This window comes from Lacerta agilis, chromosome 5 (assembly GCF_009819535.1).
Source record: "Lacerta agilis isolate rLacAgi1 chromosome 5, rLacAgi1.pri, whole genome shotgun sequence".
NCBI lineage: Eukaryota > Metazoa > Chordata > Lepidosauria > Squamata > Lacertidae > Lacerta > Lacerta agilis.
The window spans coordinates 64,584,139-64,728,317 of NC_046316.1; the positions used below are offsets into that span (position 1 = coordinate 64,584,139).

Consider the following 144,179-nt stretch of genomic DNA (forward strand, 5'->3'; position numbering starts at 1 on the left):
TCTTCAGATGATCTTAATGAAACAATGATATCTGGCCTGGAGGGTTCAACACTGATCTTAAGCAGCACAGGATCATAGTTGAGGAGATGATCCTACAGGTATCCTAGTTAAAAACAAAATAGGGTTTCAAAGGTCAGGATCAGCATTTTGATCGGGGCCTGTAATCTGCCAGTAGTGCTGCAAGGTTTGGAGCATCTCAGGTCCAAACCTGAGACCTAGCGGTCTCAGCCTTTTTATTATAAAAATACATTGCCTTGTAAATTAATAAGGCAGGGTGGATCAGAAAGGACAAAAGTAAGTAAGGATGGATAAAAGTCCGCAGTGCATAGAAATATAATTCATTCATTTCCCTTCTCTTCAGAGGCGTACCTAGGGTCCTTTGCATCCTTGGCAAGTAGCTGTATCAACGCCCCTGTCCCCCCCAAAGATCCCGCATTTGATCTTGCCGCATGGTGCCACTCACATATACGTCTTACCAGTGCTATTTTTCTAGAACTCAAGCATGCTAACAAGATCAGAGAAGCTTTGGTAGCTTTTCGGCACAGGTTCCAAGGTAAGAACAGTCCCTCAAAAAACATCTCCTTAGAAATCGAAAAGTTCCCCAAAATTGCTTTGTTGGTCACTGGGTACAGATTGGCTTCTCTCTGGTCTTTGGACCAGGTTCCATCTGGGCCACCTCCTGCGGGTCATTTGTCACAGGCCAGTGCTGTTGTTTTGACAGTAACATGTTCCTGGTAATATGCTCAAGGCAACAATCCAGCCCTGCACTGACACATCAGTGATGGTTTCATTAGGAAAGTATAATAAAAATGGTGGTCTCATCGGAGTTCCTTCTCCAAATGCCACTACCAACTAACATGCAGCAGGAATCTTTTCCTCCACCACCCCATACCAAAGGCTTGCTTGTAACCTGCTTTTTATTCTTTAGGACTTAAATATATTATTATTATTATTATTATTATTATTATTATTCTCCCAAGTTCCTGAACAGTTCTTTAGGCAGTGGCTTTTTAAAAGTTTTTAAGGACTCTGTTTATATTTAATTTTACTGCTTCATTTCTGCTGTGCTGTGCTTTACATTGTAATTGCTTTTCGTTGCTTTTATCGCATTTCACACTGCAATTTTTTTATTGTTCTATTGTATTTTAACCATTTTTATTTACACTGCCCACAGAACTCTGCTTATGGGGTGGCATAAAAATATTGTAAGTAAATAAAAAAGAGAAAAGAAATGTGTAACAATAAGGCTTTTTAATGACACAATCTTTTGTACTTTTGGCTGGAAATGCCACCATCAGCACAATTACTATTTGTTTTTTTATGGCAGGTTTTTCCTGATATTTAAATCAAACTCCACCCCTGCCCCCGTCTTTGATTCAGTTCAGTTTTATAGTTTTAGTTATTAGCCGAAACAACATACAGCACAGTACAAAATGCAAGGTATATTAGAATCTAATGTGTCTGGCTGCTCTTCCCACAATTTATACACCTTCCAGTTTTGCAGAGTAAGGATTGTGCATAGAGTTCCTACATGCACTGAGTTTCTGTATGTATAAATGGGTACAGGAACTTGTGAAGGTCAGATAGCAGCTACAATCCTAATTCCCCTCTCCATTCATTTACACATTGGATTGCCATCCACAAAGAGTGGTAGAAAAACTTGCCTTCTCATTTAAAATAATGAGAATTTTCACTGAAGATTTGTAAGGGCACCTGAAATAGGGTGAATTTTTTGCAGTATTCCTTCTGTTGGTAAATTTGCAACATAGATACACACTACAATTTCTGAGTTATTTAACTAAAGGATGACAGACATCCCTATGATAAGGGAAGTGGCTTAGCGAACAATCAGCCAAGATGAGAAGCATAAGGATACAGCAGATCTTATGCTGGAGCTTTCCAGTGCTGTGCTATGTTCATTTACTCAGACTGAATGTTCTGGTTATAAAATTGGAGTTTGACTCCAGGAAACATAATAGAGAATCGGTGATAGATACAAAAGGGCAGTGTTCTGGTTGTAGCATGAACTTCCCAAATGCTAAAGCAGGAGACACAGTTTTGGTATTCTACTTCTGACAGCATTAAGTCTCAAGTTGGGTTCCTGGGCTGCAGCTTTAACAGGTGTGACTAGGCGCTGTCCTTTAGGGCCAATGAGGTAAGGAAGGTCAGATTTAACATTACGAAAATAAATGTGGGATATTCCTTACAGTGAGGGACACTTGGACAGCCTGCATTCTATCAATAACCAAACTGCCGCGGTAAATCAGTCCCTAGGCCGTATAACTGTCATTTTAATGGAAGGGAAATGCACAAACACAATATTGTTTCAGTTGATTCATTGAAAGTCGTCGAGCTGCAGCCTCTCCTTGAGAGAAATAGGACAAAAATGTTTAGTCCATTGAGGTGGTTCAGCCACCACAGTATACTAAACTCTCTAGTTCTTGCTCACATGAAAACTAGATTGTGAAGTGTGTGTGTGTTTGTGTGTGTGTGTTTTAAGCTGCCTCCTTGACAGAAATATTGTGACTTTTGGTCACTTGTGCAGCAACTTCTTGGGATGGAGGAATCCACAACTGAGGGGTGCCATTATTATTATTATTATTATTATTATTATTATTATTATTACCTGTGCTTTTTTCGGGGGGAAGCAGGGGGACGCACACCCGTAAACATTTTGTGAATCTAAGTTTGGCCTCATTGAGGGGCAGTATTTCAATATGAGTAGGGATATGAGAGTACTGTACCCCTAAACGTTGTTCTTTTGGAGTTTGTTTTTTAGAAAAAAGCACTGATTACTATTTTAGAAAATATTTTAGAAAAAAGCACTCTTACTATTATTATTATTATTATTATCCACTCATGGCACCTACCTTGGGTTTCTTGGCATGTCCCAAAATGACATAATATATGGATTATTTGGGGGGGGGGGGCACAAAATGGTATTGCAGTGGCTGCTGCCACCACCCAAAAAAAAGAAAAAAAGATAAGCCCCCACCCAAAATAAAATGAATGGGCACAAACAGGTTCCAAATGGGACTTCCGTTTGTACCCATGCATTCCTTTTCCTCGTTCATTTCTGGTATAACCCTTATGTTTTAGAAAACTGCCTTCAGACCTTTGGTCTATCTAGCTCAGGGGTAGCGAAAATGGTCGCTTCCAGATGCCATTGGACTACAATTGCCCTAAGCATACCCTGCATTGAGTGGAGTGCATTGAACATGTTTACAATCATCCCCACAATCAAGAGCCCTGTGAGTTCCCAATCACCAGGGACTCAGCAACATTCGTCACAATATGTTTTGAATGGGTTATAAACATCCAACACAAGATGGTGCCAGAGAGCAAAAAAATGTGTTTATATGGACTTTTACATAGGCTTCCCCCCCCCCCTTTCACTGTAACGATTTAATTTCTGACTTATTTATAGAGTTTTTAACCTGCGTCTAGATCCAGCCCTGGGTGAATGAGGGATTTCATATTATTAGCTCTATGTCTATCACCACCATGGGCAAATTTGATTTGTCCTATTTGTTCTTATTCAGAAGTTTCCATGCTTAGCAGTTAGGTCCAGCCTCAGAATCTTTCCTACATGCTAGAATGGTCATAAATTGAATAAAAAAAACCAAACATAAAGTTTACGCTGAGGGTTTTCAGGAAATGCTTGCTTTATCTCCAGAGATTAAAAAAAACCAAACAGTTAGTCTTCTAGAGTCTTGAAATATCCTTTCCTACTTCTATTGTAGATCTCAGCTGGTGACAGAGACCCACACATCGTCACTTAGAAGTCACAGCGCTTGGTCAGAGGTCACTGCTGTTTTCTCACTAACTAGAAAACTAGCCTCAGGCTGCAATGATTTTAATAAGCCTATCAACAATTTGATATGTACCATTAATAGTAAGTCTACTAATTATCACAACCTGTTCCACATGTAAAAAAAAATGATTAAACTTCTCCAAAAGGGTAAAAAAAAAACTTGTGGGTATGAGGAACAGAACAGAGTAAATAAATAGCCTTTGAAATTTAATCAGTCTCCCAGATTGCAGTAGAAATAACTTTTGGAAGCATCGTCCAGAAATAGTCTGTGGTAATCGCCACATTTTGCTTTCTTTTGAGGCCATCTGATAAGATGCGGGAGGTCTGGTATAAAGGGAGGACAAGTCTTCTGCTAGAATCTAATTTTGCTGTTGCTGTATCCTGTGAACTTGTTTCCTCTCTATACAGTATATGGAGAAACAGGGGTATGGAACTACAGCATATGTTCAAACGTCCACTGAAACATCTGTAACAGATCCATATCAGGCTATCACACCCTGCACTGGCTCCCAGTACATTACCAAGCCAAGCTATTAGCATACAAAGTCATAAAGAGTCTAGAACCAGGTGACCTGAAATATCATCTTGACTTTTATCCACCGCCAGATCATGTGATCATGTGGAAGAGCCCTCCTGACTGCCCCACAGATAATCTCATATTCATTTAGTATCCACGCAGACCAGGGCTTTTAAGATAGTGGCACAAGGAATTTGAAAGTCTGTCCCTATGGAAATCAGACAGGTGCCTACAACCCTGCTATTTTGTCACCTGCTCAAAATGAATTTGTTTTGCCAAGCTTTTGTAGAGAATTAATCCGGCTGGTCATTTGTTCTGCATTTCATGGTTTTTATGGTTTTATGTTGTTATTATACACACCGCTTTGATAGTGTTTTTTTTTTTTAAATGAGTTGGCAGTTTATAAATAGTCTCATTAAATAAGCAAGTAAATATTGAAAATGAGACTCACCTAACCCCATTCCTCTACACACATATATGGAGCTGTGTACATTTTCAGCTGTTTATCAAATGCTGATCAGTAGAAACATGTTAGAAACGTAACATTTGCAACAGCTTGAAGTTGCTACCAAGCTCTATGAAGTGCACATCATTTTTTAAGACCAATTTTTTCCTGTGAACGCAATTTAACAATTTTTACCCCTGAGCTTATAACACAGTTTGCCATTTAAGGCAAAAACCTACTAATGAAAACGCAGGTGCTTGAATGCCTTTATTTGCATGTGACTGTTTCACTTCATTGTATTGTGTTTTTAATTCCCAGTGAGACCCTGTAATTCCTTGATTAGTGTGCATTTCCTTTACATATAAATAAACCTGTACAATCCTTTTGATTATAGGTCCGTGAGGACATGTTGCCACCACATTCTCCCTGCTGCAGTTTGCCACATTTTATTTTGGATTGTCCCTAATGGGCCTTGAGAGGGTTTCTCTTTAGTACATTGTGTGTTGCCTGTTCATACATCAGTTTAATTTCTTTCTTTCTTTCTTTCTTTCTTTCTTTCTTTCTTTCTTTCTTTCTTTCTTTCTTTTTCTGTTGTGCTAATGTGATTTGGGATGGGATCCATCTGTTGAGTTTGTCCCTGGCTCAGTGAAATGCTTATTGGGCTTGTCCAGAGAGAGAACGCGCAATTTTTATGTCATTCAAACAAGAGATTTCGATGTGATGAAATAGTTTTGGAAATGCACGCGTATTTCTTGCAAACCTGACTCTGTGCATCTCAACAAAGCCTGATTTTATATAACCATGATGGAATCTCCAAGCCCAGTAAAATCCAAAGTCCACTCCTCCCATGAGAATTGTTTATTTACTACAACTAAACTAGATTACAACTGCTAGACTAAATGTGGTAGCTCTTCCCACATTCATCCTCACAATATGATATAAATAATTATTTCAATCCTATTTCTAAACCTCCCAGGTTGGGATTGCTTGTGGGCTGGTGTTAACACATGTGGTATAGGATTTAAATGAAGCTCTCAGCCAATGGCGGAGGAAGCCTCTCTGGCACCCAGGGTGGGGCGCCAAGGGGCGTGGCGGACTGCCCAGCGACGAATGCGTGACACCCATACGGACTGCACGACACGTGGCAGCCCATATGAATGCCGCGTGAGTGGCACCCATTCTGACGGCACGCGCACCCTCAGCCACTCTACAGCTGGGGGGAAGGCAGCGGGCCATCTTGTCACACACACACCATGTGGCACCCAGGGAGGGCCGCCCCCCCCCGCCCGCTCCTTCGTACACCCCTGCTCTCAGGATAGTCAGCATAACAAAGTTCAGCCCCATTTTGAAAGTGGGCTAGTATCGACTGTTGTAAACACAAGTTCTCTTTCCTACTGGCACATGGTTTAAAAAGGTGTCTGGGTCATATGGTGGAGCCCAGTGGTGTTTGGTTGATTTGGCAGTAGAGCCACCTATTTATCTAAGATGTATAACTAAAGCAAGATAGGGAGGCCTTTCTCTGCCTTACTGACCCAAAACAAAGACAAACAATATTTTTAGATGGCAGACTTGTTGTGCAAGCCGCCCCCCCCACAGTCAGCTATAATTGTGCAACCTGAATTGGCAATCTGAAAGCTCCCCTGGATGGTTATATCTCTTGGTGGAAGCCCATTTAGATGTAGACTGCATTTAGTATCTCACTGAGAGAAGCAGAGGATTTAGTGAAACCAAAAACAATTTGTTTTGATTAAATTTCCTAAAGTATATGCCTCACAAACTAAATATATTATGTGCCTTACTGCCACCCACGTTCTCTACTTGGTGTCCAGGCCTGTTTTATTAAAAATGCAATTTAATACGATGAATTGGTCATTGACCTATTCAAATGATGAAAGAGGGACAACTTGTCCCTGAGCTTTTAATTATGCTTGGAGTAATACATCAAGTATCATCTTAGGTAATACCGCCATCTGTTGTTCATGAAAGGAAAATGTTAGCATTTGTGAGGCCCTTAAACAGATATTAAGGAGCACATGAAACATTAATTCGTAGAACCAATGTAACTTCAAATAGAATTGCTTGCCTCCTCTCCATGCATCCTTAATAATTAATAATAATAGTAATAGTAATAGCTCCACAATCTTTTAAAAAAGCAAAACTGGAGAAACTCGAGTGCCAGGCTACAACCAACCAATGAAAATAAAATCCAGCTAAAATTAAGATCCCATCACCTCCTGGCAAATAGAAGGGGAAGAAATGGAGGCAGTGAGAGATTTCACTTTCTTGGGTTCCATGATCACTGCAGATGGTGACAGCAGTCACGAAATTAGAAGACGCCTGCTTCTTGGGAGGAAAGCAATGACAAACCTAGACAGCATCTTAAAAAACAGAGACATCACCTTGCCGACAAAGGTCCGTATAGTTAAAGCTATGGTTTTCCCAGTAGTAATGTACGAGCAAGACTTGTGGCAAGGCGAGGCTTGGGCGACGCAGGGCGGGGTGGGGGTGCGTGCTGAGTGTCATCCCCTCCACGGTGGAAACTGGGACGCCCCGCCCCCATCACCCCCACCTTGCTACGCCACTGAGTAAACGGCATTTCCGTGCGCTGCTCTGGTTCACCAGAAGCGGCTTAGTCATGCTGGCCATATGACCCGAAAGCTGTACGCTGGCTCCCTTGTCCAATAAAGTGAGATGACCGCCGCAACCCCAGAGTTGTCCACGACTGGACCTAATGGTCAGGGGTCCATTTACCTTTTTTAACAACTCTCAGCACTCTTATTTGTGTGAAGCTATGACTATTAAAATTTATATTGCAGATGGGGCCTTTGATTAAATGAATATGAAGCTGAATAAGATGTCTGTTTTGTCTCCTCCCTGACCACAACCAGGCAATATTCTGTTGGACTCATGGCCTTCTTTCATGCCACTACTACAGAGAAAACAGTCATTTATATGTTGTACTACTCTTGCCTTCTGAAAGTGACATATGTTTGGTTTGCAAATCTTAATTTTGTTGTTGTTTAGTCATTTAGTCATGTCCAACTCTTCATGATCCCATGGACCAGAGCATGCCAGGCACTCTTGTCTTCCACTGCCTCCCGCAGTTTGGTCAGACTCATGTTGGTAGCCTCGAGAACACTGTCCAACCATCTCGTCCTCTGTAGTCCTCTTCTCCTTGTGCCCTCCATCTTTCCCAACATCAGGGTCTTTTCCAGGGAGTCTTCTCTTCTCATGAGGTAGCCAAAGTATTGGAGCCTCAGCTTCAGGATCTGTCCTTCCAGTGAGCACTCAGGGCTGATTTCCTTCAGAATGGATAGGTTTGATCTTCTTGCAGTCCATGGGACTTTCAAGAGTCTCCTCCAGCACCATAATTCAAAAGCATCAGTTCTTCAGCGATCAGCCTTCTTTATGGTTCAGCTCTCACTTCCATACATCACTACTGGGGAAACCATAGCTTTAACTATACAGACCTTTGTCGGCAATGTGATGTCTCTGCTTCTTCCCCTTCTATTTGCCAGGAGGTGATGGGACCAGTGGCCATGATCTTATTTTTTTTTTATGTTGAGCTTCAGACAATATTTTGCACTCTCCTCTTTCACCCTCATTAAAAGGTTCTTTAATTCCGCCTCACTTTCTGCCATCAAGGTAGTGTCATCAGCATATCTGAGGTTGTTGATATTTTTTCCGGCAATCTTAATTCCGTTTTGGGATTCATCCAGTCCAGCCTTTCGCATGATGAATTCTGCATATAAGTTAAATAAGCAGGGAGACAATATACAGCCTTGTCATACTCCTTTCCCAATTTTGAACCAATCAGTTGTTCCATATCCAGTTCTAACTGTAGCTTCTTGTCCCACATAGAGATTTCTCAGGAGACAAATGAGGTGATCCGGCACTCCCATTTCTTTAAGAACTTGCCATAGTTTGCTGTGGTCAACACAGTCAAATGCTTTTGTGTAGTCAATGAAACAGAAGTAAATATTTTTCTGGAACTCTCTAGCTTTCTCCATAATCCAGCGCATGTTCGCAATTTGGTCTCTGGTTCCTCTGCCCCTTCAAAATCCAGCTTGCACTTCTGGGAGTTCTCGGTCCACATACTGCTTAAGCCTGCCTTGTAGAATTTTAAGCATAACCTTGCTAGCGTGTGAAATGAGCGCAATTGTGCGGTAGTTGGAGCATTCTTTGGCACTGCCCTTCTTTGGGATTGGTATGTAGACTGATCTTCTCCACTCCTCTGGCCGCTGCTGCGTTTTCCAAACTTGCTGGCATATTGAGTGTAGCACCTTAACAGCATCATCCTTTAAAATTTTAAATAATTCAGCTGGAATATCATCACTTCCACTGGCCTTGTTATTAGCAATGCTTTCTAAGGCCCATTTGACTTCACTCTCCAGGATGTCTGGCTCAAGGTCAGCAACCACACTACTTAGGGTGTAGGAGAATAAGAAGATTTAAATGGAATTAATGGAGTTTATTGGGGAAATAGTGAAGGAAATTATAAAAATGGATTAAGGTGGAGGACTAAAAGCGAGTACTACTTGGTAGGTGGAAGTTTTTATTTCTTTTCTTTTGTCTTGATACATGATTTACAGACAGCAAAAAAGCAAGAAGCAAGAAAACAATGTAAGCAATAATGTAAAGAAATATAGCAATATTGAGTAACGTGGATAATGTATTTATATAATTAATTCTTAGATCCTTGCACTGTAAGATAATTTATATATTTACTTTCTTTCTTTTTTATTTGTTCGTTTTTCTTGTTTGGAATATGAAATGCTGGAATTTTTTCTCTTTTTTCTCTTTTTTGTATTTGTTGTATTTTTGTATAACTGTGCAATTTTTAAGATGAATAAAGTCTTTAAAAAAAAATTAAAAGATGCGAGACCCCAGTTGAAATTGCCTCAGCTCTCACCTCAAGAGTGGAGGCGGTTTCACTCAGGCTCACAGGCTGGGACAATGAAGCTTGTTTGCGCCACTCAGCTGGGGGGGGGGGGAGGGAAGGTTCCCCTCCCCCAGCTGAGATAGGCCTGGTGCACAGATCCTACAAGAAACCCCCGTCTGGAAACCCCCTGAGGAAAAATATGCACAAGACCTATTATCCTGGCTCATCATCATACCTTTTGAATTTCCCTTGCATGTCATAGTTTCTCTTTAAGATGGAGGATAGTTTAATAGGCTGGCAGCTAAATATTAAAAAGTTGGTGACCTTAAACACCATTAGGATAAGGGTAGATAGGCAGCGCTCGCCTCTTATTGAAAAGCTCCGCTTTTCTTTAAAAAAAACACACACATACACATACACACTTTGGAATGCTGTTAGAAATAGAAGAATCCTGCATCAATCCTCTAGAGGGGTCGTCCACAGGGAGCTATTCTGCCATGGATGCTTCTTGCGTCCTGCCCTTGATGCAACATTAATGCTAAAAGATGAGTTACATGCCCACATAAAATGCACAGCTTATGGTTTTACTGTCTGAAAGGTAAGTTGATTTTGTTCAGTTGACGATACATCCAGAAAACAAGTTCACCAGCTACAATCCATAAATCATTAAAGATTTTCTGTGCTTCGAGACCCCCCAGAAAAGTAGGTCACCTCTGGTTCCCTACCATATTGTAAAATAACATAGAATGTCTGCATGTGTTTGTGTCCACTTAGTTTCTCTCCTCTTACCATTTGCGACTTTCTTCAACACATAATCAGCTTAGTACAAAATAAGAAGGTTCCCGGCAATTTTTGCCCCTCAAAAATTGCCTTCCCAGGGAGAAAGCTAATAATTGGCACGTTAAATACATGTATAGCACAAAAAAGTTCATAAACTTTATTTTACACCTCAACAATACTGTTATTATAAATGCAAACCCATACAACATTGCAATTATATCCATCAAATTACATTATTATATCTACTTGATTGGTGGTCTACGGTCATGCAGCTTTTGAGGGATGCTTCTGTTTACTTCTTCCATCAACCTTTCATTTCATTTCACTTATTGTTTATATTCAGCTTTTTCCTCCCTGGAGAAGCCCAGAGGAACTCAATCATTCTCTCCTCCCCATGTTAACTAGCCTGCGGAGTGGACTTTTTATGTTGTTGTTGTTTTAGTTAACTAAAAGGCAAATGAAATTTCAATCAAAATTTCATACACACATACAAACACACCTGAAGGCTACTGCCTATTAGCATTTTGAGAAATCTAGGTTGTGTAGTCGTGTTACTGAAATGTTCCTAACTTTCCCTGTAAGACCCATTCAGCATGCCAATTTGATGCTTGTGGTCTAAATCTTGTGCCTTCAGTAGGCATATGTGAGCAGAAATGTTTTGAAGATGTCTTCCACATTGATTTGAACAAGAAAACCATTAAAGCAATTACTGCTTGCTGAATCTTCAACAACCTCCATATTAAACAATAAGTATTTCCCTCTTTGTCCACAGAAGGGTCTCTCCACTGCAATCATATACTGAGATAATATTCCATAGTTCTTTTCTTGTTATGCATTCATTAATTTGCATCCGGTTCTGTGTCTTCCATTCCCATTTCCAGATGTATTTGCCATGGTTTTCCATCTTGATTTTGGGGCGAAACCCACCCCTTCCCTTTACGTATCTTCCATTCTTTTTCCAAGAAAAGTACCAGAGATTTGATAGCTTTTCCTCTGAGATGAACAACAATTTAAAATTTAAAGAAGCTAAAATCACTGCTTAAGGAGCTGCTTTGCATGCAGAAGTTCCCAGTAGGGCTGGGAGAAAACTCTGGACAGTTTCTACTAGTAGCAGGAGCCTTGAAGCTGCCCATGTAGCAGCAAATGGTCATCACACCAAGTAGACAAGTCATCTGGTTAGTTGTCCCCACTGTGGTGAGATGCATATTTCTACTTAAATTATAATCCTTATTTATAAATGTGCATCTATACATGCACATCACAATATGCAAATTTAATGCAACATTGTGTTCTCTTTTGTACTTTTTTCTGGTAATGAGAATCCTCTTTTTTTGTCACCCTAGTGGGCACCAACTTCTGGAAGGAAAGCAGGGACTCCAGGCTGGGTAAAAAATATAGTTACATCTGGAATTTATTCATACTGACCCACACTGACGTTTGTTTAAACACTTCCAGGAGCCAGACAAGTCTGGAATACGCTTGAGGAGAGCTGCATCAACTCAAAATAGAAAGCATTTTCATCTCATTGGCTGGTTTGTGTGGAGAGAAATCGGTTATTTTCCATGACCTAAATGATGTGTTTTTAAATAGTTTTCATTCCTCACTCTAGGGTTCTTTTTGACACTTTAACACCTTTAGAATGTGCCATTTTAGTTCTAGTGGGAGGAGGCAAGCAGTTACTGGGATTAGGGTTTATGGTGAATGCAGACACAGCTAAGGCTTTAGAGTAATGAAATGTTTTACAATCTAAAAGTAATACAAAAAAGTTGGGAGTCAAGTTAAGTGTCACTTTCTTTTGATTAAACCTCTCAAAGCTAAATCTATTCAGCTTCTCAAAAGTATGGAAAATTAAGATACCCATGGAGAAATGCAAGCTTTCAAACTGGAAACAGGATAGAAACATCAGTGCAGTCTTATTTCTATTATAAATGTGTGTGAGTCTGTCTTGCAGTGTATATCTTTTTCTTATATTTTTATTTTCAATGCGAAAAGGTTGCTCACCATAAACTTGCTGTAAGCAAAGAAGCACATTTCATTATCTAAGTACAGCCAATATTATTTCAGATTACATCAGTTCACAAAAACCTTTGCAAATATATATGAAGTAATGATTTATTGCTTCAGAAACAAACTGTGAAAAACATAATAAATCCTGGTCTATGGATTAATGAGCATCAGGGTCTAATACTGAAAAATATTCCTCACCTACCCACCTCAATTGCTTTTAACCCTTCTGGTGGTGATCAGGTGAGGAGGGAGAGAAGGAATGAGACCACCCTCAAGATTGTTGATGACATGCCTGGCTGTGTAGACTCCCTACATAATTTAGAACCCAAATTATGCAGGACTGACCCTGTTCATACACAATCCAGTGCATAGGGGTAAGCTCTAGGTTGCGCCCATCAAATAGGATGGTGTGGCGGGGTTGGGCCCTTTTGGCTCCTCCTCTTTTCTCCCAGTACTGGATTGGATGGGTAGAATTCAGCATCATGTTTTCTGGAAAGCAGTACATGGTGTTGCATCCAATGATGCCTTTGCCACAGCATAAAGCACTTCTGCTGCTTGCTCAAGTCAAGCCACCATGTGTGCATGCACATTCAGGCTGTGGGGAGGGGCTTTAGTCCCATCCAGGCCCTGCCCCCACCAACCATCAAGGTCTGGGTTGATATCTTGGTGGGGCTGCTCAGATGTGCATCCATGACCTTTGATGGCTCCCAACCCAGAGCCTCACAACTGCATCCAACCAGACAGGCAATGGCAAGCCTCTGTGGACACACTCTATACAGGTAGTAATTTGTGCAGCATAAAGCACAAAACTGACTCCTTTTGGAACAAAACATTGTCCAGATTCAAACTTTACTTGCAGAACTTTATTCAAAACAGAACAAAAAGCAGTAAACGATATATCCTAACAGTTCCATAAGATCATGTGCATGTCCAGCACAGGCTTATATTCTTGGATATAAAATAACTTTTAATCAGAGCTGACAGACATCTCTCTCACACATAGGCTCCATTAGCCTGCATTCCAGCACCAAGGATGCTCCTGGAGAGCATCCTATCACATCTTTCTCCCATGGAACAAAAGATCAAACACCAACTCCGCAAGATGGCGATTTGCAATTCAATAGCCTCCCATGTGATCTAAGGTTAAACACTTCATGATAGTGTAGCAGATACAGCAACAGTTAATTATCAACCCATCTGGGAGCTCAGAGAGTTTCATATAACCCCGTGGAAAACTTGAAAGCATTCAGTAATACACATTCAAGCATACTCCAGTGTGAATTAAACAATGATACAATGATACTCTCTGTATGTCCCATGCTCACATCTGCGGCTGGACATGACTCCTACCTAAAGATGTCAGTTATTGAATCTAGGACCTTCTGCATATATATAAAGCAGAGCTTTTCTACTGAACTACAGCAGACTAATCTCAATGGGGCTACAGCTGGGGTTTTCTTTGGGCCTCTGGTGTTAATGGGTTTTGCTGTAAAGCTTAAAAGTTTTGTTATATAGCTCACTGAAAGGTTGCTGTGAGATCACAGATTATTATTTTCTCTCTTTTTTTAAAAAAAAAGTGGAGAAAATTAATTCCCATTTCAGTGGTCATTGCTCTCATCTTGGTAGCATTTGTTAAGAAAGGATGTTTCACTTTTAATTTGACTCAAGCTATATCTCTATTGTTTTATAATTACATTTCTAGCTGAGGTTTCATCCTGCTATTTGGATGGCCTAAATTACCCACATTTCATTTTTTATGGTACCCAAGTTACAAAATTGGAATGTTCCTTCACATGTGATTAGTTTGAGTAATTGTCAAGAGTTTGCCAAACAGCCTTGTCCACTGAGACATGGGTTGTTAAAACGAGCCAGACTGTGAATCTTAAAGGAGAGCTTGTGTAAGAGATAAAGACCTGGAATTAACTGGTAGTGTTTTCATGTGTAATTAGAAAATGCATTGCTCTCCAATTAAGAAAATTAATTAAAACCAACCAGATGGTAATCAAGGCATATTGTATTATAATTGTATCTGGCACCTGTATTGCTTTTATGTCCTATACTTGTATTGATGCACTGTTGTGTTTGACTCAGAAAATATAGCTGCAGGAGAATTTATCCACAATGTACTCAGCCCAATATATTCACAGCACAATCCACTCACAGTCAAGAGCCCACTTCAGAATGTGCTTGTGTAGGTAGAAACAGCTTCAAATCGCTCAGAGCACTCTCGACAAGCATCACATGGCATTGGGAGGGCCAGTGTTATGGAAACAGTACACAAAAGTGCCCCCAACATTGCACTGAAGGTAGGTGATGCAGCAAACTGATGTGTGTCATGTGCGTATCAGAGTTCCCACAATGCAGCGACCAGATTACTAGCCGGGGTTCCATCTAGAACTCATAATTCCTGTTTTTAAACAGCTACATAAATTGCCAGTTTGTTTCCAGGCTCAATTCAAGATGCTCATGTTAGTTTTTAAACAACGTAGGCCCCAAATATCTGAAACACTGCCTCATTCCCTTCAAACCCTCTCAAGTTCTGTAGATGGAGCCAGGGCCGGATTTAATGAGGCCCTAAGCTACTGAAGGTAATGGGGCCCGTTATATGTCCAGCTGTCCTCTGTCAACAACAATTTGACACTGTTTTTTGTGTTGAATATATGCTATATGGTAATTTATGGACCTAATAGGTATCCAAAGCCATTTGCACATAACAAAATAAGTATTTTATCAAAGTAATTGTTGAACTGAAATATAATTACAAAAAAGTATATTAATAGAGAAATACAATTAAGAAGAAGTATATTAAAAGTGAAATAATTATTAACCTCTAACTGTATGTAGGTTTTATTTTGTTTTTTATCTTATATTTTGGGAATGTACATCCAGTTTTTTTCCCTTTATTTTTTTTGGGGAACCCCAAGAGAGTGGGGCCCTAAACTATAGCTTGTTTAGCTTATACGTAAATCCGGCACTGAATGGAGCCCTCTATCACCCTCAAAAGTTTGGCTGCAGCCTGGAAGAGGGAATTATCTGTGACAGCCCCTAAGTCGTTGAACTCCCCAAAGAGATACACCTGGCAATTTCTTTATGTACATAGCTTTTTTATGAATGATAAAGATGAACTCGAGGGAAATTTAGGACCCAGCCTGTTTTTATAATTACAGGTTGTTTAAAATTATTTGTAATGTTGCACTTTAAATTGTTGCAGCCTGTCCTGGGACATCAGAGTGAAAGGTTCTTGTTCCTGTTGTGTAAAGAGCCAGGAATGCAAGGTACCTTTTACTGAGAATTAAGGACGGGGAAGAAATTCAGTTAATTCTGGATTAAATGTGAACCTTTCTAATCCACACTCCCTGAAAAGAATGTATGAACTGAAAACACTTCTCCAAATGTTACAATGCAGCTGTCCAACGGAATAATGTGTAACATCTCTAAATTATGCAATCTAGGTGTCCAGCTAAGACATGTGTACAAAGATATGTGCACGGTGGGAAAGTTTTGCATAAACATGCTTATATTATCGAAAGTAACACACAAAAATTGAGTATATTAAGAAAACTGCATGCAAAAATGTGTGTATTATGCAAAATTGCATACAAATTGTGTGCATCAGGAGAAATACTATAATGCTGGTGAAAATTCACAAGTTTATATATATACTGTGTGTGTGTATATATCTATATATACGTGTGTGTGTGTGTGTGTGTGTGTGTGTGTGTGTGTGTGTCTGATTATGAAATATGGAGAACCAAATAGAAAAGTGGGAGAATGGGAAACTCAGAAAAACAAAACTGACACATCTCTCCACCCCTACAGACAATCAAAACGTTACTCAAAATGTTACTTATTTCCTAGAACATAAAACAAATTTGATGGCCAAACACATGAGATTAATTTATTGTCTAGAATATTACAGAAACTGTTTTCCTGGGAAATGTGTGAATTGACCCCAGGTTGTCCAAATGGGCCCAGATAAAACGTTATGATCTTCACTGCAGCCATTCTTTGGACATAGCAGATGTCTGCTGCCTGCAAAAGAACAGTGCTCTGTATGAACTCAATTATTATTTAATACATTGACAGTGGCATAATGAAGACACAAACTGGTTTTAAAAGACTGGTGCCCATATGTCAGATACAACACTCCCACATACTGCTATAGTCTTCATCAGCCAAGTGTCAGTACAGTTCAAGGACATGTTCCGGCCATGTGACCACCTGGCGAGAGTGGTGAGTCCTAGGCAAGAGTTCTGAAGGATGAATGAGGTTCCCCACCCCAGATCCAGAGGGAAAGGCAAAGGTAAATGAAAATTCATTTCCTTGCTCTTGTCACTGCTTGCTCACTCAGAGATGGCAGGTGGACATATCATGGTGGCAAGGTAGAGGAGCCACATCCTACAGGACCACCTCTCCTGGTATGGCCCACGGAGAACCTTACAGTCTGCTAACAACAACACCTTGAAGATCCTGGGCCCCAGGGAAATTAGACTGGCCTCGACTAGAGCCAGGGCCTTTTCGGCCATGGCCCCAGCCTGGTGGAACGCTCTCCCACAAGAGACCAGGGCCTTGTGGGATTTGACTTCTTTCCGCAGGGCCTGCAAGATGGAGCTGTTCCACCAGGCCTTTGGGCAGAATGCGGTTTGACTTACTTTCCTTTGTATAAAACAAGCCTGAAGGAGGCCCCCAACCCGCTCAAAGGTCCTTGTATGATCAGTGGAAACAGTTGATGCTGGCAAGTATTAACCACTCTCAATTCCACCCTGATGATTGCCACCTGCCAGGATTTTAACTTGTCTGAATTAATTTTAAGATGTATTTTAATTAATTGATGTCTGTTTTTATGCTTGTTGTGTTGTTTTTATGATGTTAGCCACGCTTAGCCCAGCCTTGGCCGGGGAGGGCGGGATACAAATAAATTTTTATTATCATTATTATTTATTATCCCAGGGCCTCCAGGGCTGACAATGGGACCCTCACTGGGTGGGTGGGCCTCAGCAATTGTGTAACAATGTGCCCGTTGAGATGCTGGCCCTGAACATAGGAACAATTGGTTGTATCCAAAGCAATGCCAAGTTAAAGTGGTATATTTGAGCTGGTGGGATGTTGTTGCTTGAGGGAAAACACATGTACATCGTTACACAAGATTTCTCAAGAAGACTCGGCTGTTTTGCAAGGGGAAATGCAAGCACATTACCAAAGATTGCAACAGATTGCACAACAAGAACCCAATATTCCACTGGAGAATTGGAAGTGTAACCTTTAAACTCCCATCTGCTAGTGTAAGGGCTAGCACCGGATGCTGGATTTGGCCACTTGGATTGGATCCAGACTAACACAGTCCCACTGAAATCAGTGGGATTTTAGTTACACGTGAGCAACTTGGCCATTTGGTCTAAAGCAGGGTGGCCCAACTTTTCATACCTAGTAGGCCGCAAGAGTACTTCCCATCCTGCCTTGTTACATGGGGCTGGAGGAACAAAGCCAAAATTTGATGCCCCCCCTCCCAGCCCTCATGCTGCCTTCCCAAAACCAGCCTAGCGAGGCTCTGGCAGGGTCTTAGAGCCATCCCACTTCCTTCCCAAAGCTGGAAAAGTCTAACTGGGCTTTTGGAAAGAGGTGGGAGGACTCTAGAATCCTGTCAGAGCCCTCATGCCTCCTTCCCAAAGCCCAACACCCCACTGGAAAGGCAGCCCAAGGGCTGAGGGGCAGCTTCAAATGTTGCTGAAAGCCGCCAGAAATGGCCCTGAAGGCCACATGCATGTTAGACCACCCTGGTCTAAAGTATGACTAACTTAGTCTGGATCTAGCCCAATGTTTCTACTACAAATTATGGAGCAGGATAGGACAGGGAATTGTGGAAGGCCTTTTATGGTTTTTTTTTTTTTTTAAGAATCATTTAAAGGTTAAGTCAAAGTTCCTGAACATCAGCACAACTTTGGAAACGTTGAAGGATTGAAGTCGGCCCTGGAATGATTTTATAATAATAGGATGCCCATCTTTTCTTTAAATGGCTAGCAGTTTATCACATTTAGTAAAGATTACAAACAATTTTATAACACATATTTTGCAGGATGCCACAGGGATAATGGATGCTTTCAATATGAAGCGGGGTCAGAAAATAATAAGCCTTTTGACAATAATAAATCTATAGTCCCAGCATTGCCATCTTCGATACTAACAAATAAAATGAACAGGGCTTTTAAATAAAAATGGAAATGGCAAATAGACTACAAGGTTTGCACCAGCCTGCTCCTTCAATCTCACCACCTCAGCTAACCCCCAGCCCCCAGTAGAATCTTTACTGTCTGGCAAAACAGTTTCCTTGTTCGGATTTTAAATGGCCTGTATTTTAAAGTTTCCTCCATTCTGCTCAGCAACATCCCCGTTTCTCACTAACTATATAGTTCGGAAACCTTCGATAGAAAATAAATTATTCTGCACAATAACCCCATTATAAGGGCATTGCAAGTCGATAGATGCATACACATTTTAGCACAGGGCTATACTGGTTTGTGATTATTTGCAAAGATAGTGAGATACTGCAAATCTTTGATGGGGCTTTTCATTATTAGGACATCTGCAGTTTCCATGGTCATTTTTATTATTATTTGCCTTCCTTTCTTTTTTTCCCCTGCATTGGTTATTTTCTATCAAAGGCTGAAAAAATTAACCACATACCACAAGCTGTGGTATTCAACTAACCTTTACTCAGAGTAGACCCAATATAATCAAGGGGCCTAAGAACCTAGCTATCTCCCTCCCTGCTTTTATTGTTGCTGAAGAAGAAGAAGAAGAAGAAGAAGAGTTTGGATTTGATATCCCGCTTTTCACTACCCGAAGGAGTCTCAAAGCGGCTAACATTCTCCTTTCCCTTCCTCCCCCACAACAAACACTCTGTGAGGTGAGTGGGGCTGAGAGACTTCAGAGAAGTGTGACTAGCCCAAGGTCACCCAGCAGCTGCATGTGGAGGAGTGTAGACACGAACCCGGTTCCCCAGATTACGAGTCTACCGCTCTTAACCACTACACCACACTGGCTCTCCTATGCTGAGGCATAGAGTTAAGATTACAGAGATATAGATCATTTATATGAGGGATAGTGTAGAACAGGTTCATAATTGTTGCTTGATTGTACTGCAAATTTTAAAGTGAATAACATTTTTTTTTAAAAAAAATACAAACTCGTCGTTTGTTTTATTATTATTATTGTACCAAACTTGGTTTGAGGTTATTTTCTCATCTCTGCACTTGGAATATTACACACATAAATCCAAGTGTGTGACAGTGATAAGGATATATTCCAGTGTTTATAACCCTTATTTTGGTTTTCCGATCTCAGTTCTTCGCATCCTTAGTGGAATGTTATTGCTCTTTTTGGCAGTGTGATATACTAGAATGGGTTAATCTTTCCCCCTTTCCTATGATTTAAGCTTTTATGACCAATATACTGTACCTTGATATACAGCAAACTCCCAAACTTCTTCAATTTCACTGTGCTATCTCTGTGACAAAAAAGCCAGTGCAGAGATAAATTAAATGAGGCTGTCAGCACTTTGGAGTTTCTTTAAATAAAATCCTAAAGGAAGCATCTCTTGAAGGGTGTGGGGAAAAGTGAGGGGGGGGGAACTAGCCCTGAATGAGAAACTAATTTTCAGATGCATGGTTAAAATCATTTACAGGCAAACTGATGATCCAAATGTTCCTGTGGTACAATCCTTGCTGAACAGGAAAAAAAGCCTGAAACGCCAATGAATCGCTTCTCTGAGGACTGCAGCCAAGTGCTATTACACATTTCTTTGCCCCCCACTTTCCTCACAGTATGAAAACAGTCTGCTGACTGAAGAGAATTCTCCTAATTGCTTTAGGAAGCTGATGAAAGATACAAGCCTGCTCTGTTAAAAATGCAAAACAGTAACTTAACCATGTCAAGCAGAAGTGAGAGTCGGTTCACAAAGTTGAAGCTGCTACTTTATCTGTCACCCCAGTGGACGCCTCACAGAAATATAAAATTGAGTGGACGGGGTAATAGCCAGTGAAGACATGCATGATGGAAATTAGCACTATGCTGAACTCTGTGCTCCAGTATCACAAAATATTTCTTTCCCTGTGAAAGAGGCTTCTGTTTTTCCACCTCTATTACTTTATAACTTCAGTGGCTGCAGGATTGAGCCCCTTCCTTCCTTCCTTCCTTCCTTCCTTCCTTCCTTCCTTCCTTTCATTTTTTCCAGCATTTTGCAGCCTCCCCAGCTTCCTGGGCTTCCTGATCACAAACATCCCTATGGGGACAATTGCCTTGGTTTAAACTGAAGTGTGGAAACGAGTGTTTCCACTAGTTTTTAACTGATTCGTTTAAAAGTAAAAATATTTCACTTAAAAATAAAACTGTAAGCTTCTCAGGTCTTGCTCATGAGTAACCAGCCAAAGTCCGTGGCTCTTTGCTATAAAGCATTTATTGTGCAGATATATACAGTGCTGAGCATCAAAGATCACGTCTGACTCATCCTAGTTCAGAGTCCGGGAATGAGTCCTTCCGGTTTTGGACCAACATAAAAGCCGCGGGAAACGGAATCCCCTCCTATCTCCCCTCCTATCTCCCCTGCGCTGAACCCCTCTGCGACTTGGGCCGCCGGAAGAGGTGCGCCTTCCCTTGATCCTGCTTGGCATGAGGGCTCTGCTACCCTGCTAAAGCCCTGACACTCCCTGCCTCCCCGCAGTCCCTCTTCCCCACTAGAGGGATCGCTGCTGCTCCCACTGGACGACGAGGAATTGCTCAGGATGACCGGACGGGGTTCCCTATACTCAGAGCATACTGACTCCACGCTGCTCTGTGATGAGGGCGGTTCCCTGACAAAAACCAACAATGAACAGCAGTTAGGCACACCTTTGTGCTGACCACAGTGGAGGGGTAACTGAGGCCTGGGCAGCCAACACACCCTTCCAGGCCTTACTATCTGGCCACTGGGATATCCGGGGCCACACCTACTTCCCAGGCCACTCCTTTTGCCACTCCTGCTTCACATCCTTGCCTGGCTGGTATGCATTCAGAGTAGTTTTGTTTTCAGAGAGTGAACCCAGATTGAAACCATTGAAGATTTAAGGAGCCAAGTTACGAATTGGTTACAGTATCACCAATTACATGATATGTTCCAGTTACAGGTGGGTAGCCGTGTTGGTCTGCCATAGTCAAAACAAAATCGAAAATTCTTTCTAGTAGCACCTTAGAGACCAACTGAGTTTGTTCCTGGTATGAGCTTTCGTGTGCATGCACACTTTTAACATGATATGTTAAAACTAGACAAGAAAAATGGGTTTTCAGACAATTTGAAAGAGATTTATTACAGAACAAAGATAATTTTTTGTCTAAAATGTATAAATTATTATTGAAATGGGAAACAAAGGATGAGCTAGTTAAAGCTTCAATGACATACTGGGCAATGGACATGAGGCATAATATAGATTTAAACCTCCGGGAGAAACTTTGGAAGAATGATTTAAAATTTCCTGCATGCTGCACACTGAAAGAGAATTGCATGAACGTTATTCATAGATGGTATCTAACCCCGAGTAGACTGGTTAAGATGTAAAAAGTAGAATCAGATTTATGTTGGAAATGTAAAGAAATGGAGGGAACTTTTGTCTTATGTGGTGGGCATGTAGAAAGGTTAAATGATACTGGGAAATGATTTATAATGAGATAAAAAAAATGTTTAAAACAACCTTCCAAAAAAGACTGGAGACATTTTTGTTAGGAGAGGTTCCTAGGTGCCAGAAAAACTTATTTATGTATCCAACAATGACAGCCCAAGTTTTCTTAGCCCCCAAATGGAAAGTGAGGGAGGTCCCAACTAAGGAAGATTGGCAACTTAAGATGATAGAATATGTGGAACTAGCTGGTCTAACATATAGAAAAAGAGAGCAAGAGGAACATTTATTTAAAGAGGAGTGGAAAATCTTTGCTGAATATATGGAAAATATTTGTGCACAGTTGAAAACCCTGGCAGCATTAAGGTAAATTCAACAGTATAATAAACACTTGAGTGGTGTAAGATAGGAGAACTGAATAAAATGGGTAAAGTATAGGCCATAGTTTCTGCTGTCAGTACATTCCTTCTTCTCCTAATTATTCTGACATAAAGGCATAGATCAAACTGCGGGAGGCAGTGGAAGACAGGAGTGCCTGGCGTGCTCTGGTCCATGGGGTCACAAAGAGTTGGACATGACTAAATGACTAAACAACAACAACAAAGGCATAGATACCTATGTGGAGCATTGGGCTGGCCCCACTCCAGTTGTGTTACCACCATGGTCATTCATTCATTCATTCATTCATTCATTCATTCTATTAACATTTCCTGCTCCATCATTCAACATCAAGGCTACCAATTTTCAAAACACAACAGGAATGGGTTATCTGCTGAATCTCAATCTCATATTTTAATCAGTGGCCGGGAGCTCCGAAATCTGTGGCTGAGTGGTGTTTTTTATTAGTACCAATCACAAGGTCACAAAATTGTGGCAAGCTTTCAAGTTCTCTGGAACTCTCTGTCAGACGGGCTATTACACAAGATATGCAACATCTTGCCTGACAAAGAATTCTAGAGAATTCAAAAGTGTGGCACTTTTTTTGACATTTTGGTTGCTCCGAATGAAGTTATGGCCCATAAAGTCTTATGGACCAACATGGTTACTTTGCTTTAGTTCTCTACCCTGCACACCATCTTCTACATGCAACACCATTCCTTCACTCATTTCTGAGTACCGGTATATTGTTCCCAATCCAAGGGTCTTCTCTGCATTGCAGTGTCTGTGCTTCTGGCACAAAACAGAAAGAAAGATGCTTCAAGGAACACAGCATTCCAGTTCTGAAACATCTTGGCCGGCTGCCAATCTGTTTCCAAGTACTCTGCTGTCATCTTTTTTTAAAAAAAACTGATAATATATAAAAATAATAAATACAGGCATAATGTTGTAGCACCTTTTGCAAATAAAAAAATCGGCAATGATGCTAACAATAATGCTGGAAAGCAGCATATAGAATGCTTTCTGTGAACCCATTTTCATCTATCACTGAAATTCCTTGGGAACAAATTTATTCTTCTTTCTTTTTTACATGTTGCACTTTTAATAGTTCGGCATTTTACAAATTATAATAATGCACATGTGCATATGCATTTGCCAATGTGAGCTCAGTGCTCGAACACAGAAAGGTACACTCAAGTAAAATCACCGTTGGTATCTGCTTTTAATGCTAAGTTAGGACAAATGTATAATATGGAAGCATCATAAGTAACAATTCAGTCAATCAAAGCACAATTCTGTGTTGGTGATTTCTGAAGTTGAGGCTCCAGTACTTTGGCCACCTCATGAGAAGAGAAGACTCCCTAGAAAAGACCCTGATGTTGGGAAAGATGGAGGGCACAAGGAGAAGGGGATGACAGAGGATGAGATGGTTGGACAGTGTTCTCGAAGCGACTAGCATGCATTTGGCCAAACTGCGGGAGGCAGTGAAAGATAGGCGTGCCTGGTGTGCTCTGGTCCATGGGGTCATGAAGAGTCGGACACGACTGAATGACTGAACAACAACAACTTTAAGGGCTAGATTCCCCCACTGTTAATACAGTGCAATTCTATGCATGTCTGCTCAATATTAAGTCCTATTGAGTTCCATAGAGCTCACTCCTAGATATATATGAATAGGGTTGCAGCTGAAAGTAAGTCACTTGGAACTCAAGGGGATGTACTTGTTATTGCAGAAATTAATATTGTGCAGCATGAAGCAACTGGATGCACAAAAACTTGCTACTTTTGGAATAAAACATTGTCCAGACCCGTAGGTATTGTTTCAAACTTTACAAACCAGAACTTCTTCCAAAAAAAAGGTGCAAAACATTCATCCAAATAATTCCATAAGACATATGTCTGTCCAAGCATCTTCTTAGAAATAAGTTAACTTACAATCAGAGCTGACAAACATAGCTCTCTCACACACAGGCTCCATTAACCTGCATTCCAGCCCAAGGCAGTTGAGCTCCTGGAGTGGGAGTGATTTGCACATCCTTCTCCCACAGAGCCTAGGAAACAAAGAAAACAGCCACCATTCTTCCAAGGTGGAGAATTTGCAATTGGATATCCTCACCACGTGATCTAAGGTTAAACATTCATGTGTGGGACTACAAGAGAACAACAACAGTTAATTATCAACTGAGCTAGAGCTGTTTCTGGCTTAGTATACTCCAATGGAATTTTCCAATGTTAAACCTTTAGCAGCATACATGCATTCTCCATTTCAGTGTGAATTAAACAATTATACTTAACACTTGTGATTTCAGGATTGCTTTTTAAGACTGATGTTGGAAGACCTTCTCCAGAAGAGTTCACCATCAAAAGTTAGATAGGAGACAATTGGGGAGAGGCCCATTCTGACTACGGTGCTCCTTAGCAGATATGCTGGAGTTGCTTGTTAAACAAGGCAATAGGGAAAGGCCTCTCTGAAGATTTCAAAAATCGCTGCTCTAGGGCCATAATGCCTGCTAAATTGCTGAGCTGATATTATCTAATTGTTTGAATTAATTCAATACAAAAGCTGCAGAGGCATTCACAGTGACTTAGCACACTAGAGTCTATTCCGCTGTCTGATTCCATCAGTGATACAAATATAGATAGCAATGGTTAGATACAGCTGTCATTTCAACTTGCCTTGCCTGCAGATTATAGCAGATATGAGTGAGCAAGATTCTGATTCAGTCCCTAACTATTCTTGCCTCCCTGCTGTAAATGAAGCAGTGGGTCCCCATCAGCACTGCTGCATGCTTCATTTGGCACACAAAAATCTATTCCTCCTTGGCAATATGTTGAAATGGCAAGGAAAGGTCAAGCTTCCCTTATGCTTCATTATATTTGTTTGTGTAACAAGCAGCTAGGAACAGCATCTGTCGTTCTTACATTGCCATCTGGTGAGCAAATCTTGCAAAGCAGGCAGGTGCAATCGCAGGCTGAAGTTTAAATGCAATGGGAAAACAGAAAGGAATCTCCATTGGAGCAGAAGGAAAAGTCACGGGTTCTTCAGAATATCACGAGAAGTGTGAAACAGCTGCAAAGGCCTAGCCAAGGAGCTACTACAATGGGGCTAACAAAGTTTGTGGTGTACTGCAGCCACAAGATTTGTCCTGCATTAGTAGCTGTGGTGTTTGGAAGCAGCCCAACAAATCTCTTGTCCCATTGTGGCTCCTCCAAAGAGCCAAGATGAAATCTGTTCCTTTGAGGACAAGCTCACTCTTTCATTCCTCACGGAGTGTTCTTCAGCTTCCAGAACTTGGCCTGAGCACCCCTTAACCAGAGGCTCATCTTGGCACAATCCAAACTCACTACATCTGGGACATTATAGCTAAGGGGTCCCTTTTGTCTTCAAACCCAAACGGCACACTTTCCCACAATATATAAAGGCGCAGTACAGTGGTGCCCCACTAGACGAATGCCTCGCTAGAGGAAAAACTCGCTAGACGAACGGCATTCGCTAGCGGAAAGCTGCCCCGCAAGACGAAAAAGTCAATGGGGCTGCCTCGCAAGACGGAAAAAAAAAATTCCGGCGCGAAAACCTCCGTGCTGCATTGCCGCTTCGCTAGACGAAAAATTCGCTCTACGAAGACACTCATAGAACGAATTATTTTCGTCTAGCGGGGCACCACTGTATATCAATTTAATAAACAATAATAATAATTTTGGATCCACTCTGTGTCATTCCAATTCAATTTGTCATCCATGTCTGAATCAGAACAGTTAAATCAGAAGCTGGTTTGCCCCCAGTGACTATGTAGAATCTAAAACCTTTGCGTGTATACACACACACACACACACACACACACTTTTTTCAGAGAAAACTCAGTGGAACTCAGTTCCAGCACTTCTCAGATGTGTGCCACTGCCATTATGAGAGAACAAGGGAGGCTTTCATGGTGAGTTCCAGCACCAATTTTTCTAGAAAAGCAAACTCTGTGTGACACACACACACACACACACACACACACATTCCTTTTCACACAAGTGGATGAAATTTAGAAATAAAGTTGCTCCTCAATGGTTGATGAAGCCTGTCAAATTTCAGGCAGATCCAGCAGGCGGCATGGGAGTAGGAGTTTTTCAGAGAACATTTAAACTTTTTTTCTGCCAGAATTGGACTCAAACTGCAGGAATAATTTCCCCTTCTGAGACAATGAAACTGGTCACATTTCAGAAAGATAGGTGCAGCTGTTCTCTTCTGCAAGGGGCAGACTTTAATGTTTTGAGGTGGGAAAACAGAAATAACGTGACCTTCTCTAGTTTTTTGTGTGGGCAATTCATTCGAAAACTGGGCTCCCCAACGTGCATGAGCATGTAGCATTTTCTGCTAAGACAAAGACTACCGCTGAACGCCCTCTAGCTGTGACTGGATGAGTTACTGCAATGTCATGGAATGCCTAGTTGACAAAGGCACCAGCTTGTGAAGGAGATTGGGGTGGCCGATATTGTGTGTGTTACGTCACAGGAGCCAATTTCCTTTTAAAGCTGCATCAGAAGCAGAAACAATGGAAAGGTTCACTGCCTTAACTAGGGTTGCCATATTTCAAAAAAGTTGTTGAGCCTACATCCCAAGAGGACATTGTTTTTCCCCACAGCCACAGCAGCCGTGCATTCAAAAAGTAAATCAAACTTTGCATACCCTCCATCATTTTCATCTCCAGAATTGGGACATCAGGAAGGGCACAGCTTCTGTTTTGGTGCTCTGGCACTTGTCAGCTGGGTTCCACCTGAGCACCAAATCAATAACAGTATTATTTTTTTAAGTGCTTAGTTTCGCTGTGTACATTATACCTGTTGTTTCTTTACTGAATATGCAACCCTAGTTATCAATTTCCTGATATAACTGTGTTTCTGAAATGAACACTAGATGGTGCTTCAAGCCATGCTTTCATTTTTTTAAAGAGACCGTTCAGTTTAGAAGGTCCTGCTGGCTTCAGCACTTCAGAGAGAAACTTGGGATATGTAAAGGAACTTGTTGACCACACACTGTACACTATACACTTCTGTACACTCTGCATGGACTCTTCCCATAGCTAGTGAGCAATTTTATCACTGTCCCATGTCAAGCAAAACAAAATAAAATAAAAAATTCCTTCCAGTAGGACCCTAGAGACCAACTAAGTTTGTTCTTGGTATGAGCTTTCGCGTGCATGCGCACTTCTTCAGATACACACGAAATGCACGCACACGATAGCTCATACCAAGAACAAACTTAGTTGGTCTCTAAGGTGCTACTGGAAGGAATTTTTTATTTTATTTTGTTTTGACTATGGCAGACCAACACGGCTACCTACCTGTAACTGGAACCATGTCAAACAAAGTCTTTCTGTGAACCATCACCCTCCTGCTTCTCTTACAAAGTCTGAATTACATCTATAGGATTTAGAATTCATTGCCTAGATGAAAAAGATACCTAGCTTCCAAAAATTGAAGGAGCACATATGCTTTATAGGAAGTGATCAAGGGTTCGTCCAAGAATATTGAGAAATGTACATTTTCCTTCTAAAATTACATATTTATGATTGCTGTGAAAACTGCAATTAAATGCCCTCATGCAAATTCATTGGCATTTTACTGTGAATTTCTCCTATTGCACACATTTTAGAACACATTTTGCTCAATATACACATTTTTGCAAGCAATTTCCTCTAACATTTATTTATTTATTATTTTATTTTATTTAACAAATATTTTGTAGGGTATTTTCACTAATATAAGCATGCCTGTGCACACCTTAGTATTCACATATGTGCACACAATTCTTGGCTAGAGATATGCATGAAAAATTTGGAGAAGTGCAAATCTTGAAGGATTGCCAATGCGAATTGAACCAAAATTCTCCCCCTTCCCAAGGCCACCTGTTTATCTGACCTTACTCTGCCCTGTGTAGCAGCCATCAATCAGCACAACCCAGGAGCAGCACCATGTAACAAACAGGTATGGTGAAAAGTCTACTACAGGGGTCAGCAAACTTTTTCAGCAGGGGGCCAGTCCACTGTCCCTCAGACCTTGTGGGGGGCCAGACTATATTTTGGGGGGAAAAATATGAAAAAAATCCTATGCCCCACAAATAACCCAGAGGTGCATTTTAAATAAAAGCACATATTCTACTCATGTAAAAACACCAGGCAGGCCCCACAAAAAACCCAGAGATGCATTTTAAATAAAAGGACACATTCTACTTATATAAAAACACACTGATTCCTGGACAATCCAGGGGCCGGATTTAGAAGGTGATTGGTCCGCATCCAGCCCCCGGGGCTTAGTTTGGGGACCCCTGGTCTACTAGTTCCACCAGCACACCACTAATGTTGAAGTAACACTTGACTCCTTACCAGAGCCGTCTCATCCATTGGGGCTGGTGGCGCGGCGCACCAGGGCGCAATGGCCTGGAGGGCGCCTTCGCCCTCCAGCCCCGCTGGCAGCGCCTGCCGGCAGCGCCCTCCAACTGCCCAGTGGAGCAAGGGAGCTGGCCGGCCACGCCACGCCCTCCAGCTGCCCGGCGCAGCGCGAGCTGCCTGGCTGCGCTGCGCCATCTGGCTGCCCCGCAGAGCGCGGAAGCGCGAGCCGGCCACCCTTGCCTCCCTTCCCGGAAGCGCTGGAAGGGCGCGCAGAGCCCCGCGCCGCTCCAGCGCTACGCCCCTCATCCCCCGCTCGTCCACCCCCCTCCCAAGGGGCGGCAAGCGCGGGAGGGAGGCGGCGGAGAGGTGGCATGGTGGGGGCGCCGGAGGGATAGCTGCGCCAGGGCGGCCGATATTCTTAAGACGGCCCTGCTCCTTACTACTTTATCCATTCCACAAAACAAAATTAGAAAGTTCAGCCACTGTAGTGTCTAGCAATGAGGCCTCCTATGGGTTGGTAAGACCCACCAGGAGTGTAGAACAAGCTCATGCTAGGTCATTGCTAACCAAACTGGGCAGGGCCTCGTAGCAACTGATGAACTTTTTGTGGCAAGACCCTGACTAAAACAAGCAATACAGGTACAGCCAGGTTACATTCCTCTGAAACATTTTTGTGTCGTACGAATGCCTAGAAGAATCAGCTAATCTGAATCACACTTTAGGCTTAGCTTTATTGGTTCCATTTTTATTTTTTGCATTGCTCCGAATCTATGCACCTGCTATACTCTGAATCTTAATCATCATTTCCCAAAATTTTATCAGGCTGAAACCAAAATTGTCTTAGTAGCCTGTTAAAATAACCACACTAAGATTTTTTTTTTTTTTTAAGGTCATAGTTACACCTTTCATAGCTCTTCAGGAATCATACCTACTGGATTCTCTGCCACCTTTGACTCCCCCACTCGGTGATCTCTTGGTCACCCAACAGGTAACTGTTATGTATTCAGTGGTCTGTGTTTGCCTGAGCTTGAGTGGACCAAGGATTCTGAGACCCTGTGTTCTGATTGGATACATGATATTCAATCACAGAACATTTCAAGATTTGGGCCCCTGCTATTGGCCCTTAAACTCTGAGTTATGATTCACAGCTTGGGAGTTTAGACAGCTAATCATGTTGAGAGTGGGAGTGGCTCAGAAATGTATATAAGCAGTTGCTATGCCCCTGTTGTCCAGTTCTGTTAGTTCAATAACGGTTCTTGCTGTTATCACTGTGTCTTGCTTTGTGGGAACCTACCAACACTCCAGTAACACTTCATGGCACCATGCATCACACTATCCAAATATGTAACACACCCCTCATACTGAGGAAGCCAATGACTTATAGGACTATGCCTCCCTATGAAGCTGCTTACTATTACATTGATTATGTTTTTCCTGACAAGGTGTAAACATCTCTATATATCCAAGCTAATGCTTTGATTTTTAAGCATGATGGGGCAGATTAATGACTTTGAAGAAAGAAAAAAATTGGCATGAGGAATAAAGTAGCTTTTATGCATCAATATATTATGAGTGCAAAGGAGCCAGAAACCTGCTTTCACCGGGGGATATATAGGGACATAAGAATTACTGTTGCGTCAGATCATATCAGCATCTACCTAATCTTAGCCATTGATTTGTACTAGGCACTTCAAAAGAAGAAGCAATTATGGATCAGACCTCCCATTTGGCAAGGCCTCCTAAGCCCAGCAGCTAGTGAGTGGGCTATAACTTGATTTGAGTAGGTAGGGTTTCTCTTTGTACTTCCTTTATTCTTTCAGATATCTTTGTGAATAGCTGTGATTTCAAAGCTTCCATGCATATTGTGGCTTTCTGTTTCTCTTAATGCCAAAGAACTCTCTCTCTCTCCATGTTGGGAAATCACCATGTATCAACAGAACATAAAGCCTCTGTTCCAGCCTAAGTTTTGGTGCCAGAATATATGAGTTCGCAACTATTCAAGTGACTGCTTAACCAAAAAACATGTTCTTTGTAATTTTACATTAACTGCATGGGTTTAATAGAGCTAAATATGCATGCATTAATTTTTTACATTTCTTTCTTTTTCACAGTTCTTGGGGGGGATTCCTTTATATTTTATAAGAGCCTAGCCTGATTTTATTACCTCTTGTAGCATGGAGTTAAGGCTGCATGCTGCCTAATTGTAGACAAGAGAATTGCTCGAATTTACATTTCTTTTCTTTTGGCTTTTAAATTATCCTCACCTTACACTTTAGCTATGTGTCGTTAGACAAACCCAAGTTAAAGTTAGACTTGTCCTTCAATAATTTTAGGAATAAAGAACTATGACCTCTTATTTTTTTCCCCTTTAGCAGATTTATTTTTTCTCCCTATATAGCAGATAAAGCAAGTTTTTTTTTTCCTATCTTTTAAACTTACACAAACATTGCAAAGTAAACATTGTATTCCTCGGGGTAAGGAAGTCTCCAACTTGTCCCTCTGTAGTCCATTGTTACTGTACCTATGTACACTATAAAGAACTCTGAAGAGCTCTTGGCTGTTTGCACTTAGCATGATTTGAAACATTTCTTGACACAAGGGGGAAGCCTCCCTGCAGGCATTAGAGGGGCCATCGTGTTAAATTCATTCAGAGTTTACGAAAGAAAACATTTCAAAAATAGGTCTGTCACCTCTCATTCAGTTACACAAAACCTTTCCTGTGCTTGACAGCTTAGGTAAGCCATATACCCCTTTTCCCTCAAAAGTACATCTCACAGTGAACAGCCAGGACATGAGCACAACAGAACTCTCCTCACTTTTGATCCCCAGCAGTTGATATACAGAGGCAAGCTGACTTCAACCATGGGGGTAGAGCATGGCCATCATAGCTCATAGCCATTTATGCATTTGCTTTATTGGGCTTTGCTTCATCCATTGACAGGTAGGCAATATTGCTAATGGAAAACACAGATTTTGGACATGTAGAAATGGTTGGTGTTAAAGGGTTGTGTACATCCTTAAGGTTGCATAAGGTTTACAGGGCAACGCTATACATTTCTGCCCAAAAGTAAGTTCAGCTACTTTCAGTGGGGCTTACAGGTTTGCCTCCTTATTTTACTACTTGTCTATAATCTTATTTTCAGCTGGATATGTCCATATTTATTCAATTACACATTACCAGAAGTTGCTCCAGAATCTGACAGAGCCGCTAACAGGAAGATCTCCCACCTTCCCTGATGGAATCCTGGCAACGCAGTACGTTTCTATTCCATTCTTGACACACACAAAATCCCTTTTTGATGCAGAACTGAGTGCTTCCACTTATCCCTAGTCATTATTAATTCGCTTTGTCTTTTCATTCTTTTATCCAGGAAGCTGCCAGCTCTTGTTGCTTTGAACATCTTGATCTCTCTAAGCCCCCTTCTTTCCATCCATCTCCTGCTATGAAAATTCCTACAATGACTACTGTAACAACCCTCTTTCTGCTCTTGCAAGTTTTCATTTCATCTCCTCCCTCTGCTGTCTGCCTCACTCTACTGCTCAGTGTGTTCATTCTGCTACTTGTGTGATTATATCGCTCTTCCTTTCTTATTTCTTCCTCTCCACTCATCCGTTTTCTCAGTACAGTAAATGTTTGTGTTCTGTTGCTCCAGAGGATCTTTTCTCTTTCTTTTCTTTTTACAAAGCACATGCTTCCATTGTACTGAATCCCACCTCCAACTTCTCCAGCTTCTCTCATTTGGTCTGGTTCCTTTCTTTAGAATTGTCTTCCTTCAACATTTGGACCACTCCATATCTTTCTCTGTAACAAAGTTCTACAACTTTGTAGGACGTGTACCATCCTAGCTAGTTTCAGCTCCAGCCCCTTCCCCATTGTTATTTTCCTATCTTAAGTTAATTCTGAGCAAGGATTTGCCTTTAGGAAAATAATTTTAACTGTATAATTACTAATATTAAGAAGACAGCTCAAGAGTTTTGTTTTGCAAATCCTTATGATCTCTTCAAGCAGTATTGCAGCTGTAGCTACCGTGATGGCCTCCAGATTTGACTATAAGGCTTATTCTAGGGAAAGAGGATAACTAGAGAAATCAACAGACAGAAGAAATTGATATGATTTAAACACACAAACACATGAATACACCAGACAGGAGCCAACTCCTAGGGGCTGAGGGGCCTTTGCCCCCCCCCAATAAAATATTTGAAGGGGCCAGGCCCCCCAAAAGTTTATGAGCATTGCCATTCAAATGGTGTCCGTGCACCACGTCATGTGATCAATAATGTGGGGTGGGGCTTACCTGCCCCCAATATTTTATTCAAGTTGACACCCCTATCACCAGAAAATGATATGGTGGCTAACAGCATAAAGAAACATATTCATATATAAGAATGTATGGACACGGACTAGTGCAGTCTTGCCTGTTAGTTTGCCCTTCCACGTGTTCATCCACAGGTCTGAACAGAGTCTACTCATGAACAGAGCCTACTCATGAACAGAGCCTACTCATGAACAACTGCACATGTGATTGGGCTCCCTACCTTTTACTGGGTCGCTGCTCACACAGATACTTGCGTATAACTTTTAGTTATGTAGGCTGTTAGGTTCTTTGGCTGAATGTAGAGATGCTGGAGATGGGGGCCAGCAACCATGACCCACAGAAGTCTAGTGATAAATGAATTGATGGAGGCTAAAATATATAATGTTTCTGCAGCATGTATACTCAGGAGTGCCGAGTCCAATAAGATTTAATTACATAGACTTGTTAAATTAGTGTTCCAGACATGGCAAAGAGTTAAGATTTCTAGATAGCAAGGTGACTGTGCCCTAGAACAATTGGTTGTGAAACTGAATGCCAGTTGTCAAGGAGCCCAAGTGGGGAGAGTGTTGTTGTGCTCATGTCATACTTGTGGGCTTCTCATAGGGATCTGGTTAGCCACTGTGAGAACAGGATGCTGGACTAGATGGGCCATTGGCCTGACCCAGCAGGGCTCTTCTTATGTTCCAAAGTTCTCACTCTCTAATAGGGGGCGCAGGATTGCAAGCTTTGTCAGAATAGTGTGCTAACCCCCATGCCAAATTAACACATGAAGCTTTTTGCAGACACAGTGTGCTACAGGGCCCTACTGATCCCTAACAGTAAATTGTAAAAACATTTCTATCAGTAATGCAGTATCTCAGTGAACACAAGTCTTTGCTGATGAATAAAGGAGGCATTGTTCCACTAATTCATTTGTAAAAGTTAAGCATGTTAATATGCTAGTCTAAATCGTAGTACTGTACTATTTCTTTCCATGCACTGGTACGTTCTTATTTATTATACTGTATATCCAGTGCACGTACTATGGAAACTATAACTCACATATTATTAGCATTTAAATAGCTTAATATCTGGTTAAATGCTCGTATAAAAGTATGTTCTACCTGGCCTATATTTTGTTTTTGTTTGTTTTTCCAGTATGCAGCTGCCAATGAACAGTGCACTAAATTATTTAAAGGGGTATCGCAGAGAGTCTGTTAACTTATTAAAATGGTTCAGAAATATATATTAGCATATAAAAGATTAATTGGAAGCTTGCATTTCTACAGCCCAACTCTACTGATGTTTAAATAAATTTTGGCGTTTGTGATTCTGTGCCTGGTAGTTCCTTGGATAAAACTGACAGTAGTCATGAACTTGAAGATATTAGCTCTGGAAACACTCTTGCTGGGTTTGTTAACTGTATTTATTTAGCTTTAGTTTCTTTCATTCTGGCTGAATATAATCACAGATGCAGCCGCGTGCAGTTGTGTTTTGCTGCGTGTGACTGTATCAGACATAGCTACCAGTCTTACTATACAGTATAATAAAAAAGTAAGAGAGTCATCATTTGAAAATGCAAGCAGTGATGGGCGGGGAGAAAGAAACCTCTTTCTCTCCTTACCCATGTCTCCCTGCCACCATTGCTATTAGAGGCACAAGAAAGAAACTTACATTTTAAATTTCAGGCTTCTTTCTCAGGTTTCCCCAAGTGCAGTGGGCATTTGGGAACCCTGCAAGAGGGAAAATGTGGGGAGAAGGGTTGGTGAATGGAGCAAGGGTACAGCCCGAGTATAATAAAAACATAGGAGTATTGTCATGCTGCCACAGTTGGGTTCAGTGTAGTCAAGTTGCAGAGGGACAGCTAGAACAGTCTGCAAGAATTTGTGTGGCCAGTTCTCAAAGACAATCACTGAACTGGCCTGTGGCAGTGTGACAAACTATACTCTATTGAGTTTTGCTATGCAGTGGTACGTTGGTTCTCAAACGCCTTGGTACTCAAACAACTTGGAACCCAAACACTGCAAACCCGGAAGTAAGTGTTCTGGTTTGCAATCCTTTTTTGGACATGCTCTGTTTTGAGTGTTACACTTCCAATTTGAGTGCCACACTTCCATTTTGAGTGTTATGCTGAGGTCTGTCTGTTTCTGCTATTTATTTTGCGTTTTTTGTGGTTCTTTTTTGTTTTGTTTTTGTGACTGTGTGGAACCCAGTTCAGCTACTGATTGATTGATTGTGTGTGTGAATGTAGTACATTGTTTATTGCTTTCATTTTATGGATCAATGGTCTCGTTAGTAAAATTCATGTTAAATTGCTGTTTTAGGGGTTGTTTTTAAAAGTCTGGCATGGATTAATCCGTTTTGCATTACTTTCTATGGGAAAGCGCACCTTGGTTTTGGAACACTTTGGTTTTGGAATGGATTTCTGGAATGGATTAAGTTTGAGAACTAAGGTACCACTGTACTTCATGACTTGTGGTTTAATCCAACTTGTAACCTTGTGCCAGAAAAGGGCTTTTGATCCAGTGCACACCTCCATTAATGGAATAGGTGGAGACCATTTTTGCCAACTCAACCTTCCACCCTGCAGAGCCATCCCCCATCCATGCCACTTCTCATCCTGTTTTGGAGGGTCTTCCAACCTCTGAAGCCTATTCAGCTCTCCAACTCTCTGGATGTTGGAGACGGCAAAGCAGAGAGGAAATTGGCAGAAGTCACCTGCCCTCTTACATTTGTAGAGGCATCTGCAGGATCAGAAGTCCTTCAGCGAGCACAAGGGCACAACTGGATTCTGCCGAAGCCTATATATAGACAAGCCTTTGGGGATGCATGAATAATGGAATATTACTAAGCACACGTCTCAGAATTATTTCTTAACTTTCCTGGGTTACAGAGATGTGCCTGTATAGCTACTTCCTATTTCTCCTTTCATACACATATTTTTCAAAATATGAGCAAGGAAATGTGTCATTGCAAGGGATGATGTGCAGTGACCAGGAGCAGGACACGAGTCTTCCCTCAAGGCAAAATCAATTCTGGTACAAATTCTGCCCTCAGAACTTCTAAGGATCAAAGTACTGTCTGCACCCTTACAGCACAAAGGGATAATGAAGACAAATAAAAAGTGGAGAGTGTCTTCTTTTGAGGCATGTTGGACTTGGGTGCAAATTCTGGAGAACGAAGTGTGCACAACTTGCATTAGGTGTGAAAACCAAGCATGTGTGCCAATGAACATGTTCCCTTTGAAAACACATGTTAGCACAACATATTTTAAGGCAAAGAGCTTAACTGACTCAGTGCATTTGTATCTTGTGTGCATCTGGTTTAGGCAAAGTTTCTTTTCAATTGTCCTACTGCATCTGCCAAAGTCTCTGAAAGGAGAGAATTTAGCCCATCTGTACAGCAAGCTCATCTTTACATTCTCTTACTTCTCTGACAGCTGGAGAAACATTATTCAAGTACAGCGTCTGTATGGAGTGTGTTATGTTGTGGTTACAGCAGATAGGCTATAGTGTGGGAAATGTAATACTTCATATATTCTCACCCCATTGGGCTTGACAGTGTTTTGACTGATCTTGGAGTTCAGTCTGGAAAAGATTTCCATACTTGCAGCAAATATTTCAACACATGACTTTCTTACTAGAACACAGACTGTTCAACGTGTCTTCATTATGGCCTAGAAGGCAACATGATGTTGCTTTTAGTAACAAATGCTTCAAACCAAATATGCAATGGGAATTTTCACAACGGCACTCAAATATACTATTGTCCATTGGGCTATAAAGGCAAATGTGTAAATCTCAACATAGATCCTATGCCTTATCTGCAGAAAGGAAGAGGGATATCCCACAGTGTGAGGGGGGGGAGGAAAAGCATCTGGTGTACAAGAAGGATGTAATACCAACCTTGTGTTTTTTGAATATGAAATCATTATTGAAGCCTTGAGATAGCACCCTTTAACAATATTTTCATCTGAGAATAGTGTGATTTGACTATTAGGAAGCACACACATTCTACCTTTGAAGGATATTCCCACAAAGAATTCTAGGCACTGTAGTTTATTACAATCCCCAGCAACAAACCACAGTGCCCAGAATTATTTGAGGGAAAGAATGTGCTTTGAATGTCCTCCTAAGGCACAATATAGACAGAACCTCAGTTCTGCAGTCAAACTTCAGAAAACAACTTTTGAGTAAAAACAAAACTACATTGTAATCTACGCTCCTCAGGTATCAGCTTGGCATTGCATCATTTTTGCACCCAACAGTTCTAGCCTTTTGTATCTTTCCTGTCTAAGTATCTGACAAAGTGGAGACTATAGAAGAAGAGACAATTGTTTTAGTATAGGGTTTATGTAAGTTAAGGAGAACACTTCCCACAGTGAGAGCAATAAGCCATCTAAACTCAAGAGTGTGGGATGGGTGAATGTAGGCAGACTTCTCTACTTAGTGAAGCAGTCAGATGTCACCTTCACCATATGCCCATTTTTAATTAAGCCCACATTTACCGTATGGGGTTGACAACTTTGTGGTAGCTGACTTAAACATGAATTGAATTATGAGTTAGGAATTATATCCTGATCAGTCGGTGGGGCAGGATATTTGGGGAGTGGGGAGTGGGGAGGAAAAAGACAAGTGTGAATGTGGAGAGAGAGAAAGAGGCTTTACTATATAATCACTACAGAAAAGAAGCCTAACGGATCTGAGGCAAGGAAAATACATATCAGAAGTAACAGAACTGAGTTTACCGGCAAGAACTTTAGATATGGTAAGGTGGGAATCATAGAACTGTAGAATTGTAGAGTGGAAAGGGATGCCAAGGGTCATCTAGTTCAACTCCCTGCAATCCAGGAATCTCAACTAATGAATCCATGACAGATGGGCATCCCACCTCTGCTTTAAAACCTCCAAGGAAGGAGAGTCCACCACCTTCCAAGGGAGTCCCTTCCACTGTTGATTAGTTTAGTCAGAAACGTCTTTCTTGTAACTTGAATCCATTGCTTCAAGTCCTACCCTCCAGAGCAAAGAAAATAAGCTTGCTCTATCTTCCATATGACAGCCATTTAGATATCTGAAGATGGCTATCAAATCTTCTCTCAGTCTCCTCTTTACCAGGCCAAACATACCCAACTCCCTCAGCCATTCCTCATTAGGCTTGGTTTCCAGATCTTTGAACATATTGGGCCCTCTCCTCTGCACACATTTCAGCTTGTCAATATCCTTCTTAAATTGTGGTGCCCCAAACTGGACACAGTATTCCAGGTGTGTTCTGACCAAGACAGAACAGAGTGGTACTATTACTTCCCTTGATCTGAACACTGTACTTCTGTTTGGTGTATACTTCTTTATACTTCCCACTCCCTGCTTGAGCACCATTCCTGTTTTAAGAGTCCATCTTAAAATCTTTATAAGAAAATTTGTGTAACTAACTTCAGTGCTTGAAGGTTGTACTAATCAATACCATGCCATTTCAGTTAGCAGAAACAGCATACTGCAACTGTATATAGCCTTAATTTAGAAACCTTGACATATTTCCAAAGTGAGATGTTTCAATGAGATAAGTTTTAAATTTCTTCTAGCACACAAAGTTCATTCAGTGAATGCGATAAACCTTAGATGTGCAACTCACAGTCTCCTTCTTCAGTTGAATGAATCATGGACTTGCCAAGCCGGGGGCGGGGGAGAGAGAGACACCCATTATTTACTTAGTATTCACAGAAGTAGGATGTCCTGAGCATTTCAGTCCCTTCCAATCCTTCCAGAATTTGACATTGACAAAGAGAATGGCAGGAATTCTAAACAGTGTATATAGATCATTTCTTTAATGCTGTCTGGCATTATTCTAATATGTACTAAGAAGTAGCACCATTTTCCCAGTTCACCTTGTATCTTTGTTGCTGTTGCCATCCATCTGTCCCGAGAGGCAATGGAGTGCGCCTCCAGGGGGAAGTAAAACTGTCGCATTAGCAGCACTGAAGTGACCTCCCCGGGGCATTAGCCTAGGTAGGCAGTGTGTCTGAAGGTCTTCAGCTGCCCAGACAACCAGACCCTCCCCCCTTGGCCTTGCTGATGTGGCCCAAAGGAAAACAGAGCAATACAGTTGGCACCAACTTAGCTACAGGAGTTGATGGAAGGAGACATACAAGGCATCATCAAACTGTCTTAGGGACTCCACTCCAAATTTGTGTAGGGTTTATAGCCTTTTCTTCTTCCAAAGATGTCCCGCAAGATGAGAGTTTTTCTTTCCCAGATTGATGAGTCCCATCTAGCCCTCACTTCCTTCTACAGCATGAGCAGAAACAGCCTTCTTGACAGTTGATCCCACTATTGGTCTTGTCTGCTCTGCATGCAGGGGAAGTCCCTAACTCATTGAGGGTTTGAGACCATTGGCTACTCTCGGCTGGTTAGCTGGCCAGTTGAAGCTGTTCCCAGAGTGCGGCTGTCACATGCTGACAGCTTCTAGGAGCCACATGTGAGAACTGACTGCAGGGTGGGGACCAAAGGCGGACAAATGACTGCAGAAGGACCCCAATACACCCCAACCCTGCATCACTACAAAACTAAAACACAGCAGTTCTGGTATTCACAGTTGAAGCAGAAAGGGGAAAGTGCAAGAAACTGCTGTTGGTCACACTGTGGAACAGCTCTGATAAGGCAGTAAGATCGTTGGGGCCAAGATGTTCCCAGTATCATAGCCTACTGGGAAACATTGCTACATTTGTGGGAAGCACATTACAGCAACTTCTCAGAACTGTAGGAAGGCGCAGGAGACAAAAGTTTTGTGAGAAGGCCACACACCAGCATGAATCCAAATAAATACATATTTATGTTGTTGTTGTTCAATCGTTCAGTCATGTCCGACTCTTCGTGAGCCCATGGACCAGAGCACACCAGGCACTGCTATCCTCCACTGCCTCCCGCACATATTTATAAACCACCACAAATAATCAGTTCAAGCACAATCTGCCATTGGTGTGAAACAGAAAACCCCACACTCACTCTCTAATAATAGTGCCATTTGAGGAAACATGCAATCAACTGCAAATTCATTCTTACAAACGTCAAACAGCAACCCTTCCACTATAAATTCCAAGTGCAGAAAGTCCCTCACTGTCACTTTTCCTTCTCCCCCTTGTTTTGTAAATGCATCTTCATGGAACTTCTTTTTTTCTGGTCTGATGTTAACGCACTGAACCAAGAACAGGAAGAGTCCCTGCTGCAGACATACTGCTAGTGATTGAAAAGTACATGTGTTCCAATAATTGCATTGTTAAAATTTGATAAAACAGCTGTCTGCTTCTTTCACATTTTTTTAGTTCAATAGTTTATTGGAAATAAGGTCATAATTTGAAAGGTATGATGTATGTGAAGAGAGCTGGAAATCACAATTTCTGCCTTAAGACAGGCTAATCCTTTGCACCTGTTTTCCTGGATCATTTTCAAATTTGTTTCAGTTGTTCATTAAGCCTGGAAGATTTGTTAGAATGAGGACAGAGAGATGGTTTCCCTAACTGAGTTCCTGCTCCAGTACTATCAAAGGCTTAAATTCCACAAAGTTCTCTGAGTGATTGATGAAAAGCCAAAAACTAGGCTGGACATTTATTTCAGATCAGGTTTTCGTTTTACCCATATTTCTTAAGGCCATGACCAACACAACTCTTATTTGTTCTTTTCCATTAGTTATTCCTCTGTCAAAGGTATCTGTGCTTCAGACATAGCTTATATATTATCTCAATGATCTGTACGAATCCCATACAATATTTTTTTCTGAAAGTGGCTGTCATCTACCTTGTGAAAATAAAGAGGGCAATCTGTGATATTACAAGTTAAAAAGTTAATATGTATTATCACAAGTAAGAAGCTTCTTTTCTCTCTCAAGAGATGCCACATGTGATCATTCCATTACACCAGGTTTCAGCCTTTGGGAATGTTAGTAAAAAGCATTCTTAGTACCAAGAGAAACCAAGATGTGAAGAACACCATTTAATACACTGGATGATTGGAAAAATGATTCGGTCCAGATTGGAAGAATACATTTTAAAATTCGCATTGCGATATGTATCATAGAACGGGGTGGGCAAAACATAGTCTGGGGCCTACTGATCAATCTCTGGATAATGTGAAAGAAATCAACAAGGATTTCTGAAACCCACCCTCAGGGAGGGTGTCACTGCCAAGAAGGCCCTCTGCCTGGTTCCCTATAACTTTACTTCTAGCAGTCAGGGAACCACCAGAAGGTCCTCAGAGTTGGACCTCAGTGTCCGGGCTGAAAGATGGGGGTGTAGATGCTCCTGTAGGTATACTTTCGGGGGGGGGGGTGTTTATTACTTACCGGTATTTTATTATATTTTATTTATTTTGTTTTGTTTTGTTTTGTTTTGTTTTGTTTTTTATTGTTTTCACTAAATAAATACATATTTTAGCTACAAACATTTTCAGGTTGATGAAACATTAGCTCAAAGTCCACAATCTTAAAAGTCATCGGGGTCAGTGACCTTCATGTCTTTGGGGTCAGGGCATAATGTGGATGGAAGAGGACTGAGGTTTGATCCAGGCATGCGAAAGCTCTCAACATGCATCTATTTCATGCTGAGATGTTTGCAGGAAAGCAAAGCAAAAGAAGCATCTAATCTTGCAGGCTCTGACATTATAGCACAGAAGGGCCTCAGCAGCTTTCATCTGCTTCATTTCATGGTACCCCTTGGAATTCTCAAACTTTAAAATGGTAGCATAGCACAACCATGGAAAGCCATGGAAAAGAGTTCCAATTTTTAATGCCGTCTTTGTCCCCAATCCCATCAAAATCAAAATAGATTCTGCTTTCTGAAATTATTCAGATAAATGGGGTCATCCTAAAGTTGATCACTTGTTGGATCAATATACGATCAGTCCTTCTGTTTCTCTAAATGATCTTGAGCTTTCCCATTATTGCACATCACACTCAGCCACCATTAAATGCTGGAATGAGTAACCAGCATACAGCAAGGGAGCACTTCAAACACTGAAGTATTGTGCCTTTCATGTGGTACTCTTCTATTCTAGCTTATGGTGTCATTTTCTCCCAATACTGCCAGGTATAAGTCCTAATGGTTTCAATGATTTTTCTATAATAGCCTCCACCATATTTTTAGTGCATGTGGTGGCTGCTGCATTTAGCACATTTATCACCTTTATTATCCTGCCCTCGTAGTTATTGGCTGCAATCCTGCTGCATGCAGTTAGGGTGTTTAAATCCCAAGGAGATTTCAGCAGCCAAATCACAGGCAAAACTGTAGCCTTTGTCTCTTTCTTCAGTTTGCTTTACTGTGCTGTTGTCCAGCTAATGTCCAGCACGCAAGCTTCCCATAAGCATCTGGAAGGCCATTGTGAAAGCAGGATGCTAGACTAGAAGGGCCATTGGCCTGATCCAGCATGCTCATTTTATGTTCATATGTTTTATAGCAGGCATGACCAACAGGTAGATTGTGATCTACTGGTAGATCACAGTGTTTTCCTAGTAGATCCTGGTTGATCTCTGGCCCCTCAGCGATCTGCTTCCCCCCAACAATTTTGATCCATCCAACGACAATGGGTAGATTACTGCCAGTTTTTTTATACTGTTGCAAATTAAAGACTTTAGAAATTCCTTATCAGCCTATCTTGAAGTATAGAATGCAATGCCCTCTGTTCTTTGGTTTACCTTATCTCAGCTTTCACCAGTCAACCAGCACTACCCTACTGACTGGGACTGATGGGAATTGTAGTCCAAAACAGCCAGAGACCACTAGGTTGGGGGAGACTGTCTTAACTCTTCAGTAGCATACCATAAGAATTGCTGATATATACAGTACATAGATGAATATCTAAATACGTAATCACGACAGGAATGAATGGATATAATGAATGGAGAGCCAGTGTGGCATAGAGGTGAAGAGTGGTAGACTCATAATCTGGTGAACCGGGTTCGTGTCTCCGCTCCTCCACATGCAGCTGCTGGGTGACCTTGGGCTAGTCACACTTCTTTGAAGTCTCTCAGCCCCACTCACCTCACAGAGTGGTTGTTGTGGGGGAGGAAGGGAAAAGAGAATGTTAGCCCCTTTGAGACTCCTTAGGGTAGTGATAAAGTGGGACATCAAATCCAAACTCTCCTTCTCCTTCTCCTTCTCCTTCTCCTTCTTTCTTAATTAATTCAGTGTTATTAAACAAAAGGCCAAATGCATGATGTTGATAGCAGGGCCAAATAAAACAGTTCAAACTTACAACAAACCTTTATGGGGATGAGGTGGGCTATGTTACAAATGACAAAAGCAGGTGACGAGTCTTTCAGATTTCATCTATTCGTCTATGGAATGGAGTTGTTGCCAGAATTTCCCAGGCTGTAATTACAATAAGCTAAGTGGGATCAATTCAGATGCACCTCAAATTATTTAAGACTAACTCATCTTATGTACGAAGTGCAGCTGAGGAAGCCAACCATGCAATGCAGTCAGAATTGTGAAGGATTACTATATTATAAATTGAACAGAGGTAGTATCTCGGATAGGATGTCAAGGCTTTAGAACATCAATACTTTTACTTTAGAAAAGTCTGCACCATATGCATTTTTTATGCAGCTGCTTCTAACATATTACAGTTGACATTTATCATGGGGGGATTCAAGCATATTCTCTAAACTCAATATTACTTGCAAAGGTGTTAATTGATATCTGTCTAATTTGATTTTTTTTCTCAGTGCTCCCAATTTTTTCTTCTTTTTTTAAAGGGAACTGACTCAGTTCCATAGGTGCAGGGTCCTTATGTACAGGTTTTCACACAGATATCTCTACCAGAATAAAAGTCACAAACACAAATGGATGCAGAGTTTCTCATTTCTACCAGCCAGGCCTCATGATGGGACTGTCAACATTCCAGGGATAAGTTTATTGAAGAACTGTTCATACTGAATGTGTTCTGTATTTTTAATTGCTTTAAAAAAAATACTGTCCGTGCATGATGTACAACATTAAGCTGCAACTCATCTCAGTTTGGGTTTCTAATGTTTCATCAGAAGCTGCTGGTAATTGGGGTGCAAAAATATTTTTTGGGATTACATTCCATACATATTTCGTGATAGAGCAGGCTGCATTTTTGAAAGCTACAGACTTTCTCTGATTGCACATAAATGTTTTTTATATTCTCCAGACTGTATTCAGATAGTGGCAATACCATCCAGACAAAAGTATTTAATTACAATGGAGTTTCTTTTGGGATTCACATTTAGGGAGTCTGAATGTCTGTGGCATTTCTCTGTTTTGGCAGGCTATGGAGGTTTTTCATACCTACCATCACCTGATGCACCAGCAACCCAAAATAATACTCAGTGACCTCTTCAAATCAGCGGAACTGGCTGTCTGCCCTACTGTCTGCCCTACTCCTGTTGTTCTAATGGAAGCCGGGTAAGCACATTGGGTCAAGAGACACAAATCCACTCAGTCAAAACAAACATCTGGGCATTGCTCCAGGCTGGCTTTTGCCTATCTAGAAGCAACACTGTTCTGAAGGAGGTGTTGAAGGGACAAAAAAAATGGCGGTGTGGGATGCACTGTTGTCAGTTCTTCCTGCACACATACAAAAAGTCACACTGAAGAACATTCAGAACCTCAAAATAATGTTTTCAGCGAACCCAGGAGGAGTAGACCACAAAACCTCAGAAACTGCCCGACTAAAAAAGTGCTGGATGCAGTAGAAGAGTTTGGATTTGATATCCCGCTTTATCGCTACCTGAAGGAGTCTCAAAGCAGCTAACATTCTCCTTTCCCTTTCTCCCCCACAACAACCAATCTGTGAGGTGAGTGGGGCTGAGAGATTTCAGAGAAGTGTGACTAGCCCAAGGTCACCCAGCAGCTGCATGTGGAGGAGCGGAGACTCGAACCCGGTTCACCAGATTATGAGTCTACCACTCTTCACCACTACACCACACAGTATGCTCTGACATATTTATTTATTTTATTAAATTTATATACTGCCCTTCATGTGTAGATCTCAGGGCTCTTCACAACATACAGAATACACAAAATACATAATAAAAACAAGAACTCCCCCACAAACCAATAACCCCCTCCCAATAAATTGTGTTCGCCCCACAGTATACTCTTGAATAATACCAACTACTACTATTACATAAAATAAGTTGGATTCTGACAAAGTTCCTCAATCCAAATGAGGTTCCCTCATTAATTCGCCTCCCCTTCTGCAGCTGCTATGTCAACTTCATGCTCTCCTGAAGGGCTCCACAGCCCTCCAGAGCAGATTTTCAAGCTACATTGGTGTCTGCACACAAAGGTTAAAGGGGGGGGAATCCCACCCTCCTTCTGTTAGTGATCAAAGCAGAACTATGGATTATGGATCAAACATGACAGCAAGAGCAGCAGCAACATTGTCCTTTGATGCCCCCAAAGCTCAGCATACATTACAGAATAAATTGAGGATAAAAGTTAATGCTACAAAATTGAAAGGCTATGTAGCACATATCCAACTGAATAGAAAATTTAAACCCACAGGTGCCAACCTGTTCTGCACACATTTCCCTGCATTCTTATCTGATTCCCACATTGCCTCAGATATAATGAGCCATTAGCAGACTTCAGCTTACAGAACAGGATTTTCTTCTCTATGGTTCTCTGTGCACCTCGAAAACCCAGCCCTGAGTAGCGGAGAACCATTAGCAATAATGTTTGATACAGAAGGGATGGAGCATAGGAAGCTTCCTTATACAAAGTCAAGAACAATGGTCCATCTAGTGGAGTGCTGACCAAACTGCCTTACAGCAATTCTCCAGGGTTTCAGACATGGGATGTTCCCACTTTACTTGGAGATGTTGAGGACAGGGGTTGTGGGTGGGTAAAGGAGTCTATGGAAATCTAGGGCTTCCCTTTTCTCAATGGAAGTCCTTTTCTGCAGAATACAGTTGGGATCTAAGACATTGTATCACTCCCTACAGACTAAGACTAAAAGCTCCACTATCAATAGTCACAAATATCCCAAGCTAAACAATCAACACCTAACTTGGAATCTGCCCCAGAGAGATCCTACAAAGTATGTGAACTCTGCTGTAGCAGATTGATGGTAGAGTGGGGTTTTCTCTCCCCCCCCCGCCCCCGGTAATTTCTTTGTCTGGTAAATAATAGCTTGGGGTTATAATAGCTTACAGTTTCTACAAGGAAATTAAAGCTGCTAGGTCATTTGCTTCCAGTTTCCAAGGACTGTACAACACTGAGAAGTATCTTATTATGAAATCATCTGAATGCCAGTTGCTTTTGTAAACAAGACTTTTCTCAGACTTTAAAATGTATGTTGCAAATGTGGAAGGATGTGAGTCACAATCTATTATTTTCATGTCTGTGTGCAAACAACAGGACAACCTGTTCCTGTACCACACAGAGGGGGAAATCCTAATAGAAGAGAAAAGCTCATAGTTTTCCCAGAAACAGCTCCAGAACTTGGAAGTGCGTTTATTTGGTATATTAGGATGAACATTCTACTTCCAATAAATTTGTTCTATCTAGCTTCATCAGGCTCTAAAGCTTGATACATCCTGAGTCGTTCGGTCTGGTATTGCATTGACCAGAGGTCAATGTAGTTCTCCTGAGGAGGGGCAAATATTTACATCAAAGGGTAAGAATACAATAACACTCCTACTGGTTCAGGCCAAGGGACCATCTAGTCCAACACTTTGTTCTCACGGTGGCCAGCCAGAGGTCCACAAGCAGGGAAGCCCACATGCAGGCTTATGTTCAACAGCATTCACCTCACCTACTTGCAACAACTGGAAAAAAGAGCATACTACCTCTGACAGTAGCTGGTAGCCATAGATAGTCTCTGCCTTTGCCTAATCCTCATTTAAAGCCAAACATGTTGGTGGTCATTGTTATATTTTGTGGGAGCAAATTTCACACTACACCCAATACACTGCTTTGAATCTTTTGCTTCATTGGATCTCCCCAAGTTCTAGCATCATGAGGAACAAAAACTTCTGTATCCACAATCCCCACACCGTCCATAACCTTATACACCTCTAGCATGTCACTTCTCACAATCAGTAGTGCTAGTAAAGGGACGTGGGTGGCGCTGTGATCAGAAGGTCGGCGGTTCAAATCCACATGACGGGGTGAGCTCCCGTTGCTCTGTGCTAGCATCTGCCAACTGAGCAGTTCTAAAGCACACCTGTGCAAGTAGATCAGGCACCCCCAAACTTGGCCCTCCAGCTGTTTTGGGACTACAACTCCCAACATCCCTAGCTAACAGGACCAGTGGTCAGGGATGATGGGAATTGTAGTCCCAAAACAGCTGGAGGGCCGAGTTTGGGGATGCCTGAAGTAGATAAATGGGTACCACTGCGGCGGGAAGGTAAATGGTGTTTCCATGCGCTCTGGCACTCATCACGGTGGCCCGTTGCGCCAGAAGCAGTTTAGTCCTGCTGGCCACATGACCAGGAAAGCTGTCTGTGGACAAATGCCAGCAGCTCCCTTGGTCTGAAAGCGAGATGAGCGCCACATCCCATAGTCACCTTTGACTGAACTTAACTGTCCAGGGGTCCTTTCCTTTTTAGTGATAGTCATTGTAAGAAACCTTAACTTGAACTACCCTCAAAAACCAGCACTTCATGGTACTTCTGGTAAGTAAGTGGACTTGCCAAAGTGCTGTGATAAGTCTAGGAATAGAAGCCAAACCCCTCTTTCTGTCTCATCCTTAGGTTTAAATATCTCTGAGAGCTTCCTTTCTCCTACCTTTCAGCATAATGAGAAAGCCATTGCAACAACAGAAATATCAATAGCGGACAAAGAGCTAAGAAACCTACCATTCCCTTCCTATAGTTCTAATGTTAAGAATGAAGCAAATCTCTGTCACAGCTACTTGTTTTTTAAATGCTTGTTTTTTAAGTGGTTGCCGATATACCAAAGAAAAATTGCCCATAAAGTTCCCTCAGTGCAGCTGCATAAAGCAAGAGGTGGTTGAGGCTCTCTTAAGTTGCAAAAGAAAACACCCATGGCCAGAATGAATCAATACAAATAAACATTGTTAGCAAGGGCTGATCCAACAGCTAGTGAAAACAGAAAAATGTATAATGTTTTTTTTTTTTTGTGGAGTTCAAAGGTAAGTTTACAAAATCTCATTGAGGCGCGTGTAGCACAGCGCTTTGAGGCTGTTAAGTGCCAGAGAGGCTCCATTATTGAATATTTTGAGAGAGCCACTGTGGTTACACATTAATCATCTCATTGAGTCAATACATAATGCTGCATCTTCTTTTGCTGAGAGATAAAGTGGTTCCTATACCTCTTGCCTGCCTTTGTGGCTAGAAAGGGTAGCTTCTATTCCTGGCTGCTAATTTTGCTTTTTATGTATCTCTTCCCATTGCCTCTCCACCTATGAGGGGAATACTATTCATAATTGAATAGTGACTTATGCACGCACTCCAAAAGGATCCTGGGCTTGCATTTCTGAAAGAACCATTTCCAGGTAGGACTGGGAATATCCCCGGAAGAGCGGCTGCCAGTCAGTGTGGACAATATTGTTCTAGATGGACGGTTGATCTGATCTGGTATATGGCAGCTTCCTATGTGTTGTTCTAAAATTGATCTTCAAGACTTCCAATACATATACAGTGGTACCTCTGGTTAAGTACTTAATTCGTTCCGGAGGTCCGTTCTTAACCTGAAACTGTTCTTAACCTGAATCACCGCTTTAGCTAATGGGGCCTCCCACTGCTGCTGCACCGCCAGAGCACAATTTCTGTTCTTATCCTGAAGTAAAGTTCTTAACCTGAAGCGTTATTTCTGGGTTAGCAGAGTTTGTAACCTGAAGTGTATGTAACCTGAAGCATATGTAACCCGAGGTACCACTGTATTTGGAAAGATTCTTCTCTATGGTATCAATCAATAGCTAGCTGATAACAAAACAAAATGGGTTCCCTCAACTTGTGGGTGAAAACTGGGGAGTCTGAATTGCTTTCCCTAGGATATTTAGAGGCAAAGAGGTCATGCAAGCTCATATTTCAGGCAATGAGAAGCAAGCACAGTGAGATTTCTTTGCTTGTTTTGTCAGAATGAGAGCAAAGGGCTGGAATCAGTCAGCCGAGAGCATATTTAGTAGAAAGTGGCAAGATGACAAAAAGTGTTTTGACATCAGGGTTCAATTTGAAGCAGGGTTCATCAGAACTAAGCCCTCTACTCTGGTTTCAGTGCCATGCTAATTGTACAGAATGCTTTTCTGCGACCACTGAGGGACCACAACTGCTCCTTCACATCTGGAACTAGGAGAAAGGCTCTTCAGGGGGGGAAAGGCCCATCTTGCACACAGGCTTCAGCTCCAGCATCTGTTGTTTCACAAATTAAGTTTTATGTGGCACTTAAGACTCAGAGTTTGTCAGTTGCGATGCAGTGCCAAGCCACAGTTTGCCCAAACTGTGGTTTGTAAATTAGTTTCAATCCATGGTTTCTTATTCTAATCAGCAGCCAATCAGAAACCATGATTATAGACCCATATATTATTGTAGCAGAACAGAGGTCACCCACATGTTGGGGGCCTATGGGCACATTTGCACACTGGAGAAACTGTCATGGGCACCACACGTACTGTGACAAAGCACACACTACAACCTATTTTACCGGTTACAACAGGATGATACTTTAAACCTAATTTCAGCTGAGGTATGGGACCCTGTGGGTGCCATGGAAGACCTCTGGGTGTGCATGTACACCCGTGGATGCTGTGCTGGTGACCTTTGCAGTAGAACTCGCTGAAGCAAAAGCATGTCTTGGCGTGATGGCAAAGGAGCTGAAAAGTTCACAAGGGCAAGGAAGAGCAGGAAGACAGAGACACAATTCCTCTGGTTCAACAAGCACTTTTCATTACTGAACTTCCCTTGGGAATGACAGTTACATCATGTTAATGGTTGCATTTGAAAACCTAATGTTTTATTTGCATTTGAACTTAACATGAATCTGGAGCGTTGAGATATTACCTGGACCGCATTGTAAGGCACACAGTAGAAAATAAAATAAAAACTGACTGAACCCAGATGAAGGTTAACTGATGGTGAGATACAGGTGGGTAGCCGTGTTGCTCTGCCATAGTCGAAACAAAATAGGAAATTCTTTCCAGTAGCACCTTAGAGACCAACTGAGTTTGTTCTTGGTATGAGCTTTCGTGTGCATGCACACTTCTTCAGATACACTGTGTATCTGAAGAAGTGTGCATGCACACGAAAGCTCATACCAAGAACAAACTCTGTTGGTCTCGAAGGTGCTACTGGAAAGAATTTCCTATTTTGATGGTGAGATAATCCCCTTTCATTCCCTCTTCCTGGGTGGACAGGTGTGTGGAGAGGGGGAGGTTGTGTGCAGCTTTAGGAGGGAGACAGGGGCTGGGTGTGGCAACACTGGATTCCTTACTTCTGCTGCTGAGCCAATTGAATGTAAAATCGGAGTGTATTTAGGCAGTCACGTCCTTGCCCTCTTTTCAACAGAATGCACCAGTACCAATTCAAGGCTCATTGTAATGCAAGGTGCAGGCCAACAGGAAAGGATGATGGGAAATTAGCTGTGGGCCTTACCTCAGTGGTTCTGTGGCATCTGTTTTTCAAGTGTTTGCTATTTTGGTTACAGGCCTTGGTGTGAGACAAATGGACTCATTTATCACTAGGGCACTGTTCAGGGTGTCTACAATCCCCACTCAAAAAGGTCTGTATAGTTAAAGCTATGGTTTTCTCAGTAGTGGTGCATGGAAGTGAGAGCTGGACCATAAAGAAGGCTGATCGCCGAAGAATTGATGCTTTTGATTTATGGTGCTGGAGGTGACTCTTGAGAGTCCCATGGACTGCAAGAAGATCAAACCTATCCATTCTTAAGGAAATCAGCCCTGAGTGCTCACTGGAAGGACAGATCCTGAAGCTGAGGCTCCAATACTTTGGCCACCTCATGAGAAGAGAAGACTCTCTGGAAAAGACCCTGATGTTGGGAGAGATTGAGCACAAGGAGAAGGGGATGACAGAGGATGAGATGGTTGAACAGCGTTCTTGAAGCTACTAACATGAGTTTAACCAAACTGCGGGAGGCAGTGAAGGATAGGAATGCCTGGTGTGCTTTGGTCCATGGGGTCACGAAGAGTCGGACACTACTAAATGACTAAACAACAACAACAACACAATCCCCACTACACGCCCTACATTTAAAGTACCAATAATCTTTGGAACAGTAGTTTGTTAAGAGTGCTAGGAAGTTGTTTGTGAAGGGTAAACTACACTTCCCAAGGTTCAAGGGGCAGGTGAGTGGTTTAAATGTATTGTGTATATGCGGCCACAGAGAGAACTTGAGTGGTCTCTCCCTCTCCCTCAGATATAGTATAGATGGCAACTCTGAAGAAAAGGCCAATATGGAGGAAAGCTAAGATTCAGAATTCTTCACCTTATCCTACCTTTTACACTTGTGTGACACAATCATGAAATTCACTCAACAAGCGCCCCTTACACCCTGCCGCAACATCCTTGTGCCTTTTAGATCTCTCTGTGGGATTTATAATGAAACCCAGGCCATGCGCCTTTAAGCAATTCATAATTTATCTCAGTAGTGTTTTCACTTGCCAGCTGGATTTCCCGGGGAAGATTAAAGCCCTTTCCTATTAAAACACACATTCATTTCTGCCAGGTGTTTGAACGGCAATGCATGTGTTTTCCAAGTGTGTGTGTCATAGAGCAGATTTCATTTACTCTGGAAGAATGTGGATTTCAGATGAAACCTGACATGGGAGTAATATTTCTACCTTTATGTATTGCCATTTCATTCCCCTCAAGCCCCCATGCCACCCTTTTGATGAAGAAAGCATTTGATCCAGGCAGATCATGGAACAGATGTTAACCCCAGTGACGGCTTCTATGACAAAGGCTCACAACAGCTATTTGAAACAGACAGTAGAATTCATTGTACTTAATAAAAACATCAAACACATTAGATCACTCTTCCCTTTTCTTTTTAGCAGCGTACACATAGTAACACAATAGGCTTGTCAGTCTTTTTTGTCTAGAGAAAATTTTCCGCTTCGGGCAGATACTTCTTGTAAATGTGATACACTTTTAATGTCAGTAAAAAAGGAACAACCCAACAGCTACTGCTGATCAAATTGAGCTGTATATAGGAAAACCCTTAATCTCTAAATGGGTGGAGAGTAGGTATATAATGCCATGAAATTTACTTCAGCGTGTATCAGTCTCCACAGCTGAAACACAGCAATTAATACAGTTGCTTCACTGCCAATACCCAGATAAAGTAAAAAAAATTTTTTTGTCAGTTTCCTGTCATAAGTCCTCCTGGTCCTCCTTTAAAGGGGTCTTTATTATTCTTCGTACATGCTACTATTTGTTCCCCCTCTACATATGTACTGTTTATTACACCCAAACGACATGCGTTGGAATCTTTAACCCATGGCATAAAACGTTGTTTTTAATGGTTGATGTTTTTAATATTTTGTTGGGAATCACCCAGAGTGGCTGGGGCAACCCAGTCAGATGGATAGCATATAAAACAACAATTACTTCTGAGAAACCACTACAAATGTAGCACATTTCAAAGCTCTGTCATTCAGAGGCCTATCTTTTAATGTTCCAGATGCTGAGTTCTTAACTCTGACACAGGTGTAGGCATCAACAAACATGAATAATGTTGCCCCATATGTGTACATTTACGATAAAAATGTAGGCCTCGGAATGATGTGGCTTTGAAATGTATTCCTATTGGCAGGGGAAAGCAGACAGTCATATATGATTGGTTGTACTGGTAGGCAAAGAAGGCCCATCGTTGACATGTGATCAAAATGGTTCTCTCAGCACCATGATAGGGCCTGCCTCTATAGGGAGAGGACTGTGCACCATTCATGTCCCATATTCCTACTGGCTGGGGTAATGAGAGGGCCACTCCTAGGGTAGCTCAAAACACTGGGGAATTTTTAATGTGAGACTATAGTTTGCAGGGACTGCTCCCTAAGGACCATATGCATGACATGCACTCAAAAGCCCATTCCTTAGGATCAGTGATAAAAGGACAGAAATACAGAGGGTTTACAATCCAAAACAGTATTTTCAGTCATTGTGGCCCAACAACTCTTAGGGACATAGAAAGCCAAGAGCGTCTGAAACCTGTGCCTTCTGTTTGGGAACACTGTTGAGGTCACATAAAAAAAGCTGTACGGTGTCATGAACTAGGAGGACAACAGGAAGAAGGAAGAGGATCCAGGTTAGGGGTGTAGCCAGGACTGGGACACAAGCAGGGGATGGGGAATGAGAGGTCAATGAAGGAAGTACTCACAGGGTAAAGGAGGATAGCGATGCGATGGGGCCAGGGAACAGGAACCAGAGCAGCAGGACCCATAATCAGAGCCAGAGGAGCCCCTGTCTCCAAAAACACAGTGGGCTCTGAGATGTAGGATGGGGTGCTCCAGGAGGCTGAGGCAGGCAAGAGCCCATAGCCCAGCTCACTAGCTGGCCAAGTGAGGCTCGCTAGCTCTGGGAGCAGGGGTGTGATTCCTCAACTGGAGTAGGCTTGGGGCAGGTGAAGGTCACTTGCCTTGTCAAGCCCAGATGCTGCAATCAGCATGCAAAGTATAAAAGGGCAGCTGAGGTTCTGTGTCTGCTCAATTGCCCATGTTGATGGACCATCAGCTTGGATGCTCCAGGATCTCTATGGGGCTTTGCCTGGACTGGGGACTTGACATATTGATTTGCCACCAGGATACATAGTATCTCAAAACAATCTTTTGTCATTGGGGCCCCCAAGGTTCTGGGGCAACATGAAAGGTAATCAGGACTTGAAACTGCTTATATACAGCCAGGAGCAACAAGACAATCAGATAGGGGCTACAACATATCCTGAAAACAGTATTTAACTGCAGCACCCCAAAATAGTCTTTTTAGGGAGGGGGAGAATCCTAAAAGCAGGTAGTGAAAAGGGGAGTGGGGTTGGTAGTCCCTGACCCAGGCTGGATCAGCAATTATTTGGTTAAATCTGTAGAGAGCATAGGGCAATGGTGGAGAACTTGTAGTCCTCCGTATGTTGTTGGACTCCAACTCCCAATCAGCCTCAACCAGCATGGCCAATTGTCAGGATTGATGGGAGCTGTAGTCCATCAACATCTGGATAGCTACAGTTTTCCACCCTTGACATAGAAGATGAGATAACGGAGTAAGATGAAGCAGAGTGTGAGTAATACTGAGAAGCTTAGGAGGGGAAAACTAACACCAGACATGAGGGGAACCAAATCAGGTAAGAGGAGCCAAAATGTAAAAAAAATGTCAAGCTGGCATGGTTGGTATCTGTTTTGAGAGTGAGGAGCAAGAGAGGAGAGAGAGATCAAAATACATATATTTTATATGTTAAGGTGAAGGGAGTAGAAGTTTGATCTTCCTTAGGGGATTGCCGTGCCCTTGCATGAATAGGTACAAAAATAAAGTAAATGGTGTTGGGAGTGGGAAGCAAAGGACCACAAACAGAAGGCTGAACATCAGTTCTAGCTGCCAATTCCTTTTAAATGCTTAGTTTTTAAAGTGTTTTTTATTAATATTATACAATTTTGCAGTGCAGCCAATCTGGAGTCCCAAGTAAATTCATTAATCTGGCATTAAAATTTCCCTACAACTTGGTATGTCTGCACAGCCATTAATATTTTACTCAACTGCATTTATAGTACTGTATGCATAAGAGCTTATGACCATCTAATTCCATATCTAAAATTCACTGGAACTGTTCACATCACATTATAATTAGCAGCTTCTTACGACCGCTGTTGCTGGTTTTACATCAGCAATAGTTTTTGTGTGTTGAGAAATCCAGGCAAATGAGCTGAAAGGACATATCTGTGGTTTGCTTCTGCATCATAACCAGCAAAATGTCAATGCTAATGTTTACAAGAATGTACTATCTGGAAAAAAATGTGTCTAAACAATAGTGTCAGTGATAGAGTAGGTTAGGAAATTTAGGCTTAGTAAAAAGCAATTTCAAAATATAAAGGTCATCTGCACTCTTTTCTAAAAGTACCAATTAATATATTAACCTTATAGCTTTGGGGCTCCATTTTGAACCTGCATCCATCTATAGCATAGATGGCCAACGTGGTGCCCTCTGGATACTGTGGAACTACAAGAGCCATTGTTCCTGGCTGGGGCTGATGGGAATTACGTTTAGCCAAACAACCCCGACATCTGATGGGTTCCCTATTGGCTACCCATAATCGGCATATTACATTTAAACAGAAACAGTGTGCAGCTTATGTGAGGCACACTACTGCTGCAGTTTCTTCTCATGAACGACAACACATGGTATTGTCGTTTTATCTAAAATGTGCTGCTTGGATTATATGAATTAGGTGAACTAACTACACTGAGCAAACTCTCTTGGAAGTTGGGGGACCTTCCTTCCTTGGAGGTTTTTAGGCAGAGGTTGGGTGGCTATCTGTCATGGAAGCTTTAGTTGAGATTCCTGCATTGCAAGGACTGGACTAGATGACTCTCAAGGCCCTTTCCAACTCTACAATTCTAAGATAAGATCTTGCATGGACTTCTTCTCCCTTTCCATACTCAGAACAAACATGTAAAGCTGTTCTGGGCTTTGCCACAATTTCTTGTTTCTCCAGCTCTACCCTTAGCTATGTGGTGTCTTTGGAAACTGCCTTCCAGAATATGCACATGACACTACTTCTCTGTCATTAAATCCCTCTATCAAACATACCTTTTTTGTTGTAATGATGTAGCTTGACACAGAGATGGGGAATCTTGGGCCAAATGTGGTCCTCCAGGTCTCTCTATGCTCTTGGGGCTCCCCCAAGGCCACACATCCTTCTGAGCCACGCCCCTCACCAGCCCTGCTTTGCACCTTCCTCACCACTGGCATTTGGCCCCTGGAAGGTTGAGTGGCCCTCAGGTTCTTCACTTCTGACTTGACTTCTTCAACTTCATCTCAAACTGAAACAAATATTGGCTTCGTTTACTCATACTTCTTTACCTTGGCTCTGCCTTTCCTTGCAAACGGCAAGATGGCAGCCAAACCCCATGGAAATGTCAAATCTCAGCAGTGCACTTATTAAATTAATGGACAGTATTTAAGGAGAGCTTGATATTGATTTGGCTTGTTTCTGCCAATGATAATGTACATTAATTTATACCACAAAAATGCCATTAACTTGCCCATTAAGCATAAAGCAGTACATCTGTGGAGGAAAAAGTACAAAACAAAATACCTAAACAAAAATGGATAGCTAGGAAACAAAGTAAACGAAAGAAAATAACGACAAAGCATAAATCTTAAGTCCAAAAATAGTATTAGGTAGTTTCCCTTCAAAGCAGGAAATAACATTTTATTGCTGCTTGACCCACAAACTAACCACTTACCTTCTTTTTAAAAAGAAGTTGACTGGCGTCTTCATTTTTATGCTTTCCAAATCGTTCGCGTCATGTAAATACTAACACAAGTTAAAGCAATGACTATACAGTACCTTTGATACTCTAAGATGGCTAACATAAGTGTTTGATGATTCATTATATATTCAATTTGCTAACTGCCTTATGCAGGGCAGTGTCCAGGCGTCTTACAAAAGTTGGGGGGGGGGGAAACACCTAACAGCCACCCATAATTAAACATTGTAACTATATAAAAACAGGAGCATCCTTAAATAAAATTTAAAAAACCCACTCAGAAATGTTGTGAGATCTAATGACATACTCTCAGGAGGTAAATATTAATGCAATGCCTACTGGTGGAATTATGTGAGAAGTTCAGCAAGCAAATTGCCCAAAGAGCAATCTGAAAAGCAGATAACTTTTCTGAACTTATCAAGATTAGGTCTCCAAACTGGAACGGGAATCAAAGGAAGGCCTTCCTGTGGGAAAAGGCTGGCAGAAGGTCTCATTATAGGGAAAGTGATTAGCTTAATATAGTGTTCCGAGGAAATGCTACAGAAAAGCTGGTTCCTGTCTCAGTGACAAGACCAGTTTGGCATGATGAGGAGACTGATCCTGTCTCCTGGCTTGATGGTGGGGCGATATGAATTGGAAACAATGCTATCTGGACATCTGGGAGATAACCAGCATCCTTTGTTGAATGTCACCTGCCATCCCACCATATGGAGTAGGAGCTGCATTGTGAAGTGTGTCCTGGAAGTGAACGGCTGACATGGAGAAACAATCTAAAGGGTGAAATAAAATACTAAGGTATCAAACTGAGAAGGACATAAGTGATGAGAGGCATGACTGTCGGTATGGTAGAAAAAGTACAGCACCAGTATACTATGACAAATTTGATGTGGTTCAGTTTCTATAAAACAAGGTACTCCATAATACATACCATTCTGTTTCTGGCTTTTCCATTGGTTTGAAAAATATTGTTGCAGAAATAACAAACGGTAGGGAAGGTAAAGTACTAGCTTGGTGGTCTGTGAGTACAACTCCTTTGTATTGCTTCTACTCTGCACAAGCTACTTGAGAGTGGGGAAGGAAAAGACACACACACTAGCAGCAATTTGGACAGTAGACTTTATTAGAAACTTTTTCTTCATTCTTCGGTAAATTCACATTAAAATATGCTGAAGGCAGCTCAGTCTGAACATTCGCCAACCTGCCTTTACAACAACTTCCAGTTATAAACTAGATAACTGATCAGGCAGAGAACTTTGAACAAAGTAGGAAATGCAAAAAAGAAAGCAGTGTCTTTAAAAAAAATAAGTTGATCCCAACAAATGAATACATATTGCAAGCAGTGGGGGATGACAAAAAAGTCACCCCCTGGGGAGACAACTTAAAATTGGATACTCTGTACAGAGCTTTGAACAGATATGCAAAATACTGTGTCACATACATATTAAAAGAAAACCCAGCATTGGAATTCATGAAGTACAAATGATTTTTAAAAATCCAACGTAAAAAGTGACATATTTTGAAAGCGGGGGAGGGGGGGTTGCTGTTGAAAACACTGAATTGTCAGCCCAATTGGCAACCAAGTTAAGCTAGAAAACACTGATTTGAGGAAATTCCACCCTGCTGGAGCAACAGAACAAAAACCAGCTGAAATGTGCTAGCTTAACTGATTTTCAGGTTGAGCCGATTTTCTTCAGAAAGGATCAACTACCTTTAAAACCAAGACACAGCTCTTTCGTGGCATAATTTAAAATATGGTGGGTTGGGTACCAAGAGCATGTTCTTCTGAAAAGGCAGAGCACCTAAAAGTAAAGGCCACAATCTAGCAGTTCCAATGCAGCTCATATGCTCCGTGTGCACAAAGATTCCTAATTCCCTTCTACAGAGCTTGTGGGAATCTAGTGTGCAGTCCGGAGCACTTTCCTTCACAAATGAGAACAAGCAACCTCTATGTATAAGGAACTTACTTTGGATCAAAACAGATGTCTACAGAAAACGCGATTCCTTGGCATATCTTACTAGTTAAATCTCTGTGACGTTATTCTGGTTTTCAGAAACCTCCAAACAGGTTATTGGGTTGTTGTTGTTGTTGTTTTTTTGGTAGCATACAAAATTTGTACAAAGGGAGTTCCTAGCCCCCTTTGCTCTAGGGCTGCTTTTGGGGTTAGATCTTCACCTGGCTGCATATCCAGCACCAGACCTAAATCAACATACAGCTCATCTTTGGATGTGACCTGTGAAGACAAGCAAGCTTTGGATTCTGCATAACAAGGCTGCTAACAGTGTAGGCAACAATAATTTCACTGAAAGATCTAAACCAACTCAAAGAGTTTTCACATTCCTTAGTAGTCTCCAAAATGTTCTGCCACGGTTGATTTAAAAAAAAAAATGTTTAAAAATAATAATTAAATAACACTCAAAATATCCACCACGAAGATTTATATTCTGATGTAAACAATTTCTACCATTTAGAGGTCTAGAATTCGTATTACTGATATTGTAAATAATTTTTCAAAGACTGAGGCAAAGGTAGAGTTTCTATATCATGCAGGCGTTCTCTGCCCAGAGCAAAGCGGATTGATCTTCGGCACAGGTCCATGAGAGGCAGGGGTTCCGCTGAAAAATGAAACAGAAGATATAGTATCAGTGCATTTCCCCCTTCTCCTTTCTTCATTAATTGCACTCATGTATAATAGCTTTCCCCACTCAAAATGAAGAAGTTAATCAACTAACATTTCAGTGGAATATTCAGTGCAGACCTTCAAAACATGCATGGAACACTTGAATTTAATGCAAAGCTATACTTTAGGACAGCCTTCATGAACTTGGTGCCCTTCTGAACTTGAAAATGGAAAGCGTAATGCTGGTGGTCAACAAAAGAGGTTTAAAGACTTCTCAAGGCAAATCTAAAAAAAAAAAAAAGTAGTATAAACACTGATAACTGGGAAACACTGGCCTGTGAGCACTCCAGTTGGAGAACAGCATTTACCAAAGGTGTCATGGGCTTTGAAGATGCTCGAACTCAGGACACAAGGGAGAAACGTGCTAAGAGGAAGGCACACTTGTCAAATCCACACAATGATCAACTCCCGCCCGGAAACCAATGTCCCCACTGTGGAAGGATGTGTGGATCCAGAATTGGCCTCCACAGTCACTTATGGACTCATTGTTAAAACCGTGTTTATGGAAGACAATCTTACTCGGCTACGAGTGATCTCCGAAGAAGAAGAAGAATGCAAATACATACAATATAATATTCACACCTACCCGTGGTACTTTCATGGGCATGCAATGGGATATTAAAGGAAACAGATTCAACTACACTTAAAAGGGGAGGTAACATGTAGGAAAGCTTTAGAATAATTTCACTATCTTGGGTGACGGGGGGGGGGACTACGACCATAGCTCTGTCAGACACTGTACAAGTCCAAGCACACTGGGGCAACTATACACTTAAAATGTCCACACAAAGGTCTTTCCCTTTCACTGGAGCTACTAAATCAGAACTTACATCTGTAGCAACACTTTGCTGATTGCTGCCCCAGAAATCTTGGACTCAATGGCAACGCTGAAACCATGATTTAAGACGCAGAGTGGTCAAAATTCCTGGTGGTCTCAGAATGCTAGGAAATCACCATTTCTCAAAGACTATCAAATGCAAGTAAGTGAAAGCAATTTGATGTTCAACGAAGGCCTTCCAGAAACAAAAATATAAGCAAATGCTAAAAATGGGAGGGTGGGGGAATCAGTGAATTCTTGCAGCAGCTGCTAGCTTTCAACCTTCAAACATTGTTTTCTAAGCAGATATTTTTTAAAAGTTTTCTTCCTCACCCCACCCCCGCTTCATTCTTAAGAAACACACACACAAAAGTTACCATATTGGCAATAATTAGGTTCACAGTCTTAATGAGATGATTGATATTGTTGGCAATTAAACACATAGGGGGGCTGGGGGTATGGACAAGGTGAAAGCACTTCTATAGCCATGTAATGGCTGCGAGTTATTTAATTGTTTTGTGCAGATGTACACAGAATTGGACATTTCTCACAGATATACCTTCTTGCATGTTGATGTTTTTTTCCGGGGGGGGGGGGGCAGAATATAGTGGGAAGCTGCTTTTCGGCATGTTGTTTCATGAATGTTTTATTCTGTAATTTTGAATTTTACTTTTCTTGCAAATCGCTTTGGGTCTTCTTTCGGCTGTGAGAAGCAATAAATAAAGGCAAAAGACTAATAATAAAACAAAAGAAAACCAGCCTAAACTCCACTGAATACAACCTGTGCATCTGGGATGGGACAGCTCAGCTGGGGCACAGGATTTTCAAATATTTCACTAAAACCTGTGGCAGAGGTGTGTCTTTTAAGACCAGCTGTCAATACTAACCCCCTAAACAGGAAATAAAAACATTTTAAAAATTCTGAATTTTGTCTACTCAAGTACAGGTAAATCTACACTAGCTGTTTCTCCATCTAAAAAAGGGGGAAAGACCTTTCATTCATGCATTGCTATGTTTACTTTCCCTATCCACCCCCCTTCTGAATCAACCTGAAATGCTACTAACTCGCTAGCCACATTCCTTTGTAATCCCTCCATCAGCTTTCAGTTTTCAGCCATATCAAATTAATTCTGGTCATGACCCGAACTCATGAATGATCATCCTCCATCTAGATTGCTCTTAGTGACCCATGGTCCAGGGCACGCCAGGCACTCCTGTCTTCCACTGCCTCCTGCAGTTTGGTCAGACTCTTGTTGGTCAAACAGGAGTCTTCAGAAAATTCTTGCTGTACAATTGCATACCACTGTTATTTCAACAGCAGCCGGTGCCTTCCAGGTGTTTTAGACTACAACTCCCATCACACACACACACACACACACACACACACACACCGTTTTAGTTCAAAACATCTGGATGGTACCAAGTTGGTCAAGACTGTTATTACAACCCCAAAAACTAGAGGAGGAGAAGACTCATGACTTGATCCAAGTCTCTGGTGTACCAAAAAGTCTAACATAAATTCTGTACCAGTTGGTCTTTCGGAAATGATAAAAAGCATTGTCAGCATGTTTGCCATTTAATAAGGTAAGGATATTCCAAAGATACCCTCTGTTTACTGTTACGAAAACACAACCACATAAAACTCAGAATGATGGGGCAGATTTTGTGTGTGGTGAAAAATAAAGAATATACACAATATAAATGCAAACTCATGCCATTCTTGGTTTCAAAATATGTTTTTTTTTTAAAAAAAGACTGAAAACATAAATTGTGCAATTGTACTAATTACACACAATGCACAATTTAAAAAAGGAAAATGCATTATTGAAAATATTTTAAGTTTTTTTAAAAAAAGTTGAGTGTTTTCATACACAGTGATAACATCCATTGTAAAACAGAATGAGTCCTTGCATTGTTTTATGAATAACAAGAGCCTGTAGATGTAACCCATCAAAGAGTGAAATATGAGCTTGTGCTCTCTCTCTCTCTCTCTCTCTCTCTCACACACACACACCCCTCTTCACCAGGTAGATACTTTCCCCTCCAATTTATCCACATATGAGCAGCTGGAAGCCATTATGTCGTCTTCTTTTAAAAAAACAAACAAACAAAATCCCCAAACCTATGGGCAACAGATGGCAGAATTATCTGTTATCAGCTAAGAACGATAAAAAAAAAACATTTTAGTGACTTCAGAAGTTGTTGTTTTAGGAGATGAATTTTTACTTTTTCTCACCTTCCCTTATTCAATTTAATTAAAGTAAAGAAAAATGTTTGCATCTGAAGAAATAGGATTCTGCCTATGAAACTTCATGTTGCAAGAAAGCCAGAAAGTATAGGAAGGTACCATAGTATTCCTTCTACCAAATCTTGACATGCAGATTCACCCCTGATTCACACCCTGTGCACAAAAGAGAGTGTGTCCAACTGACATACTTTGACCAAGAAGCTGCCTCATGATTGCATTCATCAGAGAACTCCTGCACAAGCTAATAGGAGTCTGTCTTAGGTCAGGAGCACCATTTCATGCACAAATATCATCTGGATCAGCAGTATCATCCAGGGAACAAATTTATCCTACAGTAAAATAAGCCTTCAAGGGAAACCATTCAGTAGAGATTGCATGTTGCCATTTACTATTAGGACATCTCTGGATGTCTGGCAAATATATCTAAATAAACAGTTGTTCCTGACTCTCATTTCATGAAGGAGCTCATGGGTCAAGGAGGCAAGGCAGATTTGGGGGTCCCAAATCCATGATGATTTATTTCAGTTTAACATTTACTGCACATTTTGCGATAAATTGTCATGGAAATAAGTACAAGAACCATTTCATGGAGATCTTCCTTTAAGGTTTTTGCTTGACATGTTGCCCTTGGGACTTTTCCTGCAGTCAATATCCTGACCAAATCACACCCCTCATTGACTTCGCTTTGCACTCTCTAACTTGCTGGAATATACCCTAAACTCTGATAATAGTATAGTCAGTCAGAAATTTCTTGCCACCACAGGAAAGGGTTCATGCCCTTTCATGTACAATGCATATGAGTGGCCAGAAAAGAAAAGATGATATAGATTCTACAAGTCCAGTGCATTAGAATACCTCATTTATTTTAAAAGCAGAATTGGCCCATGGCCCATCTAATTAGTTTCATTAACGTTCCTGCCAAAAAATACCATCTTAATTCTGTATAATATGGTCTTTACCCAACTGTAAAGAAAGATGATAGAATGTGGGAATTAATTCAAGAGATCAGTCTAGGAGATTAATATTGGATGGAGTGAGACTGACATTGTACAGTATGGGCACGTGTCAACAGGAGATTTACAACAGGCATACAGTAAAGGATGGAACTCAAGAAGGGTTCAGGACCATCCAGTAACGTAATGGGAATCAGTGGCTGAACTGTTTTCAAGCTGGTTTCATGTTTCCCCCTCCCAGTTAAATTACAAGTTTCCCTTGTGGGGAGCTTCCAGACAACTTGCTTACTGAGCATTCATGTTGATTTGGGGGTGAGCAGGTAGCAGGGATAGATGAATTTGCACCAAAGCAAGTGTTATCTCACACTTCCCACTGCATTTTCCTGTAAATTTCCTTACCGCATGAAGTCCAGTCATTTGGTGAAGTGAGTTTGTGCGAGATCTCCAAATCAGCTTTAAGTATGCAGCTTGAATTTGCTAGTACAGTGGTAACTCAGTTTACAAACTTAATCCGTTCCTGAAGTCCGTTCTTAAACCGAATTCATTCTTAAACTGAGGTGTGCTTTCCCTAATGAGGCCTCCCACGCCGGTGCCCTCCCACTGTTCAGTTTCCATTTGTAGACCAAGGTAAAGTTTGCAAACCGGAACACTGCTTCCGGTTTTGCGGAGTTCGTAAACTGAATCATTCGTAAATAGGATTGTTCTTAAACCGAGGTACCACTGTATGTCACTGAATCCCACCTCCAAGATATGGGCACAGTCTAGAAGTGGCTTTTTTCTCTGCCATCTCCATCCATAGCTTTGGAAGTCTGTGTAAGTGTGACTTTGAATGCATGGACCAAAGAATGAATTATAGAACTTTATTGATTAGCCTTCCAGTCAAATCAAATTCTATGCACAGAACAGATGAATGTATTTCTGGAGATTTTCTTTCTTTTTTTCTTCTCCAGAAGTGCAATGATAAAAAGCAGCACTGGAATAACAATTATGCTAAGTGTGTTACAGAGCAGCACAAGTTCTTCCTGCAGTGTCAGATTGATTCTCCATTTCACAGAAGAGTGTTGCTCCTTTCTGGTATCTGAGCAGAGCAGAGTCCACTTGAAGGAGGCTTACAGATAACGAGTCCAGCCAGAGAAGCAAAATTAATTGTTCTATTTATTCTTCAGTGCAATGTTGAAAGTAGCCCGAAGTAGCACATTTGATTTCCAAACAGAGTTTCTAAAAAAGATGGATGGGAATAGTACCAAAAAACAAGTTTAAAGGGAAAGTCAGGAGAGGCAAATCTCTATGGAAAGACTGGGGGTTATTTAAAACCACTCTCTCTGTTCTCTCTCTCTCTCTCTCTCTCTCTCTCTCTCTCTCTCTCTCTCTCTCACACACACACACACACACACACACACACGGAGTAGAGTATGGGGATCATCATTAGAAAAAGACACAACAGTAATACAATTATAAACCAGAAGCAGAAAACCAGCTAGGGAGATGAACAGACCATTGGACAATAAAGGCTGAGCAATAAGGTGGTCAAGTCTGTGGGTGACACCCCAAACAAAATGGACTTTATGAAGTACTCCCAAAGAATCTCTCCAAACTGTGTTAAGAGACAATCAACTGTAGTGCCAGGCAGGTATTTTCAGTCTCACTGAATTATAGTATTTGTGAGCGGTGACAAAAAGACAGTATCTCCAAAGGGTTAGGAGGCATGCAAGAAACCCGAGAATTTTAGGATGGAGTTGGGTTTACAGATGAGAACACTCTCCCTCCCCACCCCCCTCTTAGAAGAAAGTCTTAATAGTTGTGATCAGTGGCTGGCAAGTCTCTCCATCACTGCAGCCCTCTGACTTTCTTCCAGTCGCACTGCCCTTCCTGTGCCAGATCAGCACTAGTGTAGTTTCCAGGGTGACCTGGCACAGAAAGAGGAATGAGTCCAGAAGGAGCCGAGTACAGAAAAGATGCGGAGAGGCTCACTGGCAACTCTGATTGTGGTTGCATTTTTTAAAAAAAACTGGGTAAAAGTCCTACCTTTGAACACCTGTAAAGAAAAACAAGCCAACTCCCTCCCACCCCAAAGATTTCTTCAAAATATGCACAGCCAAGCAGTAAATAACAAGAAATTTCCTCGCAATTTTATGCATGGGGGGGTGTTTATTGAAAATAAGCACACCCTTAATAAAATGGTGGTAGAGCATGGGACTATTAATCTCAGGGTTGAGAGTTCGAGCCCCACATTGGACAAAAGATTCCTGCAATGCAGGGGGTTGGACTAGATGACCCTTGTGGCCTCTTCCAGTTCTTATTCCATGAAATCTATAAATTCATCAAGTGTTGCACGCTGGGGTTAGAACAAATAAACAAAATCCTTGACTTTGGAGCAAAACGGATGTTTACAGAAAATGTGGTTCCTTGGCATATCTACTAGTTAAATCCCTGACTTCACTATACATTGCAGGGCCTGAGCTGGTGGGTGACAAACCAGGAACCATGCTATGGATCATTGGGAAGGGTTCAGAAATAAATTTGCCAATAACACGGTGCACCGTGTTGTATAATCTATGGTGCAACTACACTTGAAACAATATATAGTTCTGGAAATTGTCCACCTGGAAAAAGGATTGAGCAATCCTCCCATGGAGAAAAGGTCACATTTGGGACTTTTCCATGTTTAGCAACATGGCAAGGGCTAACACAATAGAGATTTATAAACTTATGCATAGTGCACTAGAACCAAGATCCACAAAGAGTCGTGCACATTCTTTTACATGACAATATCCTTCTTCTTCAAAATGGATGTTCACACTAACTTGTGTGTCGAAAATCCCATAAGCAGCATAGATAAGATGGACTTGAGAAAATAAATCATCTCTTGTCTGAAACATATCCTCTTAGACAGCCTTCACCAAGGCTTCATCTGGAACCTCCAGATGTTGTAGGACTACAGGAATAATGGAAGTGCCAGAATGGTGAAGGCTGCTCTTAAAAATAGCATCCTGGTAGCAATTCCAAACAAAAATCCAATGCAGACATGTCCCAAGTTCAGAATCTTAAAACTGCCTCTCATATCACTGAAGCAGAAACTCTCTTCAAAACCTTAAAGTTTTATTATTGTGACCAAATCATTCTTTGTCACAGCCATAAAATGTGCAAGGTTATAGCTGCTTTTGAAACTTCCCAGTTCTATGCTTGCTTACTGAAGAGTCAGTTCCTTGGTGTTCACGTATTTTGTTCCCAAGGATAGATATCCACAGGATTGCGGTTTAAGCATCCCATAAAACATTCCATTACTCTGTAGAAAAACTCCCCTACTGGTACGATAATAGAAAGATCTGCTTTGGATGCAACAAAGGTTTACATGTGATCCTGTACACCCACCAAAGCAAATCATCATGATGAATTGAACATCACATGTGACATTTGACTTAAGAGAATTCCTGCCTTCTGGTATGTGCACATATATCCATGTCATAACCATGGAGAATGGGCTTCATTAAATTCTCAGATAGGATTAACAAATTAAAGAAACGTGCTGCTGTTTTTAAAAGTATTTGATTGTTGAGCATTGCACTGCATAACCTTTCCTTAACCCTTTCAGTTAAATACGATCATTGCACACATGTACACATATGGGTGGCTGGAGTGATGAAACCAGCAATGACCCTTGTGTTCCAAAAACAATTTAAAAGCTTCACATATTGTTGAATGCTTACAAAGCAACACAAGGATTTTAAATAATCAAGTTAGTCGAGTTACAGTTGCAAAAAGTAACAATGAAGGCTGCTTAGGTGTTGCATTATTACTTTGTTTGTTTGTTTGTTTAAGGGTTTTATTGCTCCTTTGTGAAAGGGCTGTTTGACACAGCTGTCAGTCTGTCAGCCATTAATATCAATACATGGTCACAAACATGTTCAGGTTAAATGCTACAATCGCTTCATGTGGTGTTAACAACAGCCAGCATGAATGCATTCTGTGAACTTCCAAATAAATTTCTACTTTCACATAACCATAGAATTGTAGAAGGTCATCTATTGCAACCCCGTGCGGTGCACGAATCTCAACTACAGCATCCATGACAGATGTCCTCTCTACATTCACCAAACATTTTTCGAAACTTTCCTCCTCCATCTTTTCACATCCTGTCTCTTCAATTCTCTTCCTGACCTTACCAGATTAAGCATGCTTTTTCTTTCTTGATGAGACATTTTTTCTCTCTGTGGGAAGCAGGTCTGCAGACTGACTGGCTGGCTGGCTGGCTGGCTGGCTGAGTGCCTGCTCAGTGCAGCAGGGAAGACAGAAAGATTCTCTATTACAACCACTGATTTTTCAGGAGAGTCCTGCAACCTAAAAAAACCCTACCAAAATGGTGCCGACAGTGAAACAGCAGCCCAGTTGACACATAGCACTAAACCATGGCTTAGTGTTGTGTGCATGAACTGGGAAAAGCTACAGAAAAACTTGAATCTGTGCCCTCTTCCCTTTCCCTCCTAGCAGTTTTTTAGTGTTGCCTTCACCAAATCATGGCTTGTTTCGTACAAACCAGATTTTGTGGCTTATAACCAACTCTGGTTAATTTCAAATCTTCAAGACAAAAATGATAAAGATGGCTTGTGCTAAACCCTGATCTTTGGTTTGCATGGAACAACTCTGGATTATGTGCCTAAATCCTCCTCTCGTACTACTACAGGAGGAAAAGGGAGAAGGGTGTTTGCAAGCCCTTGTCTCAGGATATTCCAACTTATACAGGTAGCGCTAAACCAATTTACAGAATCTGGTGCCCTCTAGATGCTTTTGGCTACAACTCCCATCACCCCTGACTATTGGTAATGTTGGCTGGGGTTGACTGGAGTTATATTCTAAAACATTTGGAGGATGCCAGATTTTTGACCAGGGTCAGCTCCTACAAGATGTGCAAGAAAGTTAGAGGTGAAGTTCTGCCACTTGCCCTGTCGCCCTTTCCATTCAGCTTTGTGACTTACATAGTGACTTTCCCCCATTACATCTGCAGTATAGATTTTTTTTTTTACTAGCTATGCCAGTACAAAATGCACCGGACGCTTTTAATGTACACATTATCACCCCTAAATTATAAAAGGTAATGAGATTCCAGGATTAAAAATAATGACGGGCCAGTTGACTAAATACATTTATAAAAAGCCAATATAGTTTATTTTCAGACTTATTTAACGTCAACTTGATTTTCCATAAAGTTCCAATTATCTCTTGGTTTCGAGAACAGCCTGACAACAGCGGTTAAGTGCAAACTTATACAGCTAATTCACTACCGCATTATCAGAACTATCAGGTTTACACCTTCCAGGTTGAGATGCACTTTGAATTATTCATCGGGCTCTCCCCTTGATCCTGAAAAAGGTCACACTTTTTCATACAATTTACTTTATTGATGTACCTTCTACATACAAAAGCAGGACCATGCATTATTAATCACTGCCCTTCATATGCCTGATAACATCAATTAAATGCGGGTTTCCTAGTCCCTCCCTTTCATGAGGCTCTAAACAATAAAAGCTGATCCATGGCAATAAATTGACACAACCACTTAATGGGCAAGTTGTAGACATCTTTATCATCTAGACCAGCTTCTCCCAACCTTGGGTCTCCAGGTGTCATTGAGCTACAACTCCCAATGCTTTTAAAGGCATACTCACACAACCAATCCTGTTTTCATTCCTAACAGATTTATTTATTCATTTACAGATTTATAATCCGAACTTCCATAAAAAAAATACATCAAAGCAGTATACAACATACAAAAATAAGATCACTAAAAAGCACCCATAAAAGCATCATTAGAAACATCAATAAAGCATTGATGTATGCTGATGGTTTAAGAAGAGAAAATTCATATTGCAGAGGCTTGTCTAAACATTATAGTTTTCAAAAGACATCTGAAAGAAGGGAGGCATGGTTCCTACTCAACCACTATTTCGTAGGGAGTCCCTTAGGGCCTAGTGAAGGCCAACCCAACCTTAGGGCTTGGGGGGGGGGGAACCACCAAAATTGCCCCCTCAGAAGATCTCTGTGATCAATGTGCAGCATAAATAATCAGGTGGTCCTTCAACATGCAACAAAGTTGTTTTCAAAGCACACCATCAGATACACAAATGTTAAAATTTGCTACCTGATTCCATAGATGGGCAGAAATGTCTTGCGATCAATGCACACCAACAGATGGTTGCTTATAGCAGTGTTTTTCAACCTTTTTTGGGCAAAGGCACACTTGTTTCATGAAAAAAATCACGAGGCACACCACCATTAGAAAATGTTAAAAAATTTAACTCTGTGCCTATATTGACTATATATAAAGTAATTCTCTTGAATTTTTCAATTTTTCCCACGGCACACCAGGCAACATCTCGCGGCACACTAGTGTGCCGCGGAACAGTGGTTGAAAAACACTGGCTTATAGTACTGAACTAGTAAATCTACAAGCACTAACTGGTTTAGGATTGACTCTGGCCCCTAGTGTCAAGGAATGAAAACATGATAAAATCAATCACACATCAGTGCCAAAGATATGAAATAACCAGTGTATTACCCTTTCCCCCACTATTCTGTTTGCATGTACCTGCTATTAAAGTTTAGAGAAAAGTATGAGTGGTCCCTTGAAACTTTTCTGGAGTGTCTTCACACACACTTCACAGAATGTTAACTGCTTCACTTGTACCACGTCTCTTTATTCATAATGAAAGGGCACACAAGAGCATTAATCTGCAGATAACTTCCTTCTGCTTCCTTTATTAGAACTCAAGAGGAATCTTTCTTTTATTACCTAGGGTCCCCCCGCACTTCCCTGTAGCTTGTGTTCATTCTTCTTGATTTCTCAACACTATAGAACATATTTGGCCTGAACAGGAGATATACAGTTCCTTCTTCCAAGCAAGGAAGGCAGTCAGCTGGTGTTAATGCTTCATCACAGGTTGCTTAGCATCAGCACTCTGACACCTTAGCATGCCAATTAATAAGCCCTATGCTTATTAACCATTCCTTCAGCCAGCACAGACAAGATGCTTCATTGTATAACCTCGTATTTGGCACCTCCTCTCTCTTTCATGTCTATCAGTATTTTCTATTTTATTCTCGGTTTTCCCCCCTTGCCAGATATATTTAGAAATATCTTTTTGCCATTTGTTGAAGCAATCTGTCTTGCCGATCACCGGTATTGCTTGAACCAAAAATAACATTCTTGGTAATACATTCATCTTTGTAGTCGACACTCTGCCCAGCAACGAAAGTTTCATTCTATGCCGTATTTGCAAATTTCTTTTAATAATCCCAGGTTTTCAAATAATTATCTTTATATAAATTTATATTCTTTGTTATTAACCATACACCTAAATACTTAACCTTCTTTTTAGTCTTTAGACCTTTTGTAATTTATTTTTACTCTCATCATTCATGTTTTTTTTACCAGGAGCTTGGTTTTATCTTTATTAATTTTAAGATCTGCTATTTATCCAAACAAATTTTTATCTCATCTACTACTTTCAGAATTGACTTTATTGGTTCTTCTACAAAGATCACCAAGTCATCTTCAAATGCTTTTAATTTGTATTGTCTCTGTCCCAGCCTTATTCCTTTAATTTCTTGATCTTATTCTTTGTGCCAAAACTTCTAAAACTAATATAAACAATAAAGGTGACAAAGAGAGAGGAATGTTTGTTCTGCCATAAAAGAAGGCAGAGATTCAGAGTAAGCTTAAAAAGAAACAGCTAAAAGATTACAGAAGACACAAGGAAGAATACCACTCAAGGCAAAAAGGTGCAGTTTCTAAGCAAAATACAGTGCCACATTTGAAGCTCACAGTTTATGGCTGATTCTTTAACCTAGGAGGGACTATTTACAACATATTAACTAGAGCAGAGCCAAAATTGTTAAGTTTCAAGCCAATATCTTCATGTACAATGAAGAACCTACAGATTCTCTCCCTCCGAAAAAAGTGTTCTCTGCTGCACGTACAAGTTCTGAATCCTAATTACGGCATATATAAAAAGCCTCTGAAGGCTGATTTTTACAAGTGCACAAATCACAGTCCAGGGAAACAGCTGACTCTCAGGGGCACAAAAGCTATGCATTTCCCAAGCTCATCTAGGTTCATATCAGCAAATCCAACTGAGTGAAACTTTAGGCAGAAGTACATTCCCTTCCTTGTCCCTTGTAGCTGGTAGGACTTTCATTCCAGACTGCCCACCTAGCAGTTCGAAAGCACGTCAAAGTGCAAGTAGATAAATAGGTACCACTCTGGCGGGAAGGTAAACGGCGTTTCCGTGCGCTGCTCTGGTTCACCAGAAGCGGCTTAGTCATGCTGGCCACATGACCCAGAAGCTGTACGCCAACTCCCTCAGCCAGTAAAGTGAGATAAGCACCGCAACCCCAGAGTCGTCCACGACTGGAGCTAATGGTCAGGGGTCCCTTTACCTTTTTACATTCCCTTCCTTGTCCCTTGTAGCTGGTAGGACTTTCACTCCAGACCTACCTCAAACACCCTACTGAGATAAGGATGAGAATAATTGCAAGTCCATTCACACTGGCCTTCTCACAGTCTATGTATGATGGAGTGTGGAGCCAAAGGGAACTAGATTTCAGGTTCCTCAAGGAAGCTGTGTCTTCTAATAAAAGCTTTTCTATCACAAACTGTAGATTCTTTTGAGATTTCTGATGCTTCCATTTGAAGCAACTTTTGAAAACAAGTTGCTCCACATTTGAAAGGATTCTTTAAAAAATACCAAAATACTGCATACCTGAAGAGCTTAATACAATTACCAGTAATGATAGCTGGATCTTTACTGCACCCATAAATTGCTGAGATTCGCTTATCATTTGACTTCTAACGAAGGCTGTGGAAATACTGCATTGGAACCAAATTTAACCAAATTTTTAGACATGGAATGTTTTACACATTTTTGCTTTATGGCTACAACGGTTTTTATAGTTACGTTATTTCTGCAACGTGGTCTGTGATCTTATCTTCATCATTTTTGTTTCTTGGAGGGGACATAAGTCATCTGCTCCAAGCAATTTACCTGCTCCTTCTGCCTCTCAAGGCTGCAGTCTCCAATGTTTGTCTTTCTCTGCCCTTGATCAGCCGTATTACCATTAGAAATTATGAGTTGTTCCTTAATGAAGTAAAGTATCACAGAAAGTTGGATGAGTCTCGCTGACTCTTAGGGTTGGAGGGGGGGGCAGAGAAAACTTGTTTTGAAATATATTGAGAGCAAATTGTGTTGTTCTTTCTCTTGATAAATGTAAAGATAAATGCAAACTCAGTAAATAAAGAGAATGAATGAATGGTTTTATTAAGGATAGAAGGAAAGGAAGAAGGCAAATGGGGGGAAAAGAGGTTGAAAATAAATGGAGCTCTGTGGCTGAAACCTCTCTGAACCTTAACAGCAAGACATTCTGGTCTCCTCGAGAGTAAAGTTGCAAGGCTGGTGGTCAGTAAGGGAACTGATGAATCCCTGATGGGAAGAACAAAGGTTGTATATCACAGTCCATTTTTAAGGACTCTCACACGCATGTTGGGCTGAGTGACAGATGCCTTTATCTACAAACCCTTCCTGCTTCTTTATTTTAATTAACCCTCCCGAAGGCCTTGCCCAACCAACTCCTGTCACAATCCTGTCAAGACTCTCACTGCACTCCCCGAGTTCTCTGCTGTTTATGGACCAGGAAAGATAAGACTGAACATCACAGCAGGCTGTATAATTTTTGCGCTGTTGAATACCATCATTTCATCACACAGTTATACTGCAACAAACAAAAAACTTATCCATGATGACACACACGGCAATGCACTTACAGACCATCATCCCTGAGTGGCCAACAGGCAGTAATTTATGGCCACTGACTGCCTCACCCAGGGAAAAATATACATTTCCTTTCAAAAGCACATATGTTTAAAAATCCAATACCTGAAGACATTCAGCGTCTCATACTGCGCAATCTCTATCAATTGCCAAGGGTATGGAAGTAAAAAAGCAAGTCATTAAAAAGAAGGTGACCTTTATGCTAGAGTGGATTCCATTAAAGCTGTTTTCACAAGACGAGGGAAACCTTTATGTTGCTACCGGATGAACGTTCAGAGTTTTGATTGAAAGTAAATTTGTTCATTTAAAGCAATGTGTCAGTAGCAGAAATCCACAGGAAATCCAAGCACTTCATTTCGACAACACGCACAGAGCTAAGATCTGCACTATACAAATAAACAAGCCCCAGTCTCTTCACTTCACAACACAACTCTTCTCTTTCCACCCACACATGATTTTAGAACTGGAAATGAAAAAAGTGAAAGCAGATACCGTATTTTCCTGTGTATAAGATGGTGAATGCAGAGGGGAGACGTGCGATTAATGGCAGCAGCAAGCAGGAGATTGGCAACGGCGATTGGGCCGGTGATTGGAGGCTGCGGCAAGGCCTGTTGGTGACTGGCTGTGGCTGTGGTGATTGGCGGCTGCGGCAAGTGGGTGGGTGGGCTGTTGGTAGCGACGGGCAGGGGCAGACAATTGGCAGTGGCTGCGGTGAGGTTTGCAATTGGCAGTGGCTGTGGCAAGCGATCGGCAGTGGTGGGCAGGCAGTGAACGATTGGTGGAAGTGACCTCCCCAAAAGCTAAACAGCTTAATTTATTAATTTTGGGTTAAAAAAATTAGAGGTTGTCTTATACATGGAGGCATCTTATGCATGGGGAAATATGGCATATTTTGTCATGAAATAGGTTGAAGGCAGTTAAAAAGAATACTGCAGGGCTTCACGAAAGGCTATTAAGCAGAGTGCTTTACCATCTAAATCTTCATGTAGGTTTTCAAAAGGAGTTTCTAGCAGAGGAGTCGGCAACCAGTGGCCCACTGGGGTCGTTTAAACATCCCCCGAGCTGCCCCCGAACCAAGCTGCCCACTCGGTAAGTCTCCACGTGCTGTGCTAAACCGGCACAGCGGGAAGCAGGGACTCACTTCCACGGCCATGGAAATCATTCTGTGCAGACGCAGACACCGGGAATCGCGTTTGCAACTGGGAAGCCCCCTGAATCTGCAGAGATAAGGAGTAGGAGATGGTTGTTGCACTGATATTTCAGCAGATAGGATGTGCCTGTTCTTACACTCTCATTTATGAATGGGCCTTTAGGGCTTAAAGACAGGTTCTGGATAGTTCCCTTTGGTATTATGTACCAGGTTATAAATCTAAATAAATTTCAAAAAATGATGAACAGTCATGGTAGAACAAGTGAAGACAGAAAGGGAGGGAGGGAGGGAGGGAGGGGGAGGTCATAAACTTCCTATGAGGAACTTGTCAAGTCCATACTTTTCCATTATTAAATAATTCCATTTAGAAGGGTAGTAGAATAAGACAATCAATCATTTTTTCTTAGCCATCATTAAGCATTTGAACTGTTCTTTATCCTTCCAACATCCTTGAAGAAAGGCAGTGGGGCGGTGGTGGGGGCATGAGGGAAGACAGATCTGAGCGGAACTGATTGTCAACCACTGAGCCTAGGGCTTGCCGATCGGAAGGTAAGCGGTTCGATTCCCCGCGATGGGGTGAGCTTCCGTTGCTCGGTCCCAGTTCCTGCCAACCTAGCAGTTCAAAAGCATGTCAAAGTGCAAGTAGATAAATAGGTACCGCTCTGGCGGGAAGCTAAATGGCAATTCCATGCGCTGCTATGGTTTCGCCAGAAGCGGCTTAGTCATGCTGGCCACATGACCCGGAAGCTGTCTGCGGACAAACGTCGGCTCCCTCGGCCAGTACAGCGAGATGAGCACCGCAACCCCAGAGTCGTTCGTGACTGGACTTAACTGTCAGGGGTCCTTTTAACACCACCAATTCTAATGCACAGGGAGGAAGTGGACCACAAAAATTGGAGGCATATTTTGTCAATCAACAGCAATTAGAATGCAGCAAACTAGTTGGTCAGCCTACCATCTTAACTCACTCTGTGCACATGGGTATCTGAATACCTAAAATCCAAGACTAGAAAAGGCCTACGTCGAAGCTCTTCTTACATGTTAAACAACACATTGGGGGGTGGGGGAAGAACGGGGCTGTGCTGTGTAGCTCTTGCATTTGCATCTGTGCATACAGCAGAAATAGTTGCTGGCCTTTGGGAATAGCTGTACTTGTAAAGGCCCCCCTTCCAGCAGACATTTGTGCTGTGTGTACATGCCAGCGAAAAGCACTACTGAGCATGCACAGCATGGCTGGTGGTGGTGCTACTCAGCATGGGCCCCTGCCCCCCACATGCTCATTAAATAGAACACTTGTATAGGACTACTGTGTCAAATTAATCACGTTAGTTAAACAGGTTATTGTATTGTAGCATTAGCTTTCAGAACAGGACCATTAAGACAATGAGGTTTCAGTCCCTGAATCAAGCTACACAGAGTAAATGTGTCAGTCTTCTGCAGTAAAAACACAATTGTCCCCTGCAACTTCTATCAAGAAGTACAGCTGTGGTTCAATTAGCACTGATCTATTTTGCTATCTCCTAGGAGATGTAATGAGGTTAAGATAAAACCAAGTAGTTTCTCGGTTACCTAACGCTCTCTGACAGTTAGGTATACAACATTTCTAATGTTTTACAATCTCAAGTTTGCTCTGGATGTTGATGCTGGAAGATGTAACAGAGGCTAGCTAGGTCAATCTCTGGTTAGGATAGGATAGGATTTAAGCTGTCTATTATGCCACATCAACATTACTCACCAGAAATCCTGTTTTTAAAACTTAAGATGATTGCATTTTCACTTAACAGACCACATCTGCAGTGCTTTAATTTTCCCGGTGTCTTCTTGCAGGTGTCTTCTTTATTTGACTAAGATATAGTATTTTTTTCTAATTTTATTGATTTATGCCAATGGTGATTACTAATGACCAAGGAACAAAAATCACCCTATTTGGTATATTTTTCAGCCAATGTTCCATTTGCCAAGCACTACAATTCACCTTTGAATTTCCCACTCTATTTGCCTTTCACAGAGCTTGAACACTCTTCGCTGTTTCTCTTAATGCCTGTCATTAACACACTTGTTTGGGGCTATTTTCAAGATTCTCTTCAGAGGTCCTGCTCTAAGTATACTTGCTAAATGAAGTGAGGTAGGAAGGAAGAGGGCCTTTTCGTAATGGCACCCCAGTTATGGAACAGCCTTCTTAGAGTGGTTCACCTGGAGCCAATCCTTTGGGTCTTTATAGCACAAGTTGACTACCTTTTTGCCCACCCAGAACTTTTAAATAACTTATGGACTTACATTTAGTTTTAAATAGCTGTGTTTTAAATATCATTTTGTATTTTATTTCAATAACGTTTGTTTTGTGAGCCACCCAAAGAAATTATGTTATGGGGTGACCAGATAGTCATCAAATAATAAATCAAGGTTTTACACTTTCTATCCATGGTTTCTTTGGTAATTTTTCTAAATTAACATACAATTTTTCTAATGTTTTCTGGTAAGTGGATCCTTCCAGGCTTCTTAAACCATGTTTATTATTATTCTTCAGTCACCAGTATATTAGATAAATTTCAGTAACTTTCAAATACCCCTCTATTCCTAAATATTAAAAGTCCAAGATGACCATTAAATATATAAACACACATACAAGCCCCTTTTGACATCATATCAAAGCCAAAAATCTAGTGCTAGTGGTGAGATGAAATTTTACAAGTGTGTGTCCCTCCGCATACAGAACATAAACCTTTTTTGTGCTAGGCTATAAAAAAAAATGGGTGGACATTTCAAGGCACTCAACAAAATTGCAAATACTGATTATAAGTACACAGTTTCACATAGTAGTGGAAGGTTGTGCCTTTGGGGGTGAAGACAAACTGTTGGAAGGTTACAGTACCTGCTGTGGCTATAGAGACCACTACAGGAGAGACATGTTTTGTTGCATCTGTTACTTCCGTAGTAAAAACACAATTGTCCCCTGCATCTGTTCAAATAAATGCAATTGGATTTTGGGATCATTCGAATGGCTGTAATTAGTTTCCATTTTCAGAGATGGGAAAATATTCCTGAGATGAGTGTGAGCAGTATATGTACGTACGTACCTACGTATGTACACACACACACACACACACACACACACACACACACACCTGCTTTCCCAGATGGATCATCCAATACTGCAGTGTGCTGAAGGTGCCTAGTCTATTTGATGTTTCATCAAAGGGAGACTGAATGGTGCTGCAATAAATCTTGGGAAATGCTGAGCCGAAGAGGATTAAGCATATGACCGAAAAAGGCCAAAATTCCACAAGAGGAAGCTGCTTTATTCAAAGTCAGACGACTGATCCTTCTAGCTCAGCATTTCTACCCTGACTAGCAGTGGCTAGCCAGGTCTCCAAGCCTTATCTGGAGATGATGCCAAGGATTGAATCTGTAACTTTCTGCTTGCCAAGCATGGGCTTCACCACTGAGCCACACCACTTCCCCATAAGAGCCAAAGGGCTCTAAGCATACAAAAGACTCACAGGCACTGTTGGTGTCCTTTATATTTTTGTTTGCACAAATCCAGATTGCACCCGAAATGGGGGGCACACTGACTCCTTCCTACTGCAGCTCTCCACACTGCCCCCAAAAGACACTGCTGAAGAGTGTCAGCACTTTTTAGAGAGGTTTCTGTTACAGCTCAAAGGTATAGATAACTATTACTGTAAGTTATGAGTCTTTTTGGATCCAACCCCAAACCTTGGAGTCTTGTCTACTACTCATACTAGGAAAAAATGTATATAGTAACAATGCATCAGATAGAATATACATGTAATAAAATTAGCTATCTTTCCCCAAAGGAGCTCATGGATGGTGTACATGGTCCTCCTTCCACCCACCCCAGCTTTAAGCAGGTTAAGTTTAAATTGGGTGACTGGCCAAAGGTCATACCGTGCATTTCATGGCCAAGTGAGATTTGAACCCAGTCCTAGTCTGCCACTCTAAGCCAGGCTTCCTCAGCCTCGGCCTTCCAGATGTTTTGAGACTACAATTCCCATCATCCCTGACCACTGATCCTGCTAGCCAGGGATCATGGGAGTTGTAGACCAAAAACATCTGGAGGGCAGAGGTTGAGGAAGCCTGCTCTAAGCACTCCATCGCCTTTGCTCTCAGCATAAAAGTGCTACCTTCAGAAAAAAGCTTCCAAACACATTACTTTATATTAGGTCAGACCACTGGGCCATCTCACTTAGCAGGTGTAGCTGTTGTATTGTCAGGGGTTTGGACCACTAGTTTACAGACTGGCAGCCTAACGTAAGCAAAAAGAACAAGAAACGGGCCCCTGCCCCAGGAAGTTTGCATGGCCTGGCAATTTGCTTGCTTTAGCTTGAAAGGAAAAGGAAAGCTGCTGGAGTCTTGAGTGTCATTCATGCAGGAATATATAAGAAGGGTACCATCTCCATCAATATTCAGTATCTTTTCACCTGGACCATCCGTATTAAATTTTGCTCTCAGGCTGAGCTTAAGTAGCTAATTGGCACTGGATCTGTAACCAGAGTCTTGAGAGCATCAAGCAAAACAGGCAACTTCTGCAGAAAGCTGGATGTTTGCTTCTGACAAGACAGCACCCACTCATTGCTCCGACAGCTCAAGGACACTCCATTACAGGGACAGCACTTCAAACACAACAACCGTCAGTTCAATTGCATAACCACAAGTGATGCAGGTTTACAATCTACTTTTCCTGTCTGCTCGGGATTTTAATCATTCCACACATGTCAGTGTATTAGACACATTTCATGGCTGGTTCTTTCACAAAATTGGAAAGGAGGGCTTTATTACTTTTACTGCTTATCTGTAGTTAAAAGAAGGATTTATATATAAAAAAAGATTAGGCACCAGACACCTTGGCCTGAAGAGCTCAATGGATGAAGTCTGTGACAGCCGGCCGGGTCTGGGCTAAAAGACTATATTATCCCTGCCCAAGCAGCACATTAGAAGCAAAAGCACCACATAGAAAGAAATCGGCACCTTTTCTCGCCTCTGGCTAGCCTCCAGCTCTGACTTGAGAGAAGGGGAAGGGGGACAGGAATGTCACCAATCATAGGAACACATGACGCTGCCTTATGCAGAGTCCATCTAGCTCAATATTGTTTATGCTAACTGGAGAGGCAGCTGCCAGGGTTTCAGGCAGAGGACAATTCGCTTCCCTACCTGGAGATGCCAGGAATTGAACATGGTACCTTTTGCCTGCGGTGCCAATGATCTATCCGTGAGCTACAGTCCTTCCCCATGACAGAAGAAACACAAACTATATAACCAAAGGCCCAGTTCAAATGTGCACTCTGACATGGCACCCTCCGGATACACAACTGTCGCAACCTCACATGCTGCTGGTGCTTACTTCCTAGCATTCCATGGGAAAAACATGCCCCAAATTACAATTTCAAAGAGAAAGTGTATGTGAGCGCCTCTTGTATTGGAGGAATTTAATACAAGATATCAGGTCTTGGGGGTGAATGTAGCCTCCTGGCCTCTCTGTTCAACCCCTGGATTCTCTCCAGGCTGTGGTTCTTCTCTGGCCCTGCTCTGCATTCCTGTCAAACACCTTTACCTGGATGGATGTGTCCTTGAACCAGGATAGTGTCTACTGCCTCCTGTATGTAGAGATATATGCATAGAAACACCTGGATTTTGCATGGCGGGAATGCAGCCTGCTATAGGAACCATGTCTATTGCTCTGCCTGCTGTTTGCCTCTGGTCTGACCCACAACTGGCATGTTGGCCCCGAAAGATTGTTCCTGAAGGAAATGTTGCATTTGCATAGAGAAAACGGATCCCCACCACAGCTTTAAACAACACTTGGACATGATCAATGTCAGTTTTGAGAATGTTACAAGTAGGTAGCCATGTTGGTCTGCCATTGTCAAAACAAAATAAAATAAAAAATTCCTTCCAGTAGCACCTTAGAGACCAACTACCGGTAAGTTTGTTCTTGGTATGAGCTTTCGTGTGCATGCACACTTCTTCAGATACAGTGTATCCGTTTCAGTGTATCTGAAGAAGTGTGCATGTACACGAAAGCTCATACCAAGAACAAACTTAGTTGGTCTCTAAGGTGCTACTGGAAGGAATTTTTTATTTTATTTAGTTTTGAGAATAAGTTCCCAACATCTCCCCTTGCATCTTCTGTGAACTTTTAATCACTTGTAAACACCAAAAGTGGTGTCTGCGGTTTTCAACACTACCACGTGCATTTGATGTTGCACAGATAATTAAAAGTCATATCCGACTACATCTGATTAAAATACAAACTGGAGCAAATTCAATAAGCCAGATCTCAATATGCATGAGCACATGGACATCCAATGAAGTTAAGCGCAGAAAGATTCACACAGCGTATAGGTGGAACTTGCTCCCACAGAAAGCAACAACTAGGGAAGCTTTAAAAGAATTAATAGACAAATTAATGTAGGACAAAGCTATGCTTTACCTTCATTGTCACACCAGTTTCTGGGAGTAGCAGGTGGGCAGAATGCTACTACACCCAAGTCCAGCTCAGCCACTGTGAGAACAGGATTATTATTATTATATATTTATAACTCCGCCTTTCCCCTGACAGGAACTCAATGCAGCTTACGAATAAAATAAAAACATAGAAAAAATTGTTAAAAACAATTAAACATTAATAGAATTAAAACACACAAACACCACCCATGAAAAGCATACAGATAATTGCAACAAAAACAGCATGGCACCAGCCCTTTCATTAAAAGTAGTCGGTTCCCCAAAGCCTGTTGGAATAAGGAGGTCTTCACCTGCCAGCGAAAGGACAAGGGGAAAGCCAGTCAAACTTTTCTAGAGAGTGAGTTCCAAAGTCTGGGATGCTGGCAAGATGAGCCATTCGCCTGGTACAACAGGCTCATCTAATGTTCTGTCCTCACAAATATCAGTAAAAGTTTATTATCTTAACAGTCCACCTACTCATATCCTCTTAGGAAGCATTTTGTTATCTATTTACTACTGGTGTGTGTGTGAGTGAGATCTTTTCTATCCAGGAATTGCCCATTATTCAATTATCTCTACATCCAGCTGCTTCAACAACTGTGCATGTGTGTTTACTTCTCAGACAGAGAGGACACTTATTCAGACAATTAGGATATAGAACAAGGCTCCTGTCAGCACTTGGATTAGCCCTTTAATGGACTGGTAGGGAGTGACAGACAGTGCTGCTTTTCAGAGGGTACTGGAAACCAAAAGGTTACTTTTGTTAAAGCCTACTTTTGTTTATGCCAAGAACTGGAGACCAATAGGCCACGTCCACAGTGCATTCTTTGATAAATTATTGTACGGGGACACCTGGTAATCTTACTGTAGGTTGTACAAAATGAACAAGTATCCCCACAAAAAAACCTCACATATATCACAGAAACCAATTATACTGGGCAAAACTCAATGCAAAAAATAAAATATGTCTTTCTGATAAATTCAAGATTTAATATTGGTCTCAAAATAGCAGGCACTAGCAGACTATTTTCCTCCTTAACTTTCTGAGTTCTCTAACCCCTGACTTCATCAGAAAACACTTCGCTTAGGAGCAGTACTAAATCTCTAGAACACCTATGTGAGGAATGTGTGATGTAGGGAGCAGGAAAGAGAAGGAATGTAGGCAAAAAAAAAAAGAAACCCTAGAATTGTGCTCAGCTTTCTATTTACTGATAAAAATTTGCCAATAGTTTTACAGGAAGAGTTAAAGTCCAACAGTAGCCAGATATTCTCAAACAGTTTTGTTAGAGCCACAAGGACACAGAACATAATCAAAAGAACTGCGAGGCCAAAAAAGATTAAAAAGTATGAATTTGCTGCATGGAATTCCTGCACAAGGTTTTTTTTAAAAAAAACAACAACAACAAAAACCAAAAACACGAAAATCCCAAAACACAGACACACACACACAAAAAACCTTGAAAGTGAGGAAACAGTCATATTGCATTGGTTACTTGCTAAGCAAAGACATGTTCTACTAAAATGCCAAGAAAAAAATAAATGAAAAGAAGACAGTAAAGGGGGAAGGAGATTGAAGATAAAAGGTTTCATTATCTGACCTCAGGGAGTGTAAAAGCATTGCAATTCTACACTGTTATATAAATTGTTACTTGCTGAAGTAACATTATTTACGGCATTTAAAACCTGCCCTTTCCTGTATCTCAAACACAAAAACGGTTCCATTTTATTCTAGTAACTCAGTGAATTGAAAGACAAGAAAAAATAATGTAGTGCAGAAGCAGCACTATGTATGGCAAAGCCTAAACTGCAGCCCCCCCCCCCGAACATGGTTTGGCCCGATACAACCATAGAGCTCTGGGCACCTCTGCTTCAGAAAGCCCCTCACTTCATTCCTCTGCAGAAAAGGGGGCGGGGAACTAACAGTCAGTGGCAATGCACTTCCCATGGTGATTGTGAAGGCAAAAACATGGAAGCCAGAGCTTGGGTTAGTGACGTAATTTAAAATGAGGTGTTCACTGTTGAGTCCACCACACTCTTCTAGACTACAGCAACATGTTCACACTGGGCAGGATGATGACGTCCTGAACTAAAACTGGTATATAATGTGAATATCGGTGTGTGTGTGTGTGTGTGTGTGTGTGTGCCCATTTGATGGTCCTGCACCATCCTGAAATTAAACATGCTGTGGCACAGAAAAGGGCGAGATCTCCTCCTGGCTCTGGAATGCCCTCTCCTCCCAAATCAGGTTGGTGGCCAATTCTTTTCCATTTTCCTAGGTCCTGTATAACTGAAGGAGCGTCTCCACCCCCATCGTTCAGCCTGGACACTGAGATCCAGTGCCGAGGGCCTCCTGGCGGTTCCCTCACTGCGAGAAGCAAAGCTACAGGGAACCAGGCAGAGGGCCTTCTCGGTAGTGGCGCCCGCCCTGTGGAACGCCCTCCCATCAGAGGTCAAGGAGATAAACAACTACCTTACATTCAGAAGACATCTGAAGGCAGCCCTGTTCAGGGAAGTTTTTAATCTGTGACATTTTAATGTATCCTAATATCTGTTGGAAGCCGCCTAGAGTGGCTGGGGAAACCCACCCAGATGGGTGGGGTACAAATAATAAATTATTATTATCATTATCATTATTACCACCCATTAAAGACTTATTTATCCAAACCCTGGGGTGATTCATTTGCCTCTACTGTGTACTGCTCTTAAGTTTATTTTGGTGTTATTTTATATTTTTACAGGCTGCCGATGTCTTACTTGGTGCTTTATTGTTGGCAATGTATTTTAAAGCTGTTCCATTGCAACCTGCATTGTGTAATGAATAGAGGGATCAAAACAGTTTGAATAAATAAACATTCACAGGGGCAGGCCAGTCAAAGTCCATATCACCTTTGAGGCAACTTCACTAACTTCCAGCTTGTTCCCAGAAAAAGCAAACTGCTACTTTAGACCAGTGTTTCCCAACCTTTTTCTGACCGTGGTCCCCTTCCAACCTTGTATTCTTCCTGTGCCTCCCCATGTGTTAAGTTGTGGGGAAAGATGGACGAAGGACACAGCTCTTTTAGATCAGCAGCTCTTTATTACAGCAGTTAGAACTGCTCCTTGTCTCAGCCACAACAGCATAGCTGGCTGCTTTATACTAAGTAACTTGTATAATACTAAGTAACTTGTAACAGTAACAAATTCCAACTAACCAACCAATCAGTGAACGACAGCTCTCAATCAGTCATTTGCATACTGGTGGCCCTGAGTGAGAACTGCAGCCAATCTTAATACATAACACCATGGGTGTAGCCAATGGAGGGGGGCAGGAGGTAGCTGTCCCCCAATAAGTAAAAATCAGCAAAAATCAATACAAATGAGGTTCTGCCCCCCAAAAAGAATCCTGGCTACGCACATGCCCCGCCTTCCGTCCTATCAGCAGAAAGGTAGCTATTTGAATGTTTTGTTTGTAAATGGAACATGTTTTATCATTTTTTATATATAAATTATACAAAATACAATTTTTATGTAATGATACATTATGAAATATTATTGAAGCAGAAAAACATAGAAGTGTGGAGCTGGAAGGTACCCCAAGGGTCATAATTGTAATGCAACCCCCTGCAACATAGGAAACTCAGCTAAAGCATCCATGACTGATAGCCATCCAACCTCCTCTTTATGAGTTTGATGCAAAATCTTTGTACACCTTCACACAGCTGGAATACTCCCCACGTTTGTTGTTTTCTTTCAGGATAGTACTTCGAGTTATCATTTGTGATGTCAGCAGTTATTTCAGACCAATTACTGGAATTGGATCTTTCCAGACAGGATATATTTACAACAGCGTCTATAGTGCCTTACAATAAACTGAAGGATGATTCATTCATGCTATTTTTCTTAGTTGAAGTCATCAGAAGTAATCTGGAGCCACAGTGACAGCATAACTAGATGTAATTCTGTGTGATCTGACACTTTACATGGGACGAAGGATTCAAAATATAATTTGCTTTGATTTTTTTTTTAAAAAATGTTTTGCTGATGGTAAAAGATCAGAATACAAATGGCAAAGTATTTCATTGCAGCTTCTTTTGGTAGTTAAGTTTCTTAAGATTTCAAATGGCAATCCTGTAAGAAGAGCCAAATTCATGTGGAGAACAGACATGTGTCTTTCTTTAAATGAACAAATAAATATTTCTCCTACTGATTCGGGATACAATCAGAGACAGTACCATTTTATTGCCAGTAACAGCCTACAATTAATTAGATTCTGTATGACTATTTTAATGTGTTAAAAGCTTGCTGCGGAGTGGGGGGCAGTGCTAGATGTACTCCAAGTGTGAACACTAGCAACAATCCAGAGCATACATATTTAGCAGATAAAAACTGAACCATTATTTATATTCCAATTACTAGTCAGGAGGAATCTGCACAACACAGACCAAGGGAAGGTCTTGCATTGCCCCAGGTTCAGTCCCTGAAATTTGCAGGAAGGATTGAGAAATATCTGCAGGAAACCCACTTTCAGCCAGTACAGTGGTACCCCGGGTTACGTACTTAATTCGTTCCAGGTTACAGTACGTAACCCGAAAAGGACGTAACCCGGACAATTCGTTCTGTGCATGCGCAGACAGAAAAAACAGCAAAAAACCGCTCTGCGCATGCGCAAATCGCGTGCACGTTGGGTTGTGCTTCCGGGTTAGTGGAGTTCATAACCCGAAAAGTATGCAACCCGAAGCGTACGTAACCCGAGGTACCACTGTACTGAGCTAGAGGGTCTGACTCTATCCAAAGCATCTTCCAATGACCCCAAGGAAGAGCTTACCACCAGGAAAATCCTACTTGTGTGAACCTAGCCACATTTTGATGTTCAGCCTGAATGCTTAATATTATTATTATTATTATTATTTAATGTACTTATCAATTCCAAAAATATTTCCAAGGAACTAACTCCAAATGCTTATAAAACGGAGTTGTCATCAAAGGGCTTTAATTAGGACCGATGTTAAACCTGAATTATTGCAAATCTCTTGCGACCCAAGCCTTAAACTCTTGCTTTTTGCTGCCCTCCTTGAGCAGCAGAAATCAATTCTTCAAGAGCCTCACACTGCATTATTGATGTGGATATGGCAAACAATATCCATAATCCCATTAGCTGACCTCTAAAAGAAATGTTAGCAAGTATGTGATATTTAAAGGCGGGGGGAGAGACTGTGAAGCCCTTCCCTAAACTCATGCCTAGTTGGACAGCTCAAGGCTTATTCTGGCACATGGCCTATAAAAACAGCTGTCAGTCAGGTGCTCATGTATTATTCAGAAACTCCATGGGCTTTGTGGGCCCAAACCTCTCGTCTCTTGTTGTGAGCATTATCTAGTCAACCATGCAAGGCATTCAGGTTACTACGCAACATGAGTTACAAGAAATAAAAAGAATAAAAACGCCCTTCTTCCAGTTTAAGGATGCACGGTTGCTGTACAAGTTTAAATCATCTTAGCCCAGCTACCATTTGGGGGCACTTGTCTGTGAGAAGTGTCCCATTTGATACTCAGATATTCATTTTCAGCTGCCTCCTCATTCTGGGCAAGTGCCAATCTGTGCTTGCCCAGCTTCCACTAATCTGACACCTGTGACCCCCCCCCCCCGGCTTCAATATTCTATGCATGAATGTTGCTAATGAAGGAAAGGAGTCTCTACAGGCATACTAGCTGACCCGGGATTTTCATTCACATTTCAGAATATTTAGTGTCCTGTGCAAAATAAATCTCTCAACCACTTGTGCAATCTTAGGATTGCCATGCCTGCCCTTTAAGTTATTGTTAGCATGTTGCTAACAATGACTTCCAGAACTCTGGAGATGCCTGGATGATGCCCCAGTCACAACTGTTCATATGCCCCTGGGCAGCACAAAACTCCTACTTCCGCCAATAAAGTGCAGGTGTGTACAATATACCTGAAGGAGCATCTCCATCCCCATTGCTCAGCCCGGACGCTGAGGTCCTCCTCCGAAGGTCTTCTGGCGGTTCCCTCAACTGCAAGAAGTGAAGGTACAGGGAACCAGGCAGAGGGCCTTCTCGGCAGTGTCACCCTACCTATGGAATGCCCTCCCATCGGGTGTCAAGTAGATAAAGAACTACACAACTTAGACATTGGAAGGCAGCGAATCTTAGGTGAAATGCAAGTTATCAAAATGCCCCTTCCAACTCTACAATTTCTATGTTTCTATGATTCTATATAACAACCTTCTATATAGAGGTGGGTGCTAAAATGTTCACAACATGGATTTCATCTGAGAACTTTTAAAAAAAATATGAAAGAAATGGAAGGTATTTCATTTTTCAGCAACTGAAAACAGGAGGCATGCATGCTATAAAACCAAAGTCAATTTTGTTTAGCTTGGCAATGTCCCAACCTAAACTTTTGGGCTTTAAGCAAGGGGGGAGCTATACAATTTCCCTGCCCCTTCAACCCCCCACGGTTGTTTTTTTTTTTAAAGAATACTGGGCTACTTAATTTTATGAGCAGCTCTGCCAAACTAGAATAAACAAGTCTGAAAAACATTCCCACAAAAAGGTTTTTCACATAAACACGCACATAAGAAAAGGGTGGGGGAGAAATCAAACCAATGGGGATTGGAATATATACAATTGAGTAATCCAGAGAGCTAAAATCTCACATCCCAGCTGCTGAGCATGTACGACTTAGAATAAAATTTCCATTTCCACAAGCTCTTTGCTGCTAGGTGAGGTTTCAATGGACATGGATTCTTGTTTCCTAATGAGCAAATCCCCCACGAACAGACTCTGCACAACTTAGAAAAGAATAAACAATGAACTTTTTGCCAGTCTTTTGGATTCCCATCAGCAAAGATGAGCATTACCGATAGCAAAACTTCCTTTGGTTTTGCAGTATATGCGGTCAGTGCTAATGCACTATAATAATGGGTCGGTGGTCAAAGTCATTAGCTAGGAACTAAAAATGCAGGACAAAAAATAAATCAGGATCACAATTTTTTTCTTTTCTTCTGAAAGCATTTTTGGAATGCGTCGCACACAAACTCAAGGTAAACCCCAATATATAGCTACAGAAAACAGGTGTGTGTGTGTGTGTGTGTGTGTGTCCAGTAAGTAGGTTTGCATGCAAAGGAAGTCTAGCCTGTGTGTTCAGAGTTACACAAGCTCCAGGCACAAGTTACAGAATAAGATCTCACAAACTACACTAAGGGTGTGGAATCTAATTAAGCCCTGTAGGTTTCTGAAAATGTGGCTGGCAAGGCTGTTTGGGGCTAACTATGTCTAACTCATGTGAAATTTGGTGTAGAGATCAGTTATCTCAGAATTAAAAACTAGCATTGGGGATAAAGGATCTATTCTCTCTGATCTTAGCTCTATGCACCAGAATGCTAAAATGGGAGATAAGCTTCTACAGCAGTCTTTTACCAAAGAAGAGAATGTGCAAGCACATACATAGTACTAAACTGCTGTTTCAGCTCCACGTATTTTTAAAGCAGTAAGGTAGGTAACCACCCTTACCTCATAATGGAGGAAGTGGGTTGGGAGAGGGTTTCTCAGGCAAAAGGGTAAGTACTACTGCACCCATAAGGTGCGATGCTATTGACCCCAGAGTTGGATTAGTCCTCTTTTTAGTGCCTGTAGTAATTATTTTCATTTGTCGGTAATAACCCTGGGAAAGTAATTTGGACAAGAGACTTTGGAGATCCGCTGCCAGTCATTACAAAATGGACCAATGATCACATGTATTGAAAGGCAGAGTCAGACTATTCAGTCTCCACATCCAGTGTAGGTGTTGCCTGTAAAATGTTCATGCTGCAAGAAGCCAAGAACATTTGTTTTGTATACTGTACTTGATGCTGCAAACCAGGAAGGTTACCCTTCTATACTTTCTAGCGGAGGTTGCAAAGATACACCTTTTGTGAATCACGTGATTTGCTTATACTGGCTCCAATTTATTGCAAAATAAGCTCCTGTAAGAGTAAGTCAAAGCAGAGGCTCCGTTTTTCTTCCCCCAAAGGGATACTGTTTACACACTTTGAAAACAAAACACAAATAATAGAGATGTTTTATGGGCCCTTGAACAAGGACAACACAGCACTTCCCACCATCCCTCATGGTACACTCAGCCTTGCAAAACAACATCTAAGAGCAGATGCAAAGTGTGTACTCCATCCCATTCTTCTCCCCAGCTAGAACATTAGCCTGCCATTGCCCGAAAACATTATTCAATATTCTATACAGAACGTTCCTGTTTGCAATTACTTTTAATGACAAACTGCGACAGTCCAGAGAAGTACTTATGCTCTCCTACTTCCCCGAGAATCAAGATATTATGTTCAAGTTAGCATTTGTAAAGAAGATTTACCACCTGCCTTTCAGGCAGGAAAAAAATGGGACTAGTAAATGGGGGGGGGGGAATAGCCACCTTTATAAAAAATCTATTGTCCTACCGGTAGTAGCATCACCAACCTTGGGGGGGGGGCTGTGGGTACATTTGCAAAATCAGAGAAACTGTCAGGAGCAACACACATAACCCCACAATGAAGTACACACACATTCTTAGTACTGAAGAGCCAATCCGAACTGTCACATTATACTAAAACAATAGTTTGCTTCTTACTGAATATCCTCCCTTTCTATCCATCTGCATTTGGCACTGATATATGCAAACCTCCCCATTTAAAGTATCAATCCCTTTCAGATGTAAGTACGGCAATGATGGGGCACGTCAAAGATGATAAAGGTAAGTGATTGGAACTGGCGTTTTTGTCCTGGAAACATCTGCTATCACAAGTATGATGTTTATGAGGGAACAAAATGGTTGGAGAGAGCATTAACTTGCTTGTTCTTACATACAGCTATCAATTATGAGGCCTTTTTCACAAGAGATACGAGGAGGAAAGGGGTTTTGTCCAGAATGGGGGCTTTGTTGTTATTGTTGACGTGGGACAGAAAAGTGGAAGAGTGCCAACTTTAAAAATCAGTTGCCCATTGTGGCCGGTGTTGAGTGCACATTTACATTTCAGTAATGAGAAATGCAACACAGAACACAGACCCAAGTGTCACTTGTGAAAAACACCATGATTTGAAGCAGTATACCACATCAGTTCAGCTGTAACATTACCCACACCCACAATTAGAATCATAGAATCATAGAGTTGGAAGAGACCACAAGGGCCATCCAGTCCAACCCCCTGCCAAGCAGGAAACACCATCAAAGCATTAGAAAACGTGAAAGCACCACACCCATGGCTGTTACGGTATCTGCCCTGTTTTTAAATCCTGGGATAATTATTCCTGTCTCTAAGTATTTCTCATCTACAAAATGTAAGGCATCAACTGGGTGCCTTTCCTGAGTCGTGCATTAGAACTCCTTGTCTGTAGCCATTAGGGAAGGGCCGCCATTGCTCAGCTGTAGAGCATCTTCTTCACATGCAGAACAGCTGAGGTTCAATCCCTTGCCTCTCCAGGTAGGGATGGGAGAATTTCCTGCCTGAAATGTTGGAGAACCGCTGCCAGTCACTGCTGACAAGACCAGGCTTGATAGTCCAATGGTCTGGTGTAATATAAGGCAGCTTCCTATGTTGCTATGTACAAACTCTCAAGAAGTACAGCAGGTTATCGCCATGCACTGATTCCAACACTCTTTGCATATCCCCTTGTCCCAGGGTACTGTTTTTAACCTTGCTCCACAGCTGCTGAAGTCTGGGGTTGTAATTTACAGAAAAAATGGGGGGAGGAGTAGATTTCATAAACAGGGACCCTCTGCCCATTCTGCTATATAATCCTTAGGAGAAGGCAGCATTATATCTGCATCAGTTCTGTCTCTGTGCTCCTCTAAACTTCAGCGAATCAACCTTGATTTCTCTCTGAAGCACTGAAACATATCACTGAAATTGGAGCACTACCAGCAGCCATATGGATTATACCACAATCAGACATCTGAATAAGCATTTTCACTTTACAGTGGCTTTGGGGAACAGAACTCCAGTACTTTAAAACAAAACCCAAAAAAACCCAAAACCATGTCCTACATAAATTAACATGTTCTTAAACCAATTCACTTAAATATAACAAGACTGAGCTCAGATTCAGGGAAATAAAAACACCAAGGCTGTCTAAATAAAATACCAACATGCATCCCTAAAGCTCAATTAAGTGAAAGACAACTTATCTACATGACTACTTATCCCTCAGATACAGCCAACTCAGTACTGTCAGGGTAAATAAGAGAGTAATTTAATGCATTTGAAACTGTGAGAAAGACTGAAATCCATATTCAGTTCTACCTTAAATTAGTAAGGTAAAGGTAAAGGACCCCTGGACCGTTAAGTCCAGTCAAAGGCGACTATGGGGTTGTGGCAATCATCTCGCTTTCAGGCCTAGGGAGCCGACGTTTGTCCGCAGACAGCTTTCCGGGTCAAGTGGCCAGCTTGACAAAGCTGCTTCTGGTGCAACGGGACACCATGGCAGAAGCCGAGGGGAACAGAAACATTGTTTACCTACCCGCCGCAGCGGTACCTATTTACAGGGCATAGGAAGGCTCCTCGGTACCCGGGGCGGCGACCGGAGGCACCCCTGGGGGCAGGGCATTGTGACATCACATTGTGACGACACGACGCAACGTCACTGCGACTCAAGCCCCAGCAGCGGGGAAAAAACCCTTTAAAAAAGCAAAGCTTTTCTTTTTTTAAAAAGGGCTTCTCTCTCTGCTGCCGGGCAGAGCCGCCCACAGGGGCGAGGGGGGCCAGCAAGGATGGGGGGCTGTCACCCTTGTGACACTCCTCCTCCTTGCTGGCTGCCCCGGCAGCAGGGAGAAAAGTCTTTTTAAAAAAGCAAAGCGAAGGCAAGCAGCCTGCTTGCCTTTACTTTATTTATTTTTGTAAGGGCTTTTCTCCCCGCTGCCGGGCAGAACCGCCCACAGGCGCGAGGGGCAGGGCGGGCCAGCGAGGATGGGGTGTCATCCTTGTGACAAGTGTGACACCCCTCCTCCTCACTGGCTGCCCCAGCAACAGGGAGGGAAAAAAAGGAAAGCAGGCGCCAGCGGGTGCGGCGCTGCCGATCGCGGGGTGCGGCGCCCCCCACCCCAAGTGTCACCCCCACCCCAGGGCGCTGCCTGGGGCGGCACGCCCCCCCTACACCCCTGCCTATTTATCCACTTGTACTGTCATGCTTTCGAACTGCTAGGTTGGCAGGAGCTGGGACAGAGCAACGGGAGCTCACTCCATCACACGGATTTGAACTACCAACCTTCTGATTGGCAAGTCCAAGAGGCTCAGTGGTTTAGACCACAGCGCCACCCACTCCCTTCCCTTCTTTTACCTTTTAGTAAAGATGGAGAGAGGTCTGTCATTGGGCGATAAATGCTGCTGCCTGGCTAAAGCGTTGTGTGCTAGTCAAAACAAGGTTTAAAAAAGGCCAGGATTCTAAGATATATTTTTGCATGCAGCCAAGAGCATTACATCCAAATTCCACTTCAACAGTTCCTACTGAAGAGCCAATACACTTTTTTAAACTGCACAACAGCTTGTCATTTCAACAGTGGGAGCTGCTGAAGTGAAAACAGAAGTGAAGCTCTAGGCAATGCAAACGGTGTGCAAAATGCACACATAGGTTCTTCTGAAAACCGGCCAAGAAAATATTTCCTAAACACACAATGAATGGAATCCAAATATCCACTTTAGGCAAGCCCAAGGGTTTGGCACATGATATATTTTGCCTTTCAAACCCACATGCCATATGAAAAATGCTTTTGAAAAACTCTCCATCAACCTACCCAATTTAAAGAGTGGTTTGCCACTAGACAAAGGAGACTACAATATTCATTAGCCATTCCCTTATAAAAAGCCTAGGTGCTTAGGGAAAACTCTGGATGACATTCCAATACACAAGCTAATAGAATCCATAATTACAAATATTTGTGGAGTATACAAGGACTCCACTGGTATTAATTTTGCATTGTGTAGTTTTTGAATTTTTGATGGCCCCAAGAGCGCATTTTTCCAAGTTGATTACAGGCTCTTTTACAGATACCAATCGAGGCCACTCAAACAAAAACAAAAACAGAAGACCATAAAAGTTAGGAAAGATATTGAGCAGTACATAGTCTACATCAACTTGCAAGTCTGCTGAATCTACACAGAGGAAGAGGCCAATTTATTTTCCTTTTCCAAGATGCTTAGCCAAGAATGTGAAGAATTTAGAATGAACTGAACCAGCAAAATGTGTAGAGATGGTGTTATTAAACATTTATAGTTACTTTACAAATATGCTAGCAGCAGATGTCAGGACCCTTCAACTTTCACTAACATACATGAGTACTTGGAGCCAAGAAACAGCATAAAACTGTATGGCATATTTTAGAGGGCACACAAACACAAGCTTATTCAAATGAGACTAAATCTGTTTGACACAAAAAAGGAAATAATTTTCAATTGCACTCTCCCCTCAAAATGAAACTCTTGTCCATGGGTAGGCAAACTAAGGCCCGGGGGCTGGATCCGGCCCAATCGCCTTCTAAATCTGGCCCGCGGATGGTCCGGAATCAGTGTGTTTTTACATGCGTAGAATGTGTGCTTTTATTTAACATGCATCTCTGGGTTATTCGTGGGGCATAGGAATTTGTTCATCCCCCCCCCCAAAAAAAATATAGTCCAGCCACCCACAAGGTCTGAGGGACAGTGGGCTGGCCCCCTGCTGAAAAAGTTTGCTGACCCCTGCTCTTGTCCATTAAAAAGTTTGAGGGAGGAGAAAGATGGACGTAGGAAAGTTCTCTGCATCATTACTGTAGTTATTACAAATAAATAATATAGAATAAGCACATTCAAGAACATACATTGGATCACAAAAAAATCCCTTATAACACACTTTTCCCCTTTAGAATAATACCTACCGTGTTTCTCCTAAAATAAGACACCGTCTTATATTTTTTTTCGCTCAACAAAACACAGTATGGCTTATTTTCAGGGGATGTCTTATTTTAACCGTGTCGCATCGGTACGCTGCATAGCCACGCCTCTCCAGGCTGTTTTAATGGGAGGTACCACGTCACTATGGCTTATTTTCGGGGTATGGCTTATTTTTGGGGAACGGCTTATATTTCGCAAATGCATAGAAATCCTGCTATGGCTTATTTTATGGCTATGTCTTATTTTAGGAGAAACAGGGTAAGTGGCCAAGAAAAAGAAGCACGTTTTGAGAATTATGCAAAGCAGTGAAAACCAAGATAGCTTTTGTAATCGGGCATGGTGAAAAAATAGGTTGCAAGCAGCAGCATAACAGAGGAGCTGACCTTCAATACAGACTTTGCAAAGGCTGCCCCAATAAGCCTCTGCAAATATGTGAAAGTATTATCTAATTGTTTGCTTCCCGCTGAAGCAGCCCCATCCATTCGCTTATTTCATATAAAGCCTAACAAATATAGACCAAAGCGGTGAGCACAATGGCCATTTCCATTTTCCCGCAAACTGGAAAGCTGGAGTGTGACAGGGAGAGGTGAGACAGGAAGGTGATGAGGTTGGGATTGTGCAGACACCCTATCAGAAACCTCTCTGCCCTGTCTCTGCTTTGCCTCAGTAAGTGGCAGCAACGCCACTGTCAGGAGAGCTATGCCATGGTCTCGGTATGGCTGCTACTCTGTCTGCAGATAGCTGTAAACCTGCAAGAGAGGGCCTTCTTGGTGGCTGCTCCCAAACTTTGGAACTAGAGAAATTAAACTGGCTTGCTTCCATGTTGTCCTGTTGGCAGGTGAAGACTTCCTTGTTCCAACAGGATTTTGGGAACTGACTGCTTTTAAGGAAAGGGCTAGTGCTACGATGTTTCTGTTGTAATGATCTGTGTGTTTTAGTACACACATATCCTAATTCTATTAATGCTCATTTGTTTTTAAATGATTGCTTCCCCTCACCTATGTTTTAAGCTGTTTCTATTCTATTAAGCTGTTTCTATTCTATTAAGCTGAGTCTCTGTCAGGGGGAAAAGGCAGGGTATAAGTAAATATAATAATCTGAAGAAGTGTGCATGCACACGAAAGCTCATACCAAGAACAAACTTAGTTGGTCTCTAAGGTGCTACTGGAAGATTTTTTTTTTTAATTTTTAATTTTTTTTATATAATAATCATGACATTCACATTCAAGGGGGGGAACTGGCACAATTGTTCATAATTGGCTAATGTGTACTTTTTTCTTCCCAATAGGAATGTGTCCCATCGCCATCGCTCATTCATGAAGCACATCCCAGAACTACTCTTTGGTGAGGGCACAATCCAAACTCCTGCTTGGGAGCAGTGGGGATCAAGTTCCTGAGCTAAATGAGCTAGGAGAGCCGCTGCAGAAGTTCTACTTGTGCCAGCCAGGAAAGGGAGGGTGGGACAGTATTTGCAATATTCTTTGTGAGTCCTAACTCCTTCCTGCTCTTTGCTTCACCTAACAGAAGTTAGAGGGGATTCTTTCTTAAAGTGTAACATCCTTCATTCTATAGCTTGGGCATACGAAAACCAGCGGGAGTTGTATCATGGGACTTACATGAGATGTGAAGATCACTAGTGGCTTACAACTAGCGACGGGGGCAAAATGTGATCCAGTTCACATTTAAAGGCAAACCTTTTGAAATGTATTTGAGTTAACAGTGATCTTTCGGTAGGCTTTGTGGTTTAGTTCCCTACTGGTCTCTGAAGCTCACACAGTCAAGGTTTCCTTAAATACTTTTTCTAGGAATCTTTTTTCCCCCCAGAGAGTGAACGTGTGGCTCTAGTATGCTGGATTGTTACACAAGTATTGCAGCGATACTGCAGAACATAAGATTTGCCCAGAGAAGCAGACTGGGTGCTGTAACAAGTTGAGGAGACTTCTGGGAATAGCAGATATAGAAAGGGTTTTTAATGTAAGAATATCTACATGGTTTTCATGAGAACAATAAAACATTTAAAAATAATATTTGGCAAAATGTTACTGGGGCATGGTGTTACTAGTACAGTATGTTGCTGATGCTGTTGATACCCAGTTCTATTTTGTAATATCTGAATCAGGAGAGGCAATGCATGTCCTAAACTGGAGTCCAAAGGCATTTATGAGCTTGATGACAGCTAGTAAACCGTGGCTGAATCCTGACAAGATGGATGGGAATTGGGTGTGCCTGGGAATTAGGTGTGTACCAGTTTTGGAATGAATATCCTGTGAAACCACAGGTGAGTGGTTTGGAGGTGTTCCTAGATTAATCCTTGTCATTAGAGGCCCCATGTGGCCCAAGCAGCCCACAATGAACTTCACCAACTACAGCATGAAGTTGGTAAACAGCTGCCCTGGACACAGAATTGACCTGCGCCTCCATGGACAGCTGCGAGTCCAAAATGACTCCCAGGCTGCACACCTGGTCCTTCAGGGGCACAGTTACCCCATTCAGAACCAGGGAGTCCTCCACACCTGCCCACCTTCTGTCCCCCCAAAACAAAAACTTGTCAGGATTCAACCTCAATCTGTTAGCCGCCATCCATCCTCCAACCACCTCCAGACACTCACACAGGACCTTCACTGTCTTCACTGGTTCTGATTTGAAAGAGAGGTAGAGGTGGGTACCATCCGCATACTGATGAACACCCAGCCCAAACCCCCTGATGATTTCTCCCAGCAGCTGCATGTAGATGTTGAAAAGTATGGGGGAGAGGACAGAACCCTCAGGCACCCCACAAGTGAGAGCCCAGGGGTCTGAACACTCATCCTCCACCACCACTTTCTGAACACGGCCCAGGAGGAAGGAGCGGAACCACTGTATAACTGCTGAAAAGACGAATTTTTCCGAATTTTTCGTTTCCAATGCATTCCTATGGGGAAATCGCTTTTTTCGACTTACGAATTTTTCGACCTACGAATGTGCATTCGGAACGGATTAAATTCGTGAGTCGAGGTACCACTGTACTTCCGGGTTTTCAGCGTTCGGGAGCCAAAACGTTCGAGAACAGAGCTGTTTGAGTTCCGAGGTAACACTTTATAGACTAGAAACAAGACTGTAATCATGCTGTTACATAATATACTTGTGGAAGTTTCAGTAGATAAGCCCTTTGCAGGGAGAGGGGTAAAATCCTGTTTTGTCTGTGAAGTTGTTCATATTTTTAGCTATCTGAACACAGCCTTGCTCAGGGCCATTTCTATTTGCTTACGGTTCGTTTTCTATTCAGCCAACTTCTGTCAACTTCCAAAAGAATTACAAAGCATTTTCAGGTTAACCCCAATTGCTATAAAACTTTGAGGTCCTTTTATCTTCCTTTTAAGATGTTAGAAGTTTCATTTAAAATACAGCTACACTGTGCTGGCAAGAGTTCAGTTGATAAAAAACTCCTAATGGGAAGGGGCTATTTTAAAAAATGTAGTTATAAAGGTAAAAGTTAAAAGGTCCAAGCCTTTGTGATTTTTTAAGAGCTAGCACACCAATACACAGGAAGTTCATAAGGAGAATAATTTAGACATCCTTTTTGAGGCTAAAAGGGAAGAAAGTGGAGCTAAGAAAGATGCAGCCAACAGTATTTGTACCTTTTCAGACGATGCTCCTTTTTGCTCGCTGGTTTTATTTAGTGAGCCAGATCACCCTATCTGCAAACTCATATGATAAATTTAAATTGAACTTAAAAGCTTAGCTTTGCAAGGTGTTTTTGTTTTCTATTGCTTTGTTTTAAAAAGATATGGGTTTAGTCAACTTTCATGGTGCAGAACTTGAACCCTCTTTATATATACGTAGAAATACAAACATGGAAAAGCCCTCACCATACAACACTGGCAAAACTCCATGTGGCAATCCATTTTTGCAAGTTGCTGCCTGCTGATCCTTAGAGTAGGAGTTAGACCTCACTTTGACAGAACAGAATAAAGTTGAAGGCCACTGATGCTTCAAATCGAGACTGGGAAGCAGCAGATTGAGAAATCTAGATCAGCCTGAGCTCCTCCGCTATTTTGGCATCACAGTGATAGCTGCATCAGGCAAAAAGTTTTATTTGTTTCTATACCACCAAACATAAAAAAGTAAAAAAAAAAAAACTCAATGTGATCACCAACATAAAATCACCAATGACAAGAACAGTATAACTTGCAATTCAAATTAATCACGAACTTAAGCAGACCACCCCTCAGGCATAACCTGAGAACAAATGAGCATTAAGCAGCCTCTGAATCACCAGGACTGTAGATATTTATTGAGAGTGCATTCCAAGGGCAGGTCTTGTTACACTAAAGGTGCTGTTTTTAGCAAATGTAAGATGAACCTTGTGAGAATGCAGCAGTACTGAAATTGTCTCTCCCAACTGCAACTCCCATCATCCCCAATGGTCAGTGGTGGCCAGTGGACAGGGATGATAGGAGTTGTAGTCAAGCAGCATCTGGAGGGCACCACATTGGCCATCCCTGATTTAATGTTTGTAGCACCAGCTGTAAGCGTAACACTGTACAAACACAGACACAATCCTGTCTAAGAGGAGGGTCACAACCCATCTTCAACTGTACTCCAGAGCTATAAATGCACAATCTTTGCTCCTGCCTAGTGAATGGGAAAGCTGCTTCTCTCTCTCTCTCTCTCTCTCTCTATATATATATATATATATATAGACAAGGTGTTTTTACAGAGATCTCAAAAACTGGACAGATCAGAACCCAGTTTTCAAGCCTTTGAAGAATCTAGTTTTGCAAGGTATTCCATCATCAATTCAACAAGAACCCAGTTTGCAAACATTAAAAAACCTGATACTTTAGAATTAAAACTTCCACGGCTAATCTACATTTTTGCATACTTCTAAAAAAGAAGCTTAAAACCACCAAAGCATAAAATAACACTCACACATTAATTCCAGAGTTTCTAGCATGAAATAAATTGTTGGGAAGGGAGGACAGAACTGCTGCAACATGAGGTAGGTGCCACCTTCCTTTTAGATGTTTGTGAGCCCAGCACACTCATCTTACTACAGCTGCAAATTACAGATATCATCAGCACCATCACCCAGATGACCTTATTTCACCAGAAGGTTACTGGACAGGCAGGTGCAACTTCTCCCCAACTGTACATTTAGTGCGGAAGGAACTGTTAAGCTGGCAAAGCTAGAAACATGTTTAGGTCTTTGGGAAAAAGAAATTAGAAGTGTGGTGGAACACTTACGATCAAGTCCGTTGATGTATCTCATTGTGATTTCACAGTGCCCCCATACCGCACTGACTATAGGATAGAGTTTTTTCCCTTTTAGTCCCCTGAAGGCCACTCCGAGGTACTGTCCATCCACAATGAAGCTAAGTGTCCCTTCATCCATATCCAAAACCACCAGTAAGGAGTCTGGGAGTACAAAAGACTCGTCTGGTTCCAAAAATACGGGGTATGTCACCCCAGGCTGATTTTTGCAGTTGTGATAAAGTTTGTTGCGCCCAAGGTCCCAGCCCCATGACTCATTATTGCTACCAACCAACGACGTATATCCTACAGAATGCAAAGGCGCTTCTGCCGTTGACACTCCAACCACAGCGTGTGTTCCTCGCTGCCTGGCGGGCCAGTGGATCTGCCATACATGTAGGCCCCTCGTATACCCAACTTTGCCTCGGATGCAGTCTGTGCTTTGGGCTACCGGGTGTCTGTGAAATGTCAGTTTGTCATCTTCCTTCACAAATATATTTAAGGATCGGTCTTCATTGTTCCAAGCGTGCTTGTACTGGACCTCCAAATGGGCCGGGGGCATATCCAGCAACATATCCAATCTCGCAGGCTTGCAGAAATCTGGACCCCTCAGTTCTCTTTTGACAGGTCTGTAAGGGGGCTCCCGAACATCGACAGACTTTATGCTCCCTGAGATTTTTTGGCCCATTGCTTGGCTGCAGATTGCTTGGCTGCAGGGAACGAAGGGTGGATCTGGTCCCAGTGTTAACTCATGAAAACACTTTCAAGCTGAGCCAGTGGACTCTGTGCATGTAGACTGGATTTACTCTTGCCTTCTGGACCCGTCTAGAGCCAATGTTTTCTGAGAATACACTCCTAGGGGGGAGAAAAAGTAGAGAGAGTCTCCAGTTAAAAAGCAGTCAACTTATAACCCACATATGTATCCTTAAAAAAGGGGAATTTCTATGATTGGTGCCAAGTTATTTTAAAATGAAGAACTGACAATTCTCGGCTTCATGGGCTTTGTACAACAGCGGTCACTAGCCAGACTGCCAGCAGGATATATTGAGCCTGCAGTGTTCCAAATACAGACAGCAATTTCCGTCTTTTCATAATAGACACAGACATTCCACACCTTTTGCCCTTCCACCCATATAGTCTAGTCAGTGCTGTCATGTTGCACAAGAGCTTTTCTCTTCATTATCAGGTATGCATTTTCACTTGTGCTTCTTTATACTGCTTCAAAAAGAAATTATTTCAGCAAGCTGTTTACCTCTATCATTTCTCTTTTCTAAATCTGCCTTTCTAATCCAAATACCTTGTAAAGGAACCCATACTAGCATAGCTGGAAGGTATCCCTGGATGATAGCAAACAGCTGTGAAACTTGATACTTCACCTTTGGGGGGGGGAAAAGTCATGCCCCTTAAATAAATATAAACGGCAAAACTTGTTTTACGATTTGTGATGGGCTTCTGAAAAGGAAGCTGGAGAGATTTAACAAATGTTTATGGTTCTGAAACATCTTTTGACCAGCCCATCCTGTGGATTGTTTGGTTTGAAAATACAAATGGAGGTGTTAAGTGGTGCTGCTACTATGTTGAAAAGGCTGAGCAGGATACTGCCTGGAAATGTATTTATTTATGCTACATACCATGCCAAAAATCCATGGGTCTTTGACACGAGGTATTTCCCATCCAACATGCTTTTTGATGGTGCATTACATTAACCATCTTGTTGAAAAAGAGACACTGAATATTCACTTGTATTTGTGCTAGGGAGCCACAATGAGCCACAAGTTGTGTGCTAAGACAGCTCTGCATGTGTGTTTAAGGACACCCTCTCAAAAGGTTGCAAAGTCCACACAGCTCAAAAGAAAGCTACATGTCTTAAGTTTCCAGACTTCAAGTGATGTATATTCACACAACAGCAATTCTGAATGCCCAATAGTAAAACATCAGAAGTCAATTTTACCAAGGTTGCATGTAAACAATGCCAAAATCCCATCTAGACAGGAAGGAATACAGTACTCCCAACACAAAAGACTGGTTTACAAACTGTATAATGTTGTGTGTACTTAATTGTAGCTAGGCAAATTCTTGGCTAGGTTATTGGAAGGCTGCTGAATAATAATATGCATGCATGCAAAGTCCTCATGTATGAAGACTTCACAACAACTTAAACAGACCATTTTTATTAAACCAACCAGTGAAGTCATTAAATGTATTTCAGTGTTCACACACACACACACACACATTACATTCAGTATCTCATCACAATTTGATGTTGTATCTTGTTCAAGGAACTGATAGCTGGTGAGTTAAGGGAGATGGCCATCTAATTTTGAAAAAATCATTATCTTTGGCGACCTTGAATGGACCAGGTTAAATGCCTTCAATAACTACTTCTAAATATGATTTCAGAGCATCTCAAAGTATATTGAAAAGTACTGTGGCGGCAAAAGATTTTGGATATAACATTCTGCTAGAAGACTGGGAAAAACTTTGGAAGGAAGGAATGAAATTTACGGCATGTACGTCAATAAAAGAAAATTTATTGAAAATGATGTATAGATGGCATATCACCCCAGTTAAACTAGCTAAGATGTATAAGACGGAGAATAAGTGTTGGAAATGTAAAGAAAATGTCGGTACTTTTTATCATATGTGGTGGGAATGTAAAAAGGTGAGAATGTATTGGGATATGATATATCATGAGTTAAGAAAAATGTTGAAATATAATTTTGTTAAGAAGCCTGAAGCCTTTTTGTTAGGTATTGTAGGTACAGACATTGAAAAAAAGGATATTAGACTTTTCCAATACGCAACGGCGGCAGCTAGAATTCTTCTAGCACAAAAATGGAAACAAGAAGAATTACCGACGAAAGAGGAATGGACAGTGAAAATGACCGAATATGCAGAAATGGACAAATTAACGGGAAGAATTCGAGAGCAACGGGACCAGAAATTCATCAAAGACTGGTTAAAATTCACGAACTATTTAAAAGACAATTTATATTTGAATACGTTAATAGGGTTTCAAGAAGTTTTGTAGTGAATGTGTAGAATTATTATTGTAAGTAGGATAGTAAAGTAAGGAAATTTCTTTTGTTGATAATGTAAGCAATGGTTGATTAAAGAAGTATAATGTTAAGTTAAAAAATTAGAAAGCCATTTGAAGGGACTGATGGAAGTCAAGGCTTGATAGCCAAATTGGAAATGTATGAAAATGTTTGTTTAAAAATTATTGTAGTAGTTTAGTATAAAAATAATAAAAAATTATATATGACAAAAGAAAAGTACTGTGGCAGTCTTTCAGGAATCCAAGAAATTTTCAGCCTGCATCTGTGAGGCAAAGGAGGGCCGAGCATCACCTGACAGAAGGCCCCCATAAGCATCTTCAAAAAGACAGCGCAGAGTAGAATTCCATAAGATGTAAGGAGCTGCTGCAAGGAATGAAAACAATCTCCCAGTGCACATACAGAACCACTTCATGCATACACAGGACTCTTAGATAGATCCATGTATGGAAATTATTGGGGATTGCCAAAAAGTTACAGCAAAATATTTTGGGGCCAGACTTTACAGTATGTAGCCATTGGCTTTGAACCAGGTAGCAAGCATCATTAGATATTGATGGTACACACCTCTAAAGTTAGAGAAGTCTCAACCGCTCTTGTGTCTCTTCTTTTTTTCAGCCACTGTGTGTCTAAGAGTGACTGATCTTGTTTTTAACCAGTTCTTTTTTTTAAAGCTTTTCATGGTGGAGAAAACACATCCTTGGGCCACAGAAAGTGGCAGCGATCTCAGCACGTTTCCTAACCCATTCTCTAGCGCTCACACTGCAAAAACAATCTGCTCCAGGACTCTAGACAATGAAAGTGGAGGCAAGGCTACAAAATGCTCGCACCTAGAAACGCCTTCACACATGAACACACATAGAGGTTAGTTTAGTAGATGCAGAATTCCTTGCAAACCTTCATGCCACCTATAGTCTCTGGAGGAGAACAGCTGGCATAGCAGATTATACCGGTAGCTTCTTAACAAGATTGCCAATATGCGATGCTGACGTAAGGATACAAGCAGTTAACCAGCACCCTGCCACACACACACAAAGCCTTGCACATTTACAATTCTCCTCCTATTATGGGAGAGAGGGAAAGAGGCTATGTGATTCCCTCCAAGTTAGTTTCAATGGCATGACCTCAAACAAATACAAATTCTTCCCAATAAACTGAAGCGGGAATGGAAGAGAATATGCCCAGAAATCAATATTTAGTTTTCCTCCATTGTGGGATGCAATTCATAGTACCAAAGGTAAGCCAAAGGGCAAGCCTGCCTGACTAACAGCATTGTGATTAGCTCCCTTCCTGACATTTTGCAATACAGAATGCCAAAAAATAATAATAATCAATGTACACAATAAGGAATATTTACACATGGTGCATGTTAAACAATCTCCTCTTGATTCACTTGCAAATTGCAAAAGCACACTTTAAACGTTATCCTATATTACATGCCAAGTTCATGCCTTTACTGGTTGTTGTTTTTAAGCCATGGTGATTTGCTCAAGACACATCCAAACTCCCATTTCTCTGCCCTAACATTTTATGTTTCTTGTTAACTTTTGGCATTTACAGCAGTGTACTACTGGCCACCTCGCACAAACTGAACACAGTGGCAAACGAACAGGGCACTAACACTCTGGTTTAGCTCTGCTGAAAGAAACTGATTCATTGCAGAAGCCTGTGCATGTTTACTCAGAAGTCAGCCTCTCTGTGATCAACAAACTGCTGGGTAATCACGTAGTATAGGATTGCAGCCTTGCTGTTGTGAGAGAGAAAAAAACCCATTAACTCCTGTAGGAGGCAGAAACATTTCTGTAATTGTTTCACAAGCATCCCCCACATAACTGGGAAATGGTCAGATTAGAAGCAAGGCATGCACCCAGCAGTGAGCAAGCCAAATCCAAGCCGGAAAAAGAGTGTCAGTTTCACTTTCCAGCACTCTCAGTGGAGCTGCCAAGACATTAAAGAATGTTATTCTCAGCACTAACAGTTAAATTGAAATCTTACCCGAAAAATTAAGTTGGGGAGATGCTATTTCACCGTTTAAAAAAAATAAATGCAGCCTGATACTGGGACGAGATAAGCACGTTAGACTTCCTGCAACACACAACGCTACTGAAAACTTTCGGAAAACATCTGCAGATCTAGTTATGATCATTTCTAAACATCGAATTAGATACACTCTTTGATTTGCAGCAAATAAAACCATACAGAGATATTGAATGGAGAGCAGAATGATTCCATATAGAGATACCAGGGGTTTGGATGTGTTGTATTTTTCTTACTGTTTCTACTTGCCCAGGCACCCTGTTTTCCTTTTTCAATGAAACAAACAATACCCTCCCTGTTTACACACACAAATCCCTCACTACTACAGTATTTTAAGTAACTGTTTGAGAGAAGAGCTGATGTTTCCACCCACTTGCCTGATATGCCTACAACGCTTACACAACCTGGTCCCACTCTAGATGTTTTGGAGTATAATCGCACCAGCCACAACCAGAGCACCTAACGGTCACAAATGATGGGAGCTGTAGTCCAAAACATCTGGAGGACTCCTTGCATAAAAACCTCCCTACAAAAAGAGAACCTCACAGTGGAATCTCTTGCTCATGGTGGACCTAAGCATACACAGAATCACAGAACTGTAGGAGTTGGAAGGGACCATGAGGGCCATCAAGTTCAACCCCTTGCAATGCAGGAACCTTTTGCCCAACGGGGCACTCGGAGCCATGACCCTGAGATTAAAGTAAAAATGGTCAAATGCCTGGAAACGATGCCTTATGAGGAATGGCTTAGGGAGCTGGGTATGTTTAGCCTGGAGAAGAGAAGGTTAAGGGGTGATATGATAGCCATGTTCAAATATATAAAAGGAGGAGGGAGAAAGGTTGTTTCCTGCTGCTCCAGAGAAGCGGACACGGAGCAATGGATTCAAACTACAAGAAAGATGATTCCACCTAAACATTAGGAAGAACTTCCTGACTGTAAGAGCTGTTCGACAGTGGAATTTGCTGCCAAGGAGTGTGGTGGAGTCTCCTTCTTTGGAGGACTTTAAGCAGAGGCTTGACAGCCATCTGTCAGGAATGCTTTGATGGTGTTTCCTGCTTGGCAGGGAGTTGGACTGGATGGCCCTTGTGGTCTCTTCCAACTCTATGATTCTAAGAGTCTTGTGCTCTACTGACTGAGCTATCCCAGCTATCTAACACTGCAAAGGGAAACTCTTCTTTGACTCAAGAAGGACCCCTTTTATCATTCCTTACTCAACCCTGCATCCTCTGACCACCACCCCTCACAAAACCTATCAACTTGATACTTCTTTAGAAAAGTCCCCATGCCCTCAAGCTGGCACACCTTCTGTGGGCTACATACATATGCCAGTTCAAGGGCAGCTCTCATTCTTCATACGAGCGACATATTTGTGCAAGCCAATTTTCACACCATTTCTATCTTTCAGGTCTTCTTAAAGGCAGTAGCGGGCATGGTATCCTTCCCATTCTGCACATTCAGATAGAGAAGAAAAGAGAGGCAATGAATTAAAGGCAGTCAAAAGGGTGGGAGGAGAGGATGAGTTCAAAAAAGAATGGATACGCCATGCAGGGAATTCAGCAGGGAGGTACTACCTAAGCCACCAGAGCACAATTCATCTCTGCCAACACACTTTATTCCTCTCCGACACAGAACTGTCACGTTGCAGGACTGTGGCTGCTTTTAGAAGTGATGGCTTTTAGTCTGGAATGAGTCACTTCTGAATGTTAAGAGTGAAAATGCAAGAGGCCCTTCTCTTTAGAAGAAAACGAACCTTCGATCTGGTCAAACTGCACTGGAGACAGCCTCTGATGATGACTTTGAAGTAGCAACAGGCTAGTATGAGGGAGGCATTCCTTCAGGTATGTTCCTGGGAAGGCATGCCTCTTTCAAATGCCTTTGGGAAGTCACAAGGAGAACATGAAGACCACAGTTCTCTCTTCTTGTTTCCCCAATGACCAGCATTCAAAGGCAATTAGTAGCCACTGATAGCTTTACTTTCCATAAATTTGTCTAAAGCTCTCTTTCAAGCCATCCAAGATGATGATCATTCGCTTGTGCCAGCAAATTCCATAAGTTAACTATGTGCTGTATGAAGAACTGCTTCCTTTTGTTTGTCCTGAATCGCTGCCAGTCAGCTTCATGTAGATGACCATGAGTCCAAGTGTTATAAGGGGGGGGGGGTTGAGGGGGTGAAGCCTTTCTCTTCTCTCTTTCCTCATAAGCAGATACTCCCACCCACCCCAAAAACAAAACTAATACTATTGCACCTCACACCATTTCAAAATTATGTGCAATGCTAAAGCGAAAGCAAAAATCTGTACAACTCAAAATAGTGAGGAAAGGAACCACAAAGGGGTGGGGGATACACAGACTCAGCACACCAGTAATATAAACTACCAGAAATATTTCAGGAACTGACATTATTACTGAGACATCTGGAATGTTAATTTAAGTCAGGTGTAACTAATCTGCTCCGAGAACAGGCCCAGGAAAAGGGTCACAACCTCGCCTTGTAAAGACAAATACGTTTTTCTTAGAAAGCAAATGTTGTAGCATCCAAACACTCGATTGAAACATCAGACATATGGAGATGGCCTGAAGGGATCGTATGTATAAATATGCAATAATGATACATGAAAAGTATAATTATGAGCATTGCAAAATTATCACCTCAACCATATGACCTCTCAACAAACTAATGATTCCTTTGTGATTTCATAAATTAAGCCTCAATGCTCCATACCCAAATTTGGCAGCAGACTAGGGACCCGTTTGCAACAGGTCAGGATGCAGAAGAAGCCCGTTTAATTCTATAGTCATGGTTTGGCTACAGCTGGGTTAAAACTCTTGTTGCCACAGACTACCTTTTCCTAAATTCCTGTTGCCCAACAGTATACTAGCATTACCGTGTTTTTCTACACAATGGAAGCTCCCAGATCCCTGTCACAATGACTTTTAAATCTGTTCATCTTCTTGTAAAAGTTTCATATTAAAGCAAAAAACTTAACTAACAGCCCTTTAGTTTCCCCATTTGTTAGTACCTTTTCCAGTTTTGTTTTCTCCAGTTGTAAGTTTCCCAACCATGTATTTTGGACCGAGTGCTTTTGGTAAAATACTCTTTAAGTATTGTATTGGCAGATATTGAAAACATTGAGGTCTCTCCTCCAATTATTAACTCTATTCTGTGTCTAGACAATGCTTGCTCATTTATAATAAAGGGCTGAATTCGTCCACTTTATTTATTTCCCAGTTTTGAAAAATATGAGTATACCCTTCTATACTGTCTTGTTATGGTATGATATTAAAAATGGAAGTTTGTGTACCTGCAAGGTCTAGAATCACAGTTCTGTTTTCCTATAATGTTACCTACGTATTTTGGAGAAGAGCAACTAGCCCCTATCTTCTGAAAAGGAAAGCTAAAAGTCTGATTCAGTTATCCTCAATAATATTTTGCCATGTACAGTGGCAGAGGATACAGTTATAGGTTTGTTGTTGTTGCTTAATTACTATTATGTTTTTGGCTTTTTTAAACACTTTTGCACCTCAACTTCCAAGTCACACAAACAGGAACATGCAGATTCTGGTAGATTTTACCCTTTAGTAAAGGCAATGCCCTCAGCAAAAAATGGAAAGCAGAAACTGGTGAATAATATGCTTTCATTAAAGAGTGATACTCTTAACGTTGAAGAGAGCTGCCAATTGTGTGAGAGAGATTAAGGGACTGCACATTGTTCCCTGGGGAAGGGGTTTGCTAGTATAATTTGGAGGAAGTATTATAATTCAGCCAAGCACTCAAAATGAGGTTGATTAGTTTGCCAATGACAAAAGGCAAGAATACACCCCACTGAGACCTGGCATTCTTAACTTTCCAAGTTCCACCATCATCTGTTGATTATGTGACAATTGCTTTCAGCACCACAATGGCTAAAAAAGACTTTGGCGGTAAAGGGGGCTGGCGGAGTAGAGATCTCTTTATGCTATGGGGGCAACACTCCTAAGAGAATTTCAATTATAAGAATGTGAATGGAGTCTGAATGGATTCTACACATTAGTTGCTGCTGAGGATTTACAGCTTAGTATCATGTTTCTCTGAAGATTCATGCTCTTGATTTGTTTCTATTGCAGTCCTGCAAAAAGATTCAAAAACCACAAACATTAAAGAGCACAACTAAAAGCCACAGTAGCGCCTTAACACAATCTAACAGAATTTTCTTTGGCAAACTATTTTTTTCAGAAGAACAAACTGTACCACTGAAAACAAATTAAGGTTTCTGAAGGTCACAAGATAAGGCATTATCTATCTAATCTATCTATCTATCTATCTATCTATCTATCTATCTATCTCCCACCTGACCTCTCACTAAACTGAAGGGCAAGACAAAATCATTTACGACCACAATAATTCCACAATATAGAGTTATCCTCAATAAATTCAGTGGGACTTACTTCTGAGTGGCCAAGCATAAGAGCAGACATCAAATATTTGGGTTTGACTACAAATTTATATGAGTAAATTAATATGGACCCTTGAAAGTTGTTAACAATTTATTCAGCAGTTGCCTATTTAGGAAGGCCCCTAGGAGACAGGTAACAGGCCTGGTTGGTCCTTAGGTTGCTTCAAATGCAGTGCTAATAATACCACAAGGTTAATCCAAATTTATATTGGCCTATTTCTATCTCTCTCTTTTTTTAATGGTGACCCAGACCATTCATAGTGTGAGAATATTCCTCACAACTGTGAGTGGAGTGGATAGAATTCCACAGGATGTGTATAAAACAGTCAAGATCCAGTGATCCCCAGGCATGCACCTCCAGATGGTGGATATGTCAGGCACCATTTAAGTACCCAGGCATCTTCACTTGGTTGCAAGTGGCCAACAGCCAGGTGCAAAATATGCCTGGCTCCTGGATAATTTTGAACACTGGTTAAGGAACAAGTTGCCCCATGAAGTATGATTGGACCACTCTACCATTTCAGTCTGTTATTAAAGACCGTTTGAAGGGTTATTGTGAAGAGGAAGGCAGAGACCAGGCAATCTGCCTTGCATTATTTGGGGGAAAGCATGCAATACAAATATTAAGATTCTATTTATCCGCAAAAGTTCATACACAATTTATGTGGCCAAAATTTTACTTGCTTCTATAGAGCTCCTACTTAAGAGTAGGCTTAGCCCAATTTTTTTTTTAAAAAAAGTCCCTAGACAAGGTTTGATAGATAACAGAGTACACTAATAATACATTGAATAAGACATGAACATTTTTAAATAGCTGCTGGAGAAGCCAAGCATGTCTTGTAATACGAAGTGCCACCACATATTTAAACCTCTGTAATTTAAAACAGAGCATTTGGAAGTGATGCACATAAAACTTTCTATTTCATACAGAGCAGCTTTATTTCATTAAAAAGGTGCAAGTGTCTGTGTGGAAATGTGGAAAGTTTAAGCACAGGGGGTATCTATTAGCATTAGAAAGTTAATTGGTTTAGCCACAGGCCACAACAAAATATTTAAGCAAACAGAAAACACAACAAATTAAACAGATGTAAGTTGTTCAATTTATCAGCAAATAAATCATGCCCATATTTACAGACTCTGCTATTACTGGAACTTCCAGGAAAGAAAAAAAAGCGAAATTGTGATAAAGCACTTAGCCCTTCTATCATAATCAAGAATATTTTGTCTCTAGTTATGTTATGTTTCTTAGAAAGAACAGTACAAGTGGAAGACATCTGAGTACATGGAGCATATAGGAGGACATGAGATTTTCCTGAAGCCTACACAAAATGAGATTTTTGGTACACCAGAAGGGACATGGGGCATCCACTAGTGTTTTGTGATAGGCCACTGCAGCTTTCACATTTTACTTCTCTGATGTGGCTTCCTCCTTCACTGCTTTTGCTAGGAGAAGAAGGTTTTTGACCGTCAAGGTCTTTCCCATTATGTTGGACCTAGAGTACAAAATTCAGGCATATTATGAGAACTCTGAAGGGCATATACAACTGCATAATTTTTCAAAATACATGTCAATGAAAAGCAGGACTGGATTTGTATTTGCATATAGTTTACTGAGAGTAGCCACTATAGTAAATTTAATACCCACAATAATTATCTATTAACAAATACTTGGAAAACACTAGTATACTGTAGACAGGGCCCAAATTTTGGCAGCCTTAGCAGCTATCTATAATTTGTGGTCATCCCCAACTTCACACACACTTGCAAATTTATCCCAGGTTCCTGGTACACAGAAGAGAGATGGGGTGCCTGTGTCTCTTCCGATGTCATTGGACATCATCCCCAGCAAACGTTCAGTGATAATGGGAGTTTCTGTGCAGCAACATCTGGAAGGCCACAAATCCTGCATCCCTGATGGAGGATGCCGTGGGAGTTCTGAGTTGGTCTTTCACTTCAAGTTAGAGGTAAAGGTAAAGGTAAGGTAAAGGGACCCCTGATCATTAGCTCCAGTAGCAGACGACTCTGGGGCTGCGGCGCTCATCTCGCTTTACTGGCCGAGGGAGCCGGCATACAGCTTCCGGGTCATGTGGCCAGCATGACTAAGTCGCTTCTGGCGAACCAGAGCAGCGCACGGAAACGCCGTTTACCTTCCGCTAGAGCGGTACCTATTTATCTACTTGCACTTTGACATGCTTTCGAACTGCTAGGTGGGCAGGAGCAGGGACCGAGAAACGGGAGCTCATCCCGTCGCGGGATTCGAACCGCCGACCTTCCGATCGGCAAGCCCTAGGCTCTGTGGTTTAACCCACAGTGCCACCCGCGACACTTCATGTTAGGCTTTGAAAAACCCCAGAAGCAGTGATGTTAGTTCTTATTCCTTCTAATGGTCTAAAGTCCAGTGATGTGAGAAAGTGACTGCCTCCCACAAGTTCTCTATGGATTCCAGAAAAGCTAAGAGAGGGACAAAGTCTGTTCCTCTTGTTGGGCATGAAAGACCCAGTCCCTCCAACTCCTCCAACTGCAGGGGAAAGGTCTTTCACTTTAGTACTAGCATCCAGGGGCAGTTAATTGCTGAAAAGATCTGTTGCAAAATTTCTACCCCAATGTTTCTTTATAAATTCAAAGCAACTTGAGAAAATGACCAACACAACAACCAGCACAATAAAATAATAATAATAATAATAATAATAATAATAATCCAATACTAGACTTACTAGACTACACTAGAATGTTGGTGAAAAGCCTAAAAGCACATACATGAAGCTTCAAAGAAAGGGAACCAACCACAACTTTCTAGGGAGGGAGTAAAAGACATGTAAAAGACATTGTTGGTCCCCAGAATCTAGCTCAGTGAACAGATGTGGGGAGAATGGTATCACATTTTGCCTAAGGAATCTCACTGCAGAGTTAGTTCCCTGGAAAGACTCGTTGGTGGTCGTCTTGTGGTGAACTAAATTGAGACATGCATAGGATTGAGCGTACAAGACTACAATCTTAAACTGAAATTCTACACACACTTAACCTGAAAGTAAAACCCATTAAACTCAATAGGACTTACACCTGAGTAGACACGCATGGAATTGCACTGTTAGTGGCAGAAACTACAGGCACAAATACGGACTTCTCTGCAGGTGTTTTCAGCCAAAGGTTCTTAAAGCCAATTTAAAACATAACTCAGCCCTGATGTATACTACTAAAAGGGCAGCAATCTGTGCAAAAGGAGTAACATTTATAATGAGCTTATAAAAACCAAACCAACAATGGGGAGTCTATCTCACAGACACACCACCTGGCAGGACCTGGTGTGCATTCACATTCCATATGATTCAGATAGCTGATCCAATATACCTAATTACAATCATTATCTCCAGTCACTCCCTACATAAGCTTCCGACACATCAGCTCTGAAATAACTGCAGCCTTGTGGGAGTACCCTCTGAACTGGTCCTAGTCTGGAAGTTCCAAGTCAGCAGCCTGAGTGCAACTTTGAAGCGGATTGTAAAGAGATCTAGCCAGAAGCCCTCTCCTATGATTGGCTTAAGATGAGCACCATAGTACTCCTGAGTCTCTGAATCAACATTTTCCACTGGTACTGGACTTGGTTCAGTTTGTTTACCAATCCTCTCTGTGCTTCCCATTTGTATTCTCACCCCTTGTGTTTTGAGAACTTTATTCCATGCTTTGACAAAGGAGAGGTGTGTACACTGAGGGTCGTGATAGTCTGTTTGTTGGAGTTTTCTAAGGGGAGGAAGGTATTCCTGAAAAAGAGTGAGAGACAAAGAGAATGTGTCTATTGTGTGGACGTGGTTTCAGTTAAAAATCATGTTTTGCAGTGCACTCTTTTGCACAGGCATAGGCAAACTCGGCCCTCCAGATGTTTTGAGACTACAATTCCCATCATCCCTGACCACTGGTCCTGTTAGCTAGGGATGATGAGAGTTGTAGTCCCAAAACATCTGGAGGCTGAGTTTGCCTATGCCTGCTTCTGCAGATGGAGTTGCAATGCTGGCTTTGTGCATACAGTGCTGACCAGCACTGTCCTTTCTATTTCTCCATTCACAGAGCTAGGGATCTTACCAATCTTTTGCACATTCAGGTACCGGTAAGTAGCTGTGTTGGTCTACCTATCTGAAGAAGTGTGCATGCATACAAAAGCTTATACCCAGAACAAACCTAGTTGGTCTCTAAGGTGCTACTGGACAATTTTTTAATTTATTTCAATCTTTTGCACAGTTCAGCTGCATCACCCAGATACCTTGCAGTGGCATAAAACACTGTCACCTTACACCCAAGATACTCGGCTGCTATCCTATACAGGTTAGCCACTCCTCGACAGTGAATATTGCCAGGTTTTTGGTGATAAATAATACTTTGAATGAATTCACAACAGCATCAAATTGAAAACTAAATAACTCTGGGTGTCCGGTCTAAGCATACTGCAATTTAGACTTTGTAAAAATCCACAACAAAGAGATTGCTGTCAGACTGAACTGCCAAGCTGAAGGCTTTATTATGCCTCTCATCAAATAAGAGATGCATTTTCAACTGTGATAGGGATGGAATGGGGGGAAAAACAGTAAAGAAAGAGCCAAGAGTTCTGTTTTCCCAATTGAAATCGTAGTAAGTATGTGACCTGCCACACACTAAATTGTCCTTGCCTCCTGATTGCCCGATGTACCTAGAATTCAATCCAGTGCCTCATTCTGAATGAAGCCCCTATTTGAACTGGTTATAAAAGAGGATTGCTGCAAATGCAGTGTCATTCTTTGGTCTCCTGCCAAGCAGTGTTCCAGAGTCTGTTCAGCTGGCAGACAATCCTCTTTGCACAATGTGTCATCTGAAGTCAGCTTTTACAATACTGGGGAAAACAACCTTCATATTGCTCTCCACTCTTATTGCTCCATTAAAAAAAAGAAGGAATTATGTGTTGTATATCATTCTGCTATCTATTTTAGATAAGCAAAGGTAAACTCTGCATGGCAGGCTTCACTACTTACTACTATCAGCAACCCAGTACCTAAGTCAGGAACCTGTTTCTCTGAAGTTGCTAAAATAATGTCAGCACACAACACTGATAACAAACAAACAAAACCAAAACACAAACCCCTTTGGGTGATATCCAACTAAATCATAGAACAGATCTAGTGAAAGTCTCTATCCCACTCTGCTCTATCCCAGAAGAGGCTGTCTCCCCAATCTCCAGACATGAGAACTGCTTATACAGTGTGTTTTATCAGGATTCAGTCATAGTTTACAGACCCTCATCTAGCCTGTCAACAACCCCAGGCATCAGTCCAGCACATCTACAGATTCTCCTGAGTCAGAAGGAATGGCTAGCTGAGAATTATTGGCTTTCACACTTCAAATCTCCATACAGTAAATGGAATCCTGTGGGACCCTAAGCACAAAAGCTATGGGGCAAGTCCTTCAATGCTACTCTCTGCTAGAAATTATCTATGTTGAAGCACTATAACACTGTGCCACCAATCCTTTGAGTGTCATGGCCCATGGTATCAAAAGCTGCCAAGTGGTCAAGGAGAATCAAAGGGCTAGTATTTTTTTCTGTCTGATAAAGGTCATCACAGAGGGCAACCAAAGCTGAAACTGGGCCAGAGTTCAGATTGAAATGGGTCAAGATTTGAGGAAAATAGAGACTCATGAAAGGACAAGCAGATGGTGACTGGCTTCTGCAGGCACATAAGAGTAATTGAAAATGCAAGTCATAGACACAAAGAGGGTGGCAGACAACAAGCAAAGTATTGGCCACACATCCTTGGAGCAGATGGTTTGTGCTGGAATAATCCCATGCCAGCAAACAATGAGAAAAGCATGTGTGCCCAAGAAACAAGAAATGACAAGCGGTTGTCTGGACTGGTTAAGCCAGGACTGCAGGGCAGAGGGAGCAGTGAGGGAAGAGACCTAGCTGGCAAATCCCGCTGCCAAGATGTATCCAAGAGGGCACCTTTAAAGTTAAATGTGCATAAGCCAAAGCTGGCATGAAGAATGTGCAAACTCAACATCTCAACAGCTTTAAATGCCAATAAGCCATGTCATCTTCAGCTTCCAACCTGGAGTCCTCTAGGTGTTTTTGACAAGACCACCCATCAACCCCAGCTAGCATCTGTAGAATACCAAGTTGGGGAAGGCTGATTCAGATAATCTAATTGCTTGCTATATACCGACATCCTTAATTTTTGCATCCCTCGTATTAAATACATGGAGGCCTTGTTCCTGTCCAATAATCATAATGAAATAAGGTTTGCTTCTTGATTACAAAATGAGGCCATAGATCCCCATGGAACAGTAGCCACTGCTAATTCTATGCTCTGCTGGCCTAAGGCCTGGATTTGCAAGTGCCACAGTATCAGAGATTTCCAACTTAAGCCGATGCAACACCAGCTATACTCCCTCCTCACTTCAAACACATGAAAAGCATTTTATCCTCAGAAGTTGAGTGGAAGCTGGAGAATCTTATCATCATCATTCATAATGAAATGTACAGTTTAGGAGCTGTGCTAAAGTGATGTGTCTGTCATGGACGAAGATTGCAAATACTGTAAGGAATGTCAGAAGAACAGCAAAATTAGCTGGTGGCAACTCTGTGGTGTTCACATGTTGACACTGAGCCCAGGTACATGTTGTCTCTAAACACAAGCGTTTGTGTGAATGATACAGGTACACACACTATACATTCATTGAATATTACATGTGAATTACTGTACAAACATACAGTTCAACTATCTGTGTAAACAGGTGCACAGGCTGTACACTTGTTGAATGTAACATGCAAGCAGCACCCCTACTTTTTCAAAGCTAAAAGAGAAAGGAGAGTAACAATTAATAGGTACCAACTGCAAACAGCTTATTAGGCAAGCTCAACAGTTTGCAATTTTTTAGGTTTGTTTACAGAAGACAAGTAAAATAAAGTTGCTAAATTAGATCACTCTTTCGGGCAGGCATGGCCAAACTTGGCCCTCCAGCTGTTTTGGGACTACAGTTCCCACCATCCCTGACCACTAGTCCTGTTAGCTAGGGATGATGGGAGTTGTAGTCCCAAAACAGCTGGAGGGCCAAGTTTGGCCATGCCTGCTTTAGGGCATAGCCCTCCAGATGTTGCTGGACTACAACCTCCAACATTCCTGAGCATTAGTCCTCCTAGCTAGGGATGGTGGGACAACAACATCTGGGGTCATAGATTTCTCTCCCCCAACCTCTATGATACCAGAAAATTTTCCAGTGCAATCTGAAAGATTCTCAGTGCAAATGACCCTAATGTGCATGGGAACATTTTCCAAACATTCCTTTCGGGGGGAAATCCCAATTCAGAAGTTTCTGGAAAACCTACATCACTGCCCATGAACATCAGAGATAAATCCCAGATCAGTTTAAGACAGGTGGTGAACCTATTGTGGCTGTCAATTGCAACCCTACAGGTCAGGGATGTAAGTGGGGTAAAAGTGCTTTAATATGGAGACGGCCATGAACAGGAGAATTAACTCTTGCTCCTCCGAAGAATGAAAAATCCAGCTAGATGGAACACCAGCAAAAACAGGACACAAAGATGTTTCCTTTCAAAGGGAGTTAAGACACTGACCTACCTACACAAAGTGGGACTAAACAGTATCTAGGGAAGAAAAGGAGACAGAAATAGTCGCCTGTTCTTGGAACATGGAAAATCCATTACACCAATCTCACACTGCCCCTGTGCCACAATAAGTCTGCAGAGTTAATAAGGAATGCCAGGGACCAGCAGGATACAGTTTTCACTCAGCAAGCATTATGCTACAAGATGATATTTCTTTTAAGGTAAACCAAAACCTGCATTTTAACGCTTTCCTCTGAAGTCTAAACCTATCAGCTCCTCATCTACCCAAATAGCCAGTATCTACACTGCAATTATCCAGATCCTGTGCCCTTTTGCATGTAATTTGGTATCCACTTACTTGTAAGATATTAAGGCTGCTGCTTATCTGGAAATTATGCATGCGCCCCAAGCAATGGAGATGTTCTGTAATTATCTTCAACTTTAGATTGCTATGCAAACAATCTCACCAGGATTCGTGTAGGGAACCTATTATTACCCCAAGTAGGAAGAAACTATTAAATAATGGGATTCATTGGGAGCAATTGTCCAGGGAGAGTATAGGCAACCACTCCCAGGTCCATTGTTTCCCATAAACAGTTAATGCAGGGCTGTGGTTTTTCGTTTCACAGCTGCTAGTCCATCCACAGTGCTCCCTCCTCAGCAGTGTCTGAGAAAGTCAGAGTGCCTCACATGCATTAATAAATTAAGCCTCAGTGCTCTTGCGAGAGGGGGGGGAGGAGTATTATTTTTCCCCTAAGTGCAAGTGGTGAAACTGAGCAAAGAGAGGTTGCCCTAGGTCAAACAACGAGACACTGGCAGGCACAAATGGAAGAATGGCTTCCATTCTTGCATTTTAAACCCCACAAGCCTATTTCTCATGAACGCCATGACAATTACAGTTGACCAGCAGCAATCTTCTCCCCCTCAGTGTATACTCACACAACTTCCTGCTGCCATTAGCAAAAAGTAAATAAACGAAATTGCATCACAAGCTACAGGCTGTCTCAGCTATGAAGATCTATTACCCCCCCCCCACCCACCCACACACAAAGATGAAAACAGTCGCAAGTCTGAAAAATAGTCCTTTGGGAGCAGCCAGTCTCTTCTCTCCGGATAAGTCATTTCACAATGCAGTGTTATCTTGTTATGAATGGATTCTGTCACCAAGGGCAGGGAAGCACTGTTTAAAGGGAGGGAAGGGGGAGCCTAGGCTGATTGGCGCTAAGGATTGCAGCTTGTAATCAAATGGGAGATTAAAACAGTTGCTCATCTGTGGACAAAGAACTTTTCAGGTGGGATATTTCTCTCTCTCACACACATACAAAAATTATTTGCTATCCTAAAGGTACAGGCAGTAAAATCAGAATATTGTTCTGTTTCTCCACTACCACCCTCTTCCTTTTTCTAGAATGAATGAGATTTGGTGTCTGAGAAATTCAATAGGGGTCTTACGTGAAACCCCACACAATATAGCGTGAGATGTGGGGCGTCCTGAATGGAATATCAGCAGTTCTGCAGAACATCTCTGGGAAAGGCATGAGCAGAACTGATGCCTTTCAGAACTCTCCAGTTCCTACAAATCTAAAAAGCCATCCTTCCTCTCCCCCCTCCCGCCAGAAAAAAAGAGAAAGCTTAGCTTGGATTCGTGAGAGAAAAAACTCCTGCCTCTCTTTTGCTAAGGGCAACTGCACAGATCTCGCTCAGGACTCTTTTCACAATCGCTCGTTTGAGAAGTTGCTAACAAAACCTTCAGCGGCTGCCTGTCACAAACCACTTGGCCAGGGACAATAAGGCGCTTATTTATCCGAAAAACCGTTTGCTTAGCTCGCTGCTACAAGCCTGGACAGACCAAAGATTTTTTTTTTTTTTTAAGGGGGAAAAATGAGCCTACGCTAGTCTTCGCAAAGCAGACCCACTGAAATCAATGGGCACGTTTAAATCCATTGATTTCAACGAGTTTACTCTAGAGCATGGCCAGCGTCGGCTATTATCACATACGCCAAAGCAAGGACTGGAAAAGTTCTGAACTGCTCCCTTAGCCCTTCGCTCCTAAGTCGCAAAAACGAGCCTTTTCTTGCTCCAGCATCACCCATTGTAACTAACTAGAGCTGAACGGAGCCGTGGCTATTTTGGAGTCCGGCTGTGCGTAAAGCAACCTCGGGGAGCGGCCCCTCTTCCGAAAACTTACCTCCAAGGGACCAGAAAAGCATCTCTGGTTAGATCCCGGGTTATTACTTTTCCCGGATGTTCCGAGACAAAATCCAGGAAAGCTGGTGGAGAGGAGAGGAGAGCGCGCGAGCCTCTAGGAAGGCAACAGACAACAACAGCACGAGATCTTGGGACTTCCCGAAAGCATTTCCCTGAAAAGTGGCGGAGGCACCAGACGGATACAGACAGGTTAATATTCCGCGCACCACCAGCCTAAAAAAAGGGTGGGGGAGCCTGCGGAGACTTTGGAGAGAAGTTAGAGGAGACTAGCGCCAAGGCCCCGCTTCCCGCGCTCCACGCGCGCGCCGGAGACGACCGAGGCGCAGACAGGAAACTCCCCGCTGGAAACTCTTCCCCAGAAGGAAGAGTGGCCTGGGAGCGAGCCGGCCCTGGTGCTTCTCCGGCCCGCCCGCCTCGCGGCTGCTCCTTCAAAGGCTGCCGTCTCTTTTGTGCCTCCGCTTTCTCCTCTGCCCTCCTCCTCCTCCTCCCTCTCCTCCTCCCTCCTTCATGACACAGACAGCCCAGATGGGAAGAGCCTGCCGCTGAAGCCAGGCCGGTGCCCCATCCTGAAAGCTGATCCTGCTGATCTCATCACCGAAGGCTACTAATCCAATGGCCAGGGAATTAAGAACAGATGGTGACGCCCCTTCTCTCTCTCTCTCTTTCTAAACCCCCCCACCACCACACACACCCGCAAAAAATCCACGACCATTTAGCCTACAGGCGGAGAAGCAAGCGCGCACGCACACGGACACGCGCGCGCCCCAGACACCAGATTCCACACCAACAAGGCTGCAAAAGGGCAGCGGATCTCCTCGCCAACGGTGGCACAGGCTGCATTTCCTGCCTGCGCGCCACACCAGAGTTCCCTGGCTGGCATTCCCTGACAGGCGGGGAAGCTGCATTATTTAACCCCTTGTGCATAATCGGTGGGAGTTAACCTCTGGAAAGGTGGGGAGTGGGGTGGTTTTTGCAATCTTAGGTGCATGGGAGAGGTCTTACAAGGGTGTAACTTGTTTATATGTCACTAGCCATTCAAGGTGTCTTTGTTTTAGAACATCCAGTTTTGTTTGGTTTTCCGAATGGGGTGTTCAGCAGAGTTATTTATTCTCTGGGGACAGAGTTATTTATTCTTTAGGGGACCCTGAGGTGTGGTGAAGAGGAAGCAGATGCATGTATTACCGTTGTATTTTTACTGCCAGGGCGGGGAAGAGCTGCGTGTGGGGTTTTTTTTTCCCCTCCTGTGCCTAAAGAACCAAGCTGGGTACTACGCACCCTTCTGACATTTGCTGCTCTGTGTTGGGCTGGCTTGAGCTGACCAAGAGTACTCCTTTTTTGTCTGTGCTTTATGAAAAAGCTTAGATGCTATTTTTCACTCTTGCTGGACATAATGGGAGCTCAACAAGTGAAACAGCTGTTCTTTCTTAATTTGCACTCATTTAAATTGGATCCCTCCTTGCAGTTTTTAAGTTCAAAACACCTCTTTTCAAGAGAGTGGTTCCCTTGCAAATAGATATTACAATTTATCAGCAGTATTCCTCCCCCCCCAAAAAAATGTGATTTTATTTTTATTTGTCTTTCACCTTTTTCCAGGGTGGACCTGTTTTGTTGACACAAAAGGGTACATTTAACAGATCAAGTATTCAGTTGGGAGGAGTCCAAGTGTGGTTTAAACATGCATGAAATAGAGTATTTTGAAAAGGAGAATCTTTCTGGTTTTTGATTTTTAATTATAGGGTGGATTATTCCTCCTGCTACAAAGCCATTTGGATTATTATTATTAATAGTAAAATTTTATTATTTATACCCCACCCATCTGGCTGGGTTTCCCCAACCACTCTGGGCTGCTTCCAAGAAAATATAAAAACAATAAAACATCAAGCATTAAAAACTTCCCAAAACAGGGCTGCCTTCATATATCTTCTAAAAGTTGTGTTGTTCTTTACTTTGAAGAGTTTCTCAAATCCAATCTATCTTCACGGCAGTTTGGTTTGAAATAGCAGTGTTATTTCTTAATTTATTTACTACATGTATTTGTATATACTGTATTAGCTATGCCATAATATACATTTTCTAGGCAATTGTGTTTCTACTATAGCGATTGTGTGGACTCATACCCTCGCAGTATTGTCATGCTCAATGCTCTCATAAGCTTCCATAAATCAATAGGTACTCTGCTAAAGTTCAGTTTTCATTTACTTCAATAATCTCCATTTCAGATCAACATATAGTTCAGCATACTGTTAAACCTAAAATACCATGTGTTGTTTCCAGTGCTGTGCACAGAGGTGTTCCCCTTGCACAATAGGATTTCCCCTTCCTCTCATCTTCCCATGCAAATCTGCTCCAAATCTGGGAGCCAGTGTGGTATAGTGGTTAAGAGCGGTAGACTCGTTATCTGGTGAACCGGGTTCGCGTCTCCGCTCCTCCACATGCAGCTGCTGGGTGACCTTGGGCTAGTCACACTTCTCTGAAGTCTCTCAGCCCCACTCACCTCACAGAGTGTTTGTTGTGGGGGAGGAAGGGAAAGGAGAATGTTAGCCGCTTTGAGACTCCTTCGGGTAGTGAAAAGCGGGATATCAAATCCAAACTCTTCTTCTTCTTCTTCTTCTCCAGATGGTTCCCCAATGCTGAGGGTGCACAGGGGACAGCAGAGGTGGAAGAAGTCTTGTTACAGAAATGGAAGTCTAACCCCATGCAATCAAGACAAATGAGTTATTTACTCACTCTACCTTTATCCCACCTTTCTTTTATTGAACTCAGTGTAATGTTCATAGATTTCCCAGGCAGTCTCCCATCCAGGCACAGACCAGAACCTGATTAGCCTAAGCAAGATTGCTGCATCACGTGCCTTTGGATTATAACCCTGACACAATTGACTACATGGCCAATATAATATATAGTGTCTGGATGACTTCATTGGGGCCACTGGAATTGGGCTAGAACAGCTTTCCTTGTGTATAGCATGTAATATATTGAAATAATTACTGTAAAAATTCCTGCATTGCAGTGGGTTGGACTGTCAGTGTTTCCCAGCCTTGACTCTCCAGCTGTTCTCTGACTACAACTCCCATCATCTCTAACCACTGGTCTTGCTAGCTAGGGGTGATGGGAGTTGTAGTCCAAAAACAGCTGGAGACCCAAGGTTGAGAAATACTGGACTACATGACCCTTGGGCTCCCTTCCAATTCTAAGATTCTATGAACTTAACCCAGCAACACCCAACCCCCTACTCACAACACAGTCAAAACACACTGCAACCAACTATGCCTTGGACCTTCTGATCTCTCACACCAACAAAAACAAGATACCTGTCCACATGATGCTGGGGGGAAAGCTCCACTCATGTACTATGTAAAGAACTAAAATTTAGTGTCTCCCTCGACTCCCTCCATTCCCCATTTCTCTTTCCTCCTCAACCGCACATTGCCTGTAACAAAAATGTCTCAAACTGACTGCAATTTACCTGGATGAAGGATTCTACGATTTGTAAACAAGAGACACTGAATGTGCTTTTGTTACTTATGGAATTTTTTTTAAAATGAAAACCTACTTTTAAAAGTAAGTATTGTACTTATTTATTGATAAACAGAGAGAAAAGTATACATTCCCTTCAGTGTTACAAACTAGTACATCAGAAACCTGTACAGTCGTACCTTGGAGGTCGAACGGAATCCGTTCCAGAAGTCCGTTCGACTTCTAAAATGTTCAGAAACCAAAGTGTGGCTTCTGAATGGCTGCAGGAAGGTCCTGCAGCCAACTGGAAGCAACAGAAGCCCTGTTGGATGTTCAGGTTCCAAAGAACGTTCACAACCCAGAACAATCACTTTGCGGTGTTATAAGAATTTTAAGGTCATGTATAAAAAAATTAAATGTTCATAACTGTATATATAAACCACATGCCTGAAACCCCACAAATTAGGTCCTGAACAAATTGACCTCAAATATTTCTCTGCAAGGTCAAAATGGGAAACCTCCCCCCCCCCCCGTTGTCTCTTTCCTCACAAATCCTGTCTTAAGGGCACATTCAATATATGAACAGGGTATGAGCCTGTGACCTAGATTCAGGAATTAAGTAGTTATAATAACAAAAGAGTGGCCAAAACTCAGATAATACAATCAGGTAACTTACCAGACAGGAGATAAACAACACACACAGATTTCTGTTGTAGACTGCCTTTTCTGTGATTTTGTTGTTTTTCAGTCATTCAGTCGTGTCCGACTCTTCGTGACCGCATGGACCAGAGCACGCCATCTGAGTACCAAGGGCTTTGGGATCCAAGATACGACTGTATTTTGTTTCTGAATACCAGATGCTGGGACTACTCACAAGTGGGGAAAGTGCTACTGGGTTCAAGTCCTGCTTGTTAGCTTCCCATAGGAATCTGCTTCCTTGGCCATGTGAGAACAGAATGCTGGACAAGATGGGCCATTGGCCTGACCCAGCAGGACTCTTCTTATGCTATATTGTTGTGCCAATGTAAAATAAGTGTTGTTGTTGTTGTTGTCTAGTCGTTTAATCATGTCTGACTCTTGGTGACCCCATGGACCAGAATACGCCAGGCACTCCTGTCTTCCACTGCCTCCCGCAGTTTGGTCAAACTCATGTTAGTAGCTTCAAGAACACTGTCCAACTATCTCATCCTCTGTCATCCCCTTCTCCTTGTGCCTTCTATCTTTCCCAACATCAGGGTCTTTTCCAGGGAGTCTTCTCTTCTCATGAGGTGGCCAAAGTATTGGAGCCTCAGCTTCAGGATCTGTCCTTCCAGTGAGCACTCAGGCATGATTTCCTTCAGAATGAATAGGCTTGATCTTCTTGCAGTCCATGGGACTCTCAAAAATAAGTGAACTGCTAGTAAAAGTTACAATGATTTTTTTTTTCTTTTAAAAATGAGCCCTAATGAAACACTGTTTAACTTCTGCATTATAACATAATGTGGTAAATAGAAAGCTTTCGTGCAGGCCCCCAAACAGCATATTATCATCTGCCGAAAAGAGCACATACTTTTGTCAAGGTTTATCCCCAGCATGTTAAAAATAGCAACTGTCTGCGCTACAACCATTATTTCATTACTGAAGATGGTATATGCTTCACTTAAAGTGGAAAGCTGCTATGACAGCCTATATAAAATCCAAACACTTCCTCTGACAACTTACATAACTCTCCTTAAAAGAGATACTCTTGGTAGCATTATCTGTTTTCAACTTCTTCAGAACCTGACCTTTCTCAAATACACAGAAATACTGCCAAAGCGGCTGATTTTGAAAGAGATGTGGTATATTTGTGTAAAGGGAAGAAAGAAGTGTGTGTGTCTTTCTCTCTGTGTGTGTTGCTAAGGGATTTTTGTGAGAGTATATGTTCAAAAGAAAAAATCACTGGCAGGACAAGTAGGCAAAAGAAGCATCATCGACACTGCACTGCCACTGCCCAAGATTGTCCTCGGAGGCTCTGTTCTTGGGCAGACCACTAAAGTTCGTCAAATAGGTAGGTAGGTCCTAGAAATAGGGACTTTTCAGTGGTGTCTCTATACCTGTGGAGTTCCTGCCCAAGAATTTAACTTGCCCCCCTGGTGGCTTTTAAATGGTCCCTAAAGGCTTTTTCATTCCAGCAAGCTTTTTATTGATTCTAAAAACCTCAAGGGAGATTGCACCATGAAATCACAGAATTACAATTCATCCAAATGCCCAGTGCTATCACTTGTGGCTTGGTTTTGATCACAATATAAATTAGTTTACAAATGCCAAGGTATCTGTTATTGTCAACAACAACTGTTTCAGGAATGGCTGCTGTTAATAATGTAAATTACCTTACTGAATTGCATTTCCCTCTGACCTCATCGTTCATAACTCCCTCCATCTACTGTATATATAGTTACATAGTCAGGATAACACTTCATACACCTGATGAAGGGAACTGTAGTCCACAAAAGTTCATTGCACCCACATCAGGTCTTCTCTAGGGGAACAGCCAGCTACTTCATAGCTCCAAAAAGCACAACTTTATCATTTTCTTATTCTGATGTAGTCTACTGGTGCTTCTTCCTTTAATTTATTTTTTGCACAGACTTCTGGCTTGTCCTCACCATCAGAATAACCATGAATCATGTCCACCTATCACATCTAGTTTGGGTCATCTTAGCTTCCATTGAGATGGATATCCAGAACAATATGGGTTATCAACATTCCTTTGTCAAGCCTTAAGATGTATTGCCTCAGGGAAACTGACACTGATAGCTCTGCTCACAGAATTCTGATAGGAAATGCGTTCCAATATGGACATTCATGCAAGATACATTCACAAGAGAGCCAGAGTTGGCTGACCCGCTCCTGCCAAGTGGATACTTGGTAGCAAACTTGGTTTTATTGCTGTGTAATGCATGGAACGAGCCAGAAAAGCATGAGTACACAGACATCCCATATGCACTTAATGCACATGGATGTACCTAAAAACATTGTGTGTACATGAGCATGAGTGTGTGCACACCCTTCAGGAAAAGCCAGTTCTCCATTTGTGTTCCTGAAACCATATTCCTCCCATATAGTGCAGTGACTAATATAGATCACATTTCACAGAATCATGGGAAATGTGATTTAGCCTACACAGAGCTACAATACCTAGCACCCTTAAACTACAGTTCCCAGGATCCTTTGGGGGGAGTCATGTGCTTTAATCATAGGGCAGCTTCAGATTTTTGTCTTAGTCTTTTGAAGAAACTGAGAAAAGAATGGTAGGTAATTTCTTGATTTTATGGTTTGTTGCTTCTCTGAATACATTGCAAATATAGGTATCATAAAAGCAGTAGAGGCCATGATAACTTAATTAATGTCAGCCAGATTCATCTCATTTTCTAGGAAGAGCTGTCTTGCTTTCAGGTCTGTAGCCAAGTTCATAATGTGTTATCTTTCGAGAAATGATTTGTGATTATTATTTTTAAAAACTCCGGTTGCCTTATAAACAGTGCTTGTCATTGTGTGAAAAACCAGACTATGATATCAACAGGCCTGCAAGCCCTGGCACAAAATAAACTCTTTTGTGCCCCAGCAATGAAGCAAACACAAACCAAATATTTGTTTTCCTGGCTGTTTATAGGAAACATTTCAAAGTAAAAGAGAAATGACTTCACAATTCCATTTACGTTTTGCTCATGCCTCACTCTCATCAAAGTTGCAGTCCTTAAGGTTATGTCAGGTTCAGATAGTGTAAATTGATTTCTTCTCTGTGGATCCAGGATGCTAATATAAAACTATTTCTCCATGTAAAATGGGGAAAGCATTCTTGCAACTCCTGTTCCATCCATTCTGTACACAGCTTAGCCGAAAAGATGGGCTCTCTCTCCCCCAACACACTGGAAGTATAATATCACTGAGTTTGGGCAAATCAAGAGCTCCCAGAAAAGCAGATTGAATCAGTGTTGAATGGATCCATAAATTCTGTATTTATTTATTTTAAAAAAAAAAAATGTTCAAAAGAGAGTGACTCAAGAGTCCAAAAAGTGATGGAATGTACCTTGAAAAACCTTGACGTGTAGTCCAGAATGAGCCTATGCACAACACCACAGTAAACTGAGAGGCCTGTGAAGGCACCTGTAGCAGAGATGAAAAGTACGTGGCCCTCCAGATGTTGTTGGATTCCTAAATTCCATCACCTTCAGCCAGCATGACCAATGGTTTGCCATTCCTAACCAAAGACATGCACACACACAAACAACAGGATTGCAGTGAAGAGGAGAGAGTACAGAGGGGCAGCCTGGCTGGTTTTAAGCAGATGTTGGATGGCCATCTATTATAGATGCTTTAGTTGAGATTCCTGCATTGCAGGGGGTTGTACTAGATGACCCTTTGGGATTCCTTCTAACTATGGTTCCATGATTCCCTCACACTGACGGAATCTGTGGAGAAATGGCAGTGGTTTTGTCCTTATAAATATCTGTTGTTCTTTTCCATGGCCAGTATAATTTAAGAATTATATTGCAGAAGGAACTGAGCTATTTATTCAGAAGTACCAAGATAAAATAGTTCCCTCAAATCCCACAGCTAACATTTTCTCAGTCCTACATGGAGAATGTCAGTTACCAGGAGACTTAGTACTACTCTGCAACCATATGCAGTAGTGGTAAAAGCAGACTAAGGTGCTCTGGGTTAAGTTAGTCAGGATTTGCGAGACCCATTTCCTAAGATCTGAATCAGTGTCACTCCAAGAAAATTGGCTGGGTGTCAATTTCACTCATGATATCTGATCCGGAAAAATGGGGAGTTAATCAGCCATGTGCATTTGGATAGCAGAACTCATATTAAAACACTTCCACCCAAGCTTCCAGATTCAGTAGACATTTTTCCACTATGCTGGGTCATGTAAAAGTGAACTCTTTAATTAGCATATTGAATAAGCCACAGTTCACATCACTTCACTAAAATTTTATTTCCTTCATTAAGCACCGTCTCCTGTGCTACATAAACAGAAACACAAATGCCTGTAACAATTCATCATTATATCCCCCCAGCCACCCACAGCTCTGTATAGCACCTAACTATGAGCAAGTTAAAAAAAATGACTGCATTCTCCCTTGCTTACTCATATTTCTTACGCTTCCTGCAAGGAGCTCAGAACAGCTTATGCATCACTTTGTTTTATTTATTTATTTGCTTGATAAGATTATCGTCTGCTGTTTAGTACAAAACTCCCAAGACGGCATACAATTTAAAATAATAAATACAAGAAAGCACAGTAAAAAAAAAGAAAGCAATACGAAATCTTAGAAGCAGCCTTCATAAAGCCTGTGAACTCAATAAAATCAGCAAAAGCCAGAAAACAAGAATGGAACCCAGCGAAGGAAGATCCAACACGCTGAAATACCTGACTAAAAAAAAGTCTCCTGTCACAGGCTGAGAGCTTCCAGGAGCCACCAGTGAGAGTTGAGTATTGGGTGGGGATCAAAGGCGGGCAAACTACCCCAGATGGGCATGATGTGTCCCTCACCAGAGGTAGTAAGGTAAAGGTAAAGGACCAGTCAAAGGCGACTATGGGGTTGCAGCGCTCATCTCACTTTCAGGCCGAGGGTGCCGGCGTTTGTCCACAGACAGCTTTCCGGTTCATGTGGCCTGCATGACTAAACTGCTTCTGGCACAACGGGAAACCATGGCAGAAGCCAGAGTGCATGGAAATGGTGTTTACCTTCCCGCCGTAGTGGTACCTATTTATCTATTTGCACTGATTTGCTTTAGAAATGCTAGGTTGACAGGACCTGGGGCAGAGCAACGGGAGCTCACCCTGTCTCGGGAATTTGAACTGCCGACCTTCTGATCGGCAAACCCAAGAGGCTCAGTGGTTTAGACTGCAGCATCACCCATATCCCTACCAGAGGTAGTAACCCTCCCCTAATACCCCACAAACCTGAACACAGTCTTATATTCCTTCCAGTAGCACCTTAGAGACCAACTACCGGTAAGTTTGTTCTTGGTATGAGCTTTCCTGTGCATGCACACTTTTTCAGATACACTGAAACAGAAGTCACCAGACCCTTATATATAGTGAGAGAGTGGGGAGGGGTATTACTCAGAAGGGTGGTGGGAATGGGTGATTGGCTGATAGGTGTGTAAAACCTGTTGCCAATCACCCATTCCCACCACCAATCACCCATTCCCACCACCCTTCTGAGTAATACCCCTCCCCACTCTCTCACTATATATAAGGGTCTGGTGACTTCTGTTTCAGTGTATCTGAAAAAGTGTGCATGCACACAAAAGCTCATACCAAGAACAAACTCAGTTGGTCTCTAAGGTGCTACTGGAAGGAATTTGTTTTATTTTTTATTTTGTTTTGACTATGGCAGACCAACCCGCCTACCTACCGGTAACAGTCTTATATAACAGACTGAAAATGATAGAGTGTTCCAATTGTACTTCATGGGGCAAGATGTTCTATAATCAAGGTGTAGCCATGTCAGGGCCACCTTCTTGTCCCACTCAAAACAAGCTGCTTTGGAAGGGGGCAGGATGATATGGAAAGAGACAGTCCCTACGTATTCTGTGTCTAAGCCATTTAGGGATTCAAGAGTAAGCACCAGCTTTAGTTCCATGGACATTTTCATTGTAGAAGAGGCATATTACTGGAGTCAGGTTACATATTTCAGCTGCTTCATCTTAAAACATTAAGCTAGTATTTTGCCATATATATTGTGTGTGTCTCTCTGCGTGCGTGCGCACACATTGCAAGACTCTGCAAATAATCCCCCTGAGAGCTTTGTTCACTGTGGCCCAGATCCAAGATTACTCAGCTTCCCACAAGTCCATCCGCTGACCTTGGTTTATTTATTTAATTATCTTCCTGCCAAAATATCATGCAAACAAAAGTGCTGTTATATCTGAGTTTGATTAATATGGTTTGATCCCCCCCCCCATAATTATCATGGTGTATACTGGGATAGAGTCAAAAATTAAGAGAACAAAGTTTTATGATTAGCAAATCAATCTTCTCTGGCACTGTTTTTGCTTGCCTAAACCAAATGATACACAAAGACTTTGAGCGACCATGATAGCTGATTTAAAATATCAGGGAATACATTTACATAAATAGTCTTGAAGATTGATTCCTGTAAATGTACTGCCAGTAAAACAAACAATCAAAACACAATATATCTGGAATAGCAAATAAGGCCTACAGAGTTATTTTATTTCAACTCCTATCCCACTGAATTGTATTTCCTGAACCAAAGATTATTGCATTATTACAAGTTTGTGTGTGTGTGTGTGTGTGTGTGTGTGAGTGAGAGAGAGAGAGAGAGAGAGAGAGAGAGAGAGAGAGAGCTTACTTCAACAAAAGGCTATCAATTATGCTTAATAATCTCGAGTCTTTAGTTTAAATTAGTTGCTTTTCTGAGTTTTGCACAAATATGGAAGTTTTGGCCAATGTGCCCACTGGCTTTTTAAAACTTGAAAGTGCCCATTTAGTTTTAAAGCCTGGAAAATACTGTATCACCTATTACTCAATTCGAATATACAAGGGCTGTGTGGCTGCTGAAAACCATCTGGGGGCTAAGAACACAAAAGGCTGCTAGTAAGGGTGTAAATACAAAGGATCCTTGGGGATATGGAAGTGTGCACCACACAAAGGCTGCTGCTGTCTTTTGTCCTGTGTGGTATTCCCCCCACCCCCCAGCAAAAGAGGGTGGGGGAGAACACAGGATCATCACAGAGAGCTGAACACCAGGAAGTCCTCAGATGGCAGCCATCAGTTTTAGCTGGGACAGATGGTGAACAAAGGTGAAACACACACAATACACATGGGTCAACCAAGCAAGCCTTCCTACCCTTGAATTAAACATTTGTTTCTGAAGATTTGACAAGTAAAATGTAGCTTTTGCAGATACAGAATTGGCAAGCCAAGTTGCCAGTTCTTTACAGGACTGCAGTCACTTTCATATACCGTAGCTGCTCCTCTGACATTAAAGCAGTACATCCCAAAAATTTTGAAGCGGACCCTCCAAGTGTCCCTATTTCTGATTTGATCCCGGAATGTCCCACTTTTCCTTACGATGTCCCTATTTCATCGGAGAAATGTTGGAGGGTATGGAGTTGTCCACCCCACAAGCTGTCTGAAGGCAATCCTGTATAGGGAAGATGGCTTTTTAAATGTTTAATGTTTTATTATGTTTTTATATTTGTTGGAACGTGCCCAGAGTGGTTGGGGAAACATAGTAAGATGTGTGTGGTATAAATAGTAAAATTATCATTATAGAATGGGACTTCCCTATTTTCAATAGAGAAATGTTGGAGGGTATGTTGAAGTGGATGGGACCCTCTTGTAAATGGAGGCTGTGCACTATTAAATTAGCCAGCTGGGGCTGATGGGAGTTGTGGTCCAAAACATCTGGAGGGCACCAAGCTGGGAAAGGCTGCTATAGAGACATCCTAGTATCTTCTTTACAGAACAGAACTATAACAAACCAAAGCGTCTTGGGGGAGTTTCTGAAAGGTGGCGCTTTGTCCTGGATCTTAGGCAAGTCGATCCAAAAATCACGTTTTTTTGTAAAAACAACAACAACTGGTTTTTACTTTTTGAAATATGGCAGTCCTACTGTTTGTAAATCTTTGAAGTGATTTATCCATCCAGAAACTTGAGGCAAATGATCAGGACGTTTTAGTGGCCCCCAAAAGCTAAAGCTCTGAACTACTCAAGGAACATTCCCTGCACCCCGGAATTTCCTTTCTCCTGTATTTCTGAATGCTAGAACATGTTATCTGCTCCCGTTGTTTGGCTTTCCTTCCATCAAAATTTCTTAGTGATCATTTGGAATTTTCTACTATCAAACATTTGAATTTATTTTGAAGGATGAGGCAATTCAAGTAAAAAAAACAACAACCAACCCATAAAGGACCTTTCATAGAAATTTGTGATGGGACTGTTTTGACCCTCTTCTGGGTTGTGTTTTGTTTGGTGGGGGTATGCAGTGGGAACAAAGAGTTTTGCTGTCTTCTTGCTGAAATTTATCTGCTTATCTGATAACAACATGATTCTGGAAATGGAATTTGGCAGAGGAAATATGGACAGTGGACGGATTTATCATTCAGAGCACTAAAACAATAAACAATCTATATTTTGAAAGTGTTTTTTTAAATCCCTAAATCATTCATGATCACAACAACCCTGTAATATCCCCCTTGACATATGGGACTTATTTTGCACATACTCCAGATTTGAACACATTTACTGGAAATTCAGTCATACTGACATTTAATGGAATCTGCTTCTAAGCCAGTTAAGCACCAGAGCTTGAAAACGTATAGCTCAAAGTTATCCAGTAAGTCTTTAGCTAACTTAACAGTTTTCTTTCAGTTTAATTACATTGACTATGTATGCAGACAGACAAATATACTCAGATTTTATTCAAACATTTGGAAAGAGCACATGGTAAGTCCTTATGGGACTGTGCAATCTCAGCATGCCTGTGTGGTCAAAGTTTAATGTCACTCCCATGTCAAAATCCCCTTAAAAACTGGAAAGCCAGTGTATCATTAAAGCGGTATTTTTCAGAAGATGGCCCTGTTTGAAGGTTACTGTGTTCCTTTTCTTTTTGCCAGTGTACGTCTAACTTCTGCTCATGAGTTGAAAAGGCAAATAAATTCGCGGTGTTGCCCAAACCTGTAATTACTCAGTTTGGAATAGGGGTTTGGCACAGAAATAGCACAGATCTGTGCTCCAAACCAGTTGCCATACTCTGGTTATTGCTCTTGAGCATGGATTGTAAGCTGAGCTATGTAAAAAGTTCTCTCCACACCAATTTCCTTTCTCAGTGCTGCAATAGCTGCTGTGGTGGTGTTTCCATCCTGGCAGGGCATGGAAATAGCTCAGTTTCCTCAGCCCAATTCTGAATTGAGATTCACCCACCATCACTAATTTCAAGAGCTCAAAACATTACACATGAGGGATCCCCTCTCTCCTACCTCTGGTGCTACCTCAAGTTTGGGCATTCTGAGGCAAAAAGCCGTGGTTAAAAAATAGTTCTATATAAACAGACTGCTGCACTACCATTGCCACCTTTCGTAAACCTTCAAACCTTTTGAGCCCTGCCCGCTCCAGTTGTCCTTTAAATACCCCCTATCCCAGCCCCAAGCCAAAAGCTATGCAATGACAACGATGGGCTCAGAGCCACAAAAGTGATGTGTGCCTTTGAACATACATATGCTCAGATTCAGAGCCTTTTGGGGATGGGTAATGGAGTCTATTGTCTGATTCCATCCACTGTAGAAGGAAGCTGGTGTATGAATATACATTGGCTCTTTATGGATTAGCCCATCTGCCTTCTGAAATGAGAAAAGAGGTAGCACAGCCATAGCAGCTGCTTACACAGGGCAAAGGAAACTGAAGAGGGCAGGACTCCCCCCCCCCCCCGCCCACACACACAGTGAGCACCAGATGAGGATCATATAGCCTGTCTATATTATCTCCACTAGGGAACATTTTTTAAAACAAGATTCTGTTGTTGTTGTTGCTGCTGCTGCTGTTCTGTATAATACTTTTGTTTTGTAAGCCACCTAGAGGATTTCATTGATGGACAGTGGTGTAAATCTAAACTTCCCTCCTCCCGTGGTCAACACATTGAGAAGCAGAAAGAACTATGTGCCTCTTCTTCTTTGGCGATCACTCATAGCCGAGTAAGATTGTCTTCCATAAACACGATTTTAGCAGTGGGTCTGTGAGTGACTGTGGAGGCCAATTCTGAATCCACATGTCCTTCTACAGTGGGGACACAGGTTTCCGGGTGGGAGTTGATCATGGTGAGGGTTTGCCAAGTGTGCCTTCCTCTTAGCATGTTTCTCTCTTTCATCCTGAGTTCGAGCATCTTCAAAGTCCATGACACATTTGGTAAAGGCTGTTCTCCAGTTGGAGCGTTCACAGGCCAGGGTTTCCCAGTTGTCGGTGTTTATACTGCGTTTTTTTTAGATTTGCCTTGAGAGGGTCTTTAAACCTCTTTTGTTGCCCACCAGCATTACGCTTTCCATTTTTAAGTTCGGAATAGAGTAGTTGCTTTGGAAGTTGATAATCAGGCATACGCACATGACCAGTCCAACGAAGTTGATGTTGAAGAGTGTACATACTGGGATAGTGGCATAGATGTGATAAGATATGCCACAAACAGGAAGGTGATGGTGTGGGGGCAGGGGGCATACAGACTGGGTGCTGTGCAAATCTCATCTCTGGGTCAGATTTTGGGGCACACAAGAGGAGAAGAGGAAGAAGCCCCATTTCTCACAGACACCCACGTCTGCTGTGTTGAATCATACCCTGTGCCATGGTACTTAATGGATATTGTGGCTTTGTTTTGCAAAGCAGGTCTGTGCTGTATGCAGGATTACATTTATACATTATTTGGAAGTTGCAGCAAGTGCAAAATGCAGCTGCTAAAATGCTTATGGGTGTTAGGGTGCTCTTCAGGTACTCTGTGAGCTGGATACAATAAAGACCTCTAAAACCTTACCTATTTACCCAAACTTTCCTGGACCCTGATTTTTATTTTTCATTTTGGTTCGCTTTGTACACCGTTTTGTTTTCTTTTTGCATGTACAGCTACATTTTGTTTTCCTCTCATGTTCAAGAACGGTTGTCATATTTTTATTGTTTTATGTAAACACTTAGAGGTTTTCATTGTATCAGGAGCAGTATAAAAAGTAACAAACGAAAAAAACATTAACGTGAAGTGTAAAAAGAATGGGAAGTTTTGCTTTTAACTTTAAGTGAAACAGGCTCACACTTTTTTGAATGCAACTGGCATGAATTGCGACACTTGCTTTTAAAAGAACCTGTTTTATTCCAGGCTCAGCTATTAGTTAGGGAAGCCCGTGGAAAAGCTGACAAAGGTATTTTGTAATACTTTGGTATTTAGTTTAGTTCTGGCTCATTTTATAATTGTGCTAAAAGCCCTTTTTTGTGGAAGGGGGTTGCATGCTGGGTTAAATGACGGAAGACTCAAATGCCACGCGAAAAGGGGGCAATACAGTAAGCAAACAACTTCTGGGAAGCTGGAGAAGCCAAAATTTCACAGATAGCTTAGAATATAAATGGGATAACTTTTCTGAACTCTTGCAAAAACTGTTCTTAGGTTCAGACAGGCGGCTGCCTCTTATGGGCATGTGCAAGAACCCTGACCTTACTTTGTTCTCTGTACATGCTGCTTTCACTGGAAATTATGCTCTCTCTTGTTTAATTAACCTGCTGCCGTATTTCCTCCAGCCCCCTTCTCCAGTAGAAGTCAAATGGAAAGAGAACAGAAAGGGCTGTGTCCCTGATGAATCTGCTCTTTGGCAATAATTCCCTAGCCAGTAGACACATGGGAGTAGCTGCTAAGACATTTGTATCCCTGCAAGGAGTATGTTACAGCCACGTCCTAAATTTGTGTCTGCACCAGCTGCTTTTCCTGGGTTTGTTCAAGCTCATACGAGAACAGCTGGTACGGACTGAACATTGCCCTTCCTTCATCATATCATATTATGAACTGGGTTTTATTTGTTTTATTTATTACATTTATATACCACCTATAACTTCCAAGGATCTCAAGGTTTTGTCCCAGGTTAACCAGCCCTTCATTGGGGATGCGGGTGGCGCTGTGGTCTAAACCACTGAGCCTCTTGGGCTTGCTGATCAGGTCGGTGGTTTGAATCCCTGCAATGGGGTGAGCTCCCGCTGCTCTGTCCCAGCACCTGCCAACCTAGCAGTTCGAAAGCATGCCAGTGCAAGTTGATATATAGGTACTGCTCCGGTGGGAAGGTAAACGGCGTTTCCGTGAGCTGCTCTGGTTTCGGTGTTCCGTTGCACCAGAAGCGGCTTAGTCATGCTGGCCACCATGACCTGGAAAACTGTCTGCGGACAAATGCCAGTTCCCTCATCTCATCCCAGTGAGATGAGCGCCGCAACCCCAGAGTCATCCACGACTGGACTTAACTGTCAGGGGTCCTTTACCTTTTTAACTTCCTTTCAATGTGTCTCAGGGTGTAAAGACATTAATGATGTAATTGGCTCCATTCATGATGTGATTAGCAATCACATTCTCTCTCTCTCTCTCTCTCTCTCTCTCTCTCTCTCTCTCTCTCTCTCTCTCTCTCTGTGTGTGTGTGTGTGTGTTAAATGAATAATAGGCACAGTGGGGAGGGTGTGTGCACAGGGAAGGGAGGTTTAAACCTGAAATCTCCAGGAAACCACTCCTCCCCTCAAGAGAGAATTTGATTCAAGTTACAAGAAAGGAGATTCTGTTGGACAGTGAAACAGACTTCCTCTGGAGGTGGTGGGCTTTCTCCTTCATTGGAGGTTTTAAAGCAGAGGTTGGAAGGCCATCTCTCATGGATGCTTTGCAGGGGTTTGGACTAGATGACCCTTCGGATTCCTTCCAACTATACAATTCTACGATTTTATAAATTAACAGAATTTCCCCATTTGTTGATTAATCTAACAATATGTAAAGCATTTCAATCTAAGAATTATGGTCTTCTGATGGAAATGTTATCCAAAAATAGAAATAAAAAACAAAATGGGCAAAACTTCCCCCCCCCCCAAACTAACATATCAAAGAAGGTCTGGAGTCGTACATAGCACAATAATCACACAATCCTATGTATGTTTTACTCAGAGGTCAGTGCTGTAGTGTCTAATGGAGCTTCCTTGAAGGAAAGTGTGCACAGGACTTGCAGTTAAGGAAAACCTAAAAATGCTGGAGATACTAGGAAGGTAAAGCAAGTCTTGTGCATATTGTGAAAATGTAAAATTATAAATAACTATTGGGCAGAAGTTATGAGAACCATACAAGAAACAGAGGATGATAGCTTTGCAATTTTATTCAAGTGGTTCTTTTAAATGATACTGCAGGCTGTGTCAGAAAGAAAAATAGGAGCATAGTGGGAAAAATATGCTATGGGCAGCAAAAATTCTTATTACTAAACACTGGGGTGGGGAAATTGAAATAAATTCTCTTGGGAAGAATTCTTTAAGAGTTTGGAATGTCATGTTTACGTATAAAATTACTGAACTATCACATGTGAGACTGCATATATAAAATAGCAATCAGGCATCTACAGAAATGTGGCAGCTATTCAAAGTTTATTAGAACTGTATAAATATGACATGGGAGATTTGTGTGGTGTGGCAGTTAGTGTTGGACTAGGACCAGGGAGATTCAGGTTCAAATTCCAATCAGCCACGAAGATGACTTGGATCTCAGCCAGTCAAAATCTCTTAGGCTAACCTTCCTTACAGGGTTGTTGTGATGATTAAGAGGGTGGAAAAAAAACAATCCATCCTGGTCTACCCGAGGAATCATATTCCATGCATTAAACCATAACCACACATCAACAGCTTTAAGAGAAATCACCTACTGTATCAATTTATAGGTTTAAGTCATACCACTAGAACAAATTTGCCATCTGAGATAGTGGAGAACGACAATAACTATTTGTATGTTCATCTAAATTTCAAAGGCAGGAACAGGCAAATACAAATTACCCATAACCCAGACTTTAAAAATGCTTGGGGCGGGGGCGAGGTCCACTGAGTTGGATCCAGAGTTAGTCATGCTTAAAGTATACCTATTGAAATCAATGGAACTTAAAGTAGACCTGTTGAAATCAATGGTAGTAAAGTTCCATTGATTACACTGGGTTTGCTCTTGACATGACTAAGTCTGGATTGACTCCATTGTGTCCAATAAGATTTACAACACAATCCACAACCTGTTTACTCAAAATTAACCCTTAATACAAAGGTTATTTTGTATTAAGGGTTAATTCTAATGGTTTATTGAATATTTACAGATGAATTATAAACAGATAAAAACATTGGCAGGATTATTGTAATAACCCACAGTTTTATAAGAGTACATATTTAAAGAAGATGAATAAATGAGTAAATTAAGTTAATTTGGATATGCAGATGATATTAAAAACAAATTTAAGGAACAGCAGAAAGAGGGGGAAGGAAGTTTTTAATTATCAAAATGATTGTAAAATTAGTGAAATGTATAAACTTGAGAAGTATAAATAATCAAAAAGACAAAAAAAATCATATTAACCCTTAATAAGCGTGTTTAGGACTGTAGACTTACAGCTAAGTAAATGTGCCTTACAAATCAAGGCAACAATTTTGGGTTCTGTAAAATTATTCTTTGCCCCCAACTCTTATTTTATTTTATTTTGTTCTGAAAGGAGTCTTTTCCCAGCCCTACCTGGAGACTGAACCTGGGACCTTTTGCATATAGAACATGTGATCCATGACTGAGCTACATCCAGACCCCAATGTAATCTTATGAACCCGTTTTTTTCCAAATGATAGGGAAGCCATCTTCACAGAACAAAATGGAAATCCTAAGGTTTAAATAAAACATATCTGCTACTCTGTTTCCAACTTCATTTTCTGCAACAACAGAAAATTCTGTTTTTTAAAAATCTATTTTTGTCTAGTGGCTGAATCTTCCCCATCCAAAATGACAATGATATGCAGATTCTGGAAAACACACTAATGTATAGCAGGCAGGTGTCCTATATTCTGCTTCTTCCTGTGTTACCTTTTACCATATAACCATTTTACTGCCACAAGCAGAGGGGATCTTAAGGGAGATTGATGTTGACCAGGTTTTCAATTTGGTCAACATGGAATGTTGGGAGGCTTGTTTGCAACGGTTTGTAATAGTTTTTTCATATCTTTTTTCATGACTGAACATCAGACAGCTGGTAGGTCCCCAAAGTCTACCTAGGTGAAAAGTCTTCTAGGCAAGTACTCTAGTCTATCAGAACGATTCACACAATATTTTCTACTTCCTCAAAGAGATTAGCCTGGACAATTTAACAAGCAAGGGAAAAGGTACACTGTCAAGAGTAGTAGTTTTGGAATTATTTACTGTCGCAGGCAGAAGGCAAACAATTCTGCTGTACTGTAAATAATACAATTTTCCCCAATGTCTGCCAAAATGTGAAAACAAAGACAGCAGAAAATTTTCTATCATTGAATTTATTCAGGTACTCTGGCCTATCACTCTTGAGAATATGAGTAGTTTGTCTTTTTTTTAGTCCAGATTTCATCTGTATTAACTCCTCCGTCATTTAAGAAGTTTTGCCTAGAATTAATTCAGAAAAGAAGGGACCACTTGCCTTTGGGTCCTATTCTGCATGCTCATGAACCTCACCTTGACCATATACTTGACAACAATGCTTGTCCCACCCCCCAGGTGACAGAGAATGGCCTCTAGAAGGAGGCATTTTAACAAGGACCAAACTTACCAAATGTTAGACAAGAGCTGGAGAACTCTGTGGCCCTCCAGAGGTTGTTGGACTCCAAATCCCACTAGGCTAGCTTGCACGGCCCATGTACAGAAATAATGGCAGTTTTAGTCTGTCAACATCTGGAGGGCCACAGGTTCCCACCCCTGCTTTAGACCACAAGATAATAGCTACCGGTAATAACAGAATAAATAAAGAGATGATAATAATAGAATGCCAATTAATTTATGCTATTGCTTTCACAGGTTCATCCGCAACCCTTCGCTCTTATTGACAGAATGAGGTCATTTTACTATAAAACACTTGGACCAGTAAGTGAAATTTTTAAGCATTTGAAACTGATTCGGGCATTTTAATTAGCCTAGATTGATCTAGTGTGGCTATGTGCTCATCCAACTCTTCCGGGCTGTATTTCTAGGCACAAATATCTCAGTGTTCAATTGCTTTTTCCCTTTCCCCCAGGCGCTTTCCTTGTGAAAACCCGCTCTTTACCACAGAATCGGAACAAACAGCAATCTGCAGAAAATTCCAATTGCCCTTTGTTCTGCTCAGTGTTAAAGAGAGGGCTTTCCTGGGGAAAGCGGGGGGAAGTGGTCAGACACAGAGCTTTAAAGCATGGACCTGTGCCTAAGAAGCACAGGGCAAAACGTAAGTGTGGATGAACCCTATGTCTCAGAAGGGAATTTCATCACCACAAATACAAACTAGTTAAATATCACAGCTTCCTTAAAGGAGCAGCACAATTTGCTAAACACACCCAGTGACAACCTCTGGACTTCCACACAAACCAGCTGTTCTCAGGTGCCTTTTGGGAAGATGCAACAACCGTATTGAGGTACAGGCACTGAAAGTTTTTACTGTAGTCAATAGGTCTTCATTCTGCCAGGTTTTGTTCGATTTTGCAGATCACTTAAATCTTCAATTCACTCTTTCAATGTGTAAACAAATGAGGAGTTTGTGTAAATTCAGAGCTTGCTGTTTCAAGATAACCAATCGTGTTATCAGGTCTAGAAAAAGAAACAGAATGTGAGATTGGCCAGTATGAAATGAATTATTGTTACACCGACTTTAGTGTTCTAAATTCAGGGAACCTATCCGTTGGAGGTTATTGCAATTTCTTACTGAATTATATTTTCTAAAAGGCTATCTTTGGGGCACGTTATTCAGACAAGGTCAAATACATGTGGCTGCAGTTTTCTCCTTTTATAAAATATCCAATCGTAATAAATACAAACTGCTGGATTTGTAGTTGAGTGCTTGCATCAGAATTCAGTGGTTCAAAGACACACAGCCTTCAGTCTGCTTGCTTCGTACATACAGGAGGCACATGATAATTCCCCCAGAAAAGTATAGCCTGTCACATTTTATTACTCGAAATATTGAAAGGCAGATAAGTATCCCACTTAAAAGAGACAGTGCTTAATCTGTAATCACTTCAAAGACCTTTCTAATGACTTGGCTCAAACTCATCTCCCTTCAGTTTAACTCCAGCTTTGATGTTCTCACTAATCTTCATCTAACCCTCTCCTCAGGAAAACATAATCACACATGAGTTCTTATGAATATGGCAAGCACCCCGGACATAGAATACGTCAAGATCAACCTGGCAGCCAAGCATATTAGAAGGTTAAAATAGAACGTGGGTTTCAATTCTTAGTGGTCCTACAGATAGGACAACCATTTGTGACTATTCTAAACAGAAGATTTTGCTCCGTGATGCTCCAGGAGACCAACCATGCCACATAATTTTCAGACATTTGGAAGATGAGCTTTCTCAGCCTGCTTCGTCTTCAGCTTCATTGACCAACTACCTGTGGGTCAGAGATTCCCCATGCCTGCCAATATACATTTTGGGCATGTGCTCTGTATATATCTAACCTTGATTGACCTTCCTATTAGTTTCTTCCATATTCCTACTAATTGGTGCATGCATTGCATATTGTCTCCATGGCAACCAGCCCTTGACTGGTTATTCCACGTTCCTTAAACCGTACTCGTCAATTGGGCCTCCTTGACCTAGTCATTATCTCATTCCAAGACTGCATTTCTTCCTCACAACAAGATTTTGACATTGGCAGAACACAGGTCTGTCCAGCTAAATTAATGCTGTATGAACATTTACGGCGTGGGTCAAAAAGCTTTATGCAAGGTGGCTTAAATAGCTCACACATTTTGTAATTAGCAGAATACACATGACAGGAGTTAAGATGCAAGTAATTCATAGTCATCTTTATAATTGGGAATCCTTTCAGAGGAAAATAAAGGGCAAGTTAATGGTACCAAATTGTTTCTAACAGAGCAATCCTAACTTTAGGAAACAGACGTTAAGTTCTGTAGACTGAGACAGGGTGAAGAACTTAACACAGGCATAGGCAGGAAAGTCAAAGATCTGCCAAATCAAATTATCTCACCATGGCAGATCTTGGGTTTGGATTGCTCTGTTAACATTTCTAGCAAAGATGCTCTGTTAATAGTCACTTGGCTACCACAAGGCACGTTTCATGATGCAAACCTACATGGTTGCTATATTGTAGAAACGGATAATAAGAAGTCAGGAAAGACTGATTTGAACAGCACTGACAACAATGTGGTTTATTAAACTGATACAAATTACTCACATCTATGAATAGCTACATGTTTGAGGGTTGTGATCTGTGTGTGAAAATAGTTCATAATAATAGTCATTTAGATTGGCACAAAGGTTTCTGTCTGCCATACCTTTGAACGAGGGGATTTTCAAGGCACTGTTAACTTGCCTGCATGTTCAGGTTGCATTCATGTTCTAGAGCAGGGGTGGCCAACTTCCAAGAGGCTGTGATCTACTCACAGAGTTAAAAACTGGCAGCGATCTACCCTTTTGGGGGGTTCACGTAAAAGTTATTGAGCTTCTCTAGGGAGTAGGAAAGCGACATTGAGCTTTTTTTTTTTAGGAAGGAAAGCCCTGTTTTTGGTGGTTCAGGTCATTTTAGGGATGCAGGGCAAAGATGTTGAGGTTTTTTTAGGGGAGCCAAGGTTTTTTAGCTTCTTTGGGGAGAACCACTGATCTACCACAGACGTCCAGTGATCTACCGGTAGATCACGATCTACCTGTTGGACATGCCTGTTCTAGAGCAGTGTTTTTCAACCACTGTTCCGCGGCACACTAGTGTGCCGCGAGATGTTGCCTGGTGTGCCGTGGGAAAAATTGAAAAATTCAAGAGAATTACTTTATATATAGTCAATATAGGCACAGATTTGAATTTTTTAACATTTTCTAATGGTGGTGTGCCTCGTGATTTTTTTCATGAAACAAGTGTGCCTTTGCCCAAAAAAGGTTGAAAAACACTGTTCTAGAGCAGGCATGGGCAACCAATTGGTCTCCACATGTTGCTGGAAATCTGGCCATTGGAAACACCCCACCCCAGGATTGCCTATGCTATTTTAATATGGGCTGATACATCTCTTGTGCAGGAAAATCAGGGCTGCTAGAAGCCTAATGGAAACGGTGTCTGAAGGGTTCAATAGGCCAACTCAAGGGGGATACAGTTGTAAGTCCTGTGTACAGGACATATATCAACAGGGTGCAATGCTACCACTGAAGTACCCAACTTATGGCAATTCTTTACATTTCACAAAATAGAAAATTCTTTTCAGTAGCACCTTAGAGACCAACTGTGTTTGTTCTTGGTATGAGCTTTCGTGTGCATGCACACTTCTTCAGATACATTTCTTACATGTGCATGCACACTTTCTTCAGATACATTTCTTACATGTGCATGCACACTTTCTTCAGATACATTTCTTACATTTCACAAGGTTGAGTAAGAAGATCTTTATATTTCACTTACTTCAGAAGAGACAGCTACCGGTACTTAAGTTTCTGCCTGCATAATTTTGAACCATAGTCAACTTCCATTATTTCAGCAAAACTCCAATTTAGTATTAAAACTTAAAAAAAAAAAATCATTTCCTCAAAGTTGAAGGCCAGTGGAAATGCACTAACAATAATGCAGGGTTAATCCTGTTCCTAAAGTGCATTACTTTAGTACCTGCCAGGGAGATGGAAATATCAACCCCAGCTGCTCTGGGAGAAAACCTCCAAGTTTTGACTGAGATACATTGTTCTGATCATTATTTAAAGTAGACAACAAAAATCAAGAAAAGGTCTCTCCTAATCAGAAGAACTAGAAAACCAGAATGTTGTTACTAGATTGCCTTAGCCTGCTTTGACAAGACACACAAATTACTTTCACATTTCATGTATCAGCTAAAAGTCACACCCACCTGCATTATGCTTGCCTAAATATTACTATTTGCATAGTCTTAGAAATATTGTATTGTTACACACCCTAATATCTGAGTGGTGTAAAATTCCAGAGGTTCCAGGTGCTTACACAGGATTTGGTTTCCCTGGAATGAGGGACAGCGGAGACTGTGGTGTCTTTATGATATATGGTTTACTTACACATATATACAACATGAGCCTAAAAAGGGGGGGCTCACAGCTTGAACGGTTGGTTTTTAGTATTTTGGTTAAAGAATAAAAGGGGAATTCCTTGGCTGCCTAGATCCAGATTTGAGGCAAGTACTATGTGGTGAGAGAGCCCCAGCAGAGATTTAAAATAACAAAACATTCAGCAAAATAAAGTGTGGAAATATAAGCTACCAGACCTTTAAAATATACCCTTCTAAGTTGCTTCCCAAGTTTCCCACTTCACTTAGCATAGAAATCACACATGTGGTAAGTTAAAAATGGTTTATTTACTAACTCTTCACAGGTCAGATTCATGCGCTTTTCCATGCAGCAGTGAGAAAGACAGGTAGTACAACTAAGTTTCAAAAAGTGGTAAAAAAATTATTTGTATAGAAACACAAAGATGGCTTGCTAAAGCCATGCAGTCTGGGCTTGGAGCAGCCAGCCAGACATCCTTCCTGGTAGGGTTACATGCTGGGAAATAAAGGAGAAAATAAAGAGTTGGACAACCCTTCCTCCCAAGGTGAAGGGGTGTGACCTAGCTACCGTATATACTCGAGTATAAGTCGACCCAAATATAAGCCGAGGCACCTAATTTCCCCACAAAAATGTGGGAAAGCTTATTGACTCAAGTATAAGCCGGTTCACCTTTGCCGCTGTGGAGGAGGAGGAGGAAGGAGCAGCCCGAAAGCAGCCCTTTGGGCTGCTCCTTCCTCTTCCTCCTTTGCTGCTGTGGAGCTCACCCCGTCGCGGGGTTTCAAACCGCCATTCTTCTGATCAGCAAGCCCTAGGGCTCTGTGGTTTAACCCACAGCACAATGTTCCCTTGTGTTATACAGAGAAGGCTGGGATCTTGTCCTGTTTAAGCAGGAGCCAGGGAAAGTGAGCACCTGTGGGGTTTTAATACTTCCTTAACTGATAGGCTTTCTGCCTTCTGGGGTCTAAAGTTTGCATTTATGTGAGCAGTTCAGGAATGGAACAAGCTGCCTGGGGAGAGTAAAGAACCACCGTTCTTGTACACTTCTTAAGGAATGGTTGACTTGAGTATAAGCCGAGGGCAGCTTTTAAAGCACAAAAAGTGTGCTGAAAAACTAGGCTTATACTCAAGTATATACGGTAAGCCTGGCAGGACAGCTTACTCTATGGTCTTAACCCCTTCATGCATTAATTATAGTTCAGCATGTTGGTTATATGAGGCTGAATTTATCCCACATTCATACTCCAAAAGGTCTTGCTTCTCCCATAGTTACAACCTTGGATTCCAGCAGAAGGCATACATGACTCTGACTCCTAGCTTCTGCTTGCAGTTTCTGCTCTCAGCTCCCACACAACACCGGCCCTCACTTTTTTCCTTTACCTACCAGCCAGGTGAGGGAGGGAGCCCACCCATTTGGTATCGGGCACAGAGCCTGTGTGTGTGTGTGTGTGTTGCATTTCACATTTCCCTCCCTCCTTCTATGAAAATGGGTGTCAAGCTTCAGTTATCTGGAGGTGCAGAATTGTATGCAATCCCATTCCTATATTTCAGCATTCAGCAGGTATTACAAGCAAATTTCCAAGTGGAATGCCAGGTAGTTTAAATAACTAAGCACCTCAGGTCACCAACCCAATGATAGGTAGCTGTGTTCATTATTTCTCACAAATCATAATTCCACTTAGGATTCTCTGAATCTAAGCCAAGTGACTTCAAAGAGGCTCATACTTTGTTTCCGAAAGCTCTGATAAGTATATCAATCAGCTTCAATGTTTTACATGTAATGGTTTTAACCTGACATTTCTTCTATTTTCTGCAAATATCTAAATGGAGCCAAAAAATAATGAGATGAGGAGAGTTCTCACAAC

General features: G+C 41.6%; 1 protein-coding gene across 1 annotated transcript; it reads right to left on the reverse strand.

The window, feature by feature from the left end:
* Positions 1-58,720: 58,720 nt before the first annotated feature.
* On the reverse strand, positions 58,721-118,320 carry SPSB4 (splA/ryanodine receptor domain and SOCS box containing 4). Its single transcript, XM_033150241.1, has 3 exons — positions 118,111-118,320; positions 98,806-99,666; positions 58,721-59,161 (listed from the first exon to the last, which is right to left on the reverse strand). Exons 2-3 carry the CDS (start codon positions 99,497-99,499, stop codon positions 59,034-59,036), a joined length of 822 nt encoding a protein of 273 aa, XP_033006132.1. The 5' UTR covers positions 99,500-99,666; positions 118,111-118,320; the 3' UTR covers positions 58,721-59,033.
* Positions 118,321-144,179: the final 25,859 nt, after the last annotated feature.

Coding starts and splice junctions, on each gene's coding strand:
- SPSB4 (XM_033150241.1), bottom strand. CDS start 99,499: ATGGGCCAAAAAATCTCAGGGAGCATAAAGTCTGTCGATGTTCGGGAG. Junction 59,162..98,805: donor ATACATCAACGGACTTGATC/GTAAGTGTTCCA, acceptor TTCATTTTTCAG/CGGAACCCCTGCCTCTCATG.